The sequence below is a fragment of the Ciconia boyciana genome, chromosome 10 (assembly GCF_034638445.1).
Source record: "Ciconia boyciana chromosome 10, ASM3463844v1, whole genome shotgun sequence".
NCBI lineage: Eukaryota > Metazoa > Chordata > Aves > Ciconiiformes > Ciconiidae > Ciconia > Ciconia boyciana.
In genome coordinates this window covers 696,550-840,728 of record NC_132943.1, presented here as the reverse complement: position 1 = coordinate 840,728, position 144,179 = coordinate 696,550, and the positions used below count along the sequence as shown (strand labels likewise).

General features: G+C 46.7%; 3 protein-coding genes and 1 long non-coding RNA gene across 5 annotated transcripts in view; all 4 read right to left on the bottom strand.

Annotated features, from left to right (window-relative positions):
• Positions 1 to 3,343, bottom strand: part of CYTIP (cytohesin 1 interacting protein) — a 13,376-nt gene extending 10,033 nt beyond the window's left edge. Inside the window, exon 1 of the mRNA XM_072874383.1 lies at positions 3,164 to 3,343. Within this exon, the coding sequence (XP_072730484.1) occupies positions 3,164 to 3,328 (165 nt within the window). The 5' untranslated portion in view covers positions 3,329 to 3,343. The remainder of the gene's footprint in view (positions 1 to 3,163) is intronic.
• A 19,837-nt stretch (positions 3,344 to 23,180) lies between these two features.
• On the bottom strand, positions 23,181 to 56,805 carry ACVR1C (activin A receptor type 1C). The gene is made up of 9 exons (XM_072874136.1): positions 56,800 to 56,805; positions 40,988 to 41,218; positions 28,720 to 28,965; positions 26,218 to 26,448; positions 25,819 to 25,986; positions 25,130 to 25,286; positions 24,498 to 24,622; positions 24,119 to 24,249; positions 23,181 to 23,798 (listed from the first exon to the last, which is right to left on the bottom strand). The coding sequence occupies exons 2-9, from the start codon at positions 41,139 to 41,141 to the stop codon at positions 23,673 to 23,675; spliced, it is 1,338 nt and encodes a 445-aa protein (XP_072730237.1). The 5' UTR covers positions 41,142 to 41,218; positions 56,800 to 56,805; the 3' UTR covers positions 23,181 to 23,672.
• Positions 56,806 to 70,276: 13,471 nt separating this feature from the next.
• ACVR1 (activin A receptor type 1) lies at positions 70,277 to 143,052 on the bottom strand. Of its 2 annotated transcripts, XM_072874974.1 has the most exons (10): positions 142,895 to 143,052; positions 109,213 to 109,286; positions 100,181 to 100,447; positions 99,441 to 99,658; positions 93,038 to 93,137; positions 89,986 to 90,132; positions 87,168 to 87,443; positions 83,390 to 83,587; positions 77,138 to 77,268; positions 70,280 to 76,083 (listed from the first exon to the last, which is right to left on the bottom strand). In XM_072874974.1, the coding sequence occupies exons 1-10, from the start codon at positions 142,900 to 142,902 to the stop codon at positions 75,949 to 75,951; spliced, it is 1,554 nt and encodes a 517-aa protein (XP_072731075.1). In that variant the 5' UTR covers positions 142,903 to 143,052; the 3' UTR covers positions 70,280 to 75,948. The 2 variants fall into 2 exon arrangements, with proteins under 2 accessions (XP_072731076.1, XP_072731075.1); XM_072874975.1 differs by lacking the exon at positions 109,213 to 109,286 and having other exon boundaries at positions 70,277 to 76,083; positions 142,895 to 143,043.
• On the bottom strand, positions 128,617 to 134,897 carry LOC140657644 (uncharacterized). Its single transcript, XR_012044416.1, has 5 exons — positions 134,114 to 134,897; positions 133,270 to 133,359; positions 131,424 to 131,589; positions 130,860 to 130,981; positions 128,617 to 130,703 (listed from the first exon to the last, which is right to left on the bottom strand). It is a non-coding gene; the product is annotated as an uncharacterized lncRNA (long non-coding RNA).
• Positions 143,053 to 144,179: the final 1,127 nt, after the last annotated feature.

Genomic DNA, 144,179 nt, shown 5'->3' with positions numbered 1-144,179 from the left:
GGGTCAGTAGGTTCATGGTTCTTTGGGGCACATGGCTAAAATCAGCAGTTTAGAGAAAAACTAAAACTAGCTGGTGGCATCCCACCGCCAGCTTGCACGAATGCAGCCTCTCCCTCAGTCAGAAGAGAACGTCAACTTTTAGATCAGGAGAAAGAGCAGCTAGGTCCAGCATACAAGACGACTCATCGTCGTGTTCGAAGCCACCTGACGGTGTGTGCAGCCGGGCACAGGCAGCGTCAGCAGCCAACAGCAACGACCTCCTTGGGAAAGGTGCTCCCTCCTGCCCCAGAAGTCTTCCTCCACCCCACGGCTGCTTTCCAAGTGAGTTAGAGTGATTTTACACAGTGACAGGTCTGATATCAACGCCCGTGGAGGACATTTAACTGGCGTTGCTGCAAGACAAATATCAGCTGCGACACGTCCTGGTGTGAAGGATTGCGTTAACCTGCAAGAGGCGGTTGTTGAAGGAATTCATGTTTGTTTTTATTATATTGGAAATTAAGCCCTGGAAAACCGGCTATAGGTCAGCTCTTTCACTTTTCCAAACCTTTTAAATACAAAATTGAGTATTTCCAAAATAAAAAAACCATGGGCACTCTTAGCACATCATAATATTCTTTCAGTTGTTCACCTCCAGAAAACGTCCGGGCATCCTCGCTGGGAGACAGTAATGCTGTACCTGTTCCAACTTTATTAGAAAAAACTGGCCATGTGCCAGCTATCCAGTCTTCCCTACAATAAGTTAAAACTGAGAGCTGAGCTACCGCCAGCCCATATAAAATGAAGCAACACAAGGCTTTTTTTGTGCAGGGGTGATAATTTGACATCTTCACAATTAGCTTTCATAAACTCACAAACACCTACTTCGGAGGGGGAGAGAGGTCTGGAACCAGAAGTAACTTGGCTGGGAGACCCCGGAGCAATACCAGTTGGAAGACCCTGCGGCAGGAAGGTGCCATTTAGGGTGACAGATGTTGCTGTGAAAAAGCCTGAGAACAAGTGGAAAAATTCAGGTTGAATCCCAAGGAAAACCTTCTGACGGCAAAAGTGCTTGGAGCAGGGAACTATTCCCCAAACTGCTGGAGGTGTACTTTCCGAGGACGGTAGAAATGGGAAAGACAAGAGGCATGACTGCTCAAGAAAACCCCTGCATCTGAGAGGGCATCAGAGATGAACGTCCCTCTGGTCCTTGCAATGTCCACAATCCGCTTGTCTTATTTTGCGTAATTAAAAAACCCAACCTGCACAGCAGCCCTGTGTTTTCAAGCAAGAGAGGGAATATTCCTTCTCTGGAGATCGCCTTGCTTTATCGCAGTGCACCGTGGGGAGTAAGGGGCAGCCAGGGCCACGGCTCGGCACGCAGCCACCCTGTGCCACGGGCTGCGGCTGGGCTGCTGCGTCCCCGGGGGCGCAGGTGCTGGTGCTCTTGTGGAAGGACGAGGGGCTGACGGGCACACAGCACCGGGGCATCTCTCCAGCAGTGGGGACCCTTCAGAATGCTAAAACCTTGCGTGAGGCTCCAAGGTTTTGAAGGCCAGGGATTGCCATCATTCCCATTAATGCTGTAACTATTATCTAGGCAGTGCCCAAATCAGGTCTCTGCTATGCCAAGACCGCACCTTTCTTTTGTACCTTTCCCCTAAAACTCCATGGGCATTTATAAACTTAACACCCATCAGAAAAGGCAGAAAGCACACATAAATTAAGGTAACTGCAGACAGTTGTCTCTGCAGTTTCTTGTGGTCGCTGCTCAGCATTTCCGAGCTGATGCATGCATGGTCGTGGCCACGAGCATCCACAATTGCTGCTTCAGGCCAGGGAGACCTGTGCCTGAAGAGCTCTCTGGAAAAAGCCAGGATCTGTGTTAAACATCGATTCCTCCCATAAAAGTGAACCACAAATAAGGAATTACATTATCACAAAAATGTTTGTAGAGTTTGGTCAGTATAACCAAATGTCTCGGGCTTCAGCAGTATAAGATGATGCCGCAGCGTGACACCTACAGAAACACCCCGCTTAGTAAACGTGCACTTACGTGGGGAGAGACGGGCGAGGAGGGCGAGACTGCCCGTGTAATGACGAACCGCACACCGGTGACAGAGCTAATGGCAGGCGTGCACCCGGGCTGCTGGGCCCCTGCCGCACGCCAGCATTAGGCACGGTCCGGGCAGAGCGGTCCTCAGGCCTGACGCCCGTGCCGTAATTCATCTTTAACAGACACAGCCACGTCACAGCCATTACCGCCAGCTTCCCCCCGCGCCGGCAGCAATTGCCACACAAAGGGCTGCTCCATCACAGCCGCGGGAGCTGGATGCCACCCAGCAGCGTTCCCAAGATTAGTCTGGCTCTGGCTTTCCTTTATCTCCCCACACTTGTACAAAGAAAAGGATTAAGCGCGTTGCCACTACTGAACAAAGCAAAGCCTTAAGTGCACAGATATTATGTACCAGTTTTCTGATAATACTTTCAGATTATAATGTGTCTCAAACATTTTCTATTTAGGCTTCTTCAGGCTAGACAAATAGACCGAAGCTGGAATTGCTCAGCTGGCAATTTACAGCAAGAGCAAGAGAGAGTTTTGTGGCAATCCAGTTGCAAACAGCAGAAATGTGCACGACTGTGCTCTTCAGTGCTGGGGGAAAAGCCCAGATGAGAGAGACAGCCCAACCAGCCCCAACAGTTGTAGCAAAATACTCCAAAATCCGGATGGAAATAACTCATGGTAGGTGCTTTCTGTCAGCATTGCAGAACAAAGAACAGCCCAGCCAGCTGAAGTAAATGCAAGTTTAAAGGAACACCCAGCCAGCAGGAGCCTCTTTTGACTCACAGCACGGCTGTAAATGGAGAAGAAACGCAGACGGGGCAGGATCTCGGCTGCAAAAGCCCTTCACGTGCCCGAGCCCCCGCAGGCAGAATGCCTCTCTGCTCGCTCCCCTCAGGAGCTTCCCACGCTGCCGGTGTCGCAAAGATTTCATTGCAATCCCCAAACCGGCTGGGGTGAAGGCGCCCGGTGGCAATCCTGCTAGCACCCTGAAATCAGGAGCCGTGTGGCTCCGCAGGGAAGCCCTGCGGTCGCTTGGGAAACTTGGCCGCTTCCACTCGCACCTGCAAACTCTCCTGAAAGGAGCCGTCAGCCTCCCGGCGCACAGGAGCCACCCCGTACCTGCTTGCGCCCGCGGGGCAGCGTCCCCACCGTGCTGGCCAGGTGCTGGATCCTCCTGCTGTCCATCGGCAGAGCCTGATCCCCCCCGACAGCGCAGGTGGGGCTGGCACCGAAGCCTACGAAGTTGGCGTTATGGTTCTGCTGAATGAGCCGTCTTAGAGCCATGTCGGCGGAAGGGCATTTAAAACAGCATTGCTAAACGCTGCAGCATGGCTGAGGAAACTAAAATATGCTCACCCCTCCAAGCGATCAAAAAGTACAAGACCGGAAAGCCGCCCACGTGACCTGTGGTTTAGGTGCACGTTACATAAATCTCTTCTAGCAGATCACCAGGGCACTCAGTATGCGTTGTGCTCATAGGAGAGTTAAGAATTAGGCTTGACAATTAAAGAAATCTGCTTAATTTTTCCATTCCTGCACACAACAATTCTCACCGAACAGCTTCTTCTCTCTGCAGTGATTTGTCCTTACAGCACTACTTGCTTCAGACACTTGCCTGAATTCAACCTGTGCATTCTCTCACTTGCTTGGCATCCCTTGTGTTGCTCAAATTACCTTTTGGCAAAGATGGGAAAATAATGCTTTCCCTGGATAACGGTGTCAGTGCATGGCTTCCCAGCCACAGGGAGGAAAGCAAGAACTGAAGGCCACAGTCTGAGAGTAGGAGCTGAAAACATCGCAGAGCAAGAGCAGCGCAATGCCCTCAGCAGAGCGTTTGCATTTCGGTCGGGAGCAATGCTTGCCCAGCAAAGCAGGTCTGGGAGCAAACAGCAATGTCAATGCAGGGCCTGAAGGAAGGGACACGAGGGGCTGCCCCAGCAGGGCCGGGGCAGGCACAGTGCCAGGGAGAGCCTTGGCCAAGCGCCATCCTTGCACCCTTCCCGGCTGGCCGGGGCCGGAGGATGACGGCGGGGGCTGCAGGCAGGTGGACAGGAAGGCAGCCACGCTGTGCCCGGCCGGGTGCCACACACTGAGCCCACCCGGCCGGGCAGGTGGGGTGGTCGCGATTGCCAGCAACCCCTCAGGTGCCCTGTGGACCCTCCCAAGGCGCCAGCTTTGCACAGCCGCCCGACACACTGCACCGGCAGCCAGGGTCCCTCCAGGGGAGCCGAGGCTTCGGTCCGCCCCGGACCAGTGCCAGCCCAACCAGGATCTCGCCCCGGTCTGCACTAGCCAGAGCATGGACTGACCCCTGCAGCCAACTGTTGCTCTAAAATCAAGTTTTACAGGAGGTTCCCCTCTTCCAAAGGATTTTGTCCCGGCAGCAAACAAATTTGGGAGGGTTCACGACACTGGGAATTTGGGGCTGGTTTGTTTTTTCACTCCAGTTAGCATCTGACCTGTTGTTCAGTTCAGCATGGCGTTTAATACCCGTTAGGTTTTGATAACCCCTAGCAGATTACCAGCTCCTGGATTTCACGGAGAAGCAGGGGGAGCAGCCCCGAGCGTGGGTGGGCAGCGGGGCTGCCTGTCCCCGCTCCCCCTCGGCCGCAGGTAAGCAGTGCGAAAGCAGAACCAGCGAGCCGCGGGCGAGCCCTCGGGCAGTGCTGCTTGCCAGTTCTGGTAGCCTCAGCCCCTGGCCCTGGCAAGTCCCAAATGTGCGGGGGCCGGGAGCCACCCCTGCTGCCGCACAGCTCTGCAGCCGATGGCCAGAGCCCTGTGTCCCCGGCCAGCCGGCGCTGCCAGCCACCGGTGGCCAGGAGCAGCTGCTGGCAAGGCTGGACATCCCAATGGGGCTTGTCTGAAACACGCTCATTTCCAGTGGAGACAGCTGGACAAATACCGGGGACAATAATGTTACGAAGGGACCAGAGTTCGTCACAATTAACCCTAGCCGGCATTTGAACCTTCACGGGGGAAAAGCAGGGCTATCGCTCTCAAAACAGAGAAGTAATAAAAATTTACAAGTTACGTTCCTTTTTCTCAGTAGAGACGCCTTAGGCACCTTTACAAAGTGTTGCTACACGTGCCTTGGACACCCGGCTCCGAGAGAAAGGCGGCAGAGGTGCAGGCAGCGGTGGGCGCGGGCAGGGGCGGCGGGGGCAGCCAGCGCTGCAGGGCGCAGCACGGCGCGGCGGCATGAGGCTGTTAGCCTTTGTCTCTGCTGACCTCGTGGAAGCTCAGTGCAGTCTGGTATGTGCTGGCACAACAGTTTAATTCAGAGGTGCATGCCTTCGATAATGGCTCTGCCTCTATAAATGGTGGTGCAGGAGGCGCGGGGATGGGTGTCCGGCTGTGGCCAAGAGCACCCACCCACAGAAAAGGCAACAGCTTTTAAGTAAGGGATTGCAAAAGAAGCAGAGTAAGTTTTTTCAATTAGTATAATTTAAAAAAGAAACCTGTGTCTCCTCTTACGCTGGAAATAAGCCTGGTTTTGGACTGCAGAGTACTACAGATCATGTCACGATCTCAGCAGAGACTCAGGGTAAGTAAAACCGTGAGCATGGTGGGATGGGCCATTCACCTAACAGATAAGTAAAATTTAACTCCTAGCACAGGTTTTTTTTTTTCTGTTTGCTTTTTTTGCATGGCTGATTTTCTTTTCCTCCCACTTGCCCAGCCCCTCTCTGCACCAGCTCACCAGGGAGAAGCTGCCTTCCCTCTCGCTCCTCGCACTGCCAGCCAGCGCAAGTCCGGTGACGGCACCGGCACAGGAGAGCCACCAGCTGCTCCTCCCACAGCGCCAGGAACCACGTCCGTCCATCCGTCCGTCCGTCCCCCGTCCTTCCAGGTGCTCTGCCATACCCCAAAGGACAACTGGGAGAACACGTTTCCACATGTATTTCAATGTACCTGGATTGGTTGTTTGGTAAAGTTCTCACTCGCTTTTTTTAAAATCTTGTGACACCTCATCTTGCCATCAAGAAAAATTACCAATAATTTTAGGAGCAAAGCAAAATATTCCATAAGAACAATAGCAAACAGGACACTATGTGCTACTGAAAAATACTGTATCACCTCAGAAACAGTCAGTGCTGGAGAGGAAACCTGAAGTGACTTGGAGAAGGTGCGGAGTCGCCCACATTTGCATGCCCCGGCAGAGTACTCTGCCTTCACCATCACCTTCACCAGTCCGCCCTGGCAGGGCTTGCAAGTCCTGGGGGTCAGAAAACCAGGCAGGGCAGGCTGTCCAGAGAAGGGAGGCGAAACGGAGGGAGAAGCAAGTGCCAGAGTGGAAACGAGATGGGAACAAGCAAGCCTGGAAAATGCCTTCCCTTGCAAAGCAGGCGGATAGCTATGCCCCGTGCAGGATGATTTTTCCATCTGATGAGAATTACAGAATTTTTCCCACATTGTTGTCATCTCACAAACAATTTTTAAAAAAAATGTAAATCACAAATTTTCACCCAAAAGGTTTTTTCACAGAATTGGGCTGGCAGCAACCACCACTGGCGCGCTGCCGGGGGACCCCGTCCAGGTGCGGTTTCACCGCTGCTGGGGAGACTGACCACCCGCCGCCCAAAGCAGCCAAAGTATGGACCCAGAGGCTTCCCGCCAGACCTGCATCTGCATGAAGCACCCGACTGCATGAAAACATACTTCATTCAGGTTTTTGGCACGTGAGGAGGTTTCTATCAGAGTCTCAGTCAAGCCATCCTAGTCCTAAGCCATAACCGGTGTGTGATTATAAACCCCAAAACAATGGCCCAGTGTGAGAGAAGCAGAAACAGGAACAATCTTAGTGCCTGTACAGACTACCATCTGTTCTAACTCACTCATTACTTCAGTAAAGTTCATTTTAAGTAGTATTTAAGTAATGTTAGTTTATTTCAGATCTACGAACTCCATTGGTAAATGGCATTCACTGATCAGCCTGATCCGCAGAATGAAGCCGCTACGCTCCAAGGCCCCAGACGACAAGAAAAGAGGCAAGCGGGGTGCCGGCGTCGGCTGCACTCGGAGCTGCGGGCGGCCGGCCCCAGCCCTGCGCCTCGCCTTCCCGGGTCGCCCGCGCGGCTGCTTCCGCTGAATGGCCGCACGTCTCCTGGCTTTAGAAGTGGGGTTTTCTGTCAACCCAGAAAGAGGAGAAGGCTGGCACACCGACACTGCTGCTTCCTGACTCCCAACTTCCAGTCTGACAAACGCCAGATAAACCCAGATTTTGTGGAGATATTGGTGATACAGCAGGCAGGAAAACGGTATTTTCCACTTTTGAAGAGTATTGGCAATGCTTTGGGCTATAACAGTGAAAGGGATTTTGGTATTACCCTTATTTCATAGCAGTGCTGATGCCTCGCCATGAACGCCCTGTGACTCCCCCGGGGCTGAGCCTTCATACGCTGTGGAGTGTTTGTTAAAGGACGTTGCCTGCCTGTGTCCTCCTGGGGACCTTGAGAAACATCGTTTCCTTCTTCAGACAAAGGCTGGGTTAGCGTTAGTATATATTATTTAGTATAACCAATTTTAAAAATGGCCACTGAAACATTTTTATATTTGGCAGATATCTGCAATGAAAAAAATAATATATTCTGGCCCAAGCTCAAACTATTTCAGTCTGTAAGTGCTATCAGCGCCACAGAAGTTCACGTTTCCAGTTCACGTTCCCTCTTCACACTAAACCGCTGCTGCTGTCACGCCCCACGCCCGCGCCCCTGTCCCCTGCCCTCCTGGCCGGCTCGGCGGGCGTTTGCTGGAGCGGAGGAACCCCGGTGCCAGGAGAACAGCAGCACAGGGCCCCCCACTCCAGGGATCTGCTCACGCCCCTGGGCTGCTGAAGTGTTGGTACGTTCCCATCTTAAATGTTCATCCCTCAGAAAGCCAGCATCTTGCAACAGAAATACCATGTCAGAAAACATCTGGTCCGCACAGCTGGAGGACGGTTTGTGGCTGGCGTGTGATGGGTCCCTGCAGTCCCCGTGCCTCTCCTGGCAGACAGACGGGGACAGATACGTGTTTCATGTCACAGCAGCACAACGGGGACGGGTTTAGATGTCTGTCCTTCACCTCCAAGAAGGGGAGTGAGCGTTCGGACAGATCCAGGGGGAACCCCTCTGGGTTAGGGGGTGGCACTGACCCTGCTCACAGTTTATGTCTCTCTCACCTCCTCCGTGGTGCTCGTTCAGAAAAAAAATGTTTAAAAAGCAATGATGTACGGCAGGGGGGAAGCTCTCTCCTTTTTCCTGAGACAAGTAAGCTGTATCTCAGGGATGGCATCTGCTTACTTGCTAAAGCACACTGAGTAATGCGGGGACCACAGTGACTCAAAGCCTCTTCCCCTTTTCCTGCTCACAGTCACCCTGCTAAGTGCCTTTGAAAACAAACAAAGTGCATTTCACTTCCTCAGGCAACCCTCTTTACGTTTCTGAAACCCAGTGACTCATCTCCAAACAAACTGAGAGGAGAAACAAATAAAATCTCTCATCAGAGCAAACAGCGGGACCTTGGTCCGAGTCAGACCCTGCTGCCCACGGTGGCCGCTCACGCACGTCTGGGGAGATCGCAAAGGACGCTCGGCACCAGCCTCCTCCCGGCACGGCGCTGGCTCTGCCGCCAGGCCCAGAGCGATGGGCAGCCTCGTGTCCTCTCCAGGAGCAGGCGCGAGTCCCGGGACGGTGCGGCAGAGATGTTGTTGGCAAACGCCTGGAGAGGCAGAGCGGGAGCGCGCATAAACGCTGCTCTTGGGGCTGCCCACCACCGATGCAGGACCTCTGCAGCTCTTCAGCTGAATCCAGCTCAGCGCTGAAGTCCCAAGCAAAGGACACGCAGCCACATACAGGTGCCAAGCAGCACTGTCAGATAACGTTTATCTTGCACTTTAAACCTCTCTAACACGCTGTTACTGTTGGAGGACTAGCGATATGGTGCTAGGAACACGCTGTCCTTTCATCCCTCCGGTCCCCTCCAACGTGCCCACGGTGCTGACGCGTTCTGGGCAGATGCCCAGCACTGGTCCCTCCATGCTGACGGCCATCGGCCCAGGGAGTGCTGACGGGAAAGGGAAGAGCGGAGAAAACACACTGCCGGGGCCCTCCTTTTCTCCTACCAGTTTCTGTGGAGGGAAAGCAGAAAATCCTCATCTTCCATCCTCAGACCCCAGCGAGCTGCTCCTTTGCTCCTCCATGGGGGTCTAGCCCTTGGTCGATCCCCATCTCTGCCCCTCCAGTCCCAGAGCTCCCCATCTCTTTACAGGCACCCCAGTTCCCAAAAGTATCTTCAGCGCTGGTGTCCACAGAGGGCATCCCCACCACACACCAGGGCGGGTCCCGGCCTCTCCGGCACTTCCCAGGAGCCGTGCTGGTCCAGAATGGAGCTCGGGCACTGCTGGCACTGCCGGCTCCGCTCATCCCCCCCGCCCTGCAACGGCTCCAACGCATGCCCTCAGCCCTGGATTCAGGGCACAGCACCATCCTGAAGGACCACAACACTGAGACCTGAGACGCTTTGGGATGGCTTCACGATGAGTAGCTGCTGCTTGACTGCAACATCAGCTGTCAAATCAAGCTTGCTGCTTTCTCGCTGTCGTTACCTCCATAGGTCGGACTTGGCTTTCCCATGCACACCCAGGCCCTGCGCTTCCTTGCAGACATTCAGGCTCTGCTCTAACCATTTCTCCTATTCTTTATACAGCTTCTTTGAACTACAGATTTCTAGCTGTTTCGAAAGGAAACCAAAACTGTTGTGACATTAAGGGACTGATTTTGCATTACAATAATTGGATGGACGATCACAGACTTAGGAAGGATTTGTACGCATTTAATGAAAAGAGAACTGGGTTCTCACATGATCTGGCTGAAAAGGCGACGTGAGGATGTTCCCGTGAGTTGGTCTAATCTGAATAGCTTCATATGTTGTGATACAGACTTGTTTTATGAGAATGTGCAAACCCTCCTTGAGGCTGTAATGAAATCTGCTGCATGATTTCAAACAAAGAGTCTCTTTCTGTATTTTTCAAATAAGGTTTTGTATTGTCACACTTTAACATGTAGACAAACCACATGAGCTATTTTAAGCAGCTCGTCCTTTGTACTACCAACTTTTCCATTTGACAAGTAGCTGGTAAGCCATGCGATGACTCAGAATAACGGTTTGAGTACCGAAATGAGTATCACCCCGTATGTCTCTCAGCATGGCTGCTGAGCTATCCCCTGTGCTCTTCTCTGCTTTCCTAATCAAAACACACATTTTTCAGAATACCAAGAGATGAAGCATAGGGCTGATTTTGAAGAAGTCTTGAACAACAGGCCTCTTGCTGAGGGCTGGAGTTGTCCTGAAAGTTTAGATTCCTAACCACTACGTAGCCTTAGTTTCCATGATTTTATATTAGATTTTCAAACACTTGCAGAAGCGTAAGATAATGATCCCAAGCAATAATCTTGGTGACTCTTTTATAGCCAGTAAATTTCCAGCACCTCTCATTTAACTTACCAACGAAATCAGAAAGGTGTTTTACAATGAATCAAACAGGAGCAGCAATCCAGAAATACGCCAAGTATCTGTACAGTTTGTTTTTAAACAAATACATACCAAGGACTCAGTAGTACATTTAAGGAAAATAAATGCTGGAGGGGAGAAAAATCTGACAAACCCCTCAATTTTATCAGTGCAGTACAGAGCTGTGCACGTTGCCGTAGAACACAGCCGAACAGGTGTGTACGTGTGTAAACCCTTACAGGGAGATTTTCAGATACGTACGAGACGACTGCTCACAAAGATAAGCAGTTTGTGTGCAATTTCATACGGAGCTGGGTGTCCTCCTGGCGCGGGCAGAGGAGCGATGCTGATCCGTGGTGGGGAAGGACGCTGACGGGCAGGCGGGCGACTGCTTGCAGGGTGCACTCCTCGGCTCGGTGGCCCTCCGCCCCTTCCGGCGTTCCCGCAGCGGTGCCCTGGGCAGCGCCGGGGCAGGAGGCTCAGGAAGAGCACCGGGTTTGCGACGGCGGGGACAAAATGCGGGTCAATGCGTTTCACAGCAAAAGTGTCATGTAAAGGGGATTTCTGCTACCTGTTACTGGAGGGGATTTGGGGCACACAGCTGAGCAGCTCTACCCCCTCTCGGGAGCAGGTAAAGGGCATTCAGCTGGATGTGCACACAAGCAAATAACTGCTTGTTCGTAACGGAAAATCCTCAGGCAACTGCAATACCGCTGTGTTGTAGCATCCCGTTTGTATTCCTGTCTCACTAAAAGATAATTTTCATCTGTGTCCATCTTATTTGTTCTTCAAAATAATCTCGAGAGGTTTAAAAGAAAGTAGATTTTAGTATTACATTCCCCCCACTATGAAAACTCAGCTGAGTATCAGTTTCGTAGTAACCTTTCCCATAATTTTGCTAGTCCTGAGACACCAGTTCGACCGAGCCCCTCGGGAGCGCCGGTCTGTATGTTAAGGCTTCTCGGCTGTTGCAGTCCAGCCCAGAGGAGACCGAGCCCAATCACCCAAACCTCGCTGACCCCGAGCCGGCTGCTGGGCTCTGCCATCGCCACCGCAGACCGGCGTGGGGTGGCTGTACGGGGCTGGTCCCCGCGCGCTGCTCCCGCCGCAGCGGCCCCTTCACCCACGAGAGGGCCCGAACTGCCGCGCGCCGCCCTGTACCCCACGCTGCTTTGTGCCCTCTTCCACTGGAAGTGAATCTCCAGAGGGCAAAGGCAGGTGCTGCTGTCGGGCAGCACTGCGAAACAAGAGTGCTTCCCAGGAGGGTATTCCGCAGCTCCTGCCGGCTTCTGGAGTCCCAGCAAGCGTTCCCAGCAGCAAGCGAGGAGAAGCAAATCTGCCGGTGAGTGGATAACCGTCACCGTTGGAGTGCAGAAAGCACCTCTCCCTTCCCCTCAGATGCTTTATTGAAAGGCTTCACGTGAACTAGGAGAATAAGGCATTTGTAGGACATACATACACCAGGTCTGGAACGTGGGCTTATTAAAGTATTGTAAACATACTTAAACCCGAAGTCCATTGCAATGCTTTGGAAAGTCATTTGCAAAGAAAAAAATCTTTATAAAGATATTGCAAGGAAAAATCCCAGCTTCTTTCAGTTTCCTTTACATTTACTTTGAGCCCAGATTCTAGTCTTATGGCAGATCCTACACTCATGCTGGTATTAAGGATAGCAATATCTAAGGTAAATTCTTTAACATTAAAGCGACAGAACCTTAAAATATAGTGCCTTGCTTCCAGCCTCCAAAGAAAGGCCAGTCCTCAAACTGTGAGGAATTGAACTATGAATTCAGCTCATGGTATGACAGAGACAGGAAACACCAGCTACGGAGCTTGCAGAGGAGGTGCATCCTTACGAATAGAAGAGCAGCGGTTTGTGTCTCAGCAAGGCTTTACACTTGCGTTCACAGAATCACAGAATCACAGAATCACAGAATCACAGAATCGTATAGGTTGGAAAAGACCTTTAAGATCATTGAGTCCAACCGTAAACCTAACACTACCAAGCCCACCACTACACCATGTCCCTAAGCACCTCGTCCAAACGTCTTTTAAATACTTCCAGGGATGGGGACTCAACCACTTCCCTGGGCAGCCTGTGCCAATGCTGGACAACCCTTTCAGTGAAGTAAAATTTCCTAATATCCAGTCTAAACCTCCCCTGGTGCAACTTGAGGCCATTTCCTCTTGTCCTATGGCTTGTTACCTGGGAGAAGAGACCGACCCCACCTCTCTACACCCTCCTGTCAGGCAGTTGTAGAGAGCGATAAGGTCTCCCCTCAGTTCGCTGTTAACCATCTCTAAAATGCACAGAAAGTGGTGGGAAGCTTTCCTAGGAGCAGAGATCAGGCAAAGCTGCCCACTTCTGAAGCATGCATCCTCCTAAGGCTGAGATGCCCACAGGGTTTCTGCCCACACTGACATTACCAGGGCAGAAGGAATGAGCGAGGAGTCATCCTCTGCAGGACGTGAGCCGGTACCTTCAGGGACTCATGAGCTGGCTCTTCTCCATTGCTACCAGGTTTGTACCGATGACTCCTGTGGAATCCTGTGGAGTTGGTTTACCTAATAAGAAGAAAATGAAGAATTAGCCCTTTCTCTTTTAGACCCAAATCCTCCACTTAGTAGTTTCTCATGAACACCTCTCACCACCTGAAAGCCCTTGGCATTTAGAGACCATGTGGCAGCAAAGATGAAAGGGTTATGGATGTGTTAGATGTGTTAGAAACCACAGAAGCACCTGAGGATGGTCACGTAGGAATTAGGGCTTTTCCCCCCCAGAGGTGGCAGGATCAACACCCAGCTGAAGTGCCTCTACACCAATGCCCGCAGGATGGGCAACAAACAGGAGGGGCTGGAAGCCATTGTGCAGCAGGAAAACGGTGATATAGTTGCCATCACAGAAACGTGGTGGGATGACTGGCACGACTGGAGTGCCGCAATGGATGGATGGATGGCTAGAAACTCTTCAGGAGGGAAAGGCAAGGCATGAGAGGCGGTGGGGTAGCCCTGTGTGTTAGGGAGTGTTTTGATTGTCCAGAGCTTAATGATGGTGACGAGAGGGTTGAGTGTTTATATGGAAGGATCAGGGGGAAGGCCAGCAAGGCAGATATCGTGGTGGGAGTCTGTTACAGACCACCCAACCAGGATGAAGAGGCAGATGAAATATTCTATAAGCAGCTGGGAGAAGTCTCACAATCGCTAGCCCTTGTTATTGTGGGGGACTTCAATTTACCAGATGTCTGCTGGAAATACAACACAGCAGAGAGGAAACAGTCTCGGAGGTTGCTGGAGTGTGTGGCAGAGACCTCCCTGACACAGCTGGTGGGTGAGCCAGCTAGGGAAGGTGCCCGCTGGACCTGTTGTTTGTGAACAGAGGACTTGTGGGTGATGTGACGGTTGGAGGCCATCTTGGGCACTGCGATCACAAAATGATAGAGTTTTTTGATTCTTGAAGAAGTAAGGAGGGGAGTCAGCGGAGCTGCTCCCTTGGACTTCCGGAGGGCAGACTTTGGCCTGTTTAGGGGCCTGGTTGACAGAGTCCCTTGGGAGGCAGTCCTGAAGGGCAAAGGAGTCCAGGAAGGCTGGACATTCTTCAAGAAGGAAATCTTACAGGCGCAGGAGCGGGCCGTCCCCATGTGCTGAAAGATGAGCCGACGGGGAAGATGGCCAGTCTGGCTGAACAGAGAGCTTTGGCTGGAACTCAAGGGGAAAAAAAGGAGAGTGTTTGACCTTTGGAAGAAGGGGCAGGCAACTCAGGAGGACTACAGGGATGTTGTAGGTTATGCAGGGAGAAAATGAGAAGGGCCAAAGCCCAGCTGCAACTTAATTTGGCTACTGCCATAAAAGACAATAGAAAATGTTTCTATAAATACATTAGTAACAAAAGGAAGGCTAAGGAGAATCTCCATCCTTTATTGCATGTGGGGGGAAACATAGTGACAAAGGCTGAGGAAAAGGCTGAGGTACTTAATGCCTTCTTTGCCTCAGTCTTTAATAGCCAGACCAGTTGTTCTCTGGGTACCCAGCCCCCTGAGCTGGAAGGCAGGGACGGGGAGCAGAATGAAGCCCCCATAATCCAAGGGGAGATGGTTAATGACCTGCTACACCACTTAGACACACCCAAGTCTATGGGGCCAGATGGGATCCACCCAAGGGATCACTGAGGGAGCTGGCGGAAGTGCTCAGCAAGCCGCTTTCCATCATTTATCAGCAGTCCTGGGACCTCCCCGGTTAGCCAGTTGACTGGGGGTTAGCAAATGTGACACCCATCTACAGGAAGGGCCAGAAGGAGGATCTGGGGAACTACAGGCCTGTCAGCCTGACCTCGGTGCCGGGGAAGGTTATGGAGCAGATCATCCTGAGTGCCATCACACGGCACGTACAGGACAACCAGGGGATCGGGCCCAGTCAGCATGGGTTTATGAAAGGCAGGTCCTGCTTGACTAACCTGATCTCCTTCTATGACAAGGTGACCCGCTTAGTGGATGAGGGAAGGGCTGTGGATGTTGTCGACCTAGACTTTAGTAAAGCCTTGGACACGGTTTCCCACAGCATTCTCCTGGAGAAACTGGCTGCTCGTGGCTTGGACAGGCGTACACTTCACTGGGTAAAAAACTGGTTGGATGGCCGGGCCCAAAGAGTTGTGGTGAATGGAGTTAAATCCAGTTGGTGGCCGGTCACCAGTGGTGTTTATTGATACTGAGCCCCAGGGCTCAGTATTGGGGCCAGTTCTGTTTAACGTCTTTATCAATGATCTGGACGAGGGGATCGAGTGCACCCTCAGTCAGTTTGCAGACGACACAGGGATGGGTGGGAGTGTTGGTCTGCTTGAGGGTAGGGAGGGCTCTGCAGAGGGACCTGGGCAGGCTGGATCGATGGGCTGGGGCCAGTTGAATGAGGTTCAACAAGGCTCAGTGCCGGGTCCTGCACTTGGGTCACAGCAACCCCATGCGATGCTACAGGCTTGGGGAAGAGCGTCCGGAAAGCTGCTTGGCGGAAAAGGACCTGGGGGTGTTGGTCGACAGCCGGCTGAACATGAGCCAGCTGTGTGCCCAGGTGGCCAAGAAGGCCAATAGCTTCCTGGTTTGTATCAGGAATAGCGTGGCCAGCAGGAGTAGGGCAGTGATCGTGCCCCTGTACTCGGCACTGGTGAGGCCACACCTTGAATGCTGTGTTCAGTTTTGGGCCCCTCACTCCACGAGAGACATTGAGGGGCTGGAGCGTGTCCAGAGAAGGGCAACGAAGCTGGGGAAGGGTCTGGAGCACAAGGTTGATGAGGAGCAGCTGAGGGACCTGGGGTTGTTTAGCCTGGAGAAAAGGAGGCTGAGGGGAGACCTCATCGCTCTCTACAACTGCCTGACAGGAGGGTGTAGAGAGGTGGGGTCGGTCTCTTCTCCCAGGTAACAAGGGATAGGACGAGAGGAGATGGCCTCAAGTTGTGCCAGGGGAGGTTCAGAGTAGAGATTAGGAAAAGTGTCTTCACCGAAAGGGTTGTCAAGCATTGGAAGGGGCTGCCCAGGGAAGTGGTGGAGTCACCGTCCCTGGGGGTATTTAAAAGCCGTGTAGATGTGGTGCTTAGGGACATGGTTTAGTGGTGGGCTTGGCAGTGCTAGGTTAATGGTTGGACTTGATGGTCTTAAAGGTCTTTTCCAACCTAAATGATTCTGTGATTCTGTGATTTTGCTGGCGTGCCAAGCACCAAGCCTGCCACCAAGCCAGGATGCAGTGGACGGGGCCAGCACCCACGCAGGAAAGCGCCCATCTGGCTCACAGGGACGAGCTGCTCCTCCTTCCATGCGAGCTGGAAACAGGGATCTCCGAGGAAGCAGGAATTTCTCAGGCTGCTGGAAGTGCAGCATTGTCCTCTCTGGGGCAATGGGCACCCTCCCGGCGTGGCGCTGGCCAGGGGAAGGCAGCCGACGCTCATGGACGAGCCATGGGCTGCTGCTGTTCAGCTGGGGACCCGCTCCAGAGCTACCGCTTGCCTTACAGCAACCAGGACCTGCACTTCATAGCCAGCACCAGACCTGGCAATTAAACCTTTGTTGAAATTTCCAGTTGCCTAAAAAGTGAGAGCACACTTATGATCCCACTGTCTCTTGCAGAAGGACCAAACTCACAAGTAATTGCCTGTAATACAATGGTCATTTTAAGGAAAAAAATAAAAGCCCACGGTATCCTTCAAAAGCCATGGAAGTCTTGATACTGTTGGGTAGTAGCGGGGTGGATTTCGTTTTGACATGCCTTAAATTTGAATAAAGCCTGACTTAAATCCGTAGGTTATGGTTATGTTAGTCAGGGGGATTTTCAAGCAAGCAAAGACTTCAGAATTGAAGTCCTGTATGTGAGCGGGTCTCACTCAGATTTACAGCACCGAAAACCTAAATAGCTGGAAGAGTGGGATCCAGGGACTTTTATGAAAGGGAGCTCGGCCAGAGTTCACATCAGCACAGCTGCAGGAACAACGTGCGAGGCCGAGAGCAGGCTCTCCTCCCTACGGGTACAAGACATCAACCCCTTATCTCAGGAGGCTGCTCCAGCGTGGGAGAGGAGCTGCCGCTTCCCAGACAGGGAGGCACAAGGCTGTTTGTCTCCTTCACTAGAATAAGGGTCTGACATACCCATAAGCAGAAGCTGGATGTTTCGTGCATCACCACGTCTGCCATACGCCAGGAAGAGCACATGCAAGGACGAACGCCAAGGCAGAGCTCGTGCACCGTCGCCGCACGCCACCCTACCGGCACGAGCCTGGAAAGCACGCAGGACGCCCTCCAGACACGCTCATTCCCCATTTGGCAGCACATCGGCCAGGGGCAGCAATGGGAAGCTGAGGAAGCAGTGGCCAGCAGGAACCTGTCCTTCCCCGGTCTCTGCAGAGCCCCCGAGCCCGCGCTCGGCGGCGGCATGCCCTGCCCAGCACACCTGAGCCGCAGCCGGGCGAGGGGCTGGGGGCACGCGCTGGCAGAAGAGCTTTGGTTCACGTTCGAAACCTCCACAGTCTACAAGTTACCTGAAGCAGCCCTCAACCCCTTTCTCCTCACAAAAGGAACATAAAGAAACAGCTTTACACTTCACGGGAACACAATGGCAGAGTGTGCTTAATTTATTAAAATCGCCACGTCTTTCCGAAAGTATACCGGTATGTAAAATATGCATACAAAATACAACATTTAAACAAATTATTTACATCCAGGGCAGCTGCAATATCAAGCAATAACTTTAGCAATAGATTTAAAAATAACTTGCTGCAGTGTACGTTAGATTAGGTATTTCACAATATGAGGGTTGAATTTTAGCATTGTACTGCTCTACTAAGTTCTAAAATATTACAGTACTTCCAGATAAAATATTAATGCTTCTTTAAAAAACAGACAACTCGGAAACTGGTTTGTGGATTGACAACACACTACACATTTCTCTTTGGGGACTGAAAACCACAGCAGATTTAGACACAAATGTAATAGCTACATTCAAAATACATTCAGTCTATTTATGCCAAAAATACATTCAGAGCCTTTGGTTACAACTTATTGCACATTCCTTATATTCTGTAGAAATATATTGTACCTCTTAATGCTTATTTCCCGTACATTCATAAATTGTGCTGCCTGTTAAAACAAAACACAGACGTCCTTCCCTAAAAGCTTCACATGGATCGGGGTACCACAGCACGCAGGGATGATCCCTGCCACGCCGTCCTGACTCGCAGATGCGCAGCCTGCACTGCCAAGGTACCAGCGGCCCGACTCGCAGACGACAGCTCCGGGTGCTGCTGCTGGTAGCACCCACGCGCGGCGGCACGGGGCTCTGTGTGCAGTCCAAGCACAGCCTTACAAACCCATACTAAACCACAGCAGGAATTCTTGAGCCACAACCTTTATCAACACGCACCACTACACAAAAATGGGCTCGTGCATCTGTACCTGTAGACCACAAACGACGCGACAGAGCGTCTTCCCACCCGTCCTCACAATGACTCCTACCACAGGGGTGGGAGCCCTGCAGAAGCACCACCTGCCAGGACAGAAGTCCCGGTGCGAAACATGTCCGTGCAGTGGCGAGGCAGCTCGTAAGATACCTTTCTCAACAGCAACGAGAAACACAAAAACCTCCTTCCCATTGGCAAGGATGTGCTGGGGACATCCTTGAGGCCATCAATGGTCACAGGAGATCCAGGCAGCTAGGGACCGCGAGCAGATCTCGCTCTGTTCAATGTTAAGACCTGTTGCAGGGACTAGACATGTTTCTAAACAAATGTATTCATAATTCCTGAATGTATTCCCCCAAAAAAGTGACAGAACAATGACTAAAATATTATAGGATTCATTATAGGATTACATGAGGGAATGATCTTGGTTAAGTGCAAATTACTATAAAAACAGCAAAGTGCAGAAGAGATTACAGTTTGAATTTCTCACGGGGTATTTGGGGGGAGCGGTTCAGGAAACAAAAAAAAATTAGGTGCTAGAGAAAATGTTAATTAACTTTCCCTTTCAGTTCATATTCCATGCATTAAGCTTTAGGTTGTTATTAGAAGTGAATTTAAAAAAAATTAGTAACTCCCCACACTAGAAGCATCAATTAGGAAAGGCTAAATGTGGTGACCGGTCTTGACCATCCTTGAGCTTGACATTTCTACGAGCTTAAGAACTTGTGCTTTAAGTGAAGATTAGCAAGAACATTAGTAACCTCTCAAGAAACCTAAGCCTCCCTAAAACCGCAAAGAAGTGTCTCCATATAACCTCTGTTCTTAAATTTGAACAGGAAAAATCTACATTGAGGGAAAAGGTCACTAAAACAAGGGGGTTTGGTTTTTTTTTTTTAAAGGAGCATACAGTTTACAAACATCTTAAAGCCCAGTACAACTACGTCAGCCCCTTGGCTCAGTTCTGTTTAACTCTAGTTTGCTAAAACATACATTTACCTCCCAACGGCAAAAGAAAAAAGAAAACCAGTGCAAAAAATATTGAGCTAAGTGTAAAGCTAGGGCAAACAGACCTTAACATCTCACGCCATGAGATATGCACAGGAAAAGATTGAAAGTATCCCCGGGGCTGGAGCTGTGACCTGAGCGGTGCAGCCGAGTCAGACCAGCGTCCGGCTGCGCAGAGCATCCTCCCCCTCGCGCACCTCCCCAGCCTGGTGCCAGAAGGGTCCTTCTCAAATTCCAGGGTTGTTCAACAATTTTCAGAGACTCCAGGAGGGAAACTGAAAAAACACAGCCTAAAAATCCGCCACCACGTAAGGCTGACCAAACGGACAGGAAAGAGCAAGCGGCATTTACAACTAACAAGAAGTTACTGGTGGTTGTTACACTGGTGTCCGAAGCCAGATTAAAGGAAAAAACCAAGGGGAGCAAGCTGTACCCCAGGGCAGACCAGGGAGGAGCCACAGAGGGACGCAGGCGTGTGCCGGTGAGCTCCCCCTGCACACCCTGCCCGCCCTCATTACACCACGGCGTAAACACAAAACGGGCGTGCTGCGGCGTGAGGCCCCCGTAACAGCCACGTGAGCCTCCAAAGGCGGGGACCACATTTATTCCAGTAGACACAACACGCGCAGAGGCACCTCGGTCCCCGGAGCAGGGAGGGCTTCAAGAAACACCCGAGCAGCCACCAGCAGCGCAGCAGTAGCAGCGCCGGATCCACAGCCAGGAGCGGGCAGCACCGTCCCGATGGCCGGTTCACTACGCTGTAACCCAGCAGACCCTCCTCTAAACGTCTCCTAGCTCTGCCCCGAGACCGGCTCACCAAAGTGCCTTACGCCAAAAAGCACATTTTTTAAATTTCACAGCACGACTTTAGTCCGGCACGGTTCCTGACCCAGAGGAGCTCCTGCACAGACACCAAATCCCTCCACCATGCAATCCAGTCACAGGGAAAGAGTCCCCAGGAACAGTTATCAGATAGACCTCAAGGGCATAGATCCCTTCAAAGGATAATATGGATTAAAAGTGCACAGGAGTGAATGGAAGAAGAAATTGAAGAAAATCCCTAGAGACCATCCCTGATCACTCTCCCCATGAAGTTCAAAGCATGCCTCCATTTTAGGCAAAAAAATTAACATGTTTTAAAAGTGGTATAAGAGAAGCTGATGGTGTCCCTTGGTCACCTTGCATGTTGTACAGCAACTGATCAAGCTTTCATTAATGACTCCTAATGCATCAAGACGGCTGCAAACATCCCACGCTTTGCTGCCGAGATGGGTTCTTTGCACCGCCCAGCAAACACCGCTCTTCCCTCTGCTCCCTCTGAGCAATCATGAACCTGCTCATCCACAGACCGTCCTGCTAACAACAGAGACCCTACCTGCCGGCAGCATCGGGGCTGGCGTACTGGGGATGAAATGCATTCCACTGCATTCTCCTTTCAGAACTACAGTGCTTTCTGTTTTAAAATTACTTCGTTCCGTTATTTCAGTGTTATTTTAAACAACTATTTGTGTTTCGCGATTTACGACTCCAGCATGGGTAAGCAGCGCTGTGATTGTGCAACTGCATCGCGCGGCAAGGAGCAGGCGTTCAGAAAAACGCTGGAGCCAATTTCGGAGTTCCTCAGGCTGGTTGTCCACAGGTCCCCCGTACCAGCAGGCCACCCTGTAAGACGGCTCTGTCGCTTCAGTGGACTTCACTCTTTGATACGTTCTCCTCGTTGTTATTGTTCTACAGCATTGGTTTTAACGCATATTTTGACACACTACTCTGGTTGTTCACAAACATTTGATTCTTTTTTCTCGGAAGAAGAGCTAACTGGGTCTGCAAGCGCTGGCAGCTCTGGAAAGACGGACCATTTCCTTTTGGGCACCTTCCCGAGTGCTAAAGCAATTCTGAAAAGTTCGTCTCACCTGCAGAGTTTAAATACTTTTGAAGAGACAGGCCTAAATCAGCATACTGTTTAAAATTACTTTTACTCCACTACCACTGATTTCAGACACCTTATTCTGCAAATTCAGTAAGAGCTGATTTCCATGGATAAAACATTTCCTTTTCCCACTTAAAAAATAAATCCTTTTTAACATAAGGATTTTTTTCAAGTTACGTTCTATAAGAACAAATGCTGGATCTTATGTTTGCAAATCTTTTGATACTCAAGTCAGCACCACGCTTTGGATCATACAGTTGCAACAATTACCCCTCAAACAGCTTAGAAAGTACGCCTCTTTTGAGCTCCCTGGCGTAGTTCATGCAGCTGAAGCACACAGGAATTAAATCTATAAGATGACTTTGATTATACCTCAGGAAGTGTACTGGGAAAAAAATCTACTAGCTTTCTAACTAGAAATATTCTCCACCATTCAGCTAACAGACCATAAAATGAGGAAAAGACTCGCATTATTTAATGACGAGAAGTTATGCAAACAGGTAAATTGCATTAGAGCCTATTTACGGGGCAATTAACATCCATAAAGAGACCATAATGTCCTAGAGTGTGCGTGTCAGGATGAAACATGGAGTACTGATACTACTGACCATCCCACTCAGTAACAGTTTAACCCATTCTTCCACGTCAGAGCCCCAATTCAAGAGGTTGCATCTGAAAGATTGATCTTAAATACCATAATTAGCTAACAGCTTACTTGCACAGAGCTGCGCGTGCTACACCGAATTTTTGCAAAGCTTTGCTATTCTGGAAACATCTAGGGACTTAATTTCCATGGACCATCTGGATTTAGAAACATTTAAAGAACCATATTATTATGAAATGTATAATTTTGGCTATTAAAAATATTAGAATACTATATTCAAATGTGTGGACCACAGAGTGGGGCAGAATTCACAAAACGCCAGAACATCAGTGAATTTTGAAAAAACAGCCTGCTTTTTATAGCTTGCAGTATTGTGGAAATATGATTAGAGATGTTAATGCTTTTCACCAGCCTGGTGCTATTACAGAAATCCATATGAAACCTCTGAATAGGCTGTACTGGCTTCGTGCAAGGGCATCAGCGCTTTAAATTTACATTTTAACAGGTCCCTAGGCCATGACAGACAACAGCAACCAGCGAGCTGGTCCAGAGTGCAGGTACATTTGAAACATTAATTTTAAGTGCCAAAAGCTAGGGTGGTAGAAAGCACATTAATCTCCCGAAGTCACGGGCACTGCTCCAGCATACAGCCTGGAGCAGGAGCTCTGCCGTTCCTGAACGCCGCAGCGGGTCCCGGTCGCGTGGGCGTCTCCAAATCCTCCAACACAGCGAGGTGGGCTGTGTCGTACGTCACTGCAACGAGAAACGAACCTTTCTGCCAGGTTTCAACTGTTTTCCGAGAATTAATTTTGCTAAAGCTTCCCCCTAAAACATCAAAAGGCACTAAAAAAATGTTACCAGTGACAGATTGGCAAGATGTTGTTTAAAAACATATGCTTCCTCAGTTTAGGTAGAATTTTTCCCACTCCATCCCTACGTATCTATCGGAAAAGTATTGCCTCCATTATTTTTCCTAACTGTTAAAAAGAAAAATTGTCCCTTGATCAATATGTTCAATGAACAAATGAACGGAGTAAAGTAACTCCAAATCCTAGCTATAATACTGTATATGAAATCAAGACAATAAAAATAAAAGTTAATAAAAAACTGACTAGATGCGTTTGTTCACAATACACATGCTTAGTGGAATTTTCATCTTTTTTTATTTGCTTAGGTAATGATAAATATAGTATTTAAAAATGCATTTTACTGACAGCCCCTTTTCAGATGCCTGTGTAAAAATATGTAGAAAGCTGGATTAAATTTGGTCTTTTACTTGGTTTGAGGATAAAACATGTGGTTTCTCTTGCAAACAGGCTTTAACCAATGCCAGCTATTTCCAATACGTTTGGGGTTTGACTAGGATAAAAAGCGCAACAGCGAAAGGTATTGTTACCCTGCCGTGGTGTTTTAAGCTCCCTTCTGCGATTAGCCTCGTGTCTAATTTACTTCAGAAAACCAAAGCAAGTCATTGACTTGCTGTATGAAACATGAACTACGAGTCAAAGCTGCCCCTTCCAGTGGGCAAATACCAAGCTAGGTGTCAGTGCTCTGGTTTGGGCACTTAAATACTGAACCACGTTACGTGAGGTAGACCAAAAATAAAAATAATATCACATGTTAAAAGCTGAACAGAAGAATTCATTCCCCTCTCTTCCTCCAGGGAGCTCCGTCAGGCTTTGGAGTCCTCCTGCACGCAGAGCTGTGAAATCGTCTTCTTAATACGCAGCGCGGTCAGCCGCGCGGCGCCGTTGGCGTACCAGCATTCGCGCATTATCCTGCCCATTACTCGCAGCGCCTGCAGGTCAGAAATTAAAAGAACAGGTCAAGAATAAAACCACCGCCTCCTGCTTTTAATTTTTTAAGTGCAATACTGGAAGATAAAGTACAGCTCTCTCAAACGGTAATACAACAGCAATATCCTAAATGAAGAGCTATCTTCCAGAGAGTTCAGCATGTGGCGCAAAGACAGTTTTCTCTGTATTGATCTGGGAGCTAAAAGAGAGCCAGACATCTGAAACGCATTTAAATTCAGGAGAGGCTGGACATCGAGTTCCTTTTGTCCCACTGAAAAATCCCGTCTTAATTTAAACATGCTTTGCAATGAACTGGAATTACCTCACAGCTTTGCCACTGGTTTGGAATATTTGGTCTGAGCTTCTGCTCACAAACTACCCTTCTCATATCTTCTATCGAAGGATCAGAAGGCACAACGTCATAGTAAGGCAACTGGTATTCCTCAGTGATTCCTAGGAAAGATTTATTGTGTAGGTAACACAAAATCCAAAGTAGCTGCTCCAGAATCATTTTTACAGGCAATGAGGGAGAACGGAGGAATATTTGGGGCCGCCTTGAGCAACTGCTCCACAACAGACTTCTACCACCACATGCTGCCGAGATAACTGAGAGTGCAGGGGCCGGGACACAGGTAATTGCTTTTGTTTCATCTCAGATAAAAGCGGTCTGGATTGCAAAATGAAAAGGCCAGAAACCTCACCTCCAACGGAGCACCTTCGGGCTATCTCCCAGTACACTAGCCCAAGAGAGTATATGTCTGCACGCTTGAAGGACTCGAAGATGTTCATGTTCATCACATCATCAAGTATCTCAGGAGCCATATACCTTTAAAGTACGCAAAGGTCAGTTTGCTAGAGGGAGTTCGTACAAACGACTGCAGCTGCGCTGCTGCATGCCAGGGCCAGGGAGCAGCTGGTGCTGCTGGAGAAAGGGAAACTCCTTCCGACAGCGATTCCCGGTGAAAGCAAGAGAGGTGGCCCGGGTGATGAATTCAGTGCTGCGGCTGCCTCCACCCACGCAATCGCCGTGACTCTTCACGGCGCTGGGAGCGATGCCCTGACTACGCCCAGGAGCACGCGGGGTGACCGACGCGCGACATCCACGCCACAGAGCCGCGCTCCGCGTGGGGTGGCAAGCTCCGTCCCAAGCTGGGGCTGGCAACGGCCTCCCACACCTGCCCAGCGGGGACGGAGGGCTTGGCTCTGTTGCTGACGCTCGACAGACGCCAAAAGCAGCGGGGGAAGTCACCGGTGGAGGGAAGGGCGAGAGGGCTGAGAGAAGCCATCCCCGCGGGCGAGCCGGGCCGGCAGCCGGCAGCCCGCCCTCACCCACCTCCTGGTCCCCACCCTGGGGTTCTGGGGAATGTCGATGGTGTTCAGCACCGAGTCGTGCTTCACCGCCAGGCCCAGGTCCGCGATGGCGCAGCTTTCGTTCCTCTTCACTAGGATGTTTTTAGACTTCAGATCTCGGTGTGCAATCGCTGGCTTGCCTGTTCACAGAAAGAGAAAGCGCCGTCAATTTTCACAGCAACGGTATGAATTTTAATATAACGAGCAAGGAAGCAAAAGCAGTTTTATTCAACTTTGTTACTACACCCTGTAAAAAAACATTGAAGCCTATTTTGTACCAAGTAAAGCTCTGCTAAATGCCATCAAATTAAAAAAAAACTTTGAGGGTGTTTTTGTTCCAATATCTGTATTTCAGGAATAAAACACAAAATGAGAAACTGTTAAGTTCAGCCTCCGAATTCATTTAGAAATTCCTTCATTAGCGCTGCCCTTTAGCACAGCTGCGCCCACAGCCATCCGCTTACAGACGTGGAAGGAGGCGCAGACAGAGAACGTGGGAAATTATATTCCTATTCTCTGTTCAGGCTGCATCACGCGGTGTTACACCAGCACTGCTTCTTGCGGTGTAACAGTTCGTAAAATGCTTTACTATACCACGTCGCCCATAAACATTTTTGCAAACACTGACGTTCCTTAAGACACTGGCAGGACAAGTGGAAGGGAAGCACTTGCCTTGCGTGCCAACGATCTCCATGTGGAGGTGCGCCAGGCCGCTGGCCACCGACAGCACGAGCTTGACCATGCCCTCCACCGTCACCGTGCCTCTGTTCAGGTAGTCAAACAGGGACCCTTGCTCATGGTACTCTGAGACAAGCCAGAGCTGAGTCCACGTCCCGTTATCTACCCGGAGGAAGCAAGATCATTCAGATTCATGAAAAAGATTAGCCAGGAAAAGCCTTCCCCATTTTGCGGCCGGCTCAGGCATGCAAATGAACAAGTTTGCCGGCCGCCCCACCGGGAAGGAGCTCAGGACAGCGGCGAGGTTCACCGTGGTATTTCAGATGGGAGCGGGGACAGCGAAAGCAATTCTGAGACAGACACCCGGGATTTCACGCACGACTCGCAGCATACCCTTGTTATCAGCAGCAATAAAGCCCAGGATGTTTTCGTGTCTCAGCATCACCGTCTGATAAATTTCTGCCTCCCGAAACCAGGACCGTTCGTCTCTGGAGGAGAAGATTTTCACAGCTACGTCTTCTCCACACCATTTTCCACGCCAGACTTCGCCAAATCGGCCTTTTCCTACGATTTCCTGCAGGACAATAGTCCTTGCGATTGTTCTTTGTACGAGCAGAGGTAAACCTAGTTTAAAAAGAAGAGACAGATATTTGTGAAATAGTTCACCAGTGACTTTTAAATCACAAAGTTAGAGATTTTCCAGTGAGTGGTACACGTGACTTTGCTCTCAAAGAGTACCAAGGGAAAATCCTCCCCCAGCCAAACTCTCCCACAATCACCGTTTTTAATGTTACTCGCCGGATGAGCGTACATCACGTCTGTCCTAGGTAGAACAGACAATCTCAGTCCTGAAGCGGGTCAGGCACGAGCTCTCCCTCCCACCAGCTCCGCGCAGGCTGAAGGCCAGAGCATCGGGTGCTGGCGCGCGCCAGCGACAGCCTGGCCTCTGCCAGTCTGCCAAGGGCCCCCCGGGAACCTCCGTGCCCTGGGACAGGCTCCACGGACGCCAGCCTGGGTCACGACAGGAGCTGCATGCCCTCGGATAAGGGGGCGGGCGAAAGAAACAGGAAAGGTCTGAAAAACCGGCGTGTACGCCACCGCCTGCCTGGAAAATCCGCCCAGCTTCGCTATTCCGTTGACAAAGGAAAAAAGACTGGCCGCAGCCAGCGTGCAAAAAGCCTCGACAGACTGCAATAAGCGTGCGCTGGCCAACGCCGGGGCCAGACCTCAGCCCCGCCAGCCCCACGCCGGGCACTGCCGGCCGCGCCCTGGGCAGCCTCCAGGGGCTGCAGCCCCCAGCCCTGCCCCGCCACGTCCACCAGCCCTGCCCCAGGCCAGCTCTCCCGTCCCCTCCCGCTGCTCCCAGTAAACCACTGCACGGGGATATTTTCCAGCAAAGCCAGGAGACCCACATGACACAGGTACCTTTCTTCCCCAAACTCTACCTCCCTAATCCCGAACAAATTTAAAAAACATAAAAAACAATAAAAATAAAAAAGCGGGCCCGAACTACTTGATTTGGTTTGCTATGGACTACAGTTTGGTTTGCAGTCAATTATTTGATCTGTTCTCGCTGAAACTGTCAAAAAGAAAAATAAATTATCATAGCAGTTTCATTTTGTTTTGCTAGCCACAAACCCCTGCCTCGTTTGATTTGATACTGTATGTTTGGGACTTAAAACAAAGAAATTTTTTTTTTTTTTTAATCAAGACAACCTTGCTCTTAACAGAGCAAAACAATCGGCAGGAAAAATTATAGTTTGAAGGTCAGCTTATTCAAATTTATTCAAATTTTCCCTCCGGTTCCCTCGACAGAGCCCTTGCCCTGCAGCCGCTGCTGCCTTTGCAGGGCTTCTCCCGGCCGCCTGTGGCCAAGCCCGAGTCGCCCCTAGGCAGAGCGGGGCAAACTCGCTCTTTGGCCGAAACCAGAGCGAGCCGCTCCGGTGCCCATGGGGCTCTGCCTGCCTCCACGCGGGTCAGCACAAATAAAGCCCTCTTATCAGCTCAGGGACGCCTAGGAACAGCTAAAGCTCCGGGTAAATAAAGCCAAAGTCTACTCGTTACATCTGTGGAAAAACATGAGGGAAGTACAATCAATTAATCCTGAAAGGTATGTAGTTCATGGAAAACAGAGTAAATTAAATTAAGCACCATTTATAAATTTTTCACTTATAAATAAAAGCAAGCATGAGTTACGTATTTTTCAAGTAAATAAAAATTCTCGTTACAGAAAGCTGGGCTGTGCACACCAGACGTGCCAGCAGCCCAATGAGCTGGAATTTCTGAATTCCCACCTCATTTTTGCATTTCTTTGATTTAACAAGTTCTCAATAGCAATGGAGGGATCGTAGCAGATAGGATATCAGAAATGGAAAAATATTAAAAAGGTTGGCATTCTGCTCAAAACAAGAATTTGGAGTAACGTTATTTTGACACCGCTATAAAAATTTCAGGAGTGGCATCCTGGCTCTTCCAGTTAACTCTAGTACCTTTACTATTAGCCATGCCACATCAGCCAGCAACGTGCTGTTTCACACTTGAAACTGACTTCTGAATTGGCTTCTTTAACTCTTCCATTCAGACAAAGACTCAAACTTCTGTAATTTGACAGAAAAAGAGCAAACAAAGCCCTGCTGCCGCCATAAGGTGTGGCCGAGCCTATCGGCACAAAACCTCCCTTGGCATAAAACTTGTCACCGGTGTAAGAGCCTCTGAGATAAGACCCCCACCTGCACCCAGACGAAGGCAACGTTCTTCATCGCCCTACAAGCCAGGCGGCACGTTTGCCTTCGGGTTAAGCATCAAGAAAATTTGCTCCAAAAGTTGGCAGCAAAGCAACGGCGGCCGCGCCGAGGTAAGCGTGGTGGGCAGGGCAGCTGGGCAGCCCCCACGTACCAGAGCCAGAGCCGGAGGTCGTCATGTCGTAGATGAGATCCTTCAGAGTCTTCCCGGAGTTCACCAGGTTGCACTCGGAGAGGGGCTCCTCCACGTTGGGCTGCTTCGCCCTGCCGCGGGCGCAGCGCCGGCCCTGGCACGTGCATGCTGCCAGCACTGCCATGAGGGACAGGACGCAGACCGGCACCGCCACCGTCACTGCCAGCACCACGGGTCCCGCGCTGGCTCTGCCGGGAGACTCCGACGCTTTCGGAAGACACAAGGGAGAGCGGGGTGGAGGGAAAAACATGGTAAGCGAAGGGCTGCGGAGCAACAACATATTAAGATTGAATGATTTCCCACAGTCGTCCTGAGCAGGACCGGCAGCAGCAAGACAGACCACATTTCTGCGAGTTACGGAGTCTTTCCCCCCCACCTTTTTTGCAGGTAGCTGGGGATCAGGTTGGTGCTTTGATCGCCACGTAACACCACCGCCTCAGACATGGCCCCACCAGCAGCTCCCCAAGGAAACGCCAGCGGAGACGTCCCGCAGCGCGTGGCCGGCGGCAGCACAGCCGGGGCTGAGGTGCCGCACAGACCGGCGCCGCGCCTGCCCCCAGAACAGCCCCAGGAAAGCTCCCCAGGCAGGCGGAGCCCTCCCCGGGTGCCGCCCGGCTGTATCTCCGCTCATCTGTTACGAAACCCGCAGACTTCTCACAGCACAACGTGTCCTGGCCACCAGCTGCTCCAGCTGGTCCCACCCCACCTCTCAGGACCATTCAAGACAGCAAACACCTGAAGAACATTTCCTTGCAAAACGTTTCCTTCCAAAAATGCAGCAGGGACCCTACAGGGTACACATTTTTAATCTGTTTGCATTGCCAAAGTGCCATTTGTCTGCAGTTAGCTGACCCCCCGCCTCCCCGCTGCAGAAGATCAAGAGCGAGGACCAGCAAGCTCGCTGCCGCAGCCCGACCGAGACGTAGGCTGGTGCACAGGGCTGCGCCAGCACGACCACCACCCCGACAGCCAGCGACTCGCGCTTCGCGCGCGGGAGCACAGACGGCAGCTCCACGCGCAGGTAATCTCCGCTCAGCCAGAGGCACCTCAGCGGCTTTGCAACCAGCGGGTGCAGTGCCCTTCCCACGCTTGAAAGTTTGTGTATAAATTTCTCAGCACACTGTCCCTGCTGAAAACAAATCCTTGGAAAAAATGATTTCCTACCACTTAATGCATACGGGAATACAAAGTTCTAGAAAATGAGGCATTAAAAGGATTTCTAAGAACACTTTCAGAACTTGTTTTCATGAAGCTGTATTTCACAAGGGTCAAGAAATGGGACTGTCCTACATCATTTTCCATTTTAAAAGTATAGGGGTAAAAAACATATCCAGAAGCTATAGGAATACATTCTTAAGGTATTTACTTGCACACGGACACACACACAAATCCCTTAACGCCCCCAAAATCATAAATAAGCTTAACCCCCCCCAATCAACCAACACACCCCACCAAAAAATAAAACAAAACAGAAACACGACCCAAAACCACCCCTCAACACTCAGAATCTCAGAATCACAAGTACCAAACAGTATGTTGTGGTTTAGCCAAAATTAACTCTGTCTCAGCTGAAACCAGGACACAGTAGATCTAAAGGCTACAGAAGATTTAAGAATCATGAACTCCACACCGTGCAAAGTCGCCCGTTAGCCGTTCTAGAAAACAAAAAGCCCCTCTCTCCCTTTAGGCAAATGCTAAGCAACGTGTACGCTGTAATCTGAATTTTGAGAGAAACTGAAGCAGCACTTGAAGAAGCAGCCTGATGGCCCTCAGCATTGACTGTTACTTTCCTCCCGTTAATACCACAATAGAAGTACTTCTTCTTCAAAGGACCTTGGCAAGCCATGCGCTCCATCATTCAGAAGTGCCAGGAGCAAAGTTAGCTGTGCAAAGTTAACTTGTTCCTTTTTCTTCTCTTCCTTACATTTCAGCACTATGCACTTCAACTAAGCAAGAAAAGAAAATAAAACGTTAACAACAGAAGGCCCCATGTCTATTCACAGCACACAATTCAAACCATTCTGAAAACAAAGTCACTATGTCTTGCTCACGGGCTTTTCCTTTAATAGACTTCAACAGGACACTCAAGGGGCTACCCGGTAGATTTGTAAGAGGATTTGCAAGCAGGATTCCTCCTTGCAGCTGCTGCTTGCTAACCGATACACCGTGGCTTCCTAAGCTGCTCTTAATTATGTTTCCGCATGGCAGAGATTTCCCCTGAGGCAGGCGGGAAGCGCAGTAGGTACACACCCTCGGTCACAGGAACCGCGGAGCTGTCGCTGGGCGCTGCACCCTGCAGAGCTGCTCCTTGCCGCGCTGGACCGCACGGCTGCGACGCTGCGGGCAGCGGCGAGGCGCCGGCTTTGTGCAGGCTGCAGAGCAGGGCTGCCGCGCTACGCGGCAGGGGACGTAGCTGGTACGATGCGCCGGGGTGAGGAGTTGTCCCCGGGCGTTTGGCACGCAAACCACAGCGCTCCTAGTGCATCACCCAAATGAACGTCCTCTCCCGCAGATCTCAGCAGATTCATTACCTATCGGCAGTTGCTGTTAAAGACAAACATGCACAAGACGCTGACTATAAAATGTCAGCTCTTGCCACCAACTGCTGAAAAACAACATAACATGAAATGAACTAAATAGAAAACTTTATTGCTTTTAGGCCAGTGCAAACAGTATCAAAAGGAAAATAGTCGGGAAGCTTTGAACAGCCACAACTGAACCAGTGGGAAGAGGGAGACTCAGAAGGGCGTCTTCGCAGACTGGCACACCAGCTCCGTGCCCTGAACCGGAGCAGCAATTCTCCCAGCTGCGAGCAGCAGCGACAAGCAGTCCTCCCGGGAAGCACCTGCTCCTAGCAGCCAGTGATCTTAAGCACCGGCAGAGCCTGTGGATGCTGCACACGTCCAAGGCCAACAGGCAGGCAGAGAGCAAGCAGTGTCCCGGTGGGACATCCTTCACCTGCGTCTCCTGCTCGTGACGAGCCTTGCCGTACACCCTCGTCATCTTCTGCTGGAGAGTCGTCTCACTTCATCGTCACACGGCCCACTGCCGGGTCGCAGCAGTCCCTTCTCGCAGCGTGCGTTCACTGCTGCCCTGTATCCCCCTCCCGGTCCTTCCAGCTCCTTCCTTCTTTTTTCACAGCTCCCTCCATTCCAGAGCACCTCTCTTTCCAGAAGCAACTTCTTAAATATCTCCAGGTTTGTTCTCTTTTGCTTTACTTTCAAGCCTGTTTCCTTGCAATCTGGATGTTACAGGTGGCACACCTGTACAGGCAAAAAAGAGTAAGTTACTGTTGGCTTTCTTTTTATCTTAAAATTATATACATACCTATGTATGTACATAAAACTTTCCAGGATCTCCTGAAACTGGGAAGCGGCTCTAGAGATACTTCGAACAGGAGAAAAGCCAAGTTCACTAAGGGCACAATACATTACTTCACTTAGCTTTTCTTAGCTGTTCCTGAACCAGCTGCACATCACATCGCTGCAGCAGCATTTCTTTGATTTAACCCTGCATTTCACCCTGCATCTCACCCTGCATTTCCAGAGACTGCCCAGGCCGTGGTTTCAGAGTGGCAGCTAATGGAGGAACTGGGCGATGACAACAAGCACAAGGCATTGAGGCATGGAGCAAGGCGAATGGAGAAATGCGCATTTCCACAAGCACGCTTTTCATTGCAGGACATGCTCCCTACTCACGATGAACCTAAAAGAAAGTACCCATTGTTGAAGGGTTTTTAATATTAAAGCCATGTTACTGTACTGGCTATGTCTACACTACCTGGTCATACGTTCTGCAAATCTGGGTTCGGTTCATAGATTTGCCAGCAGAACTAAGTGAGACAACAGTGTAGTTTAGGTTTCTGGGACGTGACAATTTGTAACTTGCAGTGCACTGTTTGTACATTGTAAACCGCCAAAACAGGTTTTATAGCAGAACTTTAAGGGGCTCGTAAAAAATGCTCAGTACATCTTTAAAAAAAAGGCAACAAAACCGTTTTTATCAGAAAAAATGTCTTGATCGTTAACAGAAAAGCGATCTGACACATTTTTACTGAAACAGTTTGTATCATTAAAGAACTGCAGTGCAGGCTTTGTGAGAGAACGGCATCAGAACTCAGTTTTCAGAGATACTTCCCTCCATATGACATTTTGGGAGCCAGACAAGCAGCGGGGCAGGCAGGAGAAAGCGGCAGGTCTAGCAGGGACACAGTGAGCACAGCAGGCCAGCAAGCTCATCTGGACACTCTGGGCAAGGAGCAGGAGAAGGCTCGGCTGACGCAGGAGGATGGAGGAGGGAGCACAGAGACAAAGGCACTCATGGCCATTCTGGGGCTGCAGAGCGAGACGTCGGAGCGAAGCAGCAGCAAACCTCAAAGACTCTCTCACGCCCGCTCGGGAGGGTGACACCCAGCACCAGGAACACAAACAGACGCCAGCTTTATGACTTATGCAGTGACGGTTGTTCAGAATAAAATCAAGTTCAGTGATGCTTACAGGTCTCCTCCGAGGTGCTGCTAAGTTGGGAGAGCTCAAGTGCAGAAGGCAAGTTAGCAGTGAGACTGGAAGCTGAGGTGTCCAGGCCAGTTTGCACGGGGTCTCCGTCAGTTCCTGGGAATGAAGAGATCCTGACTGTCTAGAGAAGTTTCATGGAAGGAGTCAGCCGGAAACCTCCTTTGTCATCCTGTAGTCTACCGGCTGTACCAAAGACAAAGTGCGGACCAAGGCTGGTGGCAACTACTCAAACCCTTTCCGGTTCTTCACAGAGCACACACAGGAGACTTGAGAAGTGCCAGCGCTGTGACTCCTGCTTTACCGTTGGTTGTAGGCCATCTTCAATCCTGACCCCTCGCAGCACGGTGTCCGGCAGCCAGCACCGCAGCCGTGCCCTTTTCTGGGCCCGCGCGCCACGGCCCCTTGGGGACCCCGGGGCTTCCCACAGCACAAACCACACGCAGAAGGAGTGACAAACAGCACAAGGGCAAAACACACGACACGCGAGGTACAAACAGTAATTAAAGGCAACATCACCAAATAAGTGTGGCAATGTTTACAGCAGTTGTGCAATGTTAAACTCTCTGGGAAATAAGAAAATCCCTCATGACTACCTAAAACCATCCAATCAACACCATTAGTCATAACATTTTGCAATCCGATTTCGAATGTACTATTCAATGACTTACTAACCAAGAATAGAAGCTGGAGACATGTTGCCATGTATGAAACAAAAATAGCACATCTGGCAATATTTAGCAATTTCACAATATGGTATAGTTATATTCCAAGTTGTGTAAACAAAAGAGTACTTTTAGGCAACAAAAAAAAAGGATCTTTTTTCCCTCCAATGGAAAAGACATTCTCACACACGACGTTTGCCTTGCTTTTGACATATAATGGGCACCTTAAGACTTCTAAAAGCCCTAAACTATGCATGTTTAAGTTCCTAAGCTACTCGGGGAAAAAAATTACGTATTCTTTCCAATGTAGTAAAAAAATATATTGCATCTAATGGGAGGCTCTTGTCAGACATACAGAATACTTTTAAATAATTTCAAAAGTACACAACTTGGACTAGAGCGTAAAAATTAAGTTTCTCCAGCTTTCACCATGACTACAGACCCCATCACCCCTTTCAGGGGGTGATGAAGTTCAGAAATCAGCTGGTTCAGAAATCAGCTGGAAAAGGTCTGCTTAAGGATCCAGAAGTTCAAGCAAACCCGTCAGGGATACAGCTACGAGATGAACGGATGCATTATCGGAACTGCTATTTCCCCCTCCCCTGCCCCCAGCCCTGCCTCCTCTTCGCATGGCAGTGTTCTTACCAATCCCTCCAGAGAACACAAATCGGGGACAGCCAAGATGGACAAAAGTATGTGAAGTATTTGCAGAACGAGACCTCCACAGAGCAGCCATGACAGGCTGGAGCTCTGCCCACAGGGCTTTGTCGCGGAGAACCTCAGGAGATCGGTCCAGCCGGGGGTTATCCCGGAACGGCACCAGCGGCGCAGCGCTGGCCGCACCGACATGGAGGAGAAGCGGGCTCAGCGCATCGCGTGCAGCTCTTTCAGCCTCTGGGCAGCTCTGCGCCACTACAGCTCCAGCTGACAGCCCGTGTTTTGGGCCACGGACAGCCAGCCTCCTCACAGCCAGAAAGAGAACGTCCGTAATTCAGAGGCTGGTGCCTTCAGGCCAGCTGTTACTGGACTGAAGCACTTCTCATGGTGGCCTACCCAGGCCCCAGCGATCGCAGCTTCTCCAGAGCCCCCGACCAGGCTCAGCCCACCCCTAGACGGCGGGAGGGCACTAGGTCCAGATGGAAGTTGGTCACAAGCAGCCCTTCCTCCCCACTTTTGTTTTGAGTCCTGACCTCCATCCGAGGCTGTCCATGCCACAGCAGGCAAGCTCATCTTTCGCATTAAAATCCAAAGCAGAAAACAGTCGGCTAAATGAATTTCTGTTACCGTTTTGCAGCAGAGCGGTAGCACGAACTGTTAATGCTGGCCGCTGAACTCCAGCAGTGGCTCTCAGAAACCGTCAGTTAAGAGGAATCGAAGCGGCCACACAGAAGAGAGAAAATAAATATCAAAATATTTCCCTTCCTCTTCCGTTTTTGCTCCGTTCCCCATCCTCCCTGGTTTTATCCATCACTAACATTTTAGGAGAGTTATTGAGAACTGTGCTTTGTTTCTTCACTCATTGTCCGGGCCTTCCTGCTAACTCTATTCTTGGACCGAGTCTGTGCTGGGAAAACAAAGTCAGGGCTTTTCGCCCGGCTCAGCAATAGCCGAGGAATGCCAAAATCAAGGAGAGGGAAAGGCAGAGCCCTGCCCTGCACCGCACCCTGCAGCCCAGCCTGCGCACCTCTGCCTTTCAGCACCTGGGGAAGCTCTCAAGGGCCGTAAACAATTAAAAGAGATTTCCCTTACAATTGGCATTCAAAGACTGGGTTTTATTCAGAAAGTTATTGGTTGAAGGCTGATTTCTCTTGCTTTCTGGATTAATATGTACCTTATAAAACTTCTGGTACAGGAGCGTCTGACTTCTTTCATACTAACATATCCACATATACCATTCTCCTAAAAGGGCCTTAATGTCTTTAGACATTTTCAAACAGGTAAATGAACAGTAATTATTTTATTCATGCAAAACCTACAGACAACATTAAAAAAACCCCAACAAAATACGAGAATCTTGCCCAACAATTAGTCTAACTGGTACCATTCGTCTCTCTTGGCAACACGTATATACTCAAGGGATTTTTGCCTTAGGAATTCCATTATATTTCCCTTTCTTTCATCCCAGCATGTGCCACTGTAGGTGATATGAAGGCCATTTGTGCCTTTGTACAATTTGGGCAATAGGAATAAAGAAGAGAGCTGGAAATTACTTATTATACAGTTTGTTAATCCCACTATTAGCTTAATCTTGTTCCATAAGGCCTGCTTTCTCCTCTGACTCATTTTCCATCATGCAAATACAGAACAGAAATCGTATGCTTTTTATCTCAAGTTCTAGAGATGCTGCTGTGCCAGGTCACCCAAAACAGCAGAGAGGAGACCGTTCCTGCTGTGTCCTGCCTTTTGCTGGAATGACAGAGGTACTTTTGAAGGAAAAACCCTAAAACCAGAGAACTCTTCGCTGTGCTGAAGTTTCCCACCAACTCACAGACGTGTGGCTGTACACACTGAACACATCCCCGTGTTTTTTCTCAGAGAGGCTGACATTTTCTTTAGCCAGCCTCTGAGAGCAGCCTGGTCAGAAAGCCCAGAATCCTGTGACAAATTTGCAAGCCCACCTGCACCCATCCAACCTCAATTTTCAGCACCTGTAAAGATGAAGACTTAATATCCCGCGTCACTAGGTGTTTCGATGTCAAGAGGCTAGAACGAGTAGCGGCACGAACTTTTCTCCACACATCTACAGACATGCAGACAGAGACACCAGAGCTCAAGAAAGTCCTGGTAACTGGACCTGGTAACAAATGCAAAGCGTCCGAGCTTCAGGCTCCGGTTCAGCAGCTGCGGAGCCACTGCCTCCACCGAAGGAGGTAACCGAAGCCAACATCAACTCTGCTGCTCTGGAGAAGGGATGGGAGACAAGTTCCCCAGCCTGTACTTACTCTTCCCGGGGCCACACACCACCCTCCACCACAACCGAATGTAGGCACGGGGTTATAAGAAGCTGCAGTAGCCTACTCCAGGGCGGCAGGTGAAGGTCTGTCACCTACGAGCAGGCTTGTGAGTGGGTAAATCCTGCTCACGAGTGGGGCGGGGGCAGAGATCACAAGCGCTGTCTCCCAGATCTGAAATACAGCCTGAAAATCCGGTGAGACACAAGTCTACAACTGGATGAAGCCCTCTAGATCTTATTAGCAACTCCTCAAAATAGTCAGTGACATGCTGAGGTGCACAGAGGCAATTTCTCATACAGAGAGAGGCGCACAGAAAGGTCCATCAGGGAAGCGGCATGCAGGTCGTTTTCTGTTACGACGTCCCACTGACAGCGGAAGGTCACCTCAAGTCACCCGCTGGGGCAGAAAGCATCCCAGTTAAAAGAGTACAAACCTGGAAAGAAAGTCAGGGTAACACAGAAGAACCCTCATTACTGCAAACTAATCCTGCACTTCGAAACTTAGCACCTGTTAATGCAAAATACTGCAATGAAATCCCTGCCAACAATGAGTATAGAAAAAGCAGATATCCAGGTTGAATCTCTCCTTGAAAAAGTATATTTTCACACACTGTAAAAAAAAAAACAAAACACCAAACCCACAGAAAACCAACTCAAAACAAGAAGAACCTCCCCTCACGCAAGGCCCAGTAACAAGAGCTGTGCTGCTGACTGAGGCACGCAATGCCATCTACAGTTTTACTGCAGAAATCCATGCACGGGCAACCAAAACAAACAAACGGCATCCTGCTCTCAGAGACCCTCGTGCTGCAACTCATTTTCTTGTTTTCCAGCCACTCTTCAGACATTTACAATGTAAGCCCTTGGTAATTAACACGCAAGTCGAGCTGAAGCAGGTCGGCAGAAGAAGAGCTGAGGGAGAGGCTTGTGGCCGCGGCCGGGTGCAGCTGCAGCAACCGCAGAACCTGCTGCCTCGTCCGGCGGGGCCGTGCACGGGGCCTTCTCAAGGCCTCTCCTCCTCCGTGAGATTCGCTCCTGCCTGAAGGCAAGCTTTTCATAGCCACGTGCTCTGCTTTTAAACTCGAATCTGCACAATCGAGATAGATAGATAGGCAGACAGCTATAACGTCCACATCAAGATGTCTGTACCAAGCGTCAAACTGCATGTATTACTACTCTTTAAAAGCGAGGGTGGTGGGAGGCGGGCTGGCTTAAACAAGGACCTTGACAAAGCAGGTACATTTTAAAGACCAGAAAGCCTGTGTGCTAAGTTAGGCACTAACAGGCAGACCCAGCGGCTGCGTTACCCACCACAGCTGGCACGGGACAACCCACCAACGCGAGACAAGCCGTATAATGGCACGCAGCGACGTGCCGGAGGACGAGGTGGCATTACACACGGACCTCTGGGCCGAGCCATCCCAGCTGGGGCCTTGTGCCAGCACGGTCCGAGCACGGCGAACCCTGGCCCAGCCCGTACTCGGTGGTGGAAACAAAAACTTTTACAATGTCAGTAAGATAACGGACTAACTACTAACCCTAGAACTGCCGCCATGCCTTGTCGGACCAGCTGACAGTTCCCGTGCTGGTTACCTGCTGTGGTGCCTCCACTTCAACTTCCTTGCCCTCAGTCAGAGAGGAACCCAAGATCTAGATTCGGATTTCTGAGTGCCATGTAAGACCAGAAGTGAAAGAAGAAAAAATGCCAGCTGAGCAAGGAGTTGCCTAAAAACTCGCTTTGGAAGCAGCAGCTCCCTAAGCACAGGAACACACCTACACAGGCAGCCTAGGCAATGGCATTCAAGCCGTTTTTCCCCGCGCAGAGCCCACCGCCGGCACGGCCGGTACACCCCCAGCTCGAGGCCTCCTGAGCGACGGACGCGGGTGCTGCAGAGGCAGCCCGGGACAGCCCAGGCTCGTGCAGCCCAGCTCCCTCACCTACGTACTCAGCTATGCCCCTCGGAAAGTTTATTGTTACTGGGGCCCAAATGAAGCTTTCCTGTAATATGAATTATGTGGAGAAGGGCTGTCAGAAAAGAACAGCGAACAAATAACGTTAGCACTGTTCAGTTTTCAGCTCACATGAATTCCCCCAAATGTTTAGAGCAAAGGGCTCAGGCTAAAAATTAAGTAAGTAATTTTCTCTGGTACTGAAATATGAAACCAGAGGTTTTGCAACAACCAGTTCAAGCGCTAGGACGACAGACATGCCTCCGTTGCTCCTCTATAAATAGTGGTTTTCTCCCAAGATTCCAGCATCCCAACTTGAAAAAAAAAAACCATGGTATTTTATTTCTACATTTCTAGAGCATGGCCACTATTAGTATCTCCCTTCTGTTGTCAACTGGAAGAAAAATACTCAAATAATCCTTATTCCTGCCCCAGGCCACAGGTGAGATGCGATCCCGGGGTACAGAGCTCCCAGCTGCCAGGCTGCCACCCAGGCTGGCTCCTCCAGAGAGGCTGGTGGGAGCTGACCTGCCTCCGGCAGCATCCAGCGTCTGCCCGGCCGCACCAGCAGGCGACGGTCCCCAAGGCTACCGCAGCAACTGCCCCGCCGTCTGCCCTCCTGCATCTCACATGACGCAGCAAGTGCTTCCAGTAACAGGCTTTTAAATTCTGTTAAGTACTGCATGATAGCAGCTTAAACGCAAGTTATAATTGCAAATGATGTATTCATTTGCATCTTTCCTACCTGTAACATCACTCAGGGGTGTAAGTATACAAAAAGGTATCATCTGAGAAAGTAGTGTATTTTACAGCTTTTTCAAAAAAGCCTGGCTTAAACACAAATCTTGGAAAGAAGAGCCAAATAATTAAACCTAAAAATAGTATAAATATTTATTTTTAAAAAGCACTGAATCAACTTCATTACACAATTTTGAGTCTGGCAGACTCAAGTACTGCAGCAGCTGTGTAATACACAGAGCTCCTGGAAGTGCAAATCTTTTTCCTCCCTCTAATTGGGACCAGGAATCTTACACTTTCTAGTCCCTGCTGGGCAAGAATCAATGATACCGATCTAACACCACAGAAAAGCTGCCTTACGAGCTGCTAAAATGAACTGCAGAACCCCAAAGTTCAAGACAGACTAACGAGATCGCTGAAACAGCATCAGCCAAAGACGTCCCCCAGCAATGCCTTGGTGTCCTTTGCCCCTCTCGCCCCCCAGCAGAAGACCCTACGTGCCGTCAGACCCGTATCAACAGAGGACACATCTGCCTTCCTGCCCACAACGGAGACCCTGCAAACCCCTTGCTTCTAACGCACGGGCGCGCCAACGTGAGCCGCAGTAATTGCTCACCAAAGCCGATCACAAAGACGCGGCACTCGGTGACACAGACTGGCCAAGGACAACAAGGAGAGCGGCTCCTCACGTGCCAGGAGATGCCCTGTCACGGGTCAAACCTCACCGCCAACCCAGACGCTTGTCTGTCCGAAAACACGGGGGTGCGTTTCCCATAGACAGTTCACAGTCAGCACCCACAACTGACCGCCTTCTTTCCAAACCTCTCTAGTCTGAATTCTTACCCGAGCCATCTAAAGCAGGTCTTTTAAATTGTGTGCAGAGATGTTTGACACTGTAAAACTTCAGCCAGTGCGAGGTCTTTATTATTTCCTTGTGATGCCCCAGTTAACAGCTCTCAGCTTCTCGCAAGGACTAATCCATAGCTGCTATACACTGCTGATCCATAAAGTCCCCAGTACATCAGATATCATCTTCCTAACATCTAGACTAATGCCAATTCAAATCACAAACTCCCTCAAGATATTCCAGCCCATAAAATCTATGAGGTTACAAGTCTGTTTCCTTCAGACACTTCCTTTCGTCTTCACGGTTAATGCCTCGTGGGATATCACAGAGAGCATTTGGAATATCTTTAGGAGATGCAAGAAATTCACTTTTCCCCGAACAGAGTTGCAGTTTAGATTTTCCTGTCTGAAACAAGTTGGGGAAAAAAAATGGCTAGTGTTTTACAGCCAGCCTTTAAAATCCCCATTAGCTGGCTCTCATGGTCACGTCCTCGGCACAGTACTTCTGCACTCTCAGGCTGCCACACGAGCAGGTGAGCAGCCGTTTGCACTCGCACGGCACTTACCGACAGGCAGGCGGAGGGTGATGTTGTTGCAGAAGTCAGTGTAGCAGCACTCGGTCTTTGTGATGTTCTTGGAACTGTGGCAGAAGACCTGCGCGTTCAGCTCCGGGAGGGAGACGCAGGACTTGATCACCTCCTCCCGCCCGTTGGTCAGCATGACCGAAGCCCAGCAGGCACCCTCCGTCTGGCAGGTGAAGTTGGTGTGCTCGCACAGCTGGCACACGCACTTCAGACCTGAAAAAGAGGTTTCCAGCTTTCGTGAGAAGATCCCGGGAAGACAGAACCCCACGGCCGCCACGCCAGCTTGTCCTGCCGGTTGGCCGAGGCCAGCCGGTTCACCACGAGCACCCCACGGGAGCTCCAGCGCAGGCCCCGTGCCGGGGCTGTCGCCTGTGCCGGTGAACGGGCTCCTGGGCTGCAGGAGGAAGCCTGTCCCGGGAGGCCCCGACAGCACAGGTCCCCAACACCCACAGATGACGAGTTTTTAAACCAGACGATCCTTGGTCACAGGGAAGCGTGTAGAATCTCTCTCGCGTGGTGGAGAAGACCGACCACCCCAAGAAGAAATTTCTGTGGAAGCTGCCTTTTGCCTCGGTGGGGAGACAGAGGCTCAGGTTTACATTCTCAGCTCCCACAGACTCACACCTCAGACAACGCTCAGGACAAACACATGGGCACATGCTCCATTTTGAGAGGTATATTTAGACACAGCTACGTTCATTACGTACTGAATTTTAAATAGTATCAACAGCCACTGTTTAGGTAGCTGTGCTGACTTCCCAAAACACGGCCACCCCTCACCTGTGCCAGCCCCCTGCCCCACGCCAGCCATACGCACGCCTTGCCGGAGCCGACGGGGTTAGAGCAATGAGTCTGAGGAATCGGCAAGATGCAGAGTCCCGGCACGCACCACCCTACGCCCTACAGACAGGCACGGGCAGTAACTGCGGACTTCTCCTCCCCATGTCTTCCGAGATGATCCACCTTTTTCAGGCACACAAACAGGTGCCCAGTTTCTTTTGGTGCAAAGTCTGATGACTTCCAAGCTTTGCATGTTTTTAACCATATCTTCATGTTTTACCAAATCAAATAGAAACACATTTAGTAACAACTACATTTTTCAGGCTCTGTTGACTCTTCCTTGGAAGAGAGAAGGAAACCAAAGCCACATCATCTCAGTGAAACACCAGATGCCAACAATAAATTTTTTTGCCTTCCTTGTTTTCTTCACCTGCTTCATAACAAACAATTTCTGCTCGCTTCATGCCAAATTTAGGAGCCTGTATTAGCAGTGATACAATAACAAAGACATCTTAACCTTGGGCTGAAAGCAATTTCTACAGGAAACACTTCCTTAACTGCACTTTACATGATTGTTTCTGTAAAAAAACCTTCATTTTAGAGTACAGAGACTTGATCTCCTCAACTTTTGTCTTAAACAGTTCTTATCCCACCACAGGCTCCCCAAAATGCATTCTGTACACCCTCCCGGGTCAGTTCTAACTCTGCAAGACTGAACACTGCTCTACTTATGGGAGCTAGGGTATTAAAAAAAAAGTGATTTTATCCATAAATCCATTCTGTTTCTTCCGGAACAGGGGCAGGGGAGGTGTCCCACACCCATGGCGGAAGAGGAAGGTGCGATGACCGACGGCTGCGGCAGCACTCGCCACGTGGCAGGAGTAGCGGAGACTCATCTCAAGAGCCTCCGGAGGAGCGGAGAAGTCCTGACAGACGTCAGCGCAAATCTGATTTCTGTTTCTGTGACACTACTTGTTTTCTTTACAACAACCTTCATCCTGTGCTACCCTTCTGAAGTAACAGCTTGTAGTGTTTATCTTCAGCTGAGGCCCGCAACAAACTTCCTTGGCACCATATGTCCGTGTTTATCCTGGATGCAGGGTACGCTAGGAACCATATCACTGTCTGTCTGCTTCGGCTTTCTCTCGGTGTGGGGAGTGAGCGCAATCAATCACCCAGCAACAGAACAGGTGAATCTCTTCCTTAAAGACATTACCGTAGTCCTAGAAGAGACGCCAGGCGCAAGACTCATCAGATCTAAACAAATAAGAGGTCTAGCAGAAGAAAAACAGACACATCATCACCAATACTGCAAAATAAAAGCATTACTGGAGGAAATGAATATAAGACTGTCGCAAGCATCTTCAGTGTTTCAGACACATCATGATGCTGTTTTTTCTCCCCCTTCTCATGATCTAAAAATAAAATAGGAAATGGTCTCTATGACGTTATCCACAGTAGATAACTGACAGTTTTATCCATATTCTGGTGTTTTGCAGATTGCTTGAGAGAGGAGCTGATCAAAACTGCCACAGCAAGTCCTGAACCCCAGGGTATTCCTCTGAGCACCGTGACACAGGGTGAGAAAGGACGGCAGAGGAGCCTCTCGGGCTCTGTAACCTCACCTCGACCGAGCTAAGACAGTCACTTATTTCCAGAATGAAAGGGGCCTCGCACCACCTCGAGCCTCTCCGCACCCCGAGCTGGCTGGAGGTCGTGCCAGCAGACACGTCTGACGGCTGCCTCGCTTGGCAGGGAAAGCAAGGGGTGCCATCGCCGAAGATCGGCATTTTCTGCTGTTGTATTCAGAGACCATTTTACTTTGCTGGATGTCCTTTTGTCTTTCTACGTCACTGACAGAAAGATTCTAACCCCGTTTTTCCTATTAGTTCTGAACATGTTCCTCGAAACTGGCTCGTCCAATCTACTTCCCACGACTGCAAGTTCACAGACCTATGGAAATCAGCCTTGTTCCCCACAGAGCTGTTTCTGAGAGAAGTTATTATGCAAAGAAGAATGAAAATTAAAAAATTTTGGGTCAAAATTCTCAATACAACCCAACCATGTTATTAGTGCTTCTGAAAGCGAAAGCATTCAGCCACCAGATGACAAGCTGGGAGGAGCAGGGAAAGGAGCATGTTGAACTCAGTACTTCCAGAGAATTTTCATGCCCACTGGAGACTTGAAAGTCCTGGAGACCAAGACGGCTCGACAAGCATTCCCTCTTCTCCTTCGGAAATACTGAGCTCACAGAAGTCATATGAGACAAGCACACAAACTTCTGACGGGAACAATGTGTTCCGTTTGGAAGAGGCAGAAGAGCACATGAAGAAAAACTTGTCCACACCCAAAAACATTACATACTAAAAAACTTTTAAATGTATGTTTGTCCTACCACACTTGAACTGTTGCCTTTTTTAATCATTCCTTCAAAAGAAGCTGAGAACCACTGCCCCAATGGGTACAAAGCCTTCAGCCTGTGCTTCACCCAGCTCCTTCCAGCCGCCCCATCCCGGTCCTGACGCCCACCCTGTCCCAGTTCCCGTCCCCTCATCCCTAGGCAGCTCCTGATGCCCACCCCGCCTCATCCACGAGCTCTCCCCAGGAGTGCCCACCGCTCCCCGCCGCTGCATCCCCTGACCACCTCTGCTCTCCCGAGGCGGCTCACGCTCACTACTTATACCGTGCCAGTTCCCAGAGCCTCGCCGGCACAGCCTCCCAGTCCACACCTCTCCTCCTTCACCCTCTCCCAGTTCCTGCTCTACTCCCCTGCTCTTGGTCCCGCTGTCTTTCCTATGGGGTTGCCAGCTGCAGCATTTGCCCCGGCTCCATCAGACTCTTCCCCCACCTCGTGGCCGAGGCTTCGTCCTCTCTGGGCTCGGCGGCAGCGGCCGGTGCCAGGGCAGGGGAAGCACTGTGCTGGCAGCACCGGGCAGAGGTTTCTCTGCTCTCCGTTACTTCCGACAGCCCTGCGCTAGCCTGCATCTGAGATCAGCTGCTCCAGCCAAGTCTTCCTAAACCAAGACTCTCTGGGCTGGAACAAATTTGGGCTGTTAGGCGATGCGTGGCGGAAGTCAAACGGACAACACCACGAGAGCAACACGCTGGTCGGCAAGGATGAAGACTTCACGCATCTCCGCTGCTAACAAGATTCAAAGGGGTCCTAATGAGAGGTGGAATCCGCACTCCCTCCCCTTTCAGCTTCATATTTTGGATTTTCCTAGCGTTGTGTCTGCTGCCATCACTCACCCAAGGTTAAACGCTGACAAATTTCAAGCTCTTATGCAGGAAAAAGGAACCCAGAAAAACAGTGCAGCTAAATCTGTTCAAAGACAAGATCAGAGTTTGAGTTGTGGGCAAGACGAGACTCTCTCTTCCTAGAAGATTTACATAGACCACTTTTAAATATAATTCTACAAAAAGAGAAGCCCAAGGTTCCCCAGCTATCTGCCTGCGCTCCTGGCTAATTTCTCACACAGAAAAAAGGATAGAAAACTCAAAACAGATACAAATACTTGACCTTGTTTCCAAGAGCATTTATGTACATCAAGAATCCTTTGCTGAAAGAGCAGAAAGATTATCATAAAATATAACCACAAAAGTACGACTTTCCTGCACCCGTGCTATTTTGGCTGCCTCACCTCAGTGGAATCAGGAGAAGAGGAGCCTGGGCCCTTCGGAGCACACCCTTGGGAAGTTCCATGGCGTGGAGCCCCTTTCCTGGAGTCACTTCCCTGCTCCCAGTCCCGCTGAACGGGGCAGGCGACGAAGCCCCTCAGCTCCCAGCTCTCCCCCAGCACCGCAGCCCCGTACTGCGCCTCGCGCGTAGCTCCTCGCAGACGCTTGTACAACCTCTCGAACTCTGCCGAGCCCGAACCGCCATCCCCGCTGACAAACTCGGGGACACGGGACTCGCCAGAATTTGTGACTTACCCGTGTTGATCCACTAGACGTGTCCCAGTGCTGCTCCAGTTTATTCACAACAACTTCCTCTATTATCTTTTCCTTTTTATGGAAAAAATTGTCCATATCCAGTTCTACAACCTAGCAATGTATTTCAAGCCTTCCCGTTACATATCTGCACAGTTTCTGCTCTAGTTTGACTCCACTGCTGTCCCACAGAAGCTGGCAAGATGTTCCCCCCTGTTTCCAGACCAGAGGGATAACAGCACGATGACGAATGTCTCTCGCAGTGCTCAAGCCAATGCCACCTTTGAACCATGCCTCCCCTCCCAAGCAGCCATTCTATGGCACGAAGGAAGAGGAAGAATTTGCAACTATTGACTGAAATTCTGCAAGCTCCTACATGCAGTGCGTAATGCTTACTCCCCGCCTGGGGAAAGCGCACCACATTTCTCCAGCTCCGTTCCCAGGGATGGTCCTGGCAAGGGTACCGGCGATACCCCCACAGGCAGGGGGTAAGTTGGGACTTCCACCGCCGTGGAAGCCAGAGAAGTGGAATAAGGTGATTGTGAAGGAGTTAAAGGGAAAAGGATCAAAGCGGCAGGAGGAAAATGTGCTCCCAAAGTTTCAAAATAAGGCACTCTTTAATCCAGTAACGAACATGACTCCTTTATTTACTCAAGCACAACAACATTTCCCTTAAAACGTTGCATTCTCTGGTTGAGAAACTGGGAGAAAGTGAACAAATGAAATACGGCCTGAGAGAGCTATGTGAGGCATCCAAACTTGGCTACCAACGGTTACAGTTCTCTGAGCATGTAATTCTCCAGCCATTAACAAATTTGTCCTCAGCCTCCCCAAAGCACCGCGCCCCCCGCAGAGGCTGCACCCCGTGAGGATGACGAGCACGTTGCCTGCCGTGACCGGCTGCCCAGCCCAAGGCAGGGCGCAGGGCAGAGCAGGAGAGGGCACCCCGCGGGCCCCTTCAGCAGGGACGGCCGTTACAGAGACGCGTTGTGCCACAGAGCCGTGCAGTCCCTCGTCTCCCAGAGAGAAGCGTGGCGCTTGGCAAGACCCAGGTGAACAACAGGAGAAACTAACAGCCAGCCGAGGTGACTCGGAAGTCGATTCACAAATTGTCAGACACACAAGGAAAGCAGCTTCTAGATGCAGAGACCACGAGGAAGAGGTGCTCCCTGGTTTTAGCATTTTTAAGACATAAGTCGTTTTCAAGGATTTTTTTTCTGCTGTTACTGCAATAGCAGTTGAGACGATATACCAATTTCTTGGATGAGACCCACTATGAATCAAGGACAGAATGACTTGCTCTTCAGAGCAGAAAATAACTGACATGACGTACATAAAAAGCAACGTTTTTTTCTTTTTAGTTTTCAGTGCAACCATAAGAAAACACACAGCAGAAGCAAACACGCTGTGCAATTAACTTACATAGCAGGAAGAACTGAACTAGCATCCGATTCACAACAAATCAACACAAAGATGCACAACGGAAGATTTTTTTTTTTAATATACTTCCATCAGCTTTTCCTCACGTGTCAGCTTCAAATACATGAATCACTAGCTAACTAAGGAACAAGAATGATACTTCATGTGAACAACAGATGGAAGAATGTGAGTTTAGACACCAGCTTAATGAAAGCAGCTAACAATTAAAACAAGCAGATAGACATAGTGCAACCTCAAAAGTTAAATGGAAAGAATTGAGCATATAATGGGCATAAGCTGTCTAACAGCATGGGACTAAAAGCATATACTAAAAACTAAGGAAAAAAAAGCCCAGGCTTGCTATCTCTTATGAACCACACAATGTTCTACATTTCAACACGGACTTTTTACTGTACAGATTAACAAGGCATTAATCTTCCATTAAGTCATAACCCAGCACTACCCACAATAGTTAGCAGTTTCTTTCTGTGACTACAGGGCAGTAGAGCATTTCAAAATTAAATTGGAAAGCAAGTATCTAAGTGGCCTTACAGCGATCAGTTGTCTTTACTCATGATGGGAAGGAAAGCTGAACATCCAGAACGTTTCCATCCTCGATCTGTACCGTCACTCTGTATTGTGCACTTCTAGATACACTTGCACTTTATTCCCAAATTAAGCGATCTGGGGCTCATGTGAGCATTTGCTCTCCACGTTGCCTGTGTCCCCTGCCCCGGCACACACCCCAGCGCGAGGACACAGCTGCCCTCCAGGCCACCTTCGCGTGGGCAGGGGTCACAGCGCGGCAGGACGCGTGCCTGGACCTGACCCACCGGCCGACCCGACCGCCTCGCTCTCGGGAGGGTGCCAGGTGGCACAAGCTTCACTGTGGTAAAAAGGGCTCAGAGGACACCCTAAAACTACAGACCGGCGGTTTCCCATTGTCCGCTCCGTTGCTCGTGACGGAGCTGGAACAAAGACGGGAGCAGGCGCTGGTAGAGGTGCCGCAGGGCCGTGCGGAGCTGCCACAGTCCCTCGGCAGGCGTTCTCTGACCGAGTCCGCACGACTGCTGGTAACGGACTACGGGCAAAGAAACTTCGCTGCCACGAGGCAGAGCTGTTCCAGTCTTAACCCGAGGTCAGCCCGTTTGTCTGGGAGCAGCCGAGGAAAAAGGCAGGGGGAAACCATCAGCTTTTACAGTGAGAGGCTGTTATCTGCGGGGTCGTACAGAAACGTGTCTCGTGTGCTCCAGTGAGCTGGAAAGGGGAACCGATAATGAAGGAATAAGGTTTGCTGAGGATAGAAAAAGCACAACCGACTTCAGAGCATCGCGAAGGAATCTCACCATGCTGAGGGATCAAAAGACAGAGGAGAGTAAAATCACTCAGGAGAAAAAACTTCAGCTGTGCACGTGCAGTAACCGGCCCAGTGTTAGCTGTCACCACTCCAACAGGGACGGCTGTGCCCTTCTGGGGAGCTCTGGAGAACATCGGCTCAGCTCATGGAGGGGGGCCGGCAGGAGAAACCAGGAGGAGATCCAAGCCCATCTCGCCATTGGGATTGGTTCCCATCACCCACTTCAAAAGGGCACAGGAGAGGTAGAAGGAGTTACGGGACAGATGGCAAGGGGCACTGGACATAGATTAAGAAAATGGGCTCTTTCACGTCAAAGGCAACTTTGGGGAGTTATGAAAGTTTTATATATTGAGAAGACGAATGGATCAGCTACTCACCGTTTCCCATTAACTCGAAAGCTCTCAGGCCGCACAGACGTTACTGACAGCAAATTCACAATAAGCAAGAGGAAGCACTCCTCTTTCTCCTGCTGCCTTGCCACCTTCCCCGACAGCGTTAGGCGTTGATACTGTTGCCACCGCTTAGGATAAGGCATTAGCGTATTCAAAAAATCGTTGGACAAATCCACCTTTATGCACTAGAGATTTATAGAAACCGCTATGCGACGACACAAATACATCTGCTGACTGAGAGCCCTTAACCCGCAAGCTGCCGAGAGCTGGGAGAGATCAGACAGGAGTTCAGAAAGTGCCTTCTGAACTTGCATCGTGTCCCCCTCCTTCCTCGAGCTTCTGCTGGAGCAGCAGCGGCGGTCGGGGCTGATGAGACCACCCTTCTGCTCCCGCACACACCCACGAGCGCGGCCAAGCCAGGAGGGGAGAAGAATTCACTTGCAAATATCGACTGAAACTCTGCAAGTCTTTACGTGCAGCAGGAAACGTGTATTCCCTCCCAGAGCACTGCGCCCGTTCGCACGGGCAAAGAGGGATCTGTCTCCTGCGGTCAGCCACGTTCATGGAAGGGATAGCGTGTCGCTATCATTTCTTCATTTCTTCAGAAGACGAAACCGGAATCTTGAGCAATGACAGGTTTTAAAAAACATTCGATTTTTGGACTACTATGAAAAATACAGAGGAGTTCCCTCTCTGGAGAGGCCTCTGGAAAAAAGAATAGGAGGAGTAATAGCAGATTAAAAGCCCACTATATAGACATACTGCAAAAAGGACTGATACCAAACTAGGCAAAAACTAGAGAGCTGTAGAGAAGAGAGGAAAAGTAATTATTCCAGAACTGAAGAAAATGTCTTAGAACAAGAGACATTAAATAGTTCCAATGCTTTCATCTCTTAAAAATATGTATGGTAAGTGATTTTATTAACTTGTAGAACAAGTAATCTTAATTTTACAGGCAGGATACTGGGTACTCAAAATCCCTGTTCTAGAAAAGCTCAGCAACCGTAACAAAACAACAGCAGACAGAAACTGAGGCCAGGCATCTAAATTAACTGAGTGGGGAAAGGGCAACAAAACCTGGTGAAATTATTTCTGTTGGAATAAGCTGTCAAAGGACATTTGCTAATTTCTCATTAGCTTCAAATACGCGAGGTATCCTTTGAAATGTTAGGTTTTATGATAGGTAAGCTATGCATCAAAACACTATGCACGCAAGAATTTTGTGAAATACAGCATACACACAAAGCTGAGGAAGAACCTGCTGGTCTCGGTCTACAAGGCGCTGACGGAGGATCCAGTGTAGGGATGAGGGTACAAATTCCACGGGGAGGCGGCTGCGATAACACGGTGCTGACAGCATTTACTGACCCCAAGTCTGAAATGGCTTGCATAAAAAAGAGTGAACCCAAAGAGTTGTGGTGAATGGAGCTAAATCCAGTTGGTGGCCGGTCACCAGTGGTGTTTATTGATACTGAGCCCCAGGGCTCAGTATTGGGGCCAGTTCTGTTTAACGTCTTTATCAATGATCTGGACGAGGGGATCGAGTGCACCCTCGGTCAGTTTGCAGACGACACAGGGATGGGTGGGAGTGTTGGTCTGCTTGAGGGTAGGGAGGGCTCTGCAGAGGGACCTGGGCAGGCTGGATCGATGGGCTGGGGCCAGTTGAATGAGGTTCAACAAGGCTCAGTGCCGGGTCCTGCACTTGGGTCACAGCAACCCCATGCGATGCTACAGGCTTGGGGAAGAGCGTCCGGAAAGCTGCTTGGCGGAAAAGGACCTGGGGGTGTTGGTTGACAGCCGGCTGAACATGAGCCAGCAGTGTGTCCAGGTGGCCAAGAAGGCCAATAGCTTCCTGGCTTGTGTCAGAAATAGCGTGGCCAGCAGGACTAGGGCAGTGATCGTCCCCTGTACTGGGCACTGGTGAGGCCGCACCTCGAATGCTGTGTTCAGTTTTGGGCCCCTCACTCCAAGAGAGACATTGAGGGGCTGGAGCGTGTCCAGAGAAGGGCAACGGAGCTGGTGAAGGGTCTGGAGCACAAGGTTGATGGGAAGCGGCTGAGGGACCTGGGGTTGTTTAGCCTGGGGAAAAAAAAAAAGGAGGCTGAGGGGAGACCTCATTGCTCTCTACAACTACCTGAAAGGAGGGTGTAGAGAGGTGGGGTTGGTCTCTTGTCCCAGGTAACAAGTGATAGGACAAGAGGAAATGGCCTCAAGTTGCGCCAGGGGAGGTTCAGAGTGGATATTAGGAAAAGTGTCTTCACGGAAAGGATTGTCAAGCATTGGAAGGGGCTGCCCAGGGAAGTGGTGGAGTCACCGTCCCTGGGGGTATTTAAAAGCCGTGTCGATGAGGTGCTCAGGGACATGGTTTAGTGGTGGGCTTGGCAGTGCTAGGTTAACGGTTGGACTTGATGATCTTAAAGGTCTTTTCCAAACTAAACGATTCTATGATTCCATGATTCTCTGAAAACTGAAGATAGTCAACACTTGAAAACAGTTTGACAAGGTATTTTACATCCAGGAAATCAAGTCTTTTCTATTGCCACAGAGTTCCCCTCTAGTTAAACACAGCCTTTTTCACAAAAAGTAGGTACTACTGAAGAATGAAATTAGACTTTGAAGATGAAAATTTGAATGGTTTAGAGTTACTGTATTAAGAAGAGCAAAGCATTTGAAAACAGCACTTGGCAACCAGAAATGTCCCCTTTAACTTAAGTGTCACTGGTTTTGCCCCATCGTATGTCAGACTGAAAACATATACTGCTGGAGAAGCGAGGGGGACGAGAGTTCTGCAACCACTCCTCTGGTTACCTAGAATTAGCTCCCTGGTAAACACGAAACCAAGAAAACATCGACTTTTTGATATACTTTATTTATTGTTGCCACCACCAAGCTTAAGATGAACCAAGAACAGAAAGATAAAACGCCAGCTGCATACTGGCAGTTGGCCTAGGTGATCATTGTAGGTCCCTTCCAACTGAACTATTCTCTTCTGTAAGAAAAACTTAACTTGCAAAGGCCATTTATTCTGGAAAAAAGCATTCCTGAGGCTACCCCAGCAGTGAAAGGTAACCGCCTCTGAATGAAGGCTGGCAAGGGCAGAAGCACAGCCAGGGTTACATCCATCACTCCAGCACTACGGCAATGGAAGAATTCTCGCACCTGGGGGGACACCGGGATTACAGCGTCACTGAAGGCCCTCGGGACAGGACAGGACGTGTGCTAAAGCGACAAAACCTGCCAGCCTCCATCAGAGCGACGTGCACATGCCCAGATTCATCTAGACATGTCCAAAGTTGTTGGGGGGTGGGGGTATTCCCACAACAGGTATTCCCCCCCCTCAACAGGTACTCACAGCATCTGAATTTAGGCATCCAACTTGGGCTTCAATTAGGACTTTGTTCTCTGCATGATAGCTAGAGACAATCCAGGATAATTCAGAGCCTAACAGCACTTGAGGTAAAGAGAGGAAATTGCATTTCTGAACTGGGATGGAGTTATTAGCTAAGTATTTCTTCCCTATCGTCTGCTCACTGCTCAACACTTTCATGTCATGGTTCCATTAATTACTAGGCTATCTGAATCCTCACAGCCAGGCAGAAGCTGAATTTCTATCCTACAAAAATGACCATGGAAAAAAGCCCAAGCCTCCCCCTCCCAGCACCTGATAGAGAGAAAAATGTGGTAAGACTACAGTCCTGAGGGGCTTCAGCATGATGCCCGGGACCCGTTTTTCTAGGGATTTTTGCTGAAGGCTCTGACATCTCAACGCCATAACCCAGAACTCAAGCCAGACTTCAGCAGACGCTCCAACACAAACCCAGCTGAATCGACAGGCACGTCCCATAGTTCACTCCCGTCCTGAGAGAGGGACGGCTGCGCTGCGCTGCACTGCAGCGCGCGTGGAGGACAACTGTACTGCTCTCGTTCCAGCAGCACTCCTCACAAGTGACAAAATATCCTGGCCAGATTAAAGCCCAGAATAATAATTTGCAAGCAACTGGATCTAGAGCCTACTCCAAAAAAGCAGAATCAAATTACACCCACTCACCCCACATATAGTCTTTTATCTTGTGAATTATTCGCAGACACCCTGGTAGCTCACGGAGTGAGGCCATTAAGTGCTTATAGTTCTCATCCACGCTGTTTCATTAAAGCTTTTTTTATTATTAAAGCTTTTACTAAAAGCTAGGAAACAGAACTTCAGTGATCCACAGAAATGAGAAGTAGCATCATACTGATAATTTGTCACATAGCAGTGAATTAAATTGTTTAGTGAAGTACGACTGCTTTGCTATTGCGGTACTTCTTTCTAAGGACATGCTAATTTTGGTGCTTGACAACACATAGGCTTTTCAATATTGCCAGTTAATAAGGACTAAGCAAACCAAAGTATTAAGCTGGAACAAAGATGGTTTTTGCAGAATGCGGCTCTCTGGACCTGTCGGCGACACACACTTACACGGATGTGCAGTGGCTGGTTCACAGCTTTGTGTGCAGGCAACAGCCATCGCCGTGCGTGTTATGTACCTCGGACTTTTATTCCGAGTTTACCTTCTATAGGAAACAGTGAAATAAACAGAGTGTCCGAAAAATTCAGACTTAAGATTCACAGGGCATTTTCAGGGACTGTTTATATCTCAATACAAGGATGTTTTACAGTATGGAAAAGACAAGACGACAAAGTTGTTTGAATACAGTACTACTCATGTAGCAAGAGTCCAATTTTATGCCATTTTCATGCATTTATGTAGCAGTTTTCACTAGCAATCTATTTTGCTTCTCATTTTTAAACAGTAAGTTTATATTATACCTGGCTGTAAGCAGTAGTTGCTCATGCGTGTGCTCTCCACTCTGCTTTCAGCTACACAGACTAACGGCACTCCCACAGTTACGGTGAAGATCCATTTCACACCTACCTGTTTTACGGGACATACAGGCATCTTTTCCACGCATCAGGGACAGCTTATGGTTTTTGTGGCTTGCTTTTTGGAGGATTAAAATGCATTTAAGTGGGAAACAAAGGATTAAAATGCATTAAGTGGGAAACAAACCCTCACAAACTTAGAATTTGTCTAAAGGCTCTCTTAAGAAATACAAAATGAGACAATTCAGTGCTGAGCACTATGAGAGGCTCACATGCCACCACGTACAGTAACACGTTTCCTTACTGCAGTCCACACCCTCAACTCCTGTTTATTTAGAAACCCTACAGCATGCCAAGTACGCTTTACTTCCCCTCAAATAACGTTGTGAAGAGTATAGGAGAGCACGCCAAAGCATTTGATACAACACAACGGAGGCGATGGAGAACAACGGTGGTAGGAGCCGGGGGGGATGCAATTTTGAGAAGCCCACACGAGGTAAGCAGATAGGAAGCAGCAGGACCGTTCGCCACATCAGTAGCAAGATACTTTTCCTCTTAATCCTATAAATATTCCTGAATACTAGGGCACAACAGAAGTTCCTCAGGACACCTCCATTGCCCAGGACAGCCTCTTCAAACTTGCATGAGAGAGAATGGGGGGGAGGGGTTCACTGGAGCATGCTTAGTCGTGTACCTTGAAAAGACACGTTTGCAGTGGAGTACGAGCAGATGTAGAGTTGATCAAGCAGATGCACAGCTAATCGCTTGACACTCAACAGCAACCGCTGCTCAAGACCTGAAGACCTTTTCTAGGCACGTGTAACTCCCCTTGGTGCCCCCTCTAATGAGCTGTAAGGGCGAAGAGGATATCTGCCCATCCTGGGCCATACGCACCCATACCATACCTGATCCAGACTCCGAAAAGGTAACTAACGGGGTAAGAAAAACAGAGGACAATACTATTGCAACTTAAGAGAACAAAGCAATGCAAGACTATTTATATAAATGACAATCAAAGCCAATGAGATTTGCTAGTGTAGTGGTCTCCAGAGGGAAGTGGTAATGGCCGCAGCGTTGGTGATGCTTCAATTCAATTCAACCATACCAGGGAAAAACAAGAGTTGCACAGGGCTGCCTATTTCTGTGGTTCACTTCCACACTTAAACAATAAAAAACTAGACAAACAAAGAGAAGAGCTCGGATAGATCAGGTTTTACACCCCTTGAAGCTAACAAAGATTTACTGGATGTATAGTGCTATAAGAACTACTTCAAACATCAACAGCTGAGCTTTGTCACTCCTCCTTTCCCAAAAGAAGGGATTATATGAGCACTTGGATGTGGGAGTGGGCACAGTCCTTCCTTGCAGCTTGGGGCTGTGACCACCTCTCTGCAAGAGTATAGGGAGCATCACTGGGCTGGCCGAGAAACTCCTGTAGTGAAAATGTTGAGAGAAAAGTAAATTGTAGTCAACCTAATAAAAAAAATTTAAAATGTTCTATTCTACACTGTCTTACTTTACCTTACAGATAGCTGCTGGTTTACAGAGCATTATTTGAGATTTTTAAGGGAAAGACCGAAGAGAATGAACATCTCATACCACATGCTGTGCAAGAGGAGAACCTGTATCGGAAGGACCTAGACACTGCACCTTTGGCACCCCTGCCCAAAGCCCTCCAGCGGGTTGTGAACTTCGTCCCATCCGCGGTGTGACGGGACAGGACGGGATGGGACGGGATGGGGTGCGCTGCCCAGGGCAGCCCCACACGACACCCGGCATGGACAGACGCACCGACCGACAGCGCTCACTCTGAGAAGCTGCCCCTGAGCACCAAGGCAAGGCGAGCAGAGCCTTGGGTGCACGCTACAACGCCCTCGGGGCGAGACCTGCCAGTATCACTTGATAACGCCCAACGGATCAAGAACTTCTCAGAGCGCGGTACCCAAACGGCGTGGGCTGGAACCAGCTTCGGGCTGGTTATTCCCCGTAAATCCCAGCTGACCTATTTCTTGCATATACATGTTGACCATAATTAAATGCATTAAGCTCCTTAACCTCCCGAGAAACAACGCTGACCCCGGCCGGGCGCGGGCACAGCTGCCGGAGCGCCGGGCGCACGGCGGGGCGGGGGGGCCCGGGCGCGGGGGGGCCCCGGTGCGAGGCGCGGCGGGCGAGGGGCCCGCACCCCGCCCCCGCCCCGCGGCGATCGCGCACCCCGCATGCCGCCGCGCCGCGCTCCCGCTCCCGGTGCCGCTCCCGGTGCCGCTGCCGCTCCGCCGCCCGCCCTACCTGCGCACAGCGAGACGGCGGCGCCCAGCAGCGGCAGGGCCACCCGCAGCGCGGGGCTGGGCGCCCGCCACATGGCCGCGCACCGCCGGCGGGGCCGGGGACGGATCCTGCTGCTGCTGCTGCTGCTGCCGCCGCCGGGCACCGGCCCCGCCGGGTCCCCGCCGGGTCCCCGCCGCCGGCAGCTGCCCGCGCCGCGCCGCCGCCGGCAGCTATAGCGGTGCGGGGAGGGGCCCCGCCCGGCTCCGCCCGCCCGCACTCACCTTCCCCGCCCGGGCAGGGCCCGGGGGACGGCGCCGGGCCCCCCCCCGCCCCGCAGCCCCCCCCCGGGCCGCGGCCCCTTCGCCGCTGCCGGGCCCTGCCCTGCTCCCGCCCCGCCCCGCCCGCGGGCTGCCGGCCGCGGCTCTGCCCCCCGCGGCGCTGAGGGCAGCGGCGGGCGGCTCGGAGCGGGTGCGCGGGGAGTGCGGGAGGTGCCGGGGGAGCCCCGGGGCGGCCCCGAGCCCGGCGCGGCGGCGGGGGAGGAAGGGGAGCGCCCGGCTTTGCCCTCAGGGAGGGGCGAGGGGGCGGTGAGGGCGGGGGAGCCCCTCGCCCCGCTCCGGGCAGCGGCCGCCCCGCGCCCGCGCTCTCGGCCCCGAGGCTTCGCCGCCTGCCCCCTGCTGCCGCCGGGGCCGGGGCCGGGGCCGGGGCCGGCCTTGAGCAGCGCCGGCGCCCGAGGCAGGTGACGCTGGAGCGGCTCGGAGCTCCAGCAGCTCATAGCTCGGCTTACGAGGCTTCAGCGTTCATCACGACAGCCTTCGGGAAGTTTTGACTGCAGATACACATAAAACTAGCCCAAAATACGACTGCGCGGGGTTTAGTTCTTTTTTTTTTTTCCCCAAATACCTGTTAGTGGGTTTTGCCATCTTCCCCTTGATTGCTTCAACGGGCTGTGCCAAGCTTTCCACGTACAGCAAAATTCTGAACGGCTTTCAGCGTTTCTTCAGCGTCTTGTTAGGATCTGTTCCGCAGAGGGCCTCAAGCCCCCCCCCACCTCCTTACAGCCCGGGTAGTACGAGCATCCCAAAAGCTCTCTGACACACTACAGACCACCGTGATATTTTTTAAAGCCATCGTGCCACTATAACCCAGAAGCCTCAGCAGTACTTACAGGTATCATCATAAAAATCAACCAAAGTGGAATCAAGATACAATCAAGCCTATTCTAAAAGTATTAGAGGAGCAGGCTATGCACTCTAAATTGTCTTTCAGAAAGTGCCGCACATGCTCCATTCCTCTCTATTTGTTTTAACGTAAAAATACTAGCAAGAGCCCCGTTTCCCACACATTGCTAGATGCATCTCTAGATTTTTATTACTGCCATGTGATACTTTACTATTATTATGACATCTCTATTAAGACTTTTAGGCTTCCCTAGACAGTAATCTCCTAGCAGTAATTTCCATTTTTTTGAATACTAAAGTTAGTGACATTTGTCAAATCAGCCTTTTGCAGCCTACCTTGTTCTACCCAATATTTCCAAATGCACTGGCAGAGGTTCCATAATTATATTGAAATGCCTGGAGGGGGAAAAAAAAAAAAGGAAATCATCACTGTCTGTTGATTTTTTTCATGTAGTTTTCCTTAAGTATTACAACACCGGCCATCCGTACTCACAAGGTCTTTACTAGCTCCGAATCCCAGATGTTTCCCCGCTGTAGGGTCACAGCTGAGCCTTCCCTCCGACTCGCTCACAAGGCTGCTTCCACGCACCATTGGAGCTACTGTTGTTCCGAATGCCTTTTCTGAGGCAATTATAGTTAAGGAGTTTCAGCAACGTCCTGGGATTTGGGAATTCAATGCATTCCAATGCATTGCTGCTAACATTAGAAAATTAACTTAGGACTCTGTTCAATTAAGAGTCTGATGCTGTGGAATGGAGACCCAGATAACCCGAATGAAAACTTGCCGACAGTAAACGCTAAGTGCGTGGACGTGCTGACGCTCCCGCTCCATCCCTCTGAGCTTGGCACCACAGCGAGGCATCCCTACTGACTTGGGATCCAGAGCCCTGGATCCTCCTTCATGACCTGCTTTTGAGAAATTAAGCAGGTCTAACTAAATTCTTTTAAAATATCCCAGAGGAGGAGTGCCCAGCTGTGCAGAAGTAAAATCAGTGATGGAAGCCTTCACCTGGGAAGTGAGAAAGGTGGGCTTGATTCCCTCTGCAACTGAAAACGCTATTCCGGCTCCCGGGGAAGAGCCTGGACCAGCTGACGGCTGGCGCGGCTGAGGGCTCGCTGCGCTCTCCTATGAAAGGTGCGTCCAAGGGAGGTGCCTTCCAGGGGGTGAGAAAGGAAGAGACTACCACCACACACACGCGGTAAAAGGAGTACGACTGCCTTCCTTACTGGCTACACTTGCACTCCGGCAGACCCAAGGGAAATTACCTGGGGTATAGGGACAAAAGCCCCAGCCTCCCCTTGTCCCCCCAGGCTGCAGCGACGCGTGGTCTTCTCTTCCCTTTCTCTCCTCCGAGCACCGTTCTTTGCTCAGTGTGCTGACCCGAAGGAGAGGGGCGGCCAGCCTGAAAAGATCCAGCTCACAACCCAGTAAGCCAAACTCAGCATAGTGTTGTAGGTCTGTTCCGTGAATTTTATTATGTGTTTATCTGAACTAATGTGCTCAAATTAATATTACTCGATCTGTGTTTCTGCATTGCTCTTTCACAAGCAAAAATCATTTGACTAAATGCTTTTAGAAAGAAAATGAATTAACCTATACCAAGATACAAATACAGCAAAGGTGAAATCCAAGTAGCCTAGGATTAAGTAGCCATTAAATACAACTGAAAAAAAGGTGCCCTTCTACAACTGTTTTTTTTTTTTTTAATTGTCATCCAAATATATCCAGGGAAGGTATTCAGGACTTCCACGTCACCCCATCATCAGTTAAATGCAATGGGAATTGCAACATCTTATTACAATTAAGTCCACGTGTTGACTACTTCATAGCAAACACTATAGGTATATGTAGTATCATACTGAAATACAACACAGCAGCCTAGTATATACCTTACTGCTTTATAAACAATGGAGAGTGATTAGAAAATACATGCCAAAATCTAATTAAAAAAAGGCAGGTTTGGGGTGTCAAAGCAATAAAATAATAGAGGAAAAACTTGCAACTCCTTCCCTTTTGAAAGCATAGAGTTAATAACCGCTCTCGGATTACGGCTTGCCAAATACCTGTTAAGCTATATATTATTTTCACGTAGATCCTAGCTTGCTCGTGGGAATGCCATGAGGGAATGTCAAAATCCTCACCAACATCTACCTACTGCTCATCTTTCCGACAAAATCAGATAAACGTAACGCTGTTCTTGGCAAATCCGTGTTTTCTTTCTTTCCTTTTGAACACTTACAAATAATTTACTTTATTTACTCAGTGAATCATAGAATTGTTCAGGTTGGAAAAGACCTTTAAGATCATCGAGTCCAACCGTTAACCCAGCACTGCCAAGCCCACCACTAAACCATGTCCCTAAGCACCACATCTACACGGCTTTTAAATACCTCCAGGGATGGGGACTCCACCACTTCCCTGGGCAGCCCCTTCCAATGCTTGACAATCCTTTCCGTGAAGACACTTTTCCTAATATCCACTCTGAACCTCCCCTGGCGCAACTTGAGGCCATTTCCTCTCGTCCTATCCCTTGTTACCTGGGAGAAGAGACCGACCCCAACTCTCTACACCCTCCTGTCAGGCAGTTGTAGAGAGCGATGAGGTCTCCCCTCAGCCTCCGCTTCTCCAGGCTAAACAGCCCCAGGTCCCTCAGCCGCTCCTCATCAACCTTGTGCTCCAGACCCTTCACCAGCTTCGTTGCCCTTCTCTGGACACACTCCAGCCCCTCCATGTCTCTCTTGGAGTGAGGGGCCCAACACTGAACACAGCATTCGAGGTGTGGCCTCACCAGTGCCAAGTACAGGGGCACGATCACTGCCCCAGTCCTGCTGGCCATGCTATTCCTGATACAAGCCAGGAAGCTATTGGCCTTCTTGGCCACCTGGGCACACTGCCGGCTCATGTTCAGCCGGCTGTCGACCAACACCCCCAGGTCCTTTTCCGCCAAGCAGCTTTCCGGACGCTCTTCCCCAAGCCTGTAGCATCGCATGGGGTTGCTGTGACCCAAGTGCAGGACCCGGCACTGAGCCTTGTTGAACCTCATTCAACTGGCCCCAGCCCATCGATCCAGCCTGCCCAGGTCCCTCTGCAGAGCCCTCCTACCCTCAAGCAGACCAACACTCCCACCCATCCCTGTGTCGTCTGCAAACTGACCGAGGGTGCACTCGATCCCCTCGTCCAGATCATTGATAAAGACGTTAAACAGAACTGGCCCCAATACTGAGCCCTGGGGCTCAGTATCAATAAACACCACTGGTGACCGGCCACCAACTGGATTTAGCTCCATTCACCACAACTCTTTGGGCCCGGCCATCCAACCAGTTTTTTACCCAGTGAAGTGTACGCCTGTCCAAGCCACGAGCAGCCAGTTTCTCCAGGAGAATGCTGTGGGAAACCATGTCCAAGGCTTTACTAAAGTCTAGGTCGACAACATCCACAGCCCTTCCCTCATCCACTAAGCGGGTCACCTTGTCATAGAAGGAGATCAGGTTAGTCAAGCAGGACCTGCCTTTCATAAACCCATGCTGACTGGGCCCGATCCCCTGGTTGTCCTGTACGTGCCGTGTGATGGCACTCAGGATGATCTGCACAAGTGTAGAGAGCGTAAATATATCTCATTCAGACTTATCTCTGGTTCATAGCATGTAATTATTACTTTTGCTTTTTTATTTGAAGGAAGACATAGAATTATGAATTATGTAATTAAAGTAGTTAAGGTTATTCTTCAGTTTAAAAAAAAAATCTATAGAACACATTTGCTCCTGTTTTACAGAAGTGATGAAGAAAACAGTATCTCCTGTGCTTCCTGTGCTTGTCAAGGAGAAGAATCAAAGTTTATAGAAAGAAGTTTGCAGCACACATACTTGCAAAAAATAGTTCTTAATAAAATGCCCATTCTGTTTTTAAATAAACATTTCTGACAAAAAAAAGGTTAGCTATTTATTTTAATAGCATGTCCAAATGTACTTTTTATCTCACTACATAACTAAAAGGGAAAGGCTTTTGTTCTAAAATTTTCCATTTTCATTATAAGTGTTAAAGGGGTCCAGCAGGAAGAATGTTCCATACTTTCTCCCCTCCAGTATAACAATGGAGCAGAGCCTAGTGATTTGCTGTATATCCTTTCTCTATATCTCACAGCCTCTGGAAAACCTGTTGTGCACACTTACTTTCAAGCAGGTGATAGAGCCAAACTCATCTCTTCCCTAACGATGAGAACTTTACAGTTGGTACCTGAGTGTGGAGAGGACTGGTGAAATCTATAAAAGCACATATACTCAGCGTGACCAGGTCTAGCGGTGACGATAATTTCAGCAACATATTTCAGCGTGACCCCGATACTGCCGGTGTACGAGTTCACCATGTTTGGAAACCTGTCCAATCGCCCACTGACGTTCTTGCGCACAGTGAGGGGTTTTATCAGACTTCTCTTCTGGAGCAGCATAGCTCAGTTCCTCCACGTGCTGGACGCCCTGGAAGCAGGCGGTGCCGCCTGCGCCCCTTACACAATTCCCAGGAGCAACGTTGCAGTAGACAGAACCGCATCAGTGCTAAAAGCCAAAGTCTCAACCAGAGACGGAGGAACACAGAGCGCAAACGGGCTTTGTCAGTGCAGGTGCGGGTAAATCAGGTCGTCTCCGAACTGTACGGAGGTTCTCGACGCCGCTGGCGTCAGCTGGAATGGATTTGTTAAGCAACACCGGTGCGCAAAGCCTAGGGACCACCTAGATGTGCCCAGGGAAGAGCCGCAGCTCTGCCAGCCGGGGGTGTCCTGTGACCCGCGGCCAGCAGGACCCTGCGCCTCCTGCGTGCCCCAGATCTCCCTCGGGGACCGGGGCTCGCCAGCAGCCCCCGCCGGCTCCCCCCGCATTTCCTGGCACGGCTAAACCGCACGTACGTCTTCTTTCCCATCGGAGGAGCGTGGCCCTGGAAGGGAGAAAGGGAACGCTAATTATCAACTCCTAATTACTACTACCCTCTTCTTTTGTTTCTGTCCCGTCGTTAACAGTCTGGGTTGCTTGCTTTGATAATTTCTCTGGAGCACAGCACACAATGGAAGAGCCATGCTCCATGTTCTCATCACCAATGCCAAAATCAGACTCCATTTGTCCTAATTAGTTTGTCCTTAGTGTACCACGGTTTTTATTAAGTGAAATTTGTAAATGTTAATGTCTTTTAGTTTGATTTTCAGAAAAGCAAAGTGCCTGACCTTGCATTGAAGTCAATGGGAGCTCAGGTTATAAATAGCCAAGAACACTTGTCTTGTATGTACCACCTACAACCAATTACACCGATTTGTATTGGGCATACTTCTATCAGAGATTCGGTACCGTTAACCCTCGCACTTCCATCACACAAATACAGACCCGCTACTAAATCATCTAAACAGGACAGTGCAGAACCATAGTTTTCATTTAAAAGCTCATGAAGATGTCAGTCTGTAATTTTCTGTTCCTGCCCCCCCTTCCCCATTATAGCAGTTTTTAACCTGCATCTACATTATTCCTTGAATAATACAGATACTGAGGTTTTTTCAAGCATTATTTTGTTCTACATCCTGGGTTTTGGGTTGGGGTTTTTTTTCCTATCTCCTTTCCCTCTCACATCCACTATCATAATTGCATTTTCTTGAAAATCCAGAATATATAAGCATTGAGGTGATGAAACTCTCCCACAATGAGTCTGCCATTTTAATTATGTATTGTAGCACCCTTAATCCCTTCCTTCCTACTCCTCCCTTCCCCACCATCCCTAATAACATATGTGCATGACTTTATCTTCAGTCATTGGTACCAAGAGGCATCTTGTAGTTGAACAGATGAAGTCCAAGAAATGCTATCTACAATTAATATGTTATTAGATAGAAAAGTCTGTCTGAGATGACAGTTCTCATCTCAACTTTTTTCCTTTTCCCCAGCAATCTCTGTTCAATAAAACATTTTTAGGGTGAGGAGATTCACAGAAAATTATCTCTCACCTGAATATACTGTTTCAGAACATTTTTATCTTCACGTCTTAACGAGACCTGGATGGGCAGATTTGCATCAGGAGCAGCAGACACAAGTGGACGATAACTAAAATCAAAATAATTTTGAAAAGGAAGTGCTTGCATAAGAAATCCTACTTACAGTAAAATTGGAGCTTTTGGGCCTGCAAACAATATTAAAAAAAACCCAAACCAAACACATGACCAGCCCAGACATGCCCACCAACGCACCTCAAAGGACAGACATGCGTCCCACGATGCCGTCCGCCGCGCGCTGCTCTGCAGCAGGTTTTGCGGCAGAGGCGGGGGTGGCTGCTCAAGAAGCCCCTTCCCTGGCCCCCGCAGCATTCCGCCTTGCTCAGAACCTGCTGAGTGTTCAGCGAGCGCTGTATTTTCTTTCCAAGTGCCTCAGCGCTCAGAGAGCTCACGTAGTGGGGGTTGTTGCTAACTACAATCAAGGATGCAAAAAGTTGAAAATTTTGCCAAGGAAAACTGTTCACTAGGAATTATATTTCCTCTTCTGTCACGATACCAACTTTGTTCCAAGGTAACATCTGTAACATCAGTGCTGTGGAACCCTGCACAAGAGGCGGTAAAGTACCTTTAACACCCTGCTGACAGAAATGACATGAAAAAACTTATTAAAATATTACATAGGTTGGGTTGGGTTGTTTTTGTTTTGTTTTTTTTTTTTTGGGGGGGGGGGGGGGGGGCAAACAAACCAGTCTTTCTTTTTTTGGTTGGAGTTATGATAGATGACTGATGACACATTAAGGCAAGAAAGTTTCAGTGAAATACATACTTAAAATCTTGTTTCACTGAAGCGGAATTGAAGAGGATTTATCAATCTGAATGTAGCATCTGCCAGTTTGAACAAGCAGGAACGTAAGTTGCATCTATCCAACCCCCACCAAGAGATTCTATTATATTATACATGTTATTTTACACAATTTAGACATATATACAGTTTGAAAACTCTGGTTCTATTCATAACATGAACACTGGGAGTGAAGAAATATCAGGACAAAATTGATACACCTGTTAATTAGTGCAGCTCATCCTAAGGGATTTCAAACCATTCAGTGAACAGTGACCACCACATCGTCAAAGGCTGGATGCATCCCATCAGTGTTTGGGGACTTAAGCAGAAATGGCTTTGTTTCAGAAGAGATTTGCTGAGCTCAGGAAAAGATGCCGGGCATCCAATAACTGGAAAATAACTGGTACTTTTGGCCCACGTAAGATATCTTGTCTGGGACAGGAGGCCCGATCCTCTGGCAGATACGCCATCGAGGGGAACAGAGGGGTGGGAAAGTCCTCTCTAAAGCTGGCGGCAGGCGCGAGCGTGCCCCCTTGTCATGGACAACATTTGTTCTATGGTTTTGAACAAATGTTTCATCAATAAAAGACAAGCTCAAACAGCAACTAATTACCAGTTTGGAGACACAAGCCCTATATATAAATATATGACTCAAAGTGTCTCCTCATCCTTTGGGATTACGTATGGGATTTCAGTTCTTGAAAGCTTTAGACAATCCTAGTAGGGTAACGGAGTGACAGACTGAATAATTCAAATGATGGAAAACTTGTTTATGAAAAGCATTGTAGAAACTTGCATGCCAAAGCTGGAGGAGTTTATTTGGGACCTCGATACACATCTATTAGAAAACAGAAACTGTAAGGCTTGTTGACACAAATCAATCCGTATCACCTATTGGCAGTATATCTAAGTATCTGACAAGTTTTTCTGTCGTCGTGTCCCCCCTCCCCTCCATTTCTATGTGTATTTATGAAAGAAAAGTAGTATGTCAGAATACTAATCATATTGATCTATCATACCTATCAGGTCAAATGCTCTATCCAACTTTTTCATACATCCCATGGCAATGCTGCCAATGTTACCTATTTTAAACAAGGCCCCATTTGCATGATTTAATACTCATAATACTGTGTGTCTTCAAAACACACTTGAGACCTTTTGTTTCCAATGTAGGCCATTAAAAACTAATTGTCTGGGCACTTCATATTCTATTATATTTTGTATTATACGATGCCTGCGGAATCTGGAACAATGCATTTCAAATTGTCTGTCAGGTCTTAACCTCCTACTTCAGTAAGTTCCATGTAAATAAATGTCATTATAACCATTACTGATACAGAAGCACAAGCTGCTTACATTTTAAAATTGTTTTGAAACCGAGTTTAAAACCAAAAAACCCACCCCAAACCACAGAACCCATTTGTATTCTCTCAACCCTTCTCTCCACTTCGTGCTCTGTATTGGTTTGCCTCCAGCCCTCAACCTCAGCCACTGTTTAGGAAGTACCTAAGGTTACTACAAGACATAATAAAGCCCATTGCTAAAGCAACAACGTGTATGCTTAAATGCCTTTTCACAAAGCTCATGCTCTGAACATTGGCCTTTTTTTGTTTTTCCAAGATTACCAACGTCGCTTAACTCTACAGCCACAAATCTGGTGAACTGTTTGAGATGCAGTAAGAGTAGAAAATACAATAACCTAAATTTAAATTGAACTTCTATCATTTAAAAGCAGAATTCTGTTTGTGTTTATTAGGAGAGAAGAAGAACAACAAGCAGCGAGTGCCCTCCCTCCTCCTGCCGGTCCCAAGGCCACCGGTCGGGGTTCGCCAGTGCAGGCGCTAGAAGCAGCTGAGAACGCCTGAGCTAGGGCCCAGGTCTGTGTTAACGGGCCAGGGGCTGAAACTGCCCAGCCCTTCAGGAACCACTAAAAAGCACGGTTCAGGGCAGAGCCGGGGAGGCCAGCCAGTTACTCACATCTTACTGTGTCTCGAGAGCATTCAGTGATTTGCAGGTTTAGGTCCCCAGTTATCCCCCATCGCTGATCTTTCACCCTTTGTCTCTAATCTTCATCGGGCCTTTGACACACCAAATGCCAGCGAAAAACAAAAGAGCAACAAAACAAGGGATGGAGGAAAAAACTCACCACAGTTTGCGGCTATTGTGAGGCAAATGTGCTCCCAAGGTAGATGTTTGCATGGCATGGTTCATAGTAGGACAGAAATAGCATATCCTGGGGATTTAAGAGTCTTTGGAAATGGGTAACACCATAAAAACGTTTGCCAACTGGAAGTGCTTCTAGGGTTGGCTGGAAAACAAGAATTTTGTTTTGTAATTTGTTTTGCTCCACATCGGACAAAACTAAGACCTATTGAAATTTTGTGCAAGCAAAACAAAACGAAGTACGTAGACATCCCAGAATGGCCAGCAGGTCAGTAGTTACCACTTATCTTGGTCCTCTACATCCCAGTTCAGTGTCCTAACTATGGAGCTGTCTTGCGCTCTGTCTCCCACTCTGTTCATCCAGAAATGCTATGAAACCTTCCAAAAATTGCTATCAGAATGATACATTTCTGCAAAAACATTATATTGTTGAACATGGCAATCAGAAGAAGAGTCAAAAAATTCCCAAACTGTTCCAAGAACTATTTTACAATTCTTTAGTCACCCCCACCCCAAATGCTGCTTTCTACAGCTCTGAAATCTCTTACACAGTAGTCCACAAATCTATTGAAAAGTTCGTATTAATCTGAGTGGGTGCCTTTTTGATGAGTAGGGTAATTATGGAACTTCTTGGAACATTTTAGCATCATTCAGACATAAGAAGTGTCCAAAGAGCAAGCATTAGTGTAATTTAAAAGTTAATTCTCTAATGGGGCTGCCCCTCTGCTCCTTACCTCTGTTCTCGGGATGACTGGCAGCGTCCTCCGCTCTCGCCATCCCAGCGCTGAGGGTGCCGCCGTCTCCCCACCCGCTCTTGCTTTCCTCCTCGCAATGCTGCCAGTGCCGAGACAGCGGTCGCTGCAGGGGAGACAGCGGCAGAGCCCCAGCAGGACGAAGCCGCCGACTCAGGTGCTTGGTCCTGGTTGCCTTCTGCAGCAGGTGAAGTGTGTTCATTAAGTGTGAAGTGTGTTCACACTTTCATTAAGTGTGAAGCATAAACTAAGCCCAGGCCAGCTTTTAACTTATGCTCTGCTTCGTGCCTGACCTAACCGGTAAGGACTTGACCTTCCGTCCATTAATCACCAGTGAAAAGCATGAGCCGAGAGACTACTGGGCAGAGGAGGACAGTTGCTAGAGGTGTTCCTGAACTGGTGTCCTCACCAGTCATTTCGATACTGGTGTGGACCAGAACGCACCGTTTCGGGCTTCCCATCCCTTCATAACAACAACCCTGGGCTTTGGATCAGGCCGGGGTGTGCTGGGCATCAGGGCTTATTCAGTGTTTTCCTGTGGGGAGCTCCTGGTGGCCCATTTCAGAACCATCTCCTGGCGAGGAGATTCACCAGGAACAGCAAAAGGAAAACCGAACCGCCCGCTGGTAACTGCTGGAAATGGCCAAAGGAACAAAGGGTAGGAGGAAAGGAGAGGGCCAGAGCCCTTTCCCTAAAGGCTTCCATTGCAATGCGAGATCCTTATAAAACAGAGCAGAAGACGCTACGAGTATTTCTCAGGCAATTTTTTAAAAAGGTGCTTGCAGAGAAAACACAATTTAAGATTATCTCATTTCAGTGAGCAAGTAGAAACAGTAAAGTAACAGTTAAAAAAAGAGATAATGGTATCAATGTTCTTTCTCCTAATGAAGGTGGGTAGTCACGTATTTTAAATTCACACAGAATCTCATTACAAGAGATTTGACACAGTAAATTTGTCACAGTTTTCAGCTTGTTTTCAATGTAAGTTGAAATACAATCATTTGAACTCTAGCCACGGTATCGATCAATTGCTATACAGTTTAGGGATGACATTGTCTAAAGCGTATGTTCAGTGCTTGAACTCCCGTCAGAGAACACTATTGCTTGTGTTTCACATTTCTTAAACAACTCAAGTGTATGACAAATATTAAGCTATTTTTAACTCCATGCATTAAAGATCGCAAGGTCCACACGCAGTACATAATCAAACGAGGATAAACGGGTAGACAAAAGGCATTATTTTTCCCTCCTTATTTTGCAACTTCTTTGTGCACTGAGTTATGGTAAGCTTTTCTTTGCTAGCAGTTCCGCTATTCTTATAAACTGCCTTTCAGACCTTTCAATTTCCTCCTTTTTAGCACTTATGTTAAAGGTATGTTCTCTTTATTGGAAGTAGACAATGTAATGTGATAGCTATTTTTGCAAATCTTTAGAATAAAATTCCTGGCTAGCATCCGACAGTTCACCAGCCCCTCACCACCTTTGGTAGGTATCACATTTTAAGGCTCCAGGTTTTCCAGGAGAACGTTTCAAGAATGAAGAGAGATCTGTGCCGTGAATCTGAAATATTTATGATATTGGGGGCGGGGGGGTGTTGGTGGTGAAAAATGGAGAAGACTGCTGCAGAGACCTATGGGGGAAGAGATTGGTGTGATAAAGTTCTTAAATCTAGCTAGCAACAGCCATCAAGCTTCAGTCAAGTGTGTCACGATCTTTTAAGGTCAAAACAACAAGCTGACTGCAGGTTTTAATGTCTTCTAACAAAAAAAGTCTCTGGCTTAGCTAAGTCCGATCTCCTTCTGGCACAGCTCTCCATAGCTGGCGCCCAGCTTTTCTCTGAGCCTGAGAGGAAGAGCAGCAGCTCACGGAGATGAACGGAAGGTGGGCACGGCCAGAGGCGCTGCCCTTGGGAGTTGTTGTCCCTCATGGGGACAACTCCCAGGACAAGTGGGGGAGGAACAGACACAGAGAGGGACTTTGGGAACGAGGAGATGGAAACGGTGGCAGACGGGGCTCCAGCACACCCACGGCCGGCCCAGAGGAGGGACGGGCTGGGCCAGGAAGCCGCTGTGGCGGGAGCGGGGCAGGACTGACACTTGTGCAGCTCTGCCAAAGGCATGAGGTGCCCACCGGCAGGTGGTCCACAAAGCATCACCACCCTCAGCTGCCGCACGCGTGTCCCAGTGAAACGGCTGGAGCGGGGAAGGAGTGGGCACACCTCAGCAGCGGTAGCGTGCCCCGGTGCCCACCCCACAGCCCAGCCCCACGCCCTCTCCAGGGCCCGGTGGGAGCTCAGCCCTCCAGGACGTTATCCCGGCTTACTTCAGTAAGTAGCGCAACACCCGGCAAGACCACGCAGGCTGGGCGCTGGGGGTATGGGCAAGCAGAGCGCTCCGCAAGACTTCCCAGTGCTGCAGACACACCCGTGTAATCATTTCCATCGAGAAAACCCGTAACCTGTGACATTCACCCCATTTCCAACAACGGCGATGAAGCTCCCGGGGTTGTGTACGGAAACAGCCGGACCGAAGGCACGTTGGCACACTGAGCCCAGCCAGCAGCGCAGCCGTCAGAGGTCCCACACCCTGGTGAGTTGTCACAGCACGTTTAAAAGCTCTTGCTGGAGTTAAGCGATTAGAAAAACATGGAAACCAGGTAAAATCCTCAAGTAACTCCCAAGGTTAGATCTTGATTTTTCACTTCTGGACTGACAAGAGATGAAAATTGCAGCCTTACTCCACTAAAGCACTCCGATATCTTTAAATCAGTAGAAAGAAGCGACCATGAAGTGCAGCATTAACTTAGGAACTGAGGTGACAGCAGCGCAGTACTGTAACCAGCACACTCTGCCTCTTCCTCTCTTTCCTAAAGTACTGCCTCACCACAGCTGATCAGGTCAGACTGTGCTGGCTCCTTCTATATGCTGTGAAAGCCACCAAAAACCAAAACAGAACAGAACAATTTAAGCTTTCCAAGATGTCTACAGGAAGAAGAAAAATACAGGTGTTGAAGCTGAACACAGCATCAACTTTTCATTTTTTGAAAGGAACAGATCTTAGCATAGTAACAAACACATGGAGTTGTTAAAACTGATGCTAGTATGTGAATGTTCTTGATTTTAGGAGTTCAGGGCTTCTGTGACAGTGAAACGCTCGGTCATTGCACTGGAAAAGGTGGTCAGTGTTTTGGTGGGGACTGCGGTTGGAAAGACTAATTAGTAATTATTGATGCTAGGTAATTTTAAAAATCCACCTCATCATCTGCGAATCAGCTGCTTCATCGCTCACGCAGTTCACAACGATGAAAAACCCCAGTACAAGACCCTTGGCGTGCTTTGAAGCGCCCGCTGAAGCCCCACCAACAGGCGACGGCCAACAGGGAGGAGGACGTGGCGGCTCCTTCCGGCAGCGGCCGCTGCCGGATGCTTCCCCGCTCTCCGTCCAGGGCACCCCGGGGCGAGCGCTCGGCCACGTCCCCTCCAGCAGAGCGGCGGCCTCCATCTGCCGCCCCGTCTGATGTCACCCTGCCTCGCGCCGGGCAGGGGGAAAGCACAGCCCGTGGGGCTGCACAGCACCGTCCACCAGTCACGGATATAAGGTAGGAACGTTTAGGTCAAGAACAAGCAAAGATATTTATTAGATCTGTAAGTATAAAGAGAGTCCTGAGGAGCTACACCAGACTGGAGGACAGGACGTGTACGCCAGCTCTCGTGCTGCTCTGCCAGGGCTGGACCCCCAGCTTTAGACATGGTGCTGGGATAAATTCCACTACACACAGAGCAACACACGGCAACGACTGTAGTGGAAAGGGGGACACTTTTTTTTCCTTTAAAAAAACCAACAAAAAACAAAACCAAAAACTAAGTCTCCCAAGTCTGACATATGGCAGGCACTTTGGTGTATCGCGTTACAGGCCACCATCCCCAAGAGGATCGTGTTCCTGGACCTCTAAGCAGTCTGGCTGGTACAGAACAGGTTGACACAGCAAGCACATGTCCCGAACCCCTCGAAGATCCCTGTTGCAGCCTTCGCACAGCTCTCCACCACGCAGGATCTGGAGGGAGTGAAACGAGTCCATACCCAGTGGGAAACTGCACTTTCCACACAGAAGGTCCCAGCCTCTCCATGAGCTCCAGAGGTCCCTCTCGCAGCCTCTCTTCCACCGTAACAGGCCGAGACTGACGTAAACCATGTACGACTGTGCTTTGCTCTTCCTGGCAAGCTTTGGCTTGTGTCTTGGCACGGTTTCTTGGTTCAGGCACTAGAAGTGTGGTGGTTTTTTTCCTTCCAACTGGGGATAAAGCAAACGTGCTATTCCCAGGTGAGAGCATCTGTCACAGTACATCATTAACTCTACATTTGATAAAATGCTTATTTTTCCCACACAAATCTTAGCTTTAAAATGTAAAAATGCATTCTGTGTTTGAGAAAGATTTAACTTCTTTCTATATAAATGGAACAGCACCTGTAACGTCTTTGTTTCCCTTCTCCAATGCCAACCACTACGCCAAGGCTGATCTTTTTGCACAGCAGACATTTCGCCCTGCAGGGAAGAGAATTCTTCCTTGTCCCTCCCTGTCAAAATAGTTTAATTCAGGTAAATAAAAAAAAATTCTGGAAGGCTTGATATGGGTTTTTCATGGAAAATTCCAGCACAGAAGGCCCACAAGAAAAGTTACAGACGAGTGGGAGGAAGCCCTCAGTGACTTCACTACAGCCACACTAACGTGCGTCACTGGCCCCGGGCTGCTTTAGGCAGCTGTCCCCAGGACGCCTGCCAAAGTGCCACATATTCCTAAGCAATAACCACCAAGCCTTCTGCATAGGAAAGAAAAGAAATCCAAATAAAAAGCAACACCCCCCTCCCAATCTAAAGTACCTCTGTTTTTTGCCTAGCCTTCCTCCTGCAACTGGCAGGTGGTCATACCTATCAGCAGGACAGCCGAATCAGACAGTGCTACTCATGCACTGATGTGTCATTTTATTTATTTTTTACATGCAGGGCCTCCTCTTACTAGGGCTCTGATATATGGGCAGGCACTGTTCGAATGACAACACCCCAGATCCATGCTGGCTGTGTACAGTGCAAATCTGCCAGACACATGAATAATTCAACCTCAACTACAGATCTGCTTGTGCCATCTCCATAGTAATAAATGCAGAGACGTCCTTAATGCAGCAGATTATATATAAGCATTCCAAATCTCTTTAGAAGATTAGATTTTATGGGGGTACTAGAGGAACATCCATTAATAAACATGCTGGAAAAATAGCATGGGAGGTGGGGGCGTTACCTTCACATCCGTCACTTGGACACTCTCCCCCACTGCCCAGGCCTGGACACCTTGAGGGACAAGCAGCAAGAAATTTTCTCCTGTGACTGTCCAGACAGTTGAAAATGAGGTTAAATACCACAGACCACAGATAATCCTTCACCGGCTATCACGGAGTTTTTCTGTCTCTGCTCCCAGGTGCACCATGCTCTAGCTCCCAAGAGGACTGCCCAGAGTTGCTGCTATTTCTGCTATTTTTTGAAAGCATGGACCCTGACTATCCTCAGTAGCAACTATACATTAGAAAAGCACAGTGCAGAATGACTTATCCCTAACTCAAGGGATAAGAAATTGCTAAGAAATTACTTCTTATGAGTATTTTCCACTCAATTTTCTTGATTCAAGTTTGCCAAATAGTAACCTAATTAAAAAAAAAAAAAATCAGTTAACATTTCAAATAGTTCAGTCAAAGCCTGGACCAGAAATACTTCATTAGCAGGGCATGAATGTGAATTTTGATATGCAAAAGGAAGCTACTAGCAGCAGCGCCAATTAAAATGACCTTGTCTAGCACATCGATGAGCGCCGAGGAGTCCTAGCATTGGACAGACTTTTTCACCCTGCCAGTAGCTTGCCTGGATAATCTTCTTTACCTAACAAGGGATAAATGGGATATTACTGGGGTGTTTTTACCGTTTGTGGTTTTATCCTTTAGTTGGTTATCCCTGCTGTACAGACAGGGAGAGCCAAGACTCCAGTTTTAATTCATGCTGAAGTTCCTCAGTCAAGTCCGTATCCAAACTCGGAAGAGGCCAGTGGTTCCCAGAGCCCAGCCCTGGAAGGGCTCCCCGGAGAACTGTGCGCTTCCTTGCTGCAGGCCCCGCATCCTGCAGGACCCCAACTAGCCCTAGCACAGCTAACAGACCAGTACCCAATGCCGCTGCTAGAAAATTCAGATCTTCAGAGACAGCAGAGTAAACTGCTATAGGGTACGCAGAGCTGTTTCCAACCTGAAGTCACATCGTTCTTCTACAGACACAGTACTTTTCAGAAGATGCTACAGCACAAAGAAGAGATGGATCAAGTATTTAACTTGACCATCTTCCCTAATATCTAGCAAGATGCTGTGACTCAGTATGTTAGCGTTTGAGAAAGGCACCGCAAATTCAGCCAACATGGCCAGAGTTGTTGTTAATCAGCACGACAGATTGTCTCTCTCCTCTAACACCTGTACTGGAAAATGCTGGAGATGTGAAAACTCAAAGTAAGAAACCTAACCAGCCACTTTAAACTCACACTGCGCTTTCACTGCTGGCTCTGTCCCTGTCCGCCTGTAGAGCCATCTCCCCTCCCACCCTCCACCGTCCAGACGTCCCCAGCTGTCCTCACCTCTGGGCACTGCAGCAGCCTGGGACCTCTGCAAGCAGGTTGCCTCACTTCCCACCTGTTTTAAATACCGATGCCTGTTCCATCATATAAATATATGTGAAAAACATATATGCGTGTGCACCAGGCACCTAGAACTAAAGAACTTCAGGCAATCCTCTGTATCAGAAAATTATCGCTAACACAGCTACTCATTTTGCAGTTGTAGCTGTCACTAGTTACTTCCATTCATATAGCATCTTCAGTCCAACAGACTGATTCACTCGAGACACAGCTGAAATACTGTCTCTCCTGGGCTGCAGTTATTTAACAGTTAGCCCAGCATGCATCACATACACAAACCAGTTTAGAGCAAACTGGAATGCATTCAGGCAACTGAGCCTTTGACTTCTTATTAAAAACTAACAATAAAAACTAATCAGATCCTGCTTTTCCTATGTTTTTTGCAGCGCTGGGTCTGCTCAGATTCTCATCAAGTATGATTAAGAGGCCTAGCAACTCGTATCAATTCAGTCTGCTCTGCAGAGCTATTGTACCATGCAGTCTCTTAGCCCCATGCAGTACCTACCCTGCAAACTTGGCTACTTCTACACTAGAAATGTAGAAAAAGAAAGGCATGCCACTTGGCCAGAGTAGGACAAGGAAGACTGGGGCTGAGAAGGAAAAATTACAGAGAAACAGGAGAGCAGAATCTGGCAGACTTAAAGCACAGAAGGGAACCTCAGAGAAATTTTTTAACCCAGAGAGGAAGCATGTCCAAATGGCTAATTACTACCCAGGTCCTTAGACTACCTGGAGGGTTTCAAGCCCATGAATAAAGGGGTTCTTTTCCAAGGATGAAAGGGCACTGTCACTTCCTAGTTACTCCTCCACTTGGCATAACAAATAAGATGAGAGTATCAAAAGTACAGGCAGAGAAAACACTTCTCTGGGTACAAAGCTGAATTCTTCCCCGTGAGGCTGGGGGATAACATACCTCCTTCTGCAAGACACGCTCCAGGAGGTTTGCATGGACATGGTTGATGTCACGTCCAAAGAGAGTACACCAGTTCCCTGCTGCACTATTTTGGGATCCAGTTCAGTACAGGAAAAACACACCCAGACAAACAACCGTTAACAGCCTCAGTACCTCGGTGTTCCACCCGGTATTGACCTGGACCAGCTCTATTCACCTGTGAGCACATGACTGGAGAAACCCACTGCTGCATTAGTATACCTTCGTTACTAACAGGCAGTAAGAGAACTAAAACACTCTTTTGTTTGACTTGAAAACATTCTATTTAATTTATACAAATAACTACTAAATAGAAAAAGTAGATTAAAACAAAATAGTTATTTTTCTGGCAGAGTTTAAATGCATATTATATAGCTTAGAAGAAATAAAATGCATTTTCCCCACAGCATTCATGACCTAAAATTCTAGTTAATTCCTCCATTGCTTTCCTTTTCTAGATCAGTAAGATACTAGACACAATGTGGGTAATGGCTATATATATGTTCCGTATTTGAACTGAAAATATGTTACAGACCACACACCTACAAATGTGAAGCACTTAAAATGTGACTATCGAGTTGTAATATGATAATACAGAAAACAATTTATGTTTCAGGTTATACTGTGTTACAAAAACATCTGTGTAAGAAATCATGAAAGAGGCCACATAAAAATAAGCTTTAACTTTATGCACTTATTTTACAGTTTAAAAAACTGGCAAGTGCACTAGTAATAAATAATTTGCAAGTTTTGTATAAACGAGAAATTCCTAATGTTCAGCATTATTGTAAACATCAGTACACATGTAAAATGCAGGTAAAATCTGACAGTTACATTTTCAGTTTACCAAATTCATTTCCTATTATTCAGGCATAGATCAATGTAGTATACAGCCAATCATATTTTTGGCAAGTCATGTCATTAAAATTAACAGTGACAGTGCAAGTAAGGAATGCAAAGAATTCCTAGTGCAATAAAGAAGAGAAGCACAGGCAATATTGCTGATTAAAATTTACCACTTCCATGTGTTCACCCTGGGAGTGATTAGGAGAATTAAAAAAAAAAAAGAAAGAAAAAAAGCTGTTCAAAGCCATTATTTAATGCCCTGATCTTGTCTTAGGATTTCTCTGTCTTCCTTCAGGCCACTACCTTTGCAACAGTACATCCAGCGTGAGTCCTTATAGCTTGACCATTTGTGAAATGCCCATTGTAGTCACTGAGCAAAGTCCCTATGGTTCCGATGTCTCCCAAACAGATGGCTTGGTAAGAACTTCTGCCTCTGTAAGTAGCCACATGGGGACCAATCGTATAAACTGCCTGGCCAGACTGCTTCTGAACCAGACAAATGCCTTCCTATCAGGAGAGCACCACGAGAAGAAGGTCAACAGTCAGCTTTCAGTTTATCTAAGGAATTATCAATTTTGGTCAAAGTCTTTTTGATTCGCAGGGCTGTTAGTCTCGCTGATGGATTTTGATACCAGCATTCTTTCATCAACTTGGCAAGAGATGTTAATGTCTGGGAAAAGAATAAAAAAACCAAAACATGCGTGTAAGTACACAAATCACAAGCCAAGAAAGCACTAGATTGGGTTAAGCACTAACACAATAAGGTTTTATTGCCTTGTTAATACTCAATTTTCAGAGTCTACAGAGAGTTTACTGCTATCTATCAAATATACAGCTTTCACGTGTTGAAAAAACCTGAAATTTGATAAATTCGTTAAACCAAGAGAATAACTAGACAATGGGCTGACTGGAGTGACAAGCTAGCCTAATTTTAAACAATGGAGTTTTGTGGGTTTTTTGTAATTAAGAAAACACTCTACAGAATCTCTTCTCAATGAAACTGACTCCTGCAAGATCAATGAAGAAGCCAGAGAAGGCACAGATTTTCTGTCTGTGATTTCATCATGTGCAGCGCAGCTTTAAATGGCTGGGATTCACAGCTGGCTGGTGCGGCTGCACAGGTCTCGGCAGCACCAAGAGCTTATAGATGGGACCTCTCATCCTTGCTGGCCCTAGCCAGCCGTACAGATTCAAACCGACCTCCATCGCTTCAGTAATAAGGAAGAAAACAGCTGGTCAACCTGGAGAGCCCAGACTGATGCTGATGAAGAAAAACTTCAGCACTAGCCTTTCAAAAAGAACAATGGTCCCTTATCCTGTAGCCAGGAGAGACACCAAAATTCTGTTCTAAATCTGCATGCTTATAAGCCACGGAAAGGCCTACACAGGCTACCTTGCCCTTAAAGAAATTTCCCCTTGGAGAGAGAACAACATAGGAAGAGCAGCTTTAAAACAGTTATTGTTAAATCACGCTACTAAAAGGCTAATCTCTGAACAACTCAGACTTAACAGTTGTAAGTTTGCTCATTGCGTTTTCTTCCTGCTCCAAGACAAAGGTCCACACCAGCATGCCTCTGAAATCTGTTACAGGCAATACTCTGACAAGTAGCTCTGAGATCACTTCAACTTCAGGTGATAACCGAAAATAAAACTTTCATGACTATTTCAAAAGAAGAAAGGTCAGCTCTATCTCCTGCAAACCGCCCACAGGCACACCCACTTACAGGGTCTGAGAACCATCTGTTGGGAATGTTCGGCCTTTGCTGATCTACACAGACCACTTTTCTCATGTCTTCAAAACTGGGATCGTTTGGAACCAAGTCATAAAATGGTGGTTTATAGTCCTCCACAATACCTAGAGAGACACAAACAAGAGAGGCATTATTTAATGACTGTGTCAGTGAAACAGCATTTCTGCACAGAAAGAGAGAACAGATGACCTAGCCGTCTAAGAAGCACAAAATTATTTTAAAAAAGTTAAGACCATAGTGTCAAGCAGCCATTAAACAACAGAATAGCACTATCACAGGAACAGCTTTTTCTACCCAAAATGTTAATTAATTGGCTCATATTACAATTCCACAAAGAAAGAACTATATCCATTTTGCAGATGCTTGAGCTGAAATGGCAAGAAATAAATTTCACTTGCCAAAAGGCCATCTTTTATAATGCATGGAGGTTTACCAACTACCACAAAACTGCGATTTCTACTAGCAATTGTAAAAAAATTAAGGTCTGCATTGTGGTTTTTAATAGACTTACCACACACTTTGCATGGCTTTATGATTCCTGAAAGAGTCCAATAAGCATGTTAACATCTACAGACCCTCACGCTGGTGCTTCAGATAATTTTATTTCTTGTTATTAAAATAGTAAAATACCTAGGGTAATTGGCACCACGCGCTATCACAAAGCCAAACACCTGAGAGCCTGTGGCACCCAGCGTCTGAATGCATTATCTAGGATTCTGCGTTGAAAAATGAGTTTGTCTGTGTGCTCCCACAACTTGCCACTCGGCTTACATAAAACTGGCAGGCTAAAAAGCCTTTTGCCTACTCTAAGGCATGCATGCAGCACTGCTGTTTCATCAGTGGATTAAGCTCACAAATGATCTATAGGGAGCTCAACTTTCTTAGGAAACCAATTTAAAAACTTGTGTTCAAAGACAGGCATTTGGGTCAGCAGCTTGGAAAAACACCGAGCGAATGAGGCCCTCTATGTACAGTAGAAACATGGGCAGAACAGTTGTAAAACTGCTTTTTAGCAGGCTGGCAGCTGTCCCACAGTCAGACGTACATGAAATCCAGGAGAATTTCTGTTGCTTTGGATATACTGAAGTTGAAAAGAGGTTCTCAAACTTTGCTACAGTGGCTGGGGTTTAGTTTTCTTGTTCTGTTGGAGATGAAGATCAAAATCCCATAGATCCTCTGTAAAAATCTGTAAATCCCTACCTGTGGTGACTAGTCGAAAAGGCAAATGGTCTTCAGGAAATTACAGCTCCCTTAGAAAATACTAGGACAGCTTAAAGATCTGGCTACCCAAGCGAGTTACCATACCAAAGTAGGCAGCAGACTGCAGGGTTTGCCCTATACTATTCTGATGTGGGTGCAGAAGGATAGACTATAGTACATGCTGCGTAAAGCAGCATCACCCACCCTCCTCCTTCGAGCAATTCATAATTGCGTATACCAAACATCACCTACAGGGCTGAACTCTTGTTTTTACACTCCTTCTGCTTCCTCCCAGAACACAGAATAAAGTTCACTGTGAGAACTCAAGAATACAGAAAAACCTCTTGTGTATCCACATTGTCTATGCTTCCCTTTCAGATAAAGTAGGAGCTTTATACGAGTCAAATGCACAACTTCAGAGCTACGTCATATAGCTCTGAAAATGCTTCCAGGGTCATTAGGATATTACAGATGAACTTTATCACTGAAGAGAGTTTGGCTGTAATTTACTATTTTCATGTGGTCTTTCCAAAGTACAGGGTATATAGCTGGCTATTTCAGGTAAGACATAGTAATAAATATGAACTGAAGTGGGTCTAGCCCTTACTCCAACAGAGCGATTCTAGAGGACCCCAATCTACCACAGCCAAACGTCACAGATCCCAGGGGACCGCCGCTGGCTCCGCAGCAGCCCGTCAGCGGTGCCGGCGAGCCGCTGCAACCTCTAGCCCACACCGCTCCGCTCGCAAAACTGTCACTGAACTGTGACACGCTGCCCTCTCCCACTGCCCCGGGAAGGCGAGCCAGCTGCTCGCTACGAGGGAGACCTGAGAGTCGTTCAGCACGACCTGTAGCTTGCCGCTTTCTGGGCAGTTTTAAGATTACTTCTGTAACTTACACAATATATTGTATTTTTTCCCCCGGCTTTGCTGGCTTTTAGCTACTCAAATCAAATAGAACTCACACACAGAGCAGTGTTTTCTTCACCTTTATTCCTCGTTACTTTAACATCAGCTTGTCCTACGCATGCGCCAATCTAACTGTTGGAGCAAAGCAAGATCTACACAAACACCTAAGCAACAGACACAGCCTGGGAGGGATGACGATGATCACACACCAGGCGTGGCTTTGAGCAGTAACCATCTTTCAGCTTCTGGTGTTACTATTAAAACTGAACAAGATCCCTATACTGGGAATGATAGTGAAAATTCACAGGGAACGGAACTGTAAGTGCCAGGTACCAGGTAAGGAAAGAAGCAAGGCACTGTACACTAGGAAGGGGCCACACTCAAAAGCAGTGAACAACCACTCTACAAGGAACAAGCACTGGTCTACTTAAAGAGGGTAAAATACTGATTTGGGGCTTAAATCGCATTTTTCAAGTACAGAGAGAAACGCTGAGTGGCTCCTGCTACAGCACAAAGACGATACACAAGTACTCTTGGTTGTGGTGAAGGAGTTTCCTATCACATTCCTACCAAGATACACCATCACCCAGGCCACACGAGCATGCTACCTTGACCTCAGCACCCTCACTCCCAGTGCCAGAGTCTTACTACAAATCAAACAGGGTTATCTGAGTGACCACCTGATAAAGTAATGACCTCCACACAGCTAACACTTGGATTTGAGAGAAGATGTTTACTCCATTTCAAACCAGTGCAAGGGAATGTAATTACTTACGGCAGCAGCCAGAAATACTGAGCAACTGGAGATAAGTACTGTGGAATTAGCATCACTGTCGTCTCAAACTTAAGACTTTATTGACATGACCAATATCATGACATATCTGTATTACTGTGAAAAGTTCTTCCACGGTGGCAATGAGCTCAGCCTGAATCAAATTACTGAAGCATTTACCTATCGTCTTTGGTAGGTCTGCAGTCCACGCTGAGTTTCATACCATCCTGGTGAAGATGCCAGCACAGTCTAATCTCACTAGTTTAAAAGTGGCTCAGGTAAGTTGTCTGTGAACTGCAGTTACTGCAGCAATACATATGTATCAAAACTTTGGCACAGGAATATTTAAATAATAGGTACCATTTCGTGGAATTTTCATTGCAAGAGGTAACTAGGTAAGACTGTGTGTATTTTTATATATATTATGTACAGTATATACATAAGTATAAACATATATTCATATACAGACAGAGCAAGACATCTAACATTCCATAAAGGATTACCAGTCTCCAAAACAGCCCTGTGGCAAGACAGATTCCAGACAAACTACTCAAAATTCAAGACTGGCAATAAAAACAACTTATCAAAAGCTTACACGTGAAGTTTCATCATCACGTAGGCCAGCTGCTATGTTCAACAGACAATACTCCACACGGTGCCTCTGTGCAAGCGTGCACCCCTGTAAGCGCTGCTGGTCCTGCCACCCGCAGCTACGAGCACGGTCCCTCCGCAGGCAGAGCGGAGGAAGACCGACTTCCACCTCTCATGCGCTGGCTTCCCTTCCCATCGCAGCGAGCATCACCTACTGCACGGTAAATAATCAGCCCCTGCCCAGCAAGCCCATCATATTATGGCAACTGGTAAACTACAGTGCTCACAGATTGCTGAGACAGATGAAGTGCAGAATATAAAACTGCACTGAAAACAATGAAGTTACAGCTTAAATTCTCAAGGCGCTCACACTGACGTGAACTGCAAGCCAGAGGTCTCCAAATATTGGGAAATGCAATGAGCAAGTCTTCATAACTGCCTACGACATACATTTGCCAATAAACAGAGAACATCATAAGAAAAATTAACACCATGCATTCACAAGACTTTCCTCCTTTCTCTGATTTACCACACACACCTTCACCTGAGATGATCATCACACTTTGTGATTCAGCTGACATATGGTCTTGTATCAGAACAATACCTATTCCTTTTGCTGCATACAGCTTCAAGTAACTCCTCTGACAGTGAAGGGAGAAGGAAGGCAAGGTGACGAGCTCAGCTCTGGCCATCCCACAGAAAGCCTATGGAAGTTCCCTTCTACTCCTGCAGTCAGTCCTGTGACTGCCGCCAGCTTCCAGCAAGACAGGAGCTGCTCGCTATGGATTCTGCAAGTTAAATTGCTCCAAAGCAGCTGTCCACCCCCGCAGATCACCCTGCTCTCTTGATCACAGAGAAATGCCCATTTTGGTTCTCTTCAGAGCTATCAAAGCAAGCTCTCAGGCTTACAAGGAGGCTTAAATTAGCTACCTGAGCCTACCTGATGCATTTTGCTACCTCCAAGTCAGCTTTGTTTAAGCACCCTGTAAGTATCCTAGAGAAGACAGGGGCTTTGGACAGTGCTCCAGGCCCCAGGGAGTCTCACAGCAAGCTTGGAAGGTCTGCTAATCTTCTCAGAAGTGCCACCTTCCAGCAGCCTTCTCATAACAAGCCTCACTGCAGTGTTTCTGGAGACAGCTAGCTGCCTGTGGCTGCTGTGCTGACAATTACCCTGAACAAGGGAGCAATACTTCCCCCCCCCGCCCCGACTTAAAATTTTTGCCACCAACAGATAACAGATTAATTACAAGGTTCATATTTAGAAGAAGTTCTGTACTTTAATAGAAAATAGTATTTCTTTGCTTCTAGAGCTGCTGCACGTTTGCCTGTCCTCTCTCCCCGCTCCCCATAGTCCAGTGTAACATTTGGACAGGATTTCCACTGGGGTCAGGGAATGAAGGGGAGATAATGCATGAGAAACAATATGAGGCAAGTACCTTAACTTCCAGTAGAATTTAAGCCAGGCTTTGTTACTCTGTACTAGCTACCACAAGCCTTCACTGTCATACCTTATTGCAGCCTACCTCTGTCCACTCACTGCTCCTCTCTCCACAAAACCATTCATACTCCCTGCCTTGGCTCTCAACAGCTGCTTTTTGAGAACATCTCTAAAGCTATCTTAATCCTTTCCTCCAAAGTCTTCCCTCAAATTCTGACTTGCAATAGTTCCCACCAAAAAAAGCCCTCAATTCTTCAGTCTGAGCCACTCCAACTACTGCCTATCGTTCTGACCGTGCCTCCTTTGGACAAGTTCATACTCGGATCCTAAGCTGGCAGGCACCCCGGCTGACACCAGCCCTACCTGCCCTGTGGGGTTCCAGCCTACCATCAGGGCTCAGAGGTACTGCAGCAAACAAACGACCAGTTGTCTTTTCCTGAAGAAGATAAACCCGTTGTCTGATGTCAGTTACAGAATCCCAGATTTGGATTTTGTGGGAATAGATCAGACAGACATAGAGCAAATAAATGCATATGACAATCCAGAATTTCCTCAGATTTAAACATGTCGCTGTTAACAATCCATCACTGCCAGTGTCTGCAGACATGCTGGAAGGGCAACTTCTGCATTCTCCTGTCCACTTGGGTCCAGAGAGCATAACCTGAGGCCCAGAAGTCAGAGAGGACTTCTCAACTGACAAGCACAAGAAATCACACCAACAGATACACAGCTTAAAGGTTCTTAAATTCAGACTCCCTTGCCAAAGAAACACGAAGCAACACTGTGCGCTACAAAACAGGATTGCAGTGGCACTCTTCCCAAGCAGAACTGTACTTTGACCAAGTTCTGCTTTGTGAGTGCATTTTGACTTGGTAAAGCAAGAGCATCCCTGAATTCTGATCACTTCACTTCTTCACTTCCTACATATTTTCCTTCTGTTCCTTAGGTTTCACAAGAAACAGCCATCTAAAAGTATTCACTATGGTTTAATGACACATGGAAAAAGTTTAGAGACTTTATGATCTAAAATTTTAACTCAACTGACTGTTTGGTACGAATTATTTCTCATCATGATTTAGGATGTAGCAGGGGAGCCTCTTTCTTCTCTACCTTAACAGAAATGACAACAATACTCAGCCATTGTACCCAACGTACCAACAACTTCAACACAGACAGCAAAGCGTCAGGAATCAAAATACTTTGGAGGTCCAGTATTTTACTGTGCATCCTATGCATTTTGGTGGCAGATGCTTTGCCGTGAATTACCATTTGCTTAACTCCTTCTAAACACAAGTAAAGGAGTCCCAAATACTTACCGTTGCTAACCATGCGTCTAGCTACTTCCCAAAGGACCAGCCCGAAAGCCCAGATATCGACCCTTTTATAAGAGTCAAAGCAGTCTGCCTGGATAGTTTCATCCAAGACTTCTGGAGCCATGTAGCGTTTGGTACCCACACGGGGATTGTTCCCCACATCCAACTGATTCGTGCTTTGGGAGTGCATTACTGCAAGGCCTGAAGGACAGAAAAAAAAAATCACTGTTAAGTCCCCTTTAAAACTATAGCAGCATACGTTTAAAATTACACATGAGCAGTGACAGCCATCAGACAGTTTCTTAAAAAGAAGGAGCTGAGAGTCCAACTGTCCAAAGACCAACTGGGTCAGCTCCAAACTAGCTATCAAAAACAGCCACTGTGTCCGTAGACTTAGACCAAATATCTCCTCAGGGATTACCATTAAGCATGTTATTGCACTGTTGCAAAATGTTGTCATCAAGTGTTTTGCAGCCACTGGATGTCACCAGCACTCTAGGCACGTATACACAGAAGGCCAAGCATCTGTTACTTAGAAGAAAACAATTTTTACACAGCATTCAAATTTATTTATAGAACTTTTGGGTAGGTGGATATATCCGAACTGTGGGGAAGAGAGAAGAAAAACACTGCATGATGGATATACACAAGTTGAAAAATAAAGCTGGAAAATAAAAACCACCATATTCGCAGTAGCTTGAAAAATAAACATCCTCAAGCTGACCTAAAATGGGTCAGTCAAAGCCACTCTACCTGGTTTCTACTAATTACCAAACATTTAAGCAAAGAACATTATGTGAGGGACTAAATTACTGTAAATTTGGAAACACACAGTACTCATTTTGCCATGGTAAACAGAGAGCACTGCAAATTGAACAGCAACATGTGCATGGCATAACCAAGCAATAGAAAAGATGACACAGACTCTCCCTAATTTCCTCAACAACTCTTGTAAGAATAACATATACTATTTACATTTAACATGAGTTTATTTTAGATGAAACTTAAAAAGCTTTTTAACTCAGACCCACAAAAAATTAACCTATCACCAGATCACGAATTTCTTTTTCTTCCCAAAAAACAGTCCGTACTTCCCCCAACAAAAATTTGGAAAACACTTTCCTACAGTTTAAATGCACTTCAAGTAATTTCAAGCTGCAAATTTTCAAGCTAAGAAAATGCTTATGGCAGCTCTAGAAAGATACCATCTACTAACCCCATGACTGCTGAGAAGATAAGTTGGAAAGCCAGATAAATTTTTTTTTCATATACATATGTGCATACACACAGAGGACATATTTACACACAGTCTTATACATTTATGTATTTGTTTATATTTATATTAATTTATATTATACAATATGTATAGATTATAATATTTTAAAAAACCCTTGCACACTGGAAACAAAGGTTAAACAAATTTCCTGGCAAACTCTGAAGACGTCAAGACTTCAGAGAATGCTTTGATAAAAGTCATAATACTTCATCCAAATTGGGCAAAACAGATTCAATAGATTGACAGGTCAAAGGTTTAAGGCTGAGGGATGCAAGTCAGCATCCCGTACACTACAAACTAAGAGAGTGTTGCAATAAGGTCAGGGGACAACAATGTTGTAATCAGGTTCTCATTATGGTGGCATCTGTGCTGTTCATGAGTTACGAAGCAGATATTGCACTATTTCAGTTTCTTTTCACCTCAGGAGAGGTGAAATGCACATTTAACTTAAATGCACATTTAACTTAAAGGCTCATAAGTGCTTGTCAGAGAAGCTCTTACTGTAAGATACCAATTCTCTAAAAAAAAAAAGCTTGACAGGAATACAAATTGATGAAACATTGGTTTTTAAGACACCAAAAAAATCCTCTTTAGTGTACTGGAGTATCTGCTGGAAACAAAAAATTGAGCAAATATGTTTTGTTAGGATTCTTTGCACCTTCCTCACCAATACCAGTGCTGGCTTCAAACAGACGTTCACTACTCTGTATGGAACGGGCAAGGGGAAGGAGGGAGTAAGAGGAGGGTTGGGCTAGAAAGAGCCCAACTTTCTTTTTGTATAAGCATTATTCTGCTGTTCTATAAAGTTGCTCAACTAAGACCTATTACCATGCACGTGAATTGCTTCAGAAGTAGAAGGGCAGAACTTTTCCACAGTGCTAACAGATTGAAGAGAGATTGACATCCATCCTTGGACTTTATCACACAGTTTCTGCTTAGCTAGAACATATTTGAAACAGCCAGTTTTGTAACTCAGCTCTGGATACTTGGGTTGCTGTTCGAAATACTGGTTTCCAGCACGCTTACTGAAGGACAAGCAGCCAATTCACAAAAAACTCTTGCACTTGTGCCAGCCGGAAGGACTAGGACTGAATGGAAGCAAACATCAAGCTACACTGCAGTTCAGGCGTGCAGCACCCAGGCTGCTGGCAAAAGAGACAATTACAAGATACGCATCTTGTATTGTATTCCTCTTTGGTTTTAGAGCTCACACCTATTATTAACGGGTACATTGCAAGTCCAGAACCTGATGTGACCGACAGAACCCAAGTTCAGCTTAGCTCTGGGCAGCTATAGTGAATCTTTCCATCTGCTCATACTTACCAGTCTCTAAGTGCCATTTTTCTTGTATGGTGCATGTGTTGAAACAGAGAAGGAGACCAGAGGAGGAAAAAAAGACAAAGCTATACAGAAAAAAAGGGCATGAATATATGGCAGAAGCACCAAACTCTTTGGTAACTCCTTTACAGATAAGGAACAAACAAAGAACAAATGAGGATTTCACATTTTAAAAAATAGCTATTTTACCACCATCAAAACTAACTGGGAAGTGTTTATTGCTGTGCTCTCTCAGAAAATCTCTCAAATATCTGAAGCCTCTAGATAAATAATGTAGATTTCACTTTATTAGTGTGATGTCAGTCAATGCCAGTATGTGCTGCCCCCTCCCCAGTGTGAACTACAAATTTGTGTAAAAGCCAACCTCTGAAGTTTTGTATTTTCAACTCACTGCTCCATTTTTTACTTACTATTCCCTCTGCAAATTTAGATAGGGCCAGGTGTGTGGCTTTCCTGTTTTCCCTGTGTGCCTCTCATATCCCTCAGGCAAAAGTGATAGGAACTATGCAGTAGAATTATTATTGAGAAGCATCCCATCTCCCAATACACTTTTTTCCTAGCCAATGACTCCCCAATCCTATTGTTCTACTGCTATTTTCTCCCTTGTCTTCAGAGAAAATAATAGTAATAAAAAAATATTGTCAGACATACCCCCGAGGTGTGAACAAGCCATACTGCTGCAACTGTTTCTCAGCATCCTACCAGCTTAAAGTCTAAAACCAGTTGGTCACGAAGGACCCAGTTTTGGGCTCACTGAATTATCTGGCAAAAGACTCAAGCTGGATGGACCTACGGAGCTTGGGACAGCGAGCGCATAGTTCTTGGACTGTAAGTGGACGGACATTTATTAGTTCAGAAATGCGCTGAAGCCTAATAACTGCTGCCTTCTGGGATCCATGAACGGAATTTAACAACAAAAACCCAAGAAAACGTCCAAAACGTTAGATCTGCTCCTGAATGCGGAGGCTAAGCTGGGCCCTCTCAGCAGTGGAGTGGCATTTTTAAGCTGGAAGTGCCATCTAGTGGCTGTCATAACTCTTCAGGGTAGTATCAGATCACGGTAAGGTTATTTTAAGGTTACTTTAAGACTTTTATGGTTGGAATTATCCAATATATTTTGATTTCTGCAGGAATGCACTGAGTATATTAGCATCGAAATGAACTCACCTAAATCTGCTATGCAGCACTGTCCGTTTTTCTTAACGAGGATATTTTTGCTCTTCAAGTCCCGATGCGAAATGGCAGGCTTCCCCTGGGTTCCAAATATCTCTATGTGCAAATGTGCAAGACCACTAGCTATGGACAGTACTATGCGTAGGCAGCTGACAGTGTCCAGGGTAGTGAGCTGTAGGTAGTCATACAGAGACCCCATTTCATGGTAGTGGGTAATTAACCACAACTGGGTACTAGAGTTTCTGGAAGTCATATCAGATGCAATAAAACCTAGAGAGGAAGAAAAAAGGAGAAACAGCAAAACAACATGATGGAGCTCCTTCAAGACTCCCCCAAGAAAAGGATCAATACTACTAGGCACCTCTTACAATTTAAAACTCTGTTTCATTAAAACTTTTCCACAGTTGTACTGCACTGAAAACAGACATTACCATGATGAAAAAAAGAGCTGAGATATTCTAGAAAACTAACTCAAGTCTATTCACAATAATGTATTTATGTATTTTGTCAGTCACACCAAGCACAACTACTTGTTAGGTCCACATACTTTAAAAAAATTGTTATTTTTACTTTGTTCCTTCTTTTTTAAGGTCTTGGGGGTGGGGAAGTTTCCAGTTAAACAAAAAGACCACCAAATTGTAGCACATCTGCTGCTGTCCACTCAACGGGATTACACTGGAGAGAAGCAAAATCTCAAACAGACAAACCATAGGTAATCATTTCCATTTTTATGGACAACAAGCAGGCAGCGCAGGCTGCTGAGAAAAGGGTTAAACTTGTTTCACATATGTATCACATCCTGATAAACAGACACTGTATGTTGTGCCAGCTTCACATTTACATCGAAGGTAAGACTATTTGGAGCACTTCAATCATCAACCTTGACATGTCAAAAGTTTGCTGTCCCCACAGGAGACGTCACACCCTTCTGACCAAATATAGGCTGAAAAAAGCACATGGCACCACAGGAACAACTTGCTCTCCAGTGATCTCCGATTGCTTAAAAGGCCACAGAGGGATTGCTGCGGCCGGATCAATTATCAGACCTATGGGACTACTCTAAACTGCTGTAGGCTCCAAATGCCTGATCTTCTTAACCCTACACCAGCTTGCAATGGAGCCACGGGATATAAAAAGTGGCAGATGGCTAAGGAGAGTGTGGCAGCACCAGAAGATCAGCATACCAAAACCCAAAGAATAGTGATTCTTCTGCTTTAAATACTAGACAGTTCAACTGGTGTGCAACTTACTTCCATGGTGAAGTAAGGCAGAGCACCTTTATGCATCATAGCTATATTTCACAATGATTTTCTACAAAGGAACAGAGAAAAATTTCTCTTTGAAACTCATGAACCTCAAGAACTGCTTTCAAAAGTGTGGTGTCTTAAAACTGAACCCAAAATTCAAGAGTGGCTCCCTTCCTGTTACCTCTCAATTTATTGTGTATCAGCACACTGTTGACTGCAACAGCTTTAGCTGGGAAGCAATGAAAGTTTTATTCCCAAGTTAGAGGAACAAATCATGTTTATTAAAAATCCCACATATGACATTTGTCAGAAAGAACACCCACTACTTTCTCTCCTGAAGTCAGATTTCTGCACAATGTGACACTTTTGTAATCTGTGATATGGTTTAATATTGCATCTAAAAAAATTCTATAAAATAGCCAACAAATTTGACAGTTATCAAGAAAGACTAAACAGAGAGAGGAACATGGGAAATGTGTAATGTAATTTCAGCCAAGTTACTTGCTCTCTTGGGAAGGAAAGTGCAATAATTCACATTTCAGGAGGCCACCAAATTCTTTTTGTAGTAACAAAGGAACTGCTTCAGGATACATTAGACAAACGTCTAGCAAGGTGAGCTATAGAGCCAAGGAATATTCTCTGACAGGAAACAAGAATAAGGAGCCCAAGTAAAAGTGATTAAAGACAGACAGACTGTGGGTGAGGCAATGTCAGCACCCAGAAAACGTGCTGCTGCTTTTAGTTGTAAAGGTGGCACACCAGTGAAAGAAGGTCATGTCTACTAGGAATCAAAAGGGCTGCTTAAACTCCAGCCACGGCTCACAACACAAAAAAGCCATTTTCTAAGCTCTCAGAACTGAGCACACAAGGTACAAGGGATGCAGAAGATTCAAAATCATCGCACTTTCACATTTACAAGGAAATGAGATACATCATAAAGGGGCAACTGTAGTTTAAGTTTAAACACCAAAGGAGCTTAGTTTGACCCTGAGCAGAACAGTTAAACAGAGGAAAATAATGGATTCATACTGCAGTTTATTCAGTCACAAGGAAAAGTACTCAAATATTTAAATCTCATTATAAACTCCTCTCCACTTTTTCTCCCTTTATTTCTCCCAGGTAAACTGAAGTTATTAAAAACACCTAGATCCACTAGAACTTCTCCACCTAACATCGTGCAATACTCTTTTGCCATTTGGCTGCCCTGCAACATGAGCTGCAAGGCCGAGTTCTTAGCATGCGGGTCTGTGGCACCTCCGTTCTTCTCTACACTGTGCTGCCAGCAATCGATTAATCTGGTTGACTGCTTCTTGCTAGACTATTTCTGCAGGAGGACAATGATTCATGGTTGCTACGACACTTTCTCCAGTTGAGACTCAGGCTTCAGCTCCTGCAAGTCTCCCCCTTAAAATTTCCCTTCAATTATTTATTGCAAACACAAGAGCCTAATCTCAAAAGATTGCAAGATATCCAGCAAATCTTTAGTGCTTTGCAAGTGAACTGTTCAGTTAACTCACCTTTATACCAGCTACGCTAGGAAACACAAACATGGTTGTTCTACCTACCTAAAATATTTTCATGCCGCAGCAATACAGTGTTGTACAATTCAGTTTCCCTGAACCAGGATTTTTCATCCCTAGAAGAGAAGATCTTCACAGCAACGTTTTCTCCTTGCCACTGGCCCCTCCAAACTTCTCCATAACGGCCCTTTCCTGGTGGGGGAAAAAAAACACAGTAAAAGTTGTCAACTAACAATCTTCATAGGCCAGAAGGACAGGATTAGCTAATAGGATGGAAACTCAACAGTTATGGCTCAAATACCACCCTGACGTAGTTTGATCACACGTGCATACACCTTTTACCACTTTTACAGTCATGGTGTGCTCCACTGTCCCTTAATTTTTCCTCTTTGCTTCAACTGCAAGCTCCGAGAGCACAGATCCTTCCTCCTTGCACGTTGGTACAGTATACAGAGTGTTGTACTGGGCAGCTATAATTATTCAACTACCAGCAATGAAAGCACTTTTGCAGCTTAAGCAACTTAGGCAACATACTACAGGTCGGTGTACACAACACAAACAAACCTATGAATTCTGAAGTTAGGAGGACAGGAAGGATATACAATGCTGGGGATACAGCCTTTACATTTCTAATACATCATCAGCTCTTGCAAAAACAACCAACACAGCCGGACACACAAAATGCAGAATGACAATTTAAAAAAAAAAAGGGGGGGCGGGGGGGGGCAAAAAATCCCAAAAACACCCACCCACAAACAAAAAAGGATAGAGAAAAACCCACCAAAAAACCAAAACCCAAAACACATACACCTGTCCTGTGAAGATCAGGGCACACTGCCCAAAGGCCAAGCTTTTTATCCAAATAGCTTAGAAGAACGTATGAAATTCTTAAGTGCCCAACAGCAAAGCAACATCCTGGACAAGGCACGCTGCAAAAGTTCTGATCGTTGCCATTTTCATTGCAGCCTGAATACAATAGCCTCAGGCTTCGTGCAATGAATTGTGCTAGATTTGACAACTATAAATACCCAAATTCTGCCCTTCATTACTCTGCCGTTCAATGTTCTTTAGAGGCACGTATGAATCAGCAGCAGGTATAACCAAATGAAGAGAGATACCCAACGCTGATGCCTCAATGCTGTCACCCAGAAGAGACTTCCTGCACAAGCACTTTCGTCTGGTTCTGCTACACAGGCTAAAACACACGGTCTCCGGAAATAGTGCCAGCCCGAGTTAACTTGGGAGCAGGCACAATTCCAGAGACACACTTATTCACACATATATACGTGCACAAAAAGATATGTCTATATTGCAGGCAAAATCATCATGCGTACCATATTCTACAGTTTCTGATGAAGAGAAATTGCAAAGCATCAGAGGATGTACACGTGGATTTAATGCAAGTGTGAACATTTGTGCCTGTTCAATACATACTGTAAGCCAGAAGCAAAGAAACACTGGTAAAATGTAGGCCCAGTCCCTACATATTCACAGATTCATCTGTTTTAGTCCGGGGCTGATTTAACACCCTGATGAGTTAAAACTTCTAGTAACTTACAGGAAGGTGTTAACCCGTTCTGAGTTCAAATCACCGAAGCAGCAGCATAAAACATATTTATAACAGTCTTTTTTTTCCAATAGAATCAATCATTATCATGCCTTCCTCACCTCTTTAGTGCCAGTATGGCATCTTGGCTCAATGTCTCTGCCTCAGGATAACTTTGACTCAAATGCTTCCTAAAATTACTAAATATAAGTTTAACACTACTCAATTAATACTATATAGATGCTGAAGAAAAATGTAATAAATCCTTAAAATTAACACTAAAGTCCTGGGAAAAAAAAAAAAAGATCCAGAAGAGTTTTAGGGAAGAATTACTGGAGAGATGATCTCTTTTAGGGGGAAAAGAACAGCGACAGTACATCATTGCCTGCACAGTCTTAAAGCAACAGTGCAAAGCAAGTAAGCTACAAAACATTCATGTTACCATTCTAATGGCACAGAATCACACCTTTTTTTTTAAATGCCACTTTAGCCACTTTGCTTGATGCTTCAACTCCAGATCTCAATCCAGATGATCCTTTTCTAATTCTAAAGCTTTCAAATTGAGCACCATTTAATGAACAAATGTTTGTTTCACAGTTTCAAACTTCAAATTGAGCTTGCTTTTCTAAAAACATAGTTTATTTCGCTTACAAAGTACCCTGTGCTGGTTTTGGCTGGGATAATTTTAATTTCCTTCATAGTCGCTAGTACAGGGCTGTGGTTTGGATTTGTGACCAAAGCAGTGTTGATAACCCAGGGATGGTTTCATCCCTGCTGAGCAGTGCTCACACAGCCTCAAGGCCTGTTCTGCTCCTCACCCCACCCCACCAGCGAGCAGGCTGGGGGGCACAAGGAGCTGGGAGGGGACACGGCTGCGACAGCTGACCCCAACCGACCAAAGGGCTATTCCAGACCATATAGCATTGTGCTCAGCATATAAAGCTGGTCGAAAGGAGGAGGAAGGGGGGACGTTTGGAGTGATGGCGTTCGTCTTCTCAAGCCACCGTTCCGCGTGATGGAGCCCTGCTTTCCTGGAGATGGCTGAACAGCTGCCTGCCCATGGGAAGGAGTGAAGGAATTCCTTCTTTTGCTTTGCTTTGCTTGTGTGCGCGGCTTTTGCTTTCCCTATTAAACTGTCTTTATCTCAAGTCACGAGTTTTCTCACTTTTACTCTTCCAATTCTCTCCCCCATCCCTCCAGGGGGGAGAGAGCAAGCAGCTGTGGGGGGCTTAGTTGCTGGCTGGGGTTAAACCACAACATACCCAAACAAGCCTAATTTGCATTTTCTAACATCGCCTTACTGAACAAAGCTTACATTTTTTCAATCATAAAGCACAGATGATACTTGCCCCTTTCTTCTGCATAGATCTGAAAGGAATTTTTTCACTTCGCTTTCCAAAACCAAATACGTTCTGCGAGGTGAAGCCTGAAAAGTTTCATATATTATATAAGCAACTGAGGAAAAACAGATAATTAGGATGGGAGATAAAGCTTTCTCTCTGCATTTGTTACCAAGACTTGGCACTAGATGTGAACAAGATTTATACTAACCTACACACTCTACAAGTGTGATCTGGCGAGCCACCGTTCTTTGCACCAAGAAAGGAAGTCCAGAACCACTTCCAGATGTGCAGGAATGATCCAATAAATCCTGTTCAAAAGGAAAAGCAGAAGTTTAACCTATGAGAAACTACATTTTTTTTCCCCTATTTAAATACACAAAGGTACACCACTTTACAGGATTGGTTAAGTTAAAGCTCATTGGTATCTCAATGGCTTTGGTGACGCCATTTGATCACTCAGGATCAAGACATACTGTTGCCATCAGCACACAGACAGATGGACAATCTCTTCGCAAGATACTACCACTTCAAAGAGCATCCCATGTATAGAAGAAACTGGTAGGGGAGCTGTAACTTACGCATAATCACTTTCTGCTGGAAGCTTTGCACACCACACAACAATGAACAGCAAACAAATCAAGCATCGTTTCATCCTCAGATTTCTTATTCTGTCTCTATCTTTTATTTGGCATTACAGTATCACTTTGTTTAATAAATAAATCATTTTGTTTAATACATAAGTGACAATAAATTTACTGCCTGTGAACCTGGAAGCTCACTCGTAGCCTACAAGTTATCCTCTGTAGTGAAATTCCACCCTTTTTCAGCGCTTTACTGTTCTCTTACTTAGCTTATGCTCTCTCAATTCCATATCTGTCACCCATCTCAAAAAGGTTGATATCAACTTTTTTCCCCAAAAAAATTTCTGTCTTGCAATAATTTGAGCCACCTCAATAAGAAATAAACTTACTTTCTCTGATTTCTCCTATACCCAAGGCCTTCATCCCCATACAGTTAGCAAAAAGAAAAACAGCATTTACTTTTCAACGTCCACGCAGCCTTTTCCCATTCTTCCAGTTACCTGGGGTTTCTTCCTAGTAAAGATGACTAGAAGGGCACAGCAACACAAATGTGTTTTCACTAACTAGAGATAAGGCCATGTCCCAGCCCCACCGATCTGTGGTATCAGATACTCTCAAAATCTATTTTACAATTCCCTATGAATAAACGTGCATTAGAAAGAGATATTCAGAACTTTGAAATTTTTTATTAATATAAACAGAATCTAGAAACAGCCACAGCCGACAGTTTCTAATTGAAATGGTAAGACAGATAAACCCAACACATTCCTGTCATACAGCTTGCTTTTTCAACACCTTTTTAATCAGTGGCCTGCACACAATTTGTGCTCAGCTGACCATTTTCTCTGAAGTAATACGGGGAGGGGTGCCGAAAGAAACCTACAGACGGGCGCCTTTTGGGTCCATATGAGTCAAGCGGAGAGGCTACAGCCCACACCTCACGGCACGGGGCTCACAGCTAGGGATGCCTCGGGGCACCCAAACCGCAGGGACAAGCCAGCTGCCGACACTGCTGCCCACCAGCACAAGCGCCTGCCCCCGCCAGCCTCCGGACAGCCTGACGGCACGGCTGCCGAGGACGCCCGCGCCGTCCTGCACCAGCCAGTTGTGCCGTTTGGAGCCGCAGAAGCAATGTGATCTGTCAGCAAGGGAAAAGCATCGCTTGCTTGTCAGATGTTTTCCTTCAACTTTTAATCACACATTTAAGGCCACTGACTTCACTGGGGCTGGAGGCTTGCTTTGCTGCTCTGCTCTCCCGCCAAGCCCCCTCTGCAAAGCACGCTCCGGCAGGCGAGCACCCCAAAACCGAACCCTTCTGGAAGGGCTGAACCAGCGGGCGGGTTTGCACAGCAGCCCAGGCAACCCATCCTCCCTGCTTTAGAGCCTGAGCATGAATTTATGAAACTACGTGCCCCTACAAAGCAGAGCTTCAGCTCTAACAGAGCAGGAGGAAGGCTGCTGCAGCAATCTTCACTGTCTTGCTCCTGTGTGCCCCACTTTGCTTTTGACACAGTGGGAACCACTGGCAAACTGCTGGTTAACTGCACCCAGTGCTATTTGGGATGTCCTAGTCTATCTCACTGACCTGCAGACACCACTCCAGAGAAGAACAGGTATCCAACAGGTCCTGTATCATACCTGTCAGACTCGCACGGATGCCCTAAAAACCACACAGCACCTCAATGTCACCAGACACCTCTGTTTTAGCAATCAAATCCCCAAAATAAGTGCTAAAAATTAATTCAGTAACAGCGATGAGAAAACAAATCATGCAACACTTTGCTGTTATGCAGGTAATCTGCCAGATAAAAGATTTGTAGATACATCCTCTGCAGCATGGCAACAACTGCTAGCTGCAGAAGCCCATTACCTTCGGCAGGGAAGAGAAGGAGAGAGATCCATGCTTTGGTTAGAGTTTTTCACATGCATTACACAGAAAATTGAGATAGTTTGGGAGTAACAGTTCTCCGGCACAGGCTCTTTGCTCATCCCTCATTATGCCCCCCATCCAGTTTCCTGTCCTTTTCCGCCATTACATTTTCATCTCTTCCCTCCACCTCAGTCCCAACCTTCCTTCCCCTTCTCCTTTGCCATTTCCCACCCCAGCTCCCGTTTCTGCCCTTGCTGTCATTATTCCCTTGGCCCCGTACGGTCAGTGCCCACCTCCCCCACCGCTGCCCGCTCCCGAGAGGCGCGAGCGCTGCACGCCCTCCTCCTCTCCGCCTCGGCCCTGCGGCCAGAAACACCGCAAAGGTGCCTTGGCTCGGGGAGAAACGTGCCCTGTCTCCGTGTGAAGCACCACACGGTGTCCACGGGGGAATGGACTCACATGTCTAAGAACAGATCTTCTAAACCAGAAGCTTTTGAAGTGGCTCAAAACAGAGAGCCCCGAGAAGAACGGCCACAAGCACATCTGGCACCACAGGGGTTTCCTGATAAATTTCAAGTCCCTGCCCCAAATTACAACTTATTTAAAAGACTACACCCAAGTAATTTATTTTAAGTTTCCTGCCCTAAAGTGGCTGAACCACACTAGATGAACAGTTGCTCAAAAAAAAAAAAAGTAATTCTGTGGTAGATAACAGTTATGGGAAGTTCTGGCCCAAACTATTCAAGTTTGGTACAGTTATTTATAACTGAACACAGTTTTCAAATAAACAAGGTGACAGGAGTATTACCTGTATCACCTACACTAGATATGTCATTGATGTTACAGAAAATTTTCTGTAACAAGTCTTTGTTACAAGTTTTGTTACAAGTTTTTGTTACAAGTCTTTGTAACAAGTTTTTATCAGTTTCTGGTATTTTTAGTGCATGGAAACCAGACTTTAAACTGTAAGCTTATAAAAAAACATGAGTGAGATTCTAACTGAATGTTAAAATCCCATTAGCTTTTTAAAATGCTAATACGCAGCTACTTTTATGGCTAGGACTTCCGTACTAGTTCAAAGCATTAACAACTATTACTGGATTTTTTTTCTTTACAAAGGAAAATAGGATTAAAAAGCATAAGTATAAGCAACTTCCTAGTATTTCCAGCAAATTGCACTACTGGGCTTTACCAAGACACAATGAAATCTCATTTCTCCTAATAATTTTTTAATGAGTGCTCAAGAAAAAGATAAATCTAAGAATGACAGGAGACTGCTATTTTGCTTTTTAATACAAACTGAGGGCTCATTTTCCTTCCTGCTTGCATCAGAGGCAAAAAACCCCCCAAGCTTATCTGCAGCTACTGTAAAAACAAGATTTGAAGAGGCCACAGCTCTTTCCATTCCCCATTAGGAAGCTTAGGGCTTTAAGGATTTGCTACACTATGGAGACTAATCCTAAATGTAAACTAATCTAATGTGTAACAAAACCAGCTATTTAAAACACACAATGGAGAAGAAAAATCTGAAATTTTAAAAAGACTTACTGTTTAGATGAACATTGAGAAACCAGGAACTATCAATTTGGTTTTTTTTTTTTTTACATCACCAACACTCAAGAGGCACATCAGAGGCACTGCAATCATTACACTAAGAGGGTCTGACAGCTGAGAACAAAACAGCTTCATTAGACCAAGCCTTTGCAGTTAGCAACTTCTCCAACTTCTTTTTAAAAAGAATTTATTTCTTCTTCTCAGGTTTTATCATCGTTTCCAAGTAACAATAAATGACTTGAAGTGCAAAAGGTTTGCAAATGGAATGGAAATGGTCTTGCACTGATAAGAGATAAGAGCTAGTAAAAGCTGGAAGTCAGTGCTTAAAGAGAGATAACCAGTTGCACACATGCCTAGTTCATGGTGAACATATCAAAACTGGCTGTTTTAAAACAGTAACACAGAATCAAGCTTTGTGGGCTAATTAAAGAGAGCCAAAGGCATTAAAAAAGATTATCAAGTATAGTTTATATAGGGCCAAGCTGAAGCAAAATAGCAGGGCAGCAGCAAAAAGCTGCTGCAGTTTGCACCACACTTGATCCTACAGTTACACGAAGTGCCCGGACATTTCCAGCTCTAAGAGGGAGGCAATTTCCATTGCTCCATCTTACCAAGGAAGCTAGCATTTAAAAGCCAAAACTCTGTTATGAGAGCGGCCACCCTAAGGTCCCTCTAGATCGGTATCTTGTCTCTGACTGTACCCAAAAGCAATGCCCTTTTTACCAGGGTATTACAAGTGGAGTGAATTGGGGTAGTAGATGTATAGGAGTATTGGACATATGGACATAGGGGCACTGGGGTATTAGAATATTGGGATACTAGATGTGGAGCGAATTAGAAGCAAATATAGGAATGCTTTAACATACATTATACTTTCCTCTAATGCTCTCTCAGCCTCCAAGCACATTCAGCTCAGGGACTTCCTTAGCTGCATTTGCTCTTACTTGCTAATTTTGATGCTTCCCCCTGTTATTGTACAGCAGAAGGCGAACAACCAATTGCTATCCATCCTCTCCTTACCCCTTGCCATGTGGTGTGCCCTCACCCCCTTAAGAGAACCAGGCTCTTCTTCCTGGCTAAAGCACTGGTTTACTTACTTTTCCCAATTAGGCTGTTTCAAAAATGCATACTGGAGCATCTGGATGATCAGAAGTCTGATTACTCAGTTTTAACCTATTCTCCCTTAAAAAAGAATCTTCCCTGCTCCAATGGTATCCCTTACTGGCCATCTCAGACCCTGAAAACTTACTTGTCAGGACATACTGTCTTGTGAATGAAAGGGTTTTTTCCATGTGACTCTTCCAGCACTTATTTACAGCAGCATTTTAGAGAAACATCTCTGCCTCAAAACAGAGATGCAAGAAACAGTTTCCAGCTCCCCAAAATAGTTCCATTTTTTGAGCGGTCCCACAGATCTTTCTTTTAATAAATTCCCATAGCTGGGCCTGCAAAGCAGTTATCAACTTTCAGGTGAGGAGGTGCAACCGTTTTCTGGGGTATTTTTTTTTGGACATAGTCAAAACTGCTTCCCTAGTTGGTGGTAACCAACACTTTCTAAGGAAGATATCAAAGGTTATTCCTCCCTAAAAGAAATACCCATTTCAGTTTCTCTCTCCTACAGAGAGAAACAGAGCCCAAAACACAGAAAGAAAATACCCAGTCAATGTATTTAGTAGCATATTATTAAAAATTTGTGGTTTGGACCATTTTTCTTCAGCCACTTTTCAACCCTGCAGCAAAAGCACATTAAGGCAGGAAAGCACCAAAATGGAAAATGTTTTCCGACCTCTTGATGTTGAAGAGATTTTAATCTTAGAAATGCAAGGAGGAGAAAACTTCTCCTCTTTGCATTGGTTTCAGAAACAAACACTCAAGCTGCCTCTGAAGCCTTACTTGCTCAGTTTCGATAAAGCATGGGAAAGCTGATGGGAACACCTTTTTTCTGGCCTCAAGGGAAAGGGTAAGATACATTAAGTCTTTAAAAAGGAAACACTTCCCCACGTCATTTTATTTTCTAGAGACTGCACAAACAACATATTTTAAAAACTGAATTTTGAGTAAGCATTCTCATTTCTTAAAATTCCCACTGCTCCTCTGTCAACAAAATTTCACTAATTTCCTAGTCACCCAAGAGCCCTTCTACTGAGATCATGGGAGTCAGGTTTGAAGTTTTTAAAAGTTAACAATATCTGTATTTTCTTCTTCCCCTAGCATCACATCTTTTCCAGCCTTTCAGGCTGTCTTTCATATATCAAAGATACAGTACATTTGGACACCTTTCATATCACTTCAGGCTACCAGATCAGGCATACTCTGTTTTGCTGTTCAGACGTTGCTTCTAGGAACATAAACAGTTTGACTACAGTTTATAGCAATTCTCCAGGTCAAAGGAGCTATGCTTGCAAAAGCTATCTTTTGATTAAATTTCATTTAAACTATGGCTTTGTGAGCATAGGAATGTCACCACAGAAGTCCTGATGCTAAGTGGCATCCCCTGGCAGCAAAAGGTCCTGTTATTGATGTGGCCACGCCTGGAGGGTACGAGAGGGGAGCTTGGAAGTGAAGAAAGCGCACACAAATTTTCACCATGCACACAGGTTACTTACTGCCAGCGTGCTGTCTCCAACATTTGATGCAATGAGTCCCTCAATTGTGCCATATTCTGCATCTCTAGAATTGAGCCTCTCCATATGGTTTTTCTGTATTCTCCGGATGATCAGCACAGCTACTGCAGAAAAAACTATCAACACTATCACGGGAGCCAGTATAACAATGATTAGTGTTTCCATGCTGTAACCCGCAGCTTCTCCTTGAAAGGTTTGCCCTTGGAAAGGAGAGGGGGAAAAGAAAAAAAAAAAAGAAAAAAGAGAAAAAAATAAGTTTGCGAATTCCCAGATAAAGTTTTTAAAACCAGCAGCACTGACACCAACATTTAACTTGGTAGCCACCTAGTCTGAAAGAGAGGCTGTGACACAGCCAGAGCTATGAGCATGCACTTACACAAAGGGTGCTACCGCAGCGACTCCCTGCAGAGCTGTCAGAACAACCCCGTCCCTTCAGAACAAGCCCACCCGTGACCGTGCCATTCACTCACAGGCAGTAACTCAACCCTGACCCTGACTGCGCACCTTAACCCGTACCATTCATCCAGCAATATAGATCATTCAACCTGTGGACATCAGATGTGTGCCAGTGGGCCCCAGGGTGGGGAACAAAGTAGAAAGGGCCTTACTGTGTTGATTAAACCCTTATTTTCACTAGCACTGAAGCCATCTCGCTCCCATCACATCAGATGAAAGCAGAACCTTTTTTCTTTCTCAGAATTCACTATTTATTAACCTCTCACCTTTAGAAGAGGGCAACTGCGCAGTGATATTCATGTTGCACAGGTATCCTTGGCAGCACTCAACAGCTTGGTCAGGAGACGGAGGTGTTTTGCATGTCATTTTCCCTTGTTCGTAGACTTGGAAGCAGCCTTTCTGGTAAACCTTAGCACCGTCATTAATGCTCAGGGAAGCAAAACATTGCTGGCCTTGGCAACGATCTCCATTCCCACAGGACATGCCTTCACACACACATTCGTAGTGGACCATATTTAGCTTCAGTTCATCATCTGTAAAAGGAGAGAGTTCAGGAAAACACACCATCCTGTGCTTAATAGCTTCAGTTATATAGAGGTAACGAAATCACTAGACAATAAAGCCTTCTGTTTAAGGGAAGAAATACTACTTGCAGCTAGTGCTGAAGAACCACCAAGTAGGAGCCAACGATATTAATTTAGCCGTTTCAGCAAGGCAAAGATATGAGCTTGCACCATCAAAGAAATTCCAGTCATATCTGCCTACTCCAAGTACTCAAATTTTGAGAGTTCAGTGACATTTTACGTCACCTCTTGCACATACACTACTGCAGGTATACAACTTGGGAGGGTCATCTACACAGGGACACTCAGCAGAGGGGAAAAAAGCCTAACAAACAGTGTAAATTTAAAACAGATTTGCTAAACCACATTATATTTCTATATCGAAATAGTTATTCTCAAGCATTCCGGAAACGACTAACTAAATCAAATTAAGGCCATTTAAATTCGCAGTGGACACAGCTATACAGGATTTAGCGGGTTTAACTACCTTGCTTGAAAAGTAAATCTGGACTGACTTTCCCAGGAAGACAAGCCTTTGAGGAGTACCTTGTGAGTCTGAGTAACCACAGAGATAAGAAGTAAAGCGTGAAGCAGCACACCCTGTCAGCAGGTACAACACCTTCCCTGCAACTCCAGATACTTCAGCTAAGTAAAAGGAAGAACTTCTAAGAGAATGTATAGAGTAGGAAACTAAACTTCTAAGTATCCTCAGCAAAGTGTCCGAGATCCCCAGCTGGGAAAACCCCCCTCTTTCTGCGCAGAACTGCACACGCTGCTGCTTTCAGGAATGGCACGTGCCTTTAAACACACAGCACCGGGTCACTCCGGTCTCTGCAGCAGAGGACACCACTCTCGACTAGCTCATGGAGAACACTGGCAGCTCTTCAGACTCCTGGAAAATAGAGGTGCCCATGGTGGTAAACAGGCATGTGCACCCACAGATGGCTGAGAGAAGAGGCACAGCTGTGAAGGACAGAACAAGTCACTGCTCTCTGCTACACACATCCTGTGCATACACACGCACACGTTTATGGCAACATAACATATTTACATTCTCTTTTTCAGTTCTAACACACAAGAAAAATTTCCAGCCACAAATAGAGTGGAAGCTCCTAAAACAGCAGCTGAGCGTACCATGTGTTGGACTTTTTCAAGCCTATCATTAGAGTCTGCCCACTGGGAATATAACGGTTTGTATTCCGCTTTGTTTTCCTTCCCTCCTCTCACAATGAACAAATACGCAAATACAATTTTTCATTTTTGAACCACTAACAAAAACTAAGTTAGGGAAAGAATCCTGAAATCAGACAGCATCTGTCACTGATTTCAAGTACTGGTATACACAATCCCAGTCATACACGTACCAATAACTTTGCTAATTTTGTGGAACTTTTTTTTTAAAAAAAAAATATATATATATGCCAGACATTCCTATAATCAAAGTTCTGTTCCTTCTCCTCCCACAACAGCAGCAGTAAAACACAACTGGTATTGTAACACACAAGCCCTTAATCTTGGTTCGTCTGGCTGGAACTGCCGAAGGCATTCAAAGCCAGAGACCTACGAGGGACTTCCTCCCAAGGCATGGTCACAACCTGCCTAAAAGAGCACGAGATCCATACCTTTGGTAAGGACAGCCTTCCCCAGACAGCCCTTTAGCAGCGAGGATTTCAGTACCTCCCAGTGAGCGACACATTTCTGCTGTCATTGACAAACACCGGCCTGTGAGGACAGAGCTGAGGAGGTTTGCAGGCTGCAGTAACAGCCATTGCAGCTATTAACAGCAGAAATAGCTGCTAAATGGAGTAGGACAACTAACCTACCATCTGAGAGCCATACCAAGTCCACAAGGAAAATTCATACGGCTTGCAGCCTGATCCAGCCTAATGCTTCCCTCTTCTCTTGACCCAAGGACCCTTCAAGACTGAGCAAACTTCACACAAGCCAGAGGAGCAGTTCTGGCAGAAAGCCACCTCCCCTCACATGACACCTCTCGGAGCTCCGCAATCCCAAAACGGGCCGGGAAGCGGCTGCACAGCCACAGGGCAATTAATCAGTCCATGCAGAGCAAACCTGACATCCCTTACAAGCAAGGAACTAAGGCATACTAAGGCATTGCAACTCCAAACATGCTACCTGTCTTTTGAAGAGATTGCTCTAGTCTGAAGGCAGGGTGAGCAATCTATAACGTGACACACACGCTGTGGATCCATTTAATAGAGCAAGAAGACAGCGTAACACTGACTACATACATGTGAACTGCTGCAGATCCTGATGTGTCCACAGACCAATACAGATCAATTATCTGCTGTAAAAATGAAACATTTCTGGTGAAGAACTCCTGGGTTGGAAACAGAGACACTCTCCTTCATGACTTACTGTTCCTTATGCCCAAACTGCTCCTTTCTTTACTTAGTTGGTTTTCCAACTGCATGGTATATTACCATGTACCAGCCAGCCCTTCCCTTGTTAATGCTCCTGCAGTGCCACGCTCGCTTAAAAAAATGGGTTGAGCTTTAACCAAACAGGAAGGCTTATTCAGGCTGCAGAACCAGCCAAAGCACTGACCCTGTCCTCCCATTCCTGTCTCTGCAGGCCACCAGCTAAGACAGAGCTGCAGGCCAGAAGCCCGAGAGCAGACAGACGGGGCAATGCTCCAGTGAACACGTACAAGCTAAACGCTGTACTATCCCCACAAAGCACTCTCCCCGCGCACAAAGCCAGCTATGAAGGGGTGGGTATTCCAGCCCTGTTTCCCCAAGGTGAAACCAGCTGCACTTGCAAAGGACAGTGGTGTTGGCATATGGCGAACCCACAGCAGAGGCAGAGCTGGACCGGGTGGTACTTCTCCACAGCTCTCATGAGCGTGGCTGTGCGAGCAAGTCTGCGGGACAGACGTGACCAGCAAATGCCGGAGGCCAGGTGCAATCAAGAGGTTATGGCTGAAGCAGATCAACTCCCCCAGACACACACGCTCAGAGGTAAGCATCTGTTCAACAGCTCCAGGCATGGAAGGCTGTCAGGCCAACTACGTATGTGGCAGTCAGGCAACGCACGCAGGCAAGCCGCCAAGCTTAAAAATACTTCCATTACCTAAACACGTTCACTGCATATATTTTTGTTTCGTAATACTCATTGCTGCACTTCTAGCCCATATATATTGTGCACACAAAGACAGAGATTTGCATTAACTTCTCATTAACTAGTTTATTAGTTCATTATTATGAAAGTGTCGAAATTGAAGCTCTTTTATTTTGTTTGCTTATTCACTTTGTGAAAGTCAACAATTAAGAGTGCTGACTAGTTACTAGGTATTTCAACAGAACAAGAACCAAGGCACTCCATCTTAACCAGCGAACTGGACGGTCCAGTGTTTAACCCCCTTGGAGGCTGCCCAGGACACGATGTGCTGCGTGCAGGCACACAGCCCCAGCCGCCCCAACCCGAACCCACAGGGCACCAAACCGCAAGACTCTGGGAACGCACGTTAACGACGGAAATGTACAGATGCAAAGAAACAAGAGGACAAGTTAGTTACTTCTATGTGAAGTTTATTTCACACAACTAGTTACCAATCTAGACAATCTTTTATTTCATATTTTATAGCCAATTCCTGGACTGTAAACATTGTTAACTGTTTGGGAAAATACCAAACTTCTTCTCTCCAAGGAGAAATACACTACATATGTTTCCGGTAACACACCTAATTTTGAGGTGATCTCTTCACATTTAGAAGAGTGATTCACTTTCCATCAAAACAGCTAGTACAATAGGCACTTGGCCACTTTTTTGTATTGGCACTACAGCAACACAGTTTCTTCAACTACCTTTGACTTGAAAAAATGCTTATGTTAACTATGTGATGTGGTCAGCAAATATTGAATTTAAAAAAGCATAAAAAAGTAAAAACCTATATATACACACCATAAGAGTCTCAATTTTCTTTCTTTCTAAAGAAATAGACTCTAATTATACTATGTATACCTTTTAAAGAAGGCCTTTAACAATATAAAATAATTTCCTTCCAGCGAGGCACCGCCACTGCATATCCTCCCTTTCAAAATTTCACCTTGCAGATAAAAACTAGTACCTCTTAGTACACAGATATATGTGATATAATATATATAGCACATGCATGCGAGCAAGTGTTCAGAGGGATAACCTACGTGACACAAGACCTCTTAATATGTGGCTGGAAAAAGCAGCCAGGTGGCCAAGGATAGAGGACGGAGGTAAACAAGCCTTAAACAAACTAGTCCTTCGCTCACCATACATGACTTTAGAACAGCCTAAGTTTGAGAGGCACAGTTCCATCCAATTGACGCCTCTTTACTGAAGAGCGAGGCAAAGCACTAAGGAGAGACCCCTTCGGCCACAAGAAGCGGGCAGAGCAGATCGTCCGGGAGCTCTCCTCCAGCCCAGCCCAGCCCACAGCTGTGCAGCGGGAAGGCGCCGTGCCTCCGTGGCCGCATTCTGAACATGCACAGACGCTGCAGTCATCGGCTAACCTCGGGCACGCGCGGCCCATCCCAGCCCTCAGAGCCACCGGGCTCCGGCTTCCCAACCTGAGACCGCTCGGAGCCGTACTACGGTTGTTACCGCCGTAGGCTTGCTGCTCAGCTTTGGGTGGGACCACCTGCTGAGCGGGATCATTCTTTTCAAATGGAAAACCTTGAAATCAAACCAGAAAGGTTACAAGTCCCAGGCAAAGCTTATTTCAGAATTCTTGGAAGCCACGGAGTTGCTGAAATCTCTAGTAGGATGAAAGGGACTTCACGCTCGAAGGCCAAAATATTTAAAAGCCGCAGTACTCTTTCTTTTTAAATGACTAGGATTGGGGGGAAAGGTGGGATCTGTTAGGGCTTCATATCATAATGAATTGAAGATGAAGGAAAGCAGACTTGGAAAAATTAAAATCTCTTTAGAGTCCATTTGACTGTACATTAGACAGCTCTTTTTTGGTGCTTAACTTCCCTTTATGATTCTTAGCCATTTCAGGGAAACAGAAAATAATAAGCTTGTAGAGATGACTACTCCATTCAGAGTTTTCTCCTTCTCAATCCATACAGTAACCAGCATTATACAACAGCCATAATAATAATCACAGAATCATTTAGGTTGGAAAAGACCTTTAAGATCATCAAGTCCAACCGTTAACCTAGCACTGCCAAGTCCACCACTAAACCATGTCCCTAAGCACCACATCGACACGGCTTTCGAACACCTCCAGTGTTCGAGGTGACTCCACCACTTCCCTGGGCAGCCTATAATAATATATTTTACACAGGATTTATTAATTTAACAAAAGCCTTTGAATTTGCCAGCACTAAGAAACAGCTGTTTAGCCTTATTACTGTTCTCCGTATTACAAAAACCCCTAAAACAGAAAAAGCACAGGCGGTACAGACACTGACAGTCAGCTGCGAGCTCCAAGGCCGGGCAGACGTGCCTGGCCCTGCAGAAGGGCAGCCTCCCCCAGCCCAGCTGCTGGAGAGGGGGTTAGGCTGCTCCTAGAGCCAGCTTCCCGCAGGCCGGACAGGTTTCTGGAGTTTCAGTAGCTCCCAAATGCTTCCTGGCCGTGGCGCGACACAAGACCCCGTCCAGCCTGCCCAGCTCTCACAGCAGGAGAGAGGCTGGTTCGGCAGGGAAGCCGCAGCAGCCAGAGCAGTCAGAACACGGCCCCGACGCCTTCCCCCCGTCACGAGAGACGGCAGAAGCATCGGCAGCATTTCACGCGCCGTGCTCCTAACATTGCCATGGGGATCAGGAAACGGCATTTGTGCACGGTCGCTAGTAAGTGAAAAACCTCACCCTCTCAAGCGTAGGCATTACATTATTTAGTCAGGGTTTGGCTTCTTGGCAAATGAAGAAAAGCCTCTTTCCTCACTTTACAGGGCTAGTAAAGCAGCAACACAGAAGTAAGCACTGTAAAAAACCTTTAGAATAAAAGGATTTTCTGGACACTCAAGAGAAGAGGGAAGAGATGTGTTTCTGCACTTAGAATTCTACACAGCGTTTGATTTTTTGGGTTGGGTTGTGGGGTTGCTTTTTTTTTTTAAAATCATGTTTAATCTCATCTTCTGAGGCCTAGTAGCAATGCAGAAATAGTCAGAGTCTGCCCCTGAACGCTACCCAAAGATATGCCCAGACATTTTTCACTCACCAAAAATGCAAAAACACCAAACCTGGTCCAAATCCCAGTGAAAGGAAATGGACCGATCTGTGATAAAATACACGGGGGGGGGATCAGAAGGCTTTGCGCCTTTTTCTTTTTGTTATTTTGTGCAAAGGGAAGACAACTCTTCTCCCCCAAAACATCAACTTTTTTAAAAATTCAGGAAAAACGCATGGGAAAGCATGCTGGACAAGGTACAGCAGACCCATCTCCATGGCCTGTTAGCAGGTAGCAGAGGATCAACTTCCATTCCCTCAAAGGATCTCCAAAGGTGCACTCCCCCTTGAAAAACACTCCAGACACAAGTCTGCGCTTCTGGTCTTACCACCTCAGCCCTAGCACAGGCTGCTGGCTCGTAGGCACCGAGCGGCACTTAGACACTCAAGGAACAAAGTGGTGAGTTCTCCCATTGCTACTATGTTGGTGAAGAAGCCAAAACCTAGATGAAGAGATGTAAATGAAAATTTGCTGAGGGGTCCACTAGGCGTTTCTGCCTCCCCAAACACTCCGCTACAACCAGCTTGGAAGTAGGAAATTATTTCCAAAGGAAACAGAACAGCATTACTACTAGCAAACATGAAAAGAGGGAAGAGCAGTATTATTTAAGTGTATTAGACAAGTAGTTACTCACAGAAAAAGAAAGTATGAGGGGAGGAGAAGGGAAGGAATAAAGCAAGAAAAGCAAAGCAAGATTGTCATGTGTCTTCTACAGAGTCTTTCACAGGAGCTCTATCACCGTGGGAGAGAGATGCAGGCCCAAACACAGAGTTCTTTAAAGAGTATTATTGGACAAGCTCTCCCTTGGCACGGGAGCTCCACGTCGTGAACCGAAAACTCTGTTCCTTGCAGATGTCCAGTTGGCACAGGCAGATGGACAGCAAGAACACAACCTCTGCACACCTCTGCTCACACGCTCCTGCTCCCACACAAGCTCTGTCCAAAGCCCATTCCAGCAGCGCATCTGGTCCAGCTCTGCCTTTGCTGCCACATGAGGCACGATCCTGTACCTCCAGTCTTAGTATCACAGACAGCCAGGGAAAGAAAGAAAACGTCTTGGCGTGGATTTAGTAACTGTTCTCTTGCTGATCACTTATTGGCATCTTTGCAACAAAAAGGTATCATTCTAAGCCCTAGAACCTACTTTTCTTTTTTAAGCGGAGTCAGGTCAAATGTGGGGTAGGTTTGACCACCTGTGGGGTAGCTTTGGAAGGGTAGGGGAGGTTGCTAATACTGCTCTATAGGTTGCACTATGCAGGCAGTGCAAGTGTCCGATTCCACACCTTGCACAGGAGAAATTAACCGGAAGCTCAGACTTTAACATCATTTTTCCCATGTATTTCTCTTCTCCATCTACTGTTCTTCATGTTAAGGATGTGAAAGACAGGTGGTTTAACTTCAAGATTTTTAATATAAGCAGCTCCAAAAACTGAAAAAACATTTTTGAGAAGCAGATTGCTGCACTTCAAGAGTGATAAGAAGGTACAGTGTGATAACTGCTACCAAACCTTATTTCAAGATAATATTGTACCAATAACATTAGCAATTTAATGTATTTCCACTAGCATTCGTCCAGCATTCTTCCTTTTAAAAACTTTCTCTCAATTTCCTATTCATAGACATGACTCATGTCAACCACTAGACCTCCGTGCATTTTTAATCTTCACCTTCCACCATCCATTCTAATACTCCATTTAATATACTCTGCCCTTTATTATTTGCATCAACATTTGAAAATAAATGCATTTCAGCAGAGTATTTCAGAAAGAGATTTCACAAGGTAAATACAAAAGAACGCCTATATGCCATAACAAACACTAGATACACCTCTCAAGTCACTTGAAATGTAAAGCTGAGAAAACCAAGTTACTCACAGAAAACCTTTAGTCAACATTTTTAAGAGGCTGTTTGCGAAGTAGCAAGTATGCATCTTTCAGGAGGTCATCTCCCAAAACATGCAGAAGACCTTCAGGTGAACCATTCCTGCCTCTCCACGGCAGTGGAAATACCCTTCTTGGATTTTGTTGAGGCAAACCTTAAATGCACTACATGTCATAAAACCTTATGTGCACACAACTGCATAAACGATTTATGAAAAAGTCACTTTCCGCATCCAAAGACCTTATTGGAGCAATCATAGAAAAATTATCTAACACCATACTAAATACTCCAAAGAGCTTTCCCAGAGAAGAAAACTTTGCTTTTAAGAACGCAAGCAACAACTGCACCTCAGCCCATGGGCTAGAAAGGCCTACTTGTTACATAGCTCAATAATTTGCCAGTCAAATAAGGTTTCCCATTTCCCTGCCCGGGCCCTGGCAAGACCTACGTCAATTGCACATGCTATAAATTTTATACATAAATGGGCAACGAATATCCTTTGAAGCGGCTCGAAATGGAAAAGCAAACATCTCATTCCTGAGAGGAATATGCCCATGCTCTCAGCTCCCGAGCGAGCAGGGTGCTGTGGAGCGGTGCCAGGCGGCTCCAACAGCTGAGCCGGCACTCGAGCCCGGCTCCCCCAGCAGCAGACAGCTACCGCACCACCACGCACGTCACTCACCTTGCCAGCTCGGGGAGGGAAACGCCATCATGATCAGCACAGGAAGCATCATAACTCCATCTACCATCGTAGAGCTGCGGAAAGAGAAGAGACATGAGAGCTCTTGTACGCTTTCAATGTCGTCTTAAAATGTAACCACCCCAAAATCAGTGTTTAGCAACATCTTTCATCGATTCCTTATACAAAACGCAGAACCACGAAGGTTGATTGGTCTCCTTTTTACTCTGTCTTGTTTCCCAAGTCATTTCCTTCATTTATAAAATTCATAATTTACTGCAATTTCTTAAATCTGATTTTTTTTTTTTAAAGTCATAGAAACATCATGTGCAACCACAGTGTGTATTTAGAAGCATGCTAGTAGGAAAACATGAACCCTTTCAGTACCAAGCAGGCATGTAAAATAGAAGATACACTCTTTCAAACCAGGTATTAGAAAGTTAAATTATTGTGAACTGAAAAGAAGGCCCATAAAACTGTGTATTACTTGGGCTTTGAAGAGAAACAGAGAAGATCTCAGCCAGAAAACTCTGAATAACTTTCTTTAACCAGCAGAAATCATTGCTAAATGGCAAGAAAAACAGCAAGATGTATTTAAGGGAGACACCACTCTCAGAAGAGTAATTTCCCAGTTTAAGCTGCTTTTCCCAAGGGTTTCCCTTTCAATGGCCAAGCTTAATTTCCCTGATGTTGAAGACAGGTAACTACATCTTGTGTGAAAACTCAGGCTGTTTCCAGCGTATCAGTAGAGCCACATGCTCCCTCTAAAACAGTAAATCAAGGAGTGAATTCTCTTGCGCATTTCTAATCTTTTCCAGGATACTTGGTCTTACAAGAAAATAAAAGCTCCGCTTTTTATTATGAAATAAGATTTATTTAACACGTTTCTGAACGGAACTTTTCTGCAGTTTAAGAAACTAATTTAAGCGATCACTAAGCATTTAAGCTATCACTATTACCAAGGAATAGAGATTGACTACAATCAACCTTCATTGGGATTTAACCCAACAAGCAGGGCTGGATGACTCAGAAGGCCTCGTCTGTCCTGTGCTACTTGGTTCCTACAGAGACTCTCTGGCCTAATCATATGCCATAAAATTTCAGACAAAAGCAGCACCAAGTTGTATGTGCAAAACAAAGTTACTCTCCTTGACCAAGGCAGTGAGTCATTACCATTCTTCTTATGTGTAAGTATTTGTCTTCATTTTTCAGATTTAATTCTAGTGAAGCAGATAATCCTTGAAAATAAATGCGATATTGCCATTTTTCTTCCACATATCTTCTGTTACTACCTTTTCAAATCATTAGCAGGCCACTTAAGCACTTGGTGACAAAAGCCAAGCCATTTACTTCTGTATTTATTTCCTGACATGAATTTGTTTTGCAGAGTATGAGAAACATGTCACTAATTGCTTCATCATCAGTTAAGATGATTAAATGTTTCTGAACCCAAGTATTCAGAGTTTTCGTCCTTACAGAAAGGATCAGGTAGCGCTCACCACCTAACCTCCAGGAGTGAAACTCTCACTTTCAGACGTTCACTCACCAAGTAACTTTGCCTTCCTTGTTCTTGATACACCAATGCATTCTTAATAAGTGCTAATATTTAACTTCCAACAGCTATGCTGGAAACACGATGAAATAAAGTCATACATAGCATGATCGTTGAGCAATCCCATATAGGAAGTTTAACGCAGAAGAAAGCTATCTCAGGGAACAATTAGTCGCTTAATGCTCTGGATCAGCTCACAGGGGTCCGTCGCTCCAAAGGGGGGGTGGCTGCAGGACACGAGAGCGATACCGTCCTCCTCAGCCACCCAGCCACCACACATGCTTCCTTTGGCTGAACAGCTTACACCAGCATTTTCCTCAGCATTACACCCCAGTAACTCTGCAAGTCTAGACAAAGGTGGCTCATGAGACATGCCCTCTTTCTTTCAACACACCAATGGTTCAAAGAGCAGAGGCAGAAAACATTGGTTTTAATGATGCCGGCCCGCAGCCGCAGCGGAGCTGGGCGAGCCAGCCGCCCTGGAGGCTGCTGGGCAGAGGGGAGCGCTCAGGCGAGCCTGGCAGGGACAGGCAGCCGGTCCCCCCCCAGAGCCCCTCAGACAGCAGGGACACTGAGCCCAGGGAAACAGGGCTTCACAAGAGACAGAAAGAAATTTAACAACATAGAGCGGGTAGCATGCTGTCGACACCCAGAGCAGTTGCCAGGTTTCCTACAGATCTGCAATTCACGGTTGCATCCTCCATGCCCGATTAAAAAAGCGACAACGGTTGTTTGGTGCTGGCAGGGAGCCGTCGCACCGGCTCCGACGCCGCAGGTTTGCTCAGAGACCCGCACACGCTGCAGCCTCCCCTCAGCGGGGTCCTTCCCTGCTCCCAGCCATCCACCACCCGCAAGTCCCCCCACCCTTGGCCGACTCAGCTCTTCCTCCTGTCAAACCTGGCTGAGGCAGGAAGAGCAGGAGAGGAACCTGAAACGAGCTCAGTTCAGTTCTGCCAGGAAATGAGGCTGAACACAAGGTGAGCTGGCTAGAGTGAAGGAATTTAAGACACAGGAAGCAGACCACAGTACAGAAACCAGGAAAACTGCAAGTTGCATGCACCTATTTGTTTTATTTTCAAACAGTTTATTTCAATTCCCTAAAAAAAAAAAAGTATATATACACACACGAGCGCACCCCTGCCCTGTATTTCTCGGGGGGGGGGGGGGAGGAGGAGGAGGAAGGAAATCCAGACTGCACCCCCTCAAAGAGGCAGCCTCCCTCCCACGGGAGCTGGCCTGCGGTGACTACTTCCCATCTGAAGAAGGGGAGTTGTAACACACTCGGGGTGCTAAAATCAGCTCCCCGTCCTCTGATTCCACATGCCCCCACATCCCCAGCCCACATATGCGCTTCAGGACAAAGCCAGCACGGGTTGAGACAGACAGCGATTCATCAACAAGCATGAGTATTTTTACCAGTCCTCACCATAGGGATGAAATAAGGAAAAAAATCCACGAAACCACGGTAACAGTCATTCTTGATCCCTCATCCAAAACACTGTTCGAGGTTCCTCTTCAACACAGCCCAAGGATGACTTCATTGAGTAATGCACCCAAGATTACACCAAATTTTGTTAAATGCATTTAAGTGCCCAACGCAAAAAAGGCTGGCATCCTTCCCCTGCTTCACCGCTGCAGGAGAGGTGAGGTGCGCACACCGAAGTGAACCCACCTGCGGGGACTCAGCGGGCGAGCGCCGGCAGGGACAGGCAGGAGCCGGGTCAGGGGCTGCTCCGGTCCGGATCCTGGTCCTGCAGGCCAGAAACGGCTAGCCCAGTGCCTATAGAAAGGCCTGCTGAATGACCCACATTCAGCCCTGCGTTAGCAAGCAAATCTTGTGCAAGCCTCTTTGGTAGGGTTACATTTATTAATAGATTTTTCTTATTATAAATGCAAAGAACAACAAAATCAGACTATTAACAGACTTTATGCATTTCACAGCATGCATGGTCCTCTCAAAGAAAAAAGCCAAACACTACGAATTTAAATCGGGCTTCTATGAAACTTTGTTCCTGTAGACATTCATTTTCCCAAAAGCCTCAAAGAATATTTTGTCTGGTTTTGCTGAGAAGTGCTGTGCATACTTAAAACTGCCTATAAAAACCCCACCCTGTGTGTACTTATCGCCAATTAAAATCCTGTGCCATGTATGTGCAGACTCAGAACAGCTCTCGGGCTTTTGGCAAGCTGCCTGCACAGCCCTCAGCATGGCACAGCCCAGTTACACCACCTCAACTGGGTCTGCTGGGGTTGGGAGACTGGAGGAGGGAAGGAGTTGGGAGGGAGCCTCTGACCTTTGCAAAACACCGATCTTCCTTCAAAAATTATTTGAGAGCAAGTGGTTCCACTCTAAAAACTGACAAAAAAATCTTCACTATATTAAAACCATGTCAAGTCCTTAATCCCTGCTCTAAGACAAGAGAACATTTCAGGTGGGATCAGGCGAGGTCTGCTCTCAGCCCACACCATCACCCAGCACCGGCCGACGCACTGTTTAGACAGCTGAAATCCTGCCAGAGCCTCGGAAGAGGTGTCACGATCCCTTGCTGGTTGCCGTTTTGCTCAGGGTATGCCGTATCTGCCGCGCGCCTGTTAAATCAGCAGTTAAAAATAAGCCTGGAGAGCACGCCGCTTGCAAGGCAGCTGTGGGACGCGGGGCCGGGGGGGAAGCCCCACCCCAGGGGTCCCACCAGGCACCGGGCCCACTCAGAGCCACCGCAGGTGCTGCGGTGGGGATGGAGCTGCAGCGTCCTGCGGCTCCGAAACGGTGCTCTGGGTTTTACAGTCATCTGCATTCCCACAGTACCCTTTTAAGTGAAGGCACAAAACCACACACAACACTGCAGCCTGGCTTTTGCTGTTTCACTTTCAGGTTATCCCAGTTGCAAACTGCAGACACAGCAGGGGATGAGTTTAAAAGTCCTGTTTCCATCGCTTAAAAAATGACTTTTTAAAGCAATTAATAATACGCATATCTAAGAACCAAAATCTGGTTCTAGTGACACCAGCAAGCGTGTCTCTTCCACTTACTACTTGTTTAGAGAAAGAAAATGACGTTTAATGTAAAGAACAAAACATTCTTTAATAAAACTCCATAGCAAGTTGCTATGGATCTAGAGACCCATGAGATATCCAGTTACTATCTGGTGTTCAAATTCACAAGAACTTTTTCCAAAGGGGAGGACTGGGATTTAATCCAGATAAAGAAAAAAGGAACTAGAAAGCAACCAGCAAGTAGCGCACAAGATTTGTTTTCCTTTCTAGACACACCAATCTTTACTATTGCTCGACTGCAACTCTTCAACGTGTCCCACAGAACTGCCACAGCCGCAGGAGCCACTGGAGGGGATGGAGAACACCAGCACCTGGGCTGTAAGCACTCCACGCCACGCTTCTTACGCGCCCGCGTTGGACGCTGTATGCCGGAGCTGGAGACCCCATACAGTGCCTGTGAATTTCATCCATCTACAGTGAAAAGATGACCATTTGCTTTTAACTTTTTCCTGCAAAAGCCTATAATCAGAAGACCTGAAACTTGCTATAGGCCACGATGGAAAAGTCTCTTTTCAAGCGGCAGCTAACAGATTTCCAAACAAACCTGCTGGGAAGTGCAGATGACGAAGGGAACCTAGCTCCAGAGCAGGCCGGTATCTACTCTGAAGCCAGCTTTGGATTCCAAAGAAGGAATCAAACGAACTGTTTTCAGAAACCTAAATGAACAATAATAAGCATATCATATGGCAGAGATATTACTTGGTTAGGATACCCAAATTAACATAAAGATGCACACCTAATTGTTTTAGATAAAAGAAGTGACAGAATTCTTACAGTTTGTATTCATAAAGTTCCAACACTTTAAAGAATCTATCCTGAAAACCCCAATACCTTTTCTACTTTCACAGCAAATATAAATTGCTTTCTCTTTTCTTCCTAAGAAAACTCTTAGTCTCCTGGCAAATCATTCCTTTATGGCCTGACAGCAGCATGGGGGGTGAGGGAGACCTCGGATCCATAGCTGGGACTGTCGAGATCGCTGCTGCAACAAGCCGCAGGGGAGAGAAGAAGCCAGAGTTAAGATGACATGAAACACCACACCGACAGCAGCACAGGCTGTTGGGAAACTGCCTTTAGTCTCTGATGCCACCACCCTGATACACAGCAAAGACTGCGCTAGACTAAAGAGCAAGTCCAATTAGTGAAGAACTTTAAGATTACATTTCATCTCAATATGACACAGACATGGGAACACAAACCATTAGAGGAGTGCAGACTTTTCTGATGAGATCAGAAGCACCCACACTATCACTGACAGTCCTGGTGGCAACCCGCCAAGAGCCCAAGGGCTGTACATATTTTGCATGTACCTCACCAGATTTGTATCAAAAGAAAACATCCATAATACTGGATTGTAATTCTACCATCCACAATAGCCATACGCAAGCTAAATTCATCAACAGCTGTGTTTTTAGAAGGAAAGATGTGCATTTAAAAGCAATAGTTCACAGCTTGCTTTTTTTTTTAAATTGAAACTCACACAAACTAACTAACCTCAGAACAACACATACAAAGGCATTCCTAGTGTCAGAGAACAGCAGCCTTGGGTATTCCTTTAAGTCTAAACTTTGTCACCAGAATTCAACAAGATGGAAGCCAGCCACAAACTCCATTTGGCATCCACCTGAAAGTGCACAAGACACACATCAATACACTTCAGCTCAAGAAAATTTGCTAATGACTGCCACCTTGAAAGGCTTAATGTCTCAGATTCAAATGACCACAAAACCAGAGAGAACGAAGTGTGCAAGATACTGGTTCTCCTATACTCCTCATATACAAAGCAAAATCACGACACTGCTGAATAAGAATAAAAACCATCAGGAGGAAAAGAACCTATGCAATGTAAAATGTCATGAATGTTACTCCTTATGAGGCTAATAGCTCTGAATATGCTCATGAAGAGCCACTCCCTAGGTTCTTAGAAGAAAAGGAAGAGGTAACAAAGCACGAGCATCACTTACAGAAATAACATCCTCTTCGGTCTGCCTCCTAGCATACACAAGTAAGAATCCATTTCTTGCCTATGCTGTCACCCAAAGGCTCCAGCTGACACACCAACTGCAGCAACAGCACAGCACGGGACAACAAATAACATCCACAATGTCGAGGTGGGGGCACAGACACATGATGACACAGAGGGACAACACAACCACTTATCCAAGAGAGAACAAACGTCTTACCTAGGCAAAGAAGTGAACCAGCACTAGCCCCTTCCTGAGCGGGATGGGGAGGGCACGAGTCCCACACATACAGTCTCTCCTTTAACGGAGGGGAAGGCAGGGCTCTCTTGTGCCTGGAACAGGGGCAATCCCCGGAGAACACGCAGAGCAGCTGAAGGCCCAGGACACACAAGGGGCACAGAAGAGGCCAAAAATAATGCTAGCTTCCCCAGGCAGGTCAGCTGGTGAGCAGGTGGACTCACGACCTTGTATGTGGGCAGCAGAACTTCTCTGTGTGGTTGAAGGAGACAGAAGAAGAGGCTTGTCATTAGAAAGCCCAGGTTCAGGTTGTGTGTAGGTACTGCATCAATACGGGTGTCTTTGGCAACCCGACGGTGGATGGCTTACTCAAATGATGAAGTAAGCACAGACATTTTCAAATTGATCCAAAAACCCCAATATATATTGCAACTTCCTGGTGCCTTTGAAGCCACATGCTTATCTTTCCATATCATTTATTGCCTTGCAGGGTAAATAAATTCACCAGGAGGCAGCTATCAAGGATTAACATTGCACCATGGAACAGCTTTCCTCTGCAGAGCCTGCACACAGCAACATCCCTTAAAAATGCTCATTCACTAAGTTACTGCATGTGGTTCACTGATCGTGTCATCGCTGTGAGCATCTTGAAAGTAAGGTATGCAATTCCACACGTGCAAAGAACCAACTACACATGGTTTCGTTTATACGGGCAAATTAACAGATACGCATTTGCAAGCAGTTTCATGAGACAGTCAAGTGAACAGTCAAGCGTGCAGTAGCTTCATCTTACAATATATGCGCCTGAGGCATTGAGTAGGTATCAGTTCAAGACACTGTTAGATATACATGAATTGTTGTGGCTTCTCACAGATTTCATATATAAACAAAGACGTTACTTTATTATACTACATACATTTTATTGCTACACAGGTATTATTACATGGCACACAGACAGTTCCTACCAGAGGGGAACACCGCATTCTGTAATTGCCATGAAAAAGGCTCCATTGCACAGCTGCAACAAAGTTTCTTGGACATTTTCCCCTATTAGAAACAATTCTGAGTTGTAGACAACCTCAGGTACCGCTCACTTTGCTAAGGCCATGCCAAGTGCCCACAGAAAGTGGAGACAACTGCCATTAACAGCTGGTGCCTTAATTTGTGCTGGGGCCTTGGGCATAAGAGGCAAGCAAAATACCCTTTCAAATCCTGCTGCAAGACACTTTTCCCCCTAGAATTATTCTCTCAGAAGCCAGTATCTGCTGTCAGATCTCAGCGCAGAACTTCCGATGAAGATAAGAACTCCCTCTAACCTAAACGGAAAACCTGGATTTATCCACCAGCTGTGAATAAGACCCAAACACAAATACTTTCAACTGACAAGTCATCAGAACTTGCCTGTAAATGCTGCTTCTGCATTCTTTAGGAAAAAGAAAATAACCACACAAACCCAAAATGCACACAGCAACAGCTACTTACTTTTAACTTACTCAAAGTCTACCTCTTTGAGAGTTGGCCTGCTTTCATCCAGCTAGCAATCCTTTATTTATTAAAGATTTTATCTGGGCAGTATGCGATGAAGGAGTTCAGGGAAGAACACACTTTCGCAGCTCGCAGGCGTTTCAAAATTGCCTACCAAATACTGCTTATATCACATCCTGGGCGCGTCCATCTTGACAGGTGACGAAAACAAGAAGTATAGGCAGAAACGCTGAGCTTAATTCATATCTGCACAGAAAGGGCATATAGTCTGACACAGGATCAGAGTCAAGTTTTATTCGGGTATGGTTTCACAACCAGTTTGGACCAATCTAAGACACAGCAGTGCCAAAACTGGCTGTCCAACCAAATCCTCAGCTCACTGCCGTCACTCTAAGCAGGCTCTCACCCCTCCCCTTGGCCGCGGCGATCGCAAGGCCGTGGGGTAAGCCGGATCAGGCCACAGATCAGGCCACACACTGTTCAGTCTTCACTGTGACGAAACGTGCGAGGCTCAGCCCGGCAGTGCAACGTTGCCAGTGCTAGTGCAGGAGAGGTGGTGGGAACACAGCTGATCTCAGACAGGCATCCCTTCAGTGGCAGCAAAATGTTAGGTTGGTTTAAAAAAAAAAAAAACAACAGAACACAAGGCACACAAACAAAACACCAAACAACAAACAAACAAAAAAATCACAGTGAAAACACACCTTCAGTCACTACAAGAGAATTAGCAAGACAGACAGCAGCGTCTTAACAATCGCCCCCCTAGCTCTCCAAATAAAATACACTTTTTAGAGAAAAATCCTAACAATCTGCCAAGTAAAGAACATTCCTCTAGGGTTTTTTGTTTTGTTTTTAGCCTAAAACAAAGCTCCCATTTTTATTACTCACTTTCACTTCCCTTTCATCAAGCAATTGCCAGCTCTCCCTCCTGATACAGGCGTGGCTCAGCAAAGAGCCCTCCCGGCAGGCTGGTCCTTGCCATTGCGTGAGACCACTTAAGAGAAACTGCTGGTGTGTCCCCAAATAATACTTTGCTCTTGAAAACCTAAACACCCCTGTCAACCTCGGGAAAGTTTCAGAAGGAAGCCTGCAAGACAGGATTGCAGAAGATCTCTCTGCACTGCAATTTCACCAGATGGTCAAATACGTTACCTCATCACATTGGACTGAAACCAGGTATCAAAACCGCTGCACCTATGTCAAGCCCCAGGGAAGTCCAAGGTTGTGTCACGGCTTGCGTACACTACTGAGATACCGAATATCCCCACACGGCCCTGTCCTACGGTTTAACTCTTCCAGAGAACTGCATTATAATCTTAAAAAGCTGCGACCATTGAAGTTACGGTCTAAATGAGATCAATTACTATTAATCCAAGATCAGGATTTTTAAATGCTTTTTATTAACCATTTAAATATTACATAGATTGCCTGTTAAAAGTTTCTCGTGGAACACTTCAGCTAACACAAAACAAACATTTCTGAAAACAAATCTTTAGCTTCAGTCTCATCAACAACAGTCCTAATTTTTCCTCAAAATGTTCAATTTTTTTCTGGTTTTCCCCTCTTTTTTCTTTACACAAATTTCAAATACTCATTTCTTTGCCTTGGGTTGTTTTTGTGGGTTTTGGGTTTTTTTCCTTTAGTAGAGAAGCTAGGGTCTCATTATATGATGTGAACAGCATTTAAAGACCATCTCTCACTCTGGCAAGCCCTGCTGAAAGATAAAAATACAGTCTAGTTCCTACAAGTGTATTAATTAAGCAGTGTCTCACTAGAGTCTAGTTCTGTGTTTTCACATATGCAGGGACCTTAAGAGGTGCAAATGCTTTTTATTTTCAGCCTCTGATGTTATCAGGCCAGTAAGTGAATTGGAGGAGCTGCTGGAAGCTCCCTCACTGGTGACTCCTTATCTGTGTGGGTATTTCACCACCAGTGAGGACCCTCATTTGCACATCAGTAATCCCAGTGGGATTTTGCCTGCCTGGGCAAATCTGAACCTCTACAGTTATTTTCACAGGGTCGTTACCACAAGAATACCCTACTTAAACCCCTTAGCCCAAGCATCCTAACCAGAATGCAACTCGTGTATTTTGATAAAAATTAGCTAAAAATATTTTTTAATCCATTTCATTGCATTGGCAGAATAATACAACTGCAGCACAACACCGTAAACACACAGCCGTTCCGTACAATAAAGCCATCGAGTCTACAAGGGCGAGCAGGACAGGAGAGCGAGACGTGCAGAGGAAGCATGCACGCCGCTGCGGGCTGCAGCCCTACCACGCGTGGGCACTGCTCGACGGCGAGGGGGACTCCGGGAGAGCCAGGCTTTACACCTCCGGCTCACTGCTCACAGACTACGCTGGGCTTCGGACAGCGTTCTTCAGGAGTGATGGGTTGCTACAAAGTAGGAAAGGTTAAGGGACACAAAAAAGTCAGGTATTCATTTTGCATGCCACTTAAAGCTTAACTGCTCCCAAACATCAGTGAGCCGAAGGAAGCCAAATACAAATTAACAAAATATTTTTAGAACAAATCAGACTGAGAACAGAAGTTCCTAACACTCCATAGGCACGTGTCGCTGAACAGCCTTTCATCTCCTCAGATTCTTTCATTAACTATTACTTTGGAGTCCAAAAAGCTGAATGCAGTTAGCAATCCAGAAAAGAAGGAAACACCCTGCTGCATAAGAAAGTAAAATTCTTCAGAGATTGTATTACACCACCACAGAATTTTAACAATATTGTTCCACAATTTGGTCTTGCCTGTTTGGACAGGCCAGAGCCATGTTATTCTGTTCTTAAACACACAGTACAGACAAAACCGAGTTATATTACAGCCATGGTGGTCTGCAACCTTTCTTCTTCCACTGACATTACGCAAATTGGATGCTACTGCACAGAGGCGTAGAGAACCTCATTAAATCTAGAAACATAACATCAGAAGGTCAGTCATCACTCAGATGAACGTAACTCAAAGCTGAGTTTAAGGAGCTAGTAAGGTAAGGAACAGTTGGGTTCTTCTCCATCCTAGAACTCTCCAATGATATTTCTGTCCGTCCCCCCCACACCAGCGACATTAACCTCCAAGTTACTTGTGCTGCTGTTCATACCACAGCTTTACCCTCTGTTCTCACCTTCCGCCATGATCCTTTCCCCTTACTCTGCTCCAACTCCCTCAATGCATCCTGCAAGCTGTCCTCCTTTTTCACCTGAGGCTTCATAAGGCTCCACAACCTCCACCACAGGTCTCTGTTCCACTCACATCTTACCTGTGGCAGCCTCACCTTCCAACACTAATCCAGCTAAAGTTCAAACCTGTGTGCTAAAACAGCTTGAGATCTTTCTTTCCAATTTACTCTGTCCTGACGTTCCTTAGTTGCCGTTTTAGCCATGTCTATCTTGATCCCACAGACAAACATCTGTGTCCCTCCTGGTAATGGAATTACCCTTTCATAGTCACAGGGATGTTCATTATTGCCATACTACACAACCCTCAGTGTAATAATCGAGCATCTTGTTACCTCTCCCTAGGTCAAATTTACTCAAAATATATACAGCTCTGACACTTTTTTCCAGAGCTGTTATAAGTGGTCCCTTTCCACCTGTTTAGCTGTAAGCTTTCAAATTCACGCATCTCATGTGGCCTTGCCAAACCTGACTGTACTTGTGTATCTTCAAAAAACTGTTCCATATATTTACCCAGACTTTTGTTTCAATTGCTGCTACAGATGCCAAAAGCAATCAAATTACTATTTAACAGCTAAATTACTGCAGCTGACCTCGCACATACTCCTAGCTGCAAACTGCAAATGTGAAGTAAAATGCAAGCTAAAATTCTCTTTACAGACAAGTCTAGCTTTGGATCTCCCAATGAAGGACTGCCTAAGAGTAACTCACCTATGATCACATAGAAACAAAGCCATACTCTCTCGATTAAAGTGAGCTTATGACATCCATTCACTGGAGATTTCCAAGGTTCAACATCTCCACAGAGAGCATCCAGCCATGACTGTTAATGTAACAGACTGAAGACAACAAGATAACCTTCACCAACTGCTTTTGAAAAGGAAGCGCCCAAATATGCTTTGGGTCAAGAGCTATCTTCACTAATGGGAAGTGATGGAGTAAGAGACCATTCTGAATAGGATACAAGAAGAGAAAGCGCTTGTTCATACAGAGTAGGTGACCACACCACTTTTTTTTCAGTGTCAGGAAGCATTTGGCATAAAGCCATTCTCCTCTGAGATGAGAATGCACAAGTTAAGGAGTGAATATACTTCCCACAAATAACCTTTTATGGAAACTGTTCGTACAAAAGGGGCAAAGAGCATTGGCCAAAGGCACAAGGAACCGAATTTTGGATGCCCTGGGTAGCTATTGTCATCAACCTGTCGGCACAGATGATAATACTGATGAAGAGGTCCAACAGTCAGTATGAAGAGGTTTCCATGTCCTTATTGCTGCTCAGTGGAAATGGAAAGCCAGATCGGTCAGCACGGCCAGATCTACCTCCACAGGAATCTGTCAAGTTTTCACCTATCTCCTGGCCAAAAGATAGGCTCTTCTGAGTTTCATGCTGCAAAACTTTCCACTCAGAGAAAAACAGCAACAAAAAACAACCTCAAGTTCTCACCAGTGTGGATCTAATTCTGAGCACTCCAAAGTTAGCAGGAATATGGTTGCAGAGATAAAACAGTAGCTGCCATGTCTGCCTATGAGCATTCAATTAGGCCAGGAATCACCTTAGCTTCAGCTGGACTAGACGCTAAGAAAACCACAATAAAATGGACTGAGACATCCAAAATTATTCTCAGAAAATAGGCCAGACTGGGCATGAAAACATCTGGGCTTGGCTTGAATCATGAACCACATGAGCAAGACACCCCACTGCTGCCTGCGGGCAGCTGAGCGAAGGAATGCAGAGCAGCACAAAGGTAGGCAGCAGGAGTCTCCTACACTCAGATTTTCTTTCTGTATCTTCCTCCAGCAAACATATGCAACAGCCTGTTTATTCTGAAGCTTTTTCTACAGCCTAGTCCTGTAGAATTCCTAAGGATGGTGTTTCTGGGGCGTCAGGCAATGCTTACACAACCACAGCTGGTCAGCCAGCCAGCTCCAGGCACGTACGCCCACCTCTGTGGCAAAAACAAGGCAAAAAGGGTTAAATCATTACAATCCTAGCCTATGTTAACATGCACGTCCAACTGGCTAAGACTGTACATGCTCCAAGTATCTCCTACTCTGTTACACCAACGTGCACCAGTTCCCTCCCACCCACCCAAAACACAAAGCCAAACCCTTGTTTCAATAAGTTACACAAATTGCGATGTGGACAAGTTTATCCCAATTCCAAGCAGCAAACAGACAAGACTTCAGATACCAGAAGAGCTGTAACAGCTTGGCTCCTCTGTAACTTAGATGAGTCAGCGTCAGCACTATTAACTTTTAGCTTTACAGTATTAAACAAGGCAAGTGAATGGAGCATTCTTACAAGAACTGCTCACCAAGGTCAAAAAACCCTGAAGGACAACTATGCCACACCAGAAGGGACAGGCAATGGGGGAAGCAGGCCACTGACCAGAAACTGCTATTTCCTAGTCTCAACAATGGAAAAAGAAAAAAAAAATATTAAGGCGGAAATAAGCAGAACTGCAGCAATCATTTAAAAATAAACTGCTCATACATTTTAGAAATAAGCATGACAGGAGGAACAGGTCAGGAAGACACACAGGACACAGCATATCTATATATTTAATATAACAGAACATGGAAAGTGGTTATACTATTATACATATAACCTATAAACTACTACAGGAAATTGCATTCCTGGCCACCATATATACTTCTAAAAAGCATTTCAGCCGTTTTACTTCAGAGTGGATTTAGCCTGGTCCCTGTACTGGAAGTTGCTGCTACCACATGTGTCTCAAAGCCGTCCAGAAGAGGCCGAGACCTTTATGCCCACGTTTTGGGATGGAGCACATTTGGTACACACCAGAAACAGAGCTTGCAGCTTAGTTTCCTCCAGAAGGAATCCAGCATATGCATGCCCAAACTGCTCTGCAAGTCGCAATAAATGGAGCTGATCAGGGGGATGAGCTTCAAAGACCACAGTGGTGCTCCAAGACAAAACTCTGATGTAGTTCAGAGCCATAAAGCCACCTGACCCTGAAAGTGTGTTTTACCCACATCCCTTCAGCCCAGCTTTGCACCCCCACCCAACATCCACAGTCAGCTACTGCGAGTAAGCAAGCAGGACTCTAAGGTGTGTGCTGGGAGGGGGGAAGAAAGGGGGCTAATAATTAATTTTTAAATGAAAAAAGGGGGGCATTTGCACACCCGAACAAAACACCACTGCTATCCAAGTTAATGTTTAGTTTTACTTTAATACTTTTCAGCCTGTGCAGCTGTCTCCTCTTGCAGTTGGCACTGGTCCTTGCCAATCTGGGACTTATTTCCAGTGAAGACAGCATTGTTTTATTGGCTACTTAGGCAGCACATGCACCATTAACAGAGGTTTTATCTCTCCATTTTCCTGTCAGTACAGAACCAGCCAGTCTGACTGTGTTAACATTAAGAATGCTTATTTTTCCCCTATTCACTATCTCCAAGCCAAAACAACATCTGGAACTTCAGCTTGCCATACAAAGAAGAGAGACAGATTAAAACTGGAAAAAGCTACACATCAGCTTCCAGAGCTTTATGTTTCTGCTTTTATCCAAGTTTCCCACATGTACCTTCCAAAACAGCTCTACTGGGAGAAAAAACAAGTCCCTCATACAGACTCCCAAACACAATGTAAAGCCCTTTCAACTTCAAAATAACCTCAAAAAGGATTATCAGAAAAATAACAGGAGCAAAACCAATACGAAAGTTTAGAGTAAGAATTTACCATAGCTCTTTAAATAAAACAAAGGTGACATACCAGTGACCTAGAGAAGGAAATTAAACAAAAAATATTACTGGTGTGTGTTACTTGATAAAGTAATGGAAAAAAACCTGGCGCCATTTCAGCATACATGAATGTCCCACTTTAACAGACAGCTGTCTCCAGTGTCATTTAAGTATGCTTTTTGCTTAGATCATGTTCAATGAATCATGAAAATCAATACAGAGAAAAAACATAAAACCACACTGTAGACATGCACAGAAATCGAGCATGTACCAACTAGCACCAGCCTTTTCTGGAGAAAGACGTGCCAAATAAACACAGACTAGTTTTTCCAACAACAGTTATTTAACTCTTAGTAGTTAATTAACAGAAGTCATGACTACTGGTTATTTTCTAACCAGCTATCACACTGAAGAGAATTACGAACTTAAGGCTTACCACCAAAGAAATACTCTCCCACTTGTTTGCCTGCCTTCTCCCCCCGACAGACGGCACACCTAACCTTGACGAAGACCTGGCTTCCAGCCCAACACACACACGGCTCCCTGCCACGGGCACGCGTTCAGCACAACTGGGCGCTCCGGGAAAGCGGAGCCGGGCGATCGTGGCAGAGATGTTTTCCACCCACCGCTCACCGGCAGCGCCCACCACCAGAGTCCAGGGCTCCCGGAGCACTGTGCTGCCTGCTCCAGCTGCGAAACCCATCCTCGGTCCTCGCAGGAGCGGGTGCACTGAGCCAGCACTGTCTCCCATCCCTGCCACGGTGCCAGCTGTTTCTGACAGCCACGCTGCTGTGTGCTAAGTAACGAATGCTGTCAGAGAAGGAATTCTCATTTCTGTAATGCAGAGCCCCCCCTAGACAAATTATACACTTTATAGTCCTGGGCCGCAGGAAGCTGCCTTGCTGCTGAAGTGCTGCCAGACGCAGTATTTTTTCATCTGACAATCAGGTAAAATGAATTTGAATGACCAAAGCAGAATAAAGTGTACGTTTTCAGGACCAAACAAAACATGTGTCACTGGTTTCTACATCTAGCAGCAGAGTTTTAACATGACACAGAGTAGAAACCAATTAAAATAGTTCCTGTTGAACAGAATCCATTGTGTTGCAAGTGGAAGGACAGAGTGCCAACCACTACACTGTACAACTGTTTTAACAAAGTCTCATAGCAATGATGGTCAGCTTCAAATAGACATCTTTATACCCAGCTGTTGCCTATTCTCAAGCCATCTACTAACTTATTAGGTATTTCCCTTTTGAAAAGAAGGATTAACTAAAAGCAGTAGTACTCCGAAGCACTGACATCGCAATAGCTTCCCCACACACCCAACCCTGCTAACAGCAGGCCTGTGCCATCAGCCAGTGCCCCCTGCCACTGCTGTCTCCAATCCACATCACAGCCAGCCTGGCACTCCAAATAAAGCTAAGCACCGGTGAGCAAACAAGGAGATTAGATAAACACAGAAATTACCAAAACATCTCAAAAGCTCCCAGAACTGATGGAATAATATGAACTTACTTGACAGTCTGAGCTAGTAAAAATAAAAGTCATCCCTACTGATTCATGCAACAGTCATCTGCCTTTTGTTTGTGTAACATTCACCATGGACATGGATAAGACTGCATTCGTTTGTACCAGAGCTCTGGGCTTGAACTGTCTTGCTGTTGTCTGATGGAAGGGACTTCCTTCTATCCTGCTCCCAATTTTCAGAAAAGATCATCTAATATTCCTCATGGATTCCTGGAGCAAAGATAATCAAGACCAGGGCTAGCAGAGTTAGAAACTAACAAACCAGTGAACCGCTACTGCATGAAGGTCTTTGTTTGATGGTATAAATGGTTCTTCATGAAAAACAAACCTGACCAACAAAATCTTCTCTCTGCCTAGAATTTTCCTGAATTAGAAGAGCAATGCAGCATTTTCTTAATATCTAGTTCACAACAATGCATTAAACTGAAATTTAGCTACCTACAAAAGTTACATGGCATAAATCATTTAACTAAGAAAAGGACTTTGACTTCTCCTCTTTTTCTATTCCCTTACTAACACCATGAGCATTTTCACTCACCCCAAGTCCTTCAAAGCAATCATTTTCACTCCATTTTGTCGGACCTCCCCTGTCCTTCACCTTCACATCTGCCTTCCAGTCCATGCTCTCTCTTTTGGCCACCTTCTCTTCCGGCCATCTTCTGCACCAGAAGAATTTCACATATACTACCTAGCAGATAATTTTCAAACACTTTCACCTTGCTTACAAAAGGATTAGATTGAACTTGTGCTAATGTCAAAGAATAAGTTAAGGGAGGCAATAAAGAGTGGTGCCTGCAATATCTCCTCCTCCAGCCATGTAGCTGGCAGGAATGTGGACCCTGGGGTCGATGTCATTCAGAGCACCTCAGCAGCAGAATGCTAAGAAGAGAGAGGCAACTGACTGCCTCTTCCACCCTCACGCTTTTTTTATTTTTTTAAAGTAGCTTTTATAACTGAATGCAGTGCATTATCTCAAACTACTTCCTTCTAGCTGGGATCAACACCTTTTTTGTTCCCTTTTCTCCTGTCAGGTTCTGGAGGGTGCAGCCAGGGTGCCGGTCAGCTGTGATCTTCAGCAACGACACTAAACATTCAACAACACAGCATCCAGGTTTTGGTGAAGACAAGTGTCTCTGGACACAAGTTAACACTGATCCACAGATATAAAAACACTACTCAAGAAACATAACTACTAACAACAGATCTTTAAATAACAGCCCTTGTAAGAGATGACTTCTTACCTGCAGCTGTTGAGAGGGCCATGTATTTCTGGGCCTGCAGCAGTACGTTACCTTCCAGTTCTCCTCAAGCAGCAATTAAACTATGCATCTCACTGCTGCACTCAGTCTGTTTTCTTTCTTTCAAGTCCTGCAACTGTTATACCTCTGTATGACCAGAGGTAGACAATCTCATATTAGCACCACATGCAAGCCAGAGAGCATAAGGCAGATCTTGTCTACAAACTGCTGGGAGCATGAATTCTGAGCAAAGGCTCTCCTCGATGGTCTGTATTTGACCATACCAACACAGCCTTAGCTCACCTGTCACCAGCTGGGGAGGAGAGGGTAAGAGACATTTGAACAGCTCTGCAATCGCCTGTGCAAAAGCCTGCGCTGCCATCACACCGCGACACAGGCACCAGCAGCAACGCCAGCTCAGTGCAGGCAGCCTGAGCCACGGTGCAAAGCCCAAAAACACGGAGGTTCCCACAAGCAGGACTGCAAAGAAATCAAACAGCTTCAAAATAATTTTGTGGTAAACTTCCTAGGGGCAGAGTTGCCAAACTCGCAATTCTGGGGAAGGTTGTACGAGCTAGGGATCTTTGCAGGTCTGCACTGCTCCCTAGGAGAAAACAATCCCTGGCCACCTGAAAACCCAGCCAGTCTGCACAAGCTGCTTCAGGCAAGTAACACCGCATAGAATTATTTTAGCACTATACAGAGTATTTCCATCCTTCCTAGACTGCTCCAGTTCTCTGCACCACAGCTCTAGGGTCTGAGTTATGCCACACTGGCATTAGGGAAATTTTCTTATAGAAGGGTAAAGGTTTCTTTGGACCTTCCGCACCACTTTAAGACTTCACTTTATCTTCATCCCCTTCCTCCTGTCTCCTCCCTCAAATTCAAAGTCTTATTCTCTTAGAAATGCATAAAACGACAGCGACATTATTTCAAAGCCCTTCATACCCCCAACCCTTCTCGCCTCATGTTGGATAAATCCAAAGAATGAATATCCAACATCCCTCAATACAGCCACACTCCCCTTTTGCTGCAGCCACTTCACTTGAACAGGGAATTCTGTACTCAGGATGGATGCACGGGATGGAAGTTTCTTTGGGCTACTACCATGAAAAAAATAGCTACAGAAATGCAAGATAAACCATACTGAGTAACTGTGTGAGCATGATGATTCAAAGAAAAGCTAAGCAAAATTCAAGGTTAAAACACAAAAACAAAACACCCCCTACACCGTTTGGAATTTTACCTGGTTTTCTGAAATTTTCAAAACAGCATTTTACATTTGCACAGGTGGAATATTCATTTCAGGTTTTGGTATGTATTTAAATGTTTCCAAGTTGATCAAGGTGATTTAAATTACCAAGCTGAGTCACAATTTAAACAACCAATTTCACATCTGATTTTGCACTTATTTTTTGTTCTTTTCTAAAGAAAGGTTAATTATGGTCCAACACAAATGAACATATTGTTAAGACTAACTAAATACAGACTTTAAAGACCATTTCCCAGGGAAAAAGGCAGTCTTGTTAAGAATAACAGGGGACGGAAGGGAAGATGACTTTTGACTGTTATTTGAGAGCACAGTGTGCTGGCTGGCAGCAATGGGGAGGGACAGCCCCCAAAGTTACTTCTGCAACTCTCTGCTTACCCCAACCAAGAATTCAGGCAAAAGAGATCCAAAAAGTGCATGGAGTAATGGACGGCGAGAGAGAAACGGAGCAAGCATGCTGTGAGGGGAGCACACCACCTGGGAAGGAGGGGGCACAACCATGGAAGGGCAGCGTAAGGCACAGCTGTTCAGGAAGGTCTGCTTTACACTACATTTGGCATATTTCATTAACCAAGCCTTAACCAAAGCAGCTCTATGCCTGTACTTTAATATCCAGGAACCCACGTTCCTAGTTTTTAAAGTTCACGTTTTACCGTAAGAGAAAGCGATACATTCGTTTTGATTATTCACTCCCTTACAAATAGAGTATTTGAAAAGTTTACTTTTAATCAGAAAACAGGCTTACCACAGCTTGACTGTGCTAATTATGCAAGAAAAATTACCAAAATATTCTGCTATTAAAGCCCATTTATTAGTCAAAGGACACCGTACCTGCAGTTACTGAACTGCATTAACCAAAACCAGCCAGTCGATCTTGTTGTCTGGGCGACCTGGGGGTGTGCGGGGGGAGAAGGTCGCCCTGTTTCTCAGTTCGTAGATGAGACAGAAACACGCTTTTCCGCTTTCCGAAGTCCCAGATGACTTCCCAGCTCTCAATCCACCCGACCAGCGGAGCACAGGCAGAGGTGCCACCCGCCCGGCCAGGCGGCAGGACCAGCACCCGCGCAGCCGGCCTGCCACCGTACCTGCTGTGGGTGCTCGCCGCCTGCCCGCTCCGATCCCCCTCGGCAGCACACACCCATCGGCCTGCATACCATCTTGAAGTGAAAGATTTGAAGAACTTTTTAGGAATCTCTGAAATGTCTTCGATTGGGAGTGTTTAATCACCTTTAAATCATCTTCATTACGCAGCTGGGGCAAGCATTTAATAAACTAGTTAGCATTTACTGTGGTTTTTTATGAAAAACAACAAGCAAACAAAAATACAAATTAAATTAAACCCAAGACAGCTCAACCATTTAGGTTAGTTTTAACTTTTATACTTTAAACACACAACAGCAAAGGTGAAGTCTGTTTCTTCAGGACCTCAGCCTCAGTATCGCTTCAGGGATGGGTCAGATCAGGGATTAAAATCTCATTATTTCCTCAAATTCTTCCACAGAGGTCTAAGCTTTAGCTTTCTAGTTTCTAACTCAATTCAGAGTAAAATCAAATGCTAATTTTTTTTGTATGTTTTACATGGAAAATCTTTACTATGTTCATTTATTTTATTTAAACATTTAAAATTACTTGCAACTGAGAAGATATTTGTTTGGTTTGTAAGAAAATGGCCTTTCAAGATCAGAGAATCAACAGAATCACCTTTTAACATGTAGATACTTAAGTATTTCCTCAGTGTCTCAAGAAACTGATCGAATACTACATGTCAGAAAACCCACTGTACTTTTTTCTTACTATGTGAGAAAACCCACTTTAATACTAAGCTATAACTCATGGTTAGCCATACAAGCCTAATTTCTTTCCTTTGGTGCTGGTTTGCTTCCTGACACAGTAGCTACTGTAGCCTTCTTGAGCAATAATTATTACCCAAAAAGAAGATAACATATTAAGCATACTTTTATCTTCAGTTGTTAGAACAAAAGATGATTGCATATCGGCTGTAATCCTAAGAACAATTTGAATAAAAACTATAAGCTGCATCAAGTTGTCAACTAACACATTTAACAGACATCTTTTTCATACAATTGTGATATGTAAATTGAGAGCATTAAATCAGACATTTTTGGCTTGTTCAGCATTCATTTTTTAATTAATATGCCATGACGAACTGAATCTGGGACATTCCTCATCCTCCTGGGACATTCAGCAGCGCCGACAGAGCGCACACAAGCCACCCTACGGCACTTCCACATCTCTGTGCAGAGCCACCTGGAGCACAACACAAAGGACAAGCAAACCTTCAATATAAAGCTAAGACAAACATTAAACTAAAAAAATGAACTGTTATTTATGCACTTGTTACAGGAAGGCTGTAAGTCCAAAAGATGAGCTACAGAGAAACTGGAAAAACTGTTCTCAGAGCACCTTCAAGAGCTAAGGATAAGCTGGCACATTTTCAGTACGCTACATATTTATGTGCCAACTTTTACAACTGCAGCGTGTTCATTTTCAGAAGAATCGCTCTCTTCACATAAAACCAAACACACCTGTGGGACAGAAACAAGATCAATCATGTCAAAAAAAGCCTTAACATTTTTAGAAGAATATTTCAGAACTTTGAGGAAAAAAACCAAAACATTTCACATCCTTTCACACTATTGGCACACCAAACCCTCAGAGATTTCATTTTACAGCTAATTGTTCACTTCTGTTTGCGGTTTTGTTTTAGCGAGTTTTTTTAGTTCATGTTCACATTGGTCAGCATTTTAGAAAGTGTGCATAGAAAAGATTTCTAACTGCCATGCAAGAATTTAGCAGATGCTCACCAAGCCCTACTCCTTCAAGGGACCTTGAAGTTCAACCTGCAGAGCGTCATTGCCAGTGCAATCCGCACAAGGGAGACTGCAGGGCCTCCAGCCTTTGCACCATGCAGAGCAGTCCCCTTGCACCCCCCACGGACAAAAAGCTGTTAAAAACCCCAGTCCTCACCATGTGAGATGTTACATGTGCTACTAGGAACTGTTCAGGTGAGACAATCCCGAGTCAAACATGCAATCCGATGCCATCACATTTCTTCTGACTCGCCACCAAGAGCCTTATCATGGTGCCATGGTACTACAGCGTACCAGGTAGCGCATCAACTAGGACATGGAAACTGCAGGGTAAACACCAAGACACCACCTGAAGTCTCAATGAAATGTTTTCAGCTACTGTTTTACCCATATTCACAAAACACTATGCATACGCACAGAGCTGAACAGCACCAATTAACAGCTGATAAGCAATAACTTATTTTGTTATGGATACTCAGCCACATGCCTGGCCTTTTGCCATTAACCCCTCTCACAGTGACACATAAAAAGTCCCATGAAGACTGCCGAGTGTCTCTTTCACCTCTACCCCCACCAATTACTTGTATCTGTAAAGAGCGCCAAACTCCATCTCAGTTCTCCAGAACTCTCCTTAAAGAGGCCTGACAGAAGAGGAGACCTTCACTCCCAGCACATGGGTTCTTCACCCTGTAAACCTTGTGACCCCAGTGTGAGGGTCACTTCCAGTTCACAGGCATTTGAATTCCAAGCTGAAGACCCTACACAAAGTAGGTCACATTGGTTCTCCAAGTTCCAGGCTGGTTCCGGTCTCACTTCTACAGGCAGTTGCCTACACCCAAATTCTGTGGTCCTCTTTGCCTAATATTCCCTCAGGTCTCCTCCAAAGTTTGTTGAAGGAGGCTCCTTTGCTGTCCCAGATTCTCCACAAAGTCCTCCAATTTCCCCAACTGCTGTGAAGTTCCACAATCACATAATCCTACAAAGAAGTCCATCCTGTTATGAATCCTTCAGGAGCAAAAAGCACAGAGAGTACTCTTCAGGGAAAGGACCATGTGCTACTCTCAACTGGTTAGCGTAAAGAAAAAAAAAAAAGAGCCTTCTCCACTCACCCTGAACTATCAAACCCCAGCATTCCTACCAGTCAAAATCTATTAGTTAGGCTCCTTCCCTCCCCAGAAAAAGGGGGGTTTGCCAATTTGTTTTGCTTTCAGTCATCTTGTGGCACACACATGGCTGAAGAAGGCATGCTTCTCTTTCCACATTTTCCATCACGGCCAGGAAAAACTGTAAATCTCCCTCTTCAGAGAGGGAACCTGATGTTTTCTTCAACCAGGTCCCAAAGGAACCGCCAAGTACCAAGAGACAAACACCACAGTCTTTCAAAAGCTGCAAGGTAAAGGCTTCCCTGCATCAGGAAACAGCCAGGAATGTTTCTCACTATTCCTTGCGGGAACAGTGCGGGCGCTCACAGGAAACTCGCTTAGGCCATGCAGGGCCTGACGCTGCTGAGCAAGAATGACAAGAGGACGCTGTGCAGAGGAACAGTGGCCTCTGAATTGCATCTACTTCACTTCTGAATAGCCTCAAAATATAAACAAGCTCTCAATCACTTTCTTTCGTCTTCATCTGCCACTGTGTTGACGTGCTGCGGCTCCATTAACCCAGCCTTGCGGAACAGCTTCAAGTTAATTCACCTTTTCCATTTGCTTTAGTCCACTCCCCAGAGCTCTATATCCAGTAGATATTTATTTTTAAAGCTAAGCCAAAACCATTCACATGCTAACATTTCAGGGCCTTCAATACTCTTGTTTGCATGCAGTAGGGCCTCTTTCAGAATAAAGAGCATCCACTTTGGGAACTAAACCAACATAATTATAATTGGTCTACATGTCGAAGTTCTGCAAATCCCCAGACTGGGAATAAAGCAAGTTTTACTCTTAGCGGACCCCTTGTCAAGGAAGGCATAAAACTGCACTGCAGACTCAGAAACACCGATTTCTCACCAGAGACTCCAGTAACTGCAGAAGAAAACTGACAGCTTCTAAAAGCGAGGTTGGTCTTCTGGCTCATAAGCGCACATCATTTTGGCCTTCCTAATGGAGGAACAAGATAAAGTTCCCTCAAAATCCTGGACATTGTTGTACATTAGAGTCCAATAAATGTTTGATTTGAATGTCTAACCAACATCCAGGATCAAATCCCAACTAAAAAGATGAAGTCAAAGACTTTTCCACTCATTAAAAAACTGCCACTTTTGCACAAGGCATGGAAATACCCTATTTCTTTCAAACAGTATTTTAATGGTACTTAGGCTTTTATTTCCATAACTTAGGAACAGTCATATTGATGCACTCATTCTTCAAAATATTATTTGTGTCGTAAGGAACATGTATGGAGGGAAGGGTCTAAATAGCTTCAGATTTTAGAACAGGTTTTGCAGAACAATTATGCACAAGTTTGCTTCAGAGGTATGGACATGAGTCTTACAAATGTGTAAAATGCCTACACAAAGACAGAAAAAACACCCTATTGTTTAGGCAAGTTGGAACATGTTACTCATTTAAATTATTCTCTACTAAAGGCTGATGCAAACACGCCAGGTCCACAAACACACACAAAAGTGTCTACGTGGCATTTCTGGCACATTTGTAAAGGCCTAATTGACAATCAACTAATGTGAGGTTAAGAGAGATAGCAAAAGCAAAGCCAAGGAGTTGTTCAAGAATTTAAGAAGTGCACAGTCCCTACAACAGAAGCCAAGGGGCAGGATCCACAAGAACGGACATGGAGGAAAGACACATTTGAAAAATAGGAAGCCACCAGCCATATTCCAAGCTGCGCCTTTACCCCATGATGCGGGAATTTGCAGGTAGGAGCAACATAGCCCAGCTTTCTTCGCAGTCTTTTAGGTGGAGCTTTTTCTTCTATCCCAGTGACTTGAAATAACTTGCATGTTTCTTTCTGGACAGAGAAGGGTTCAAATTATGCAAAGATGTTGGAGAATAGCCAATACTCAAATTATTTAACCTTCTTCATAACCACAAAGTAAAGATGTACCTCTGCTCTTACACAGACTTGTGTTTGGTCAGCTAGTCTGGACAGAAAGGGCTTCTAAACTGCAGCAAAAAGACTCTGCCTGAGAGAGAGGAAGAACTACATCAAAGTAAGACTCTTCGCTACCTCTTCAGTGAAGACAGCTCCTGAATCAAGATAAGCAGAGATGGTTCCACACCACGTTTACGCCTAGTTACCCTCGAGATGAAGAGCGGGCAGAGTGAAAATTGCCATGCAAGCACCTTATCATCATCATCATTTCATTTGGACTCAGGACGCACGCAGGTTTTACAGTTCATTCCAAAAATACAGGTCAAGTGGAATAAAAATTACTTGGATCAATGCCCAATAAGTAAGAATGAATGTCCAGAAAACAATTTAAGCCTAAGTTTTCCAAATATTTACTTTATTTTTCTATTGTAATCACAATCACCAAAAGCACACCCCCCCCATTTGTTATTTTTTTTTTTATTCACAAGCATCAGCACTTTTTTCATGAGCTAAGAGTACATCTAAAATACTTTTAAATACTGGCACAAGTTAAACGGTAATAAAAAGTCAAACTGAAAATAGCTTTTTTTTTTTCAAATGCACAACTTATTTTAATTCCACTCCTAAGTAGATATGAATTAGCTAGTTTAATACTCAGGCTAGTGCACTACAAGTCGTATATCTTTTCATTCTGACAACAGAAAATAAGGAGTTGCACACATTATAATACTACGAGATTGACTGCCACAAAATCCATTGCCAAATCATCCTACAGCCTGGGATTTGTCCAGCCCATGCAATCAAAATCAATGTTTTAGCAGGCTGCTACACAGAACCACAGCTTCAACAGGCAGTTACACTCTAGCATCAGTAAAGAGTGTAATTTAACGGATTAAAAAACCAAAAACCAAAAAAATTACTCTTTATGAAGTCAAGAAGAAGAGTTTCAGCATGCAACATGGACATGATTTTTACCAATAATAAAACAACCTGCAAGCTACCATCTATCTTTTCTCTAATGTAACATGATACGGTTAATTTATTCTCTTAAACCAAACCATTATCTTTTCATTTTATTTTCTCTTTCAAGATTCAGCCTTAAAATGACTTAATTGTTGCAGTCCACCCACACAAACACAAGAGTCAACTTTATTGCAGTAGAGAGCCCTAAATAGCACAGTCTGGTTTAGGCTGACTAATACAAACACGCATTTTGTTTAATTTTACATTTGTTCCTACAGAGATGTAGATCTCATCTCTTCTACCTCCAATTCAATACTAACTGACATCGTAGGAAGTTATCCACTCCTAAAGGGCTAAGTAACACAGGCAGATCTGCCATCGTGCGCGGCATCTCATAGAGGACAGGCTGGCCGCCATGCTAGTCACAATCCTTACAAGAAGGAAGGACAGGCAGAGCCCGTGGTACAAAAGCCGTGGCGTGCGGAACTTGCAAAAATGTGTGTTCAAGCTCTCCCCAGTGTAACAACGGGGGCCAAGAGCAAGCAGGCAGCAAAGAAACCTGCAGGAACTCTTCCAGGGGAGTAGACCACACCAGGTCCACTCTGGCACCGACAAACCGGGCTGAGGCACTCTGCAAACAGCCTTGGTCACAGCCAGTAAACTCAACACACCCACGATGCATGCAAGTAAGGAAATCATTTTCACAAATATGTCGAGGTAGCACACAGTCCTCTGTGTCTGCCCAGCCACTCATACTCTCAGAGATCCCTCCTTAGCACCAGCATGAAAAAAACAAACCAGGAACCAATCTGGCAAAGACAGGCTAAAAGTTTTAATCAAATTAATGCCTTATCCAGTTCACCACATGGCCACAGAGATGACAGAACAGGAGAAAGAACAGCACATGGAAAGGGACAAGCATGACTACTTACTTCCCTGGCATTGGTAGCCAGAAAAAAAGCTTGCGCAACCACAGCGCCAACTGCCTAAAACTGCTCAGCCAGGAACCTCAGGCCATTCAGAGTGGAAGGTTGGAGGGGCCTGCTGAGGCACACCGACTCATGAAAGCAGAGATCAGCAGCTTGCAGGACTTCAAAAGGAAGCCACTTCTAGCCTCCAAGCTATCCACCCAAGCAAAGGCAGCTGTCGAAAAGCTGCCAACCTGCTCCTACTGTTACAGGATACTTGCCAGACAAACAGCAGACCTGCAATTAGAAGAGGTGTTTGTTGGCCTCTCTTCTGCATCTTATTAGCAGAGAGGTAAGGTTTGTAGTCAGAACAAGAAATGCCTGACCTCCAGTGAGCTTAACTAGTTACAACTGCCCTGTAAGACGAGGAAGACGTCCTCCTACCAGTTTCTATTCAACTGAGGACGATCTGCGGCTTCAGCATGCTGAGAAGGAATGTTCCAGGTTCTTAGGACAGAAGGTTAAGAGTTGCAGCATCATCTCCTCTTCTGTAAAAAGGCCTAGAAAATAGCCGTTGGTGTTCCCCTCCACCATCTCCTACCTCCATCTCTGTTCATTTCAGACAAGGCAAATGAAGAGTCCAAAGTCTGCCTTGCACAATCACCAAACTGGAGGTCTTCTGTTTTAATAAGCTTTTCCTAATCAAGCCATAGTCTTCCTTTTCCTAAAACAGACTTGAGTTAATTTACAACAAGCTACAGACACTTCCATATGCATCTTTTCAGAAGCACTACAGGTAGCAAACAGTAACGTGGTTTGACACTGCCAGGAGCATTTCAAAATGGGGAGATGCACTGACAAAAATGACTTCTGGGGATGAGCAACCATTTAGCTGCCTTTTCAGGTCAACAGGAGAAACAGAAGAACAACAAGATGTACACCTAACTCAACAGTAGCCTGCTGACTCCAGAAGAGGCTAGTAGCAGATGCTTAGGAAGAAGGATGAAGAAGCATAAGGACACAGCATGCAAAGGTCATTCTTCCACCCTCCTCTGCTGCCCAACGCCATGCTTCCCAGAGGTAAATTCCCAAGTCCCAAACTGCATCTGGACCACTGCATTTAGTGGTCCACCCACAGACCTATGAACATATCCAATTCCTTTCTTAAAAAAAACAAAACAAAACACACAAACATACACCAAAACCACTCTCTTGAATGTTCCACTGCAATCATTCTATAACTTAAACGAGCACCATGCAAAAACTATGTTTTTTTAAATTTTAAAACTGCTGATTGTTGACTACACATGGTACTCCCTATTTCTTACATAAGAAATAATGTAAAATCATCACTTCCCATTTACTCGCATTTCAACTGTGACTTTAAGACCTCTATAATATTTCCTTTCAAACATTTCTCTCCTCAGCAAAAGAGTTAGTTTATTTAGACATGCTGCATCTATACCACCTCACAAAGCTTTGTGGAACAAGACTGAGCCAACCCCATGTTAAACTAAAACGACAGGTCCTGAGCATAAACTGCCGATCTGAAGGACAATGAGTTATCTTAATTGCTTAGAGACTTATGGTGCCTTTGTACTTGAACAGAACAGAACACGACCACTTGAGATGAGGGGCATTGATCTGGGGGGCTGTAGAGGTGTTTAAGAGCTGGTGGCACACTAATTTGCAGGCACAAAGAATGCAAAACATGTTCTAACCAGACCTGGGCAGAATCCTCTGTCCAACATGCCCTGGGATCCAGCACGCTGCCAGGCATAGCCACCATGCCACAGAGCAAGATTCACGGCCAGTACCGGTTCAGCAAACAAGGTGGAGCACTGACAACCAGGATGAATTCAGCATGAAATGAAAGAGCAGATCAAAAGAACCCTGTTTAAAGACGGGATCGTATAATAACTGGCAAGGACCATGATGCAGCACCTGATGTTGACTATTCATCGGCAGATGAATCATAAGGTCAGTTCTGGTCTTCCAGGGGAAACTCAGCATCTGAACCGCTAGCAAAGAACACCATCACATTTCTAAAATACATTACTACTGTCTTTCACATAAAGTAGTAGTAACGTACTTATTTCACTAGGAATATCGGCACACCCTTGATGATGCTTGTAGAAAACGGTTAGCATCCCACAGAATTAACGTCAAAGGCTAGATTCGATGCTACTTTATAATCATAGTTAGCTCACTGTAGATCTTGGTATGAGAGTAAAATTTTGAGAGCGTGTACTGAATACCAGTAAGACTTACAAATGCAAATGACTTTGAAATAGGAACCTGTGAACACTGAGCTGTATACACGTAATTGCAAAAGACCACATTTTAAGGAAGGGATTATCCATCAGCTGAAACTGGGTCACATGCATACTCATGGTCCAATATAACAAAGAAAACTATTTCATTACAACTACTTATTGCTATTTGACTACACTTTTATGCTTTTGAAAGCATTCATCTAAAACTGTGTTTTGGCTGCAAACATAGCAAAGAAAAAAGGAATTTCTTGAAAGCATTTCCATGGAATTCCACACATTTCATCATCAATAGCATTTTCTAAACTCATGATCCAAAAACATTTTGTAAACTTGTGATATCAGCTTTCCAACACTGCTAAGAAATACTACCATTCCTTATTTTACAGATACGTACAGACATGTAAAAGATGTAAATTACTTACGTCCTTAACGTGTAGTCACTGAACTTGTCTACAGCAGGATTTAAAAGGTGTGTTTTTAGACAGTGTTGGATACCTTTGTAACTAACATGCTCTTAAACTGTCTCAGTCTTGACTACCCTCAGGCCTCAAAGCAAATAAACTATCCCCTAACACAAGCGCATACCCTCATCCAGGCCAACCTGCAATCCACCCCAATGGATCTCCATGAATTCTCATACACAGAGAGGCTGGAAGAGAGCAATTATCACTCGGAAATCTACTGCATTTAACACCAGCACTGTAACCTTCTGTAGCTCTATATAGCTGCACAGGTGAGTGGGCTAAGTTTTTAACCTGTTTATACACAGTAGAAGAGAGAAAAGATACAAGAGCAGATACTGAGATGCCCATTTGAGAGTTCAAATACCTAAGAATGCAAGTGAATTCAAGCAGCTTTCTTTTTTTTTTTGGCAGGGACGAGGGGGCTAAAAGGGTGCCTAATTATTTTACAACGGCTGTCCCTAGATCCTATTTTAGCATCAGGCTTTCATTAAATTTAAGCATGACTTCAGAGTACCAGCTGGCCAAAAAACCCAAAAAAACAACAAACACCACAAACACAACCCGCCCACAACACCCCACTGGTGTTCTTTCCCCTGCCTATGTTCTCTTCCTACCCCAAGAGCTTCTTCGCTGCTAAGGAGCTCCCTGCTTTCTCCCTTCCCAAGAAGCATGCAGCTTTTGAAAGACCAACGCAAGGACAGAGCAGGGGTTGAGAGAGAGGGTGTTTCTCTAAACGATTTTTATCCCTCTCCCAGACTCATTTGCATCCCTCCCAAATAAGCTATTTGATGCCTCTGCTGTTGCTATGTCTGGCAGTTTTGCCAAGATGATGCAAGTCTCCATTCCTTCCCTGCTGGACACAGACTGAAGACAGGCAAACAATGCCATGCCAAGTTATGTTGCCACATGCCTTCCCGTCTCCCCCAGCCCTGGCCACCAACCCCTTTGTTTTCCCTTACACCTGCACTGGGACCTACCGACCACAGTCAGGCTGCGGGCAACTACAATGTTATCTGTGAAGAGTAAAACAGGAAAATAACCCTCTCTGTAGGCCTGGGAAGGCATAAATTTCATTTGGAGAGCTAGCCTCAAAAACAGATGAGTTTTGCAGGAAACTGCTATATTTAGCCCTCCCCTTTCACCTCAGCTCCTCAACACATTCTCATGCTCCTGCAGAAGAATCTTTCTAAATGGTGTTAGAGGTGAGCTTTAGCGGGTCACCTCAGCAGAAAAAAATACAACCAACTTCATATATGTTAATATAGAAAAAGGTAAACAATCATCAGAATATCAAACATCCAGCTACTAAGGCATAAAAAATTATCATGTCTCAAAGTGTGTTAAATTGCAAGCTCCAAGAACATAATATGGCCAAAGGTACTTTATGAGTTAAGTCCACGGAGGGCGAGGCTGAACTTCTGCATGCACCATTCAGGTCCTCACAAATACTTTTGTAAGTAACTAATGCAGCCATAGTATTCTCTACAGAGAGTATAAACATTAAGTAACAACCTCAACAGCTATGCACCAAAATATTTCCAGTTTCCTAACATGTATATTTAAAAATAAGTAATGAGAAAACGAGTTAGCAACAGTTACTGTGCAGTGGAACTTATGCAGAGACCGTCAACGTCTCTGGAAACATCATCAGTACCAGGTCAGTAGGATTTCCCTTTCTCAGCTTGCAACTTTGAAATGTTTCATAAGACTTAAAACTATAAATATATAATACAGTTTTCTTCCCTCAGCCTGTTTCATTTAAATAACAGCCTCACCTTCTATAATTTTGGCCTAAATAGGGTTTAGACCTGTAAAAGCTGATTATTTACAAACTGAAATGGTTGAGGGGTGATCTAAGCCACAGCAACAGACCTTAAAGTTAGTCCTGAAATGGAGACAGAAGCAGACAAAATGAAACATACCTGTCATTACAACGTGAGAAGACAAATAAGCAGAGATTTACAATCAGTAACTACTCCCAAGTCCTGTGCCACTGGGCAAGGAGCAGCAAGCAGCACTCCCGCCCCCCGAAACAAGGCAGAGGAATGCAGGTCTTATCCCAGGCAAACAAAATACTGAGATGGAAGGCAAACCTCTCAAAGCATTGCACACACTTAACACCTCCGAGGGAGAGCACAGCGCATACAGGAACTTTTTGTTCCCTTAAAATAGATCTGTAACACCTCCTCCAAAAAAAGTTACGGTCATCAAAGGAACCAGACGTGCACTTGAGAGCTTTCCACATCCAGGATTTCAGCTTTCGCCGATTCCAACTTCAAGGCAACCCAGTACTCTTCAAACAGTACTAGACCTTCAAGGGCAGAACTTGCAGAGTATTTACAAAGTGTCTGCTGCATTCCAGGTCTGAAGATGAAGTATAAGGATCATAGTAAAGATCACATTACAGGAAACAAAAGAAAATTGAAGATTTAAAAATAAACCTGTCATTGCCCACAGCAAACTGCTACAACCATAGGGGTTTTCTTAAATGAAAGGCTGAGATCCATGACAGATGAGCTTCAATGCATACCATAAAAACACGTGAGATTTCAGAGAAGAACCTCTTCTCTTCTGAAAGCTCAATGCATCATTTCTAAAAAGTGCTTTTATACAGAAGTGCCAGTTCTGCAGCTCAGTCCAGAATCTGAAAGTTTCCACCTCATGATGCCACCAGTAACACTGTTTTGAGAAATTAGTCCTTCCAGCACACCTACGTAAACCCCTACTCTTTCAAAACCTGCTGAAGATGAATTTCTCTCTCAATTTTGGGAAAACAAAGTGCTTTAGTCACAGTTTACTGTAAAAGTACTGCTGGAAACAAGTTATTTTAACACATTTTTATAGACTAACAGAGTTGGAAAGACTGCCCAGGCAGCTTCCCCTACTACATTCATACCCCAGATTTCACAGACCAGCATGTGGTTTTAAAAGCCTCAAGGTTAACACGCAGATCTCAGCGGGCTGAAATGACTGCCTGCTTCTAGCGACCCATCCTCCATCACCAGCAAGAGTCTGGACAGGAGTTCAGGCCACAGGCCTGCCATCCCCTTTGTTTCCTCCTGAATTCAAAGCTGCATGACTGTCAGGAAGCAGGCCGATTTAGACCCCTACTGACTCACAGTGCAAAACGCCATCATGTTTGGCAGTGGAAGAAGAGCCTTTAACAAATTAATATGACCAAGGGACTTTAGCCTGTAACTTTCTTTTTCCTATCAAACCACGGACCTTCAGCATATTGACATAAGTAATGCCAGCACAGTCACACTTAAAGAGCTCATTCTAATGTAGCACAACTCTGCACCTCCAATTTGGGTAAGTTTATGTAGTTTAAAAAAAAAAAAAAAAGCAAGAGACCCAGATCACTGCCCCTCTCCGCAGGCATGGCAGCCTCGTGTACCGGGGCACAGGGCAATACTGTTAGCCACCATACGCGTGTTTTGCAACGGTCAGGGGAACCAAAATCCTTTGTGTCTCTTCCTGCGGTTAAGACACAACTCCGTGTGCGTGATGAAGTGGAAGCCCGGGTGCAGAGGCATGCGGCACCCCCAGCTCCGCTCTTCGCGGGAGAGCTCGCTTACGAGCTGCATCTTCCCCGCGTCGGGGGGCGAATCCGCCCACCAGCCCGCAGGAATTTCCCCTCCAGGATTTTACGACGCTCCCTCCCCCGCGCCCCCCCGGGCAGGGCCGGCGGCGCAGGCAGCCGCGGGGCCGGCGGAGCACGGGCAGGGCCTGCCGCGGCAGCGGGGGCGGGCAGAGCCCCTCACGCCCGCCCGGAGCGCCCGTCCCGGCTGCCGCGGCGCGGGGACCCGGCTGGGGCTGGGGTCCGGCCCCGCTCCCACGCCCCCCCGCCGCGGCTCCCCACCGGGCCGCCGCGGCCCAAGGCGGCTCCTCCCGCAGCCCCGCGCCGCCCGGCCCGGCCCGGGCCGACTCGGCCCGCCGCGGCCCCCGCCCCGGCCGGGCGGCTGCACTCACCTCCTCATCGCGGCAGCGGCGGTCGCGCTAGGGCCGCGGCGGGCTGGCCATGGGCGGCGGGGGCGGCGCGGCCGCCGCGCTCTGGGCCCGGCGCTCGCCCTGCCCGCGGCCCGCCGGCACGCCCGCGGCGGCGCCGAGCGCGGCGGAGCGCTGACAAAGGGGACGGCGCGGCGGGGGCGGCGGCGGCAGCGCCCCGCCCCGCCAATGGCCGCCGGCAGCCGTCACTCCCGGCCCGCCGCGTCACTTCCGCCCGCCGCGCCGCGCCGCGCCCCCTGGCGGCGTCCCGCGGGGCCCGCCCGGCCCGGGCATGAGCGTGTGTGGGCGGGGCGGGGAGGGGCGGGGCCGCGGCGGCGGCTCCGCCCGGTGCGGTGCCGGTGAGTCCCCGGGCGAGGGGAGCCGCCGCGAACCGCGCCGCAGACACCGGCCCTGCGGAGCAACGTGGCCCGCGCCCGCCGCGAGCGGCAGAAACGGCGCTGTCCCTGCCGAAGTGCAGGGCGGTCTCCGCGCTGGGAGCCCGGCACGGGGAGCGCCCCGCGGTGCTCGCTTGGAGCAAGGATCCAGTGGCGTCCTCCCTAGCGGGATCACCCCGAGCCGGGCCTGAGGGACGGGGCTTCCACAGCCGGTACCAGGCCTCAGAGAAGGCCGGCCCCGGCCGTCCGAGGCCCCGGCCGTCCGAGGCCCCGGCGGCCCTCGCTGTCCGGAGCGCGGGGGACCCGCTGACCGGCAAAGAAGGGCCGCGGGCGCGGGGCAGCCAGGCCCCCCTGCGCCGGGGCCCGAGCCGCCTGTGTCCGGGCCGGGAGGCTCCCGCCCGCACCCCGTGAAGCGGCGGCGGCCGGGACGAGCGGGGCGGGTGAAATGGCGCGGCGTGCGCTCACCCACCGTCCTCGGAGACCCCCGAAGAACACGAAGCCTGAAGGAAGAAAAGCACGCAACGACAAGAATTGGACTATGGGCAATGCTTGCACCGCTGTAGGGTACGTTAAGGCTACCGTGGTATAAACACCCTTATTTTGATTGTTTTGGCTGGAACCGTGGTCACTGTGCCCAGTTGCACTAAGTAAACGTCACTGGAAGTTCCTGAAAAGGCACAGGTTTCTTTCTAAGGGGGATAACGAAGCAGATTTCCAGGATAGTTGCATCTAATTACTATCAATGGAGCTCTGAAATTATCAGGTGATGAATTAAGGACATGAAAACCTACATTTTAAACAAGCCTGAACAATTCTGAGCAGACCGACTACATCAGAAATTCCCAACAATGTTGACCTTCTGATGCTCCGCATAC

Excerpts from the sequence above, each read along its gene's own strand:
- ACVR1C (XM_072874136.1), bottom strand. The coding sequence starts at position 41,141 with ATGCTGACCAACGGGCGGGAGGAGGTGATCAAGTCCTGCGTCTCCCTC. Across the intron at positions 25,287-25,818 it reads GGAGATCGTTGGCACGCAAG|GCAAGCCAGCGATTGCACAC; the intron begins GCAAGTGCTTCC and ends TTCTGTGAACAG. Across the intron at positions 23,799-24,118 it reads ACCAGTGGCAAAGCTGTGAG|GCGCTGCGAGTAATGGGCAG; the intron begins GTAATTCCAGTT and ends TCTGACCTGCAG.
- ACVR1 (XM_072874974.1), bottom strand. Across the intron at positions 100,448-109,212 it reads TCCCTCCCCGAGCTGGCAAG|ATGATGAACTGAAGCTAAAT; the intron begins GTGAGTGACGTG and ends CTCCTTTTACAG. Across the intron at positions 90,133-93,037 it reads CACACTTGTAGAGTGTGTAG|GAAAGGGCCGTTATGGAGAA; the intron begins GTTAGTATAAAT and ends TTCCCCCACCAG.